This window comes from Gossypium hirsutum, chromosome D09 (assembly GCF_007990345.1).
Source record: "Gossypium hirsutum isolate 1008001.06 chromosome D09, Gossypium_hirsutum_v2.1, whole genome shotgun sequence".
Taxonomy (NCBI): Eukaryota; Viridiplantae; Streptophyta; class Magnoliopsida; order Malvales; family Malvaceae; genus Gossypium; species Gossypium hirsutum.
In genome coordinates this window covers 23,534,330-23,678,508 of record NC_053445.1, presented here as the reverse complement: position 1 = coordinate 23,678,508, position 144,179 = coordinate 23,534,330, and the positions used below count along the sequence as shown (strand labels likewise).

General features: G+C 34.6%; 3 protein-coding genes and 2 non-coding genes across 11 annotated transcripts; 2 read left to right on the top strand and 3 right to left on the bottom strand.

The window, feature by feature from the left end:
- Nucleotides 1-20,889: 20,889 nt before the first annotated feature.
- LOC107892712 (uncharacterized) lies at nucleotides 20,890-21,267 on the bottom strand. The gene has a single exon (XM_016817768.1). It carries the CDS (start codon nucleotides 21,265-21,267, stop codon nucleotides 20,890-20,892), a length of 378 nt encoding a protein of 125 aa, XP_016673257.1.
- A 1,104-nt stretch (nucleotides 21,268-22,371) lies between these two features.
- LOC121221421 (small nucleolar RNA R71) lies at nucleotides 22,372-22,477 on the top strand. Its single transcript, XR_005918812.1, has one exon. It is a non-coding gene; the product is annotated as a small nucleolar RNA R71 (small nucleolar RNA).
- An 11,113-nt stretch (nucleotides 22,478-33,590) lies between these two features.
- Nucleotides 33,591-68,469, top strand: LOC107892093 (exocyst complex component SEC10b). Of its 7 annotated transcripts, XR_005918573.1 has the most exons (30): nucleotides 33,592-33,777; nucleotides 34,014-34,047; nucleotides 34,651-34,723; nucleotides 35,154-35,218; nucleotides 35,836-35,904; nucleotides 36,022-36,276; nucleotides 36,355-36,429; nucleotides 36,871-36,972; nucleotides 37,084-37,134; nucleotides 37,208-37,313; nucleotides 37,582-37,692; nucleotides 38,001-38,092; nucleotides 42,171-42,339; nucleotides 42,424-42,500; nucleotides 42,623-42,721; nucleotides 42,819-42,909; nucleotides 43,247-43,332; nucleotides 43,419-43,592; nucleotides 44,003-44,056; nucleotides 44,127-44,243; nucleotides 44,337-44,429; nucleotides 44,530-44,676; nucleotides 45,039-45,136; nucleotides 45,531-45,615; nucleotides 49,097-49,155; nucleotides 49,341-49,439; nucleotides 49,522-49,605; nucleotides 49,827-49,955; nucleotides 64,002-64,061; nucleotides 68,219-68,469. XR_005918573.1 is itself a non-coding variant. In XM_016817081.2 (28 exons), the coding sequence occupies exons 5-28, from the start codon at nucleotides 35,836-35,838 to the stop codon at nucleotides 49,897-49,899; spliced, it is 2,466 nt and encodes an 821-aa protein (XP_016672570.1). In that variant the 5' UTR covers nucleotides 33,592-33,777; nucleotides 34,014-34,047; nucleotides 34,651-34,723; nucleotides 35,154-35,218; the 3' UTR covers nucleotides 49,900-50,198. The 7 variants fall into 7 exon arrangements, 2 of the variants coding, with proteins under 2 accessions (XP_016672570.1, XP_016672571.1); XR_001682457.2 differs by lacking the exon at nucleotides 64,002-64,061; XR_001682456.2 differs by lacking the exons at nucleotides 64,002-64,061; nucleotides 68,219-68,469 and adding an exon at nucleotides 53,242-53,603.
- A 4,072-nt stretch (nucleotides 68,470-72,541) lies between these two features.
- Nucleotides 72,542-72,648, bottom strand: LOC121221464 (small nucleolar RNA R71). Its single transcript, XR_005918856.1, has one exon. It is a non-coding gene; the product is annotated as a small nucleolar RNA R71 (small nucleolar RNA).
- A 41,758-nt stretch (nucleotides 72,649-114,406) lies between these two features.
- Nucleotides 114,407-125,485, bottom strand: LOC107892092 (probable serine/threonine protein kinase IRE). The gene is made up of 17 exons (XM_016817080.2): nucleotides 124,769-125,485; nucleotides 124,462-124,523; nucleotides 124,163-124,306; nucleotides 122,593-123,942; nucleotides 121,968-122,140; nucleotides 121,478-121,727; nucleotides 121,291-121,383; nucleotides 121,067-121,207; nucleotides 120,876-120,968; nucleotides 117,598-117,799; nucleotides 117,414-117,499; nucleotides 116,434-116,522; nucleotides 115,913-115,964; nucleotides 115,778-115,834; nucleotides 115,509-115,667; nucleotides 115,095-115,175; nucleotides 114,407-114,963 (listed from the first exon to the last, which is right to left on the bottom strand). The coding sequence occupies exons 1-17, from the start codon at nucleotides 125,250-125,252 to the stop codon at nucleotides 114,874-114,876; spliced, it is 3,606 nt and encodes a 1,201-aa protein (XP_016672569.1). The 5' UTR covers nucleotides 125,253-125,485; the 3' UTR covers nucleotides 114,407-114,873.
- Nucleotides 125,486-144,179: the final 18,694 nt, after the last annotated feature.

Sequence of the window (144,179 nt, the reverse complement as noted above, 5' to 3'; positions counted from 1 at the left end):
TATGGCCTTATGTTATATATGACTGATTTGCTCTATGATATGTATGACTATGGTTGAGCATGACATTTTGCATACACGTATGATATTATGTCACGATATTTTGCATGGGGATGGGTTGTTATATTTAGAGGAGGTGTATCATACTTGTAAGGTTGCACGGGCCGCCGAAGACGACTGTGGACCTACTGATGGCTATATGTCGTTTATTTTACTGGCAGCTTTGTTGCAATACTGTTTAGTGCCGCAACCAGTGCTAATCTTATTGTGTCTAGCTGGGTGGGTCGATTTTATCCCCACATGATGTGTTTGGCAGGACGGAGTGGTGTGTAAAGGCTGGATTGGGTAGGATTTCTAACTGCATATCTACACTGATTAATGATTTTGTACTGTTACTGCATCAATTAATGATATTACATATTGTTCACTGCATGACTGATATCTGTTACTATTATGGGCCAAGGCCCCACTGATACTATTACTGAAATTGGGCAAAGACCCTACTGATTACTTGCATTGTGATAGGCTCAAGCCCAAGCGTTTACTGTTACAGGAAAGAGCTTAGGCCCACACTAAACTGGACTGTTCTATAACAGACTCAGGCCCAAACTGCATTTATCTACTATTTAATTGATTGTTTGCTTGTTAGATGATTACACACTGAGTTTTCGTAAACTCACCCCTCTGTTTAACTGTACAGGTAATCCCCAATTGTTGGTGGGTCGGTGCTGCGAGGGACTCGATGATGGCCACACAACTGCATCAGTTTTTGTTTTTAGGTTCTGATTTATAAGTAACTAAATTTGGGTATTTTTATGTAAAAAGGCCTCTTTAAAGTTATAAACTTTAAATTGGGGTTTTTATTTATTTAGTTTGATATAAATTACTAGTTGTAGAAAAAGACGGGTTTTGAAAATGTAACTGTTTTCGTAAACAACACGTTTTCGTAAAATACTATAAAAGTTTCCATATCAAACAACATTTTAAATATAGTAACAAACTAATATAATCAACACACTGCTAAAGACAACTTGAGTATTCAATAAACGTGAATTAGTGTGGAACAATTTTTCAATGAAACTGTGTTTTTGAAAAACACTTCAATGTGATATCACCAGATTCGGCCATAACGTCTAAGCTGGGTTTGGGGTGTTACACCAATGCACAATGCTTTTTGAGGAGTTTGTAGTGACATCTACTAATGACTTCTTAGATAATTGTGACAGCATGGTTGAAGCTAATAATATTGAACTCAAGCATGGATGGAAAATTGAATCCTTAAACTTAGCAAACAAAAGAGCTCCAATTTTTAAGCCATCTATCAACGAAGCTCCTACTCTGAAATTGAAACCATCATCTACTCATCTCAAATACGCCTTTCTTGGTGATAACAATACTCTCCCAGTTATTGTCTCTGTAACACTAGATATAACTCAAGAAGAGAAATTGGTTCATATTCTTAAGCAACATAAACAAGCTATTGCTTGGAGTATTGTCGATATTCGAGGTATTAGTCCATCCTTTTGCATACATAAGACTAAGTTGGAAGATGAAGGATTGAGCAACAAAGAAGATTAAATGAGAAGATGAAGGAAGTTGTCAATAAAGAAATTATAAAATGGCTTGATGCTAGAATTATTTACCCTATTGCTAATAGCAATTGGGTAAGCCCGGTGCAATGCGTTCCAAAAAAAATGGCATCACTGTGGTTAGCAACGAAAAAGACGAATTAATTCTCACACGCATTCCTACAGCATGACGAGTTTGTATGGATTATCACAAACTTAATGTTGCCACAAGGAATGACCACTTCCCACTTCCTTTCATTGGCCAAATGTTAGATAGGCTTGCTGGAAAAGTCTATTATTGCTTCTTAGATGGTTATTCTGGGTACAATCAAATTGCTATTGCACTGGAGGATCAAGAGAAAACAACTTTCACCTGTCCTTTTGGTACTTTTGCTTTTCGTTGTATGCCTTTCGGTCTTTGCAATGCACAAGCCACATTCCAAAGGTGCATGATGACAATATTCTCAGATATAATTGAAGATTCTTTAGAGGTTTTTATAGATGATTTCTCAGTCTATGGGAATGATTTTGATCATTACGCTAACAGTTTGGATAAAGTATTATGGCGATTAGAAGACAGACATCTTGATCTAAATTGAGAAAAATGTCATTTCATGGCAACTGAAGGCATTGTGTTAGACCATCGCATCTCTAGTCAAGGTAGTGATGCAGATATAGCTAAAGTGGAAACCATTAAGAAATTACCTCTACCGACAAATATGAAAGGTATTCGCAGTTTTCTTGGGCATGCAGGATTTTTTCGAAGATTTATTAGAGATTTTTCAAAAATTGCAAAGCCCTTATGCTCATTACTGGAACAAAATAAAAAATTCTTCATTGACGATGTATGTCTGGATGCATTCACTCAATTAAAGACGCAACTAGTAAATGCACCCATTGTCATTACACCAGATTGGTCTCAACCTTTTGAAGTTATGTGCGATGCAAGCGACTTTGCTATGGGTGCTGTTCTAGGACAACGCAAGGGAAAAATATTTCACGCCATCTATTATGCTAGCAATACTCTTACAGAAGCTCAAATCAATTATACCACTATAGAGAAAGAATTTTTGGCTATAGTCTTTGCTTTTGACAACTTTTATTCTTATCTTGTCGGTGCAAAGGTTATCATATTTACTGATCACTCGGTGTTATGATATCTTTTTGCGAAGAAGGATGTAAAACCAAGACTGATATGCTGGATCTTACTGTTGCAAGAATTTTTCATCGAGATAAAAGACCGCAATTGTAACACCCCGAACCCGAGACCGACACCGGAGTCGAACACGAGGTGTTAACAGACTTTAAACCCCTTAAAAAAATTTCCCAGACACTGCCAATCTGCGTACTAGTCGCTTTAAAAATCATATCTTGAGTTTCACAACTCGAAAATCAGTTTCGTGATTTTTCCCTGAAACTAGACTCATATGCCATCTACATATTTTTTTCTAGAATTTTTGGTCGGGCCAATTAGTACAGTTTATTAGTCAAAGTCTCCCATGTTACAGGGATCGACTACACTGACCTTTGCGCATTACGACCTGGATATCTCCCTGCACAGAGCTTCAATACTGATTCCGTTTGTTTCTATAGAAACTAGACTCAGAGAGGAATCTATACATATATGGTATGACTCCTAATTATCTCTGGTTAATTTATAATGAATTTCCAAAGTCGGAACAGGGAATCCAGAAACCGTTCTGGCCCTGTCTCACGAGGACCTGAATATCACTTAACATACTGTCCGTATGATTGTTTCGTTACTTCTATATGAAAATAGACTCATCGAGCTTCGATTACAATTTTTATTCACTATTTAATTCCACTCCTACTATTTTTAGTGATTTTTCAATCTCACATCACTGCTGCTGCCAGCATCTGTTACGAAAGCAACTATGCCCATTTCGTGATTTCTCCTTGATCTAACGAGTAATTCATCATACATATCACAAATTATGATCATGACTAGCCATGCCAAAGGCTAATCATTGTCAAACATCCCCCTACTACACTATTGCCATATCATGAATTTTAACACCAAAATAATCAACCATGACATATGGCATAAAAAGGTCGAATTATCAAGATTTACGACCTAACGTTATGAAACCAAACCCAACCGAACATTTATGCCATTTTCGCATGGCTAAAAGTTTACATACCAAAGTTCAAACACAACGTAATAGCCTATACATGCCGAAATGTTCTCCTAAGCCGACTAAGAAGAAAGTACCAAAACTTGCTAGCCGGTGTGATGACTTCGACGACGGCACGATCACGCAAAAAAGAGACGAGTCCAAGAAACCTAGAATAGGTGACAAGCAAACACCGAATGAGTATATAACTCAGTAAGCCATAAGCATTCCACAACCATCCATTAATAAAATTATCACAACAGGAAACAATGAAATGAGGTTAAGTACTCCATCCATACCAAACTATACCATAGTTCCTTAAACCCTATGGTTCAATCTCATACCAAGTCCTACATTGACCTTTCATACATCATTTTATTTTCGTTATAATCATACAATTAAACGAACTTTCACCTATTCCACAATGAACCTTATGTACGTGACTTCAACTATAATCGTCACATAGGTTCAAAACTTACCAAGCTCAACTCCAAATATAAACATAGCGCCTATTAGCCATGAACTCAAGGTACTTACCTTTTCCGCTGTCCAAAATTGACTCGGTAAAGTCGCACCCTTCATGTAAATAATTTATAGAAAATATATATTGGGTTCGCACACATAGTGCTTAATAATCAACCGCGCACACTTAGTGCCATGCACTTTAAACTCACACACTTAGTGCCATGCATTTCAAGTTCGCACACTTACCTTTTTCCGCTGTCCAAAATCGACTCGGTAAAGTCGCACCCTTAATGTAAATAATTTATAGAAAATATATATTGGGTTCGCACACATAGTGCTTAATAATCAACCGCGCACACTTAGTGCCATGTACTTTAAACTCACACACTTAGTGCTGTACAATTTAAACCCGCACACTTAGTGCCAATCTCATGACCGTGAACACTTATTGCCCGCACACTTAGTGCCGAAAACCAGCCACTCAATAGGCTTCACTTCCTTTTTACATTCGACAAATTTCATCTCTACTTACATATACATTTGTATACATTTCATCTCATTAAACACAATGGTATAGGTATTACGATCCTTTAAATCAATACCAAAGATATGCTTAATAACTTACTTGTGTTGGGTAAGATGGTTCCAACTCGGCTACTCGATGATCTTTTCTTTGCCTTTGCTCGATTCTCCTCCTTTAACTCCTTGAGCTTAATCAATAAATCAACTAGTTTAACTGCCTTGCTAAATATTTACAATCCAATTACACATGCATATGTATGTTAGTATATTCGGCAATCACCCTTACTAATCACCCACTTGATCAATTATAGAGAATCAAAGTTAATATCACAATGTGTACCCTATATGGCCCATTATACATAATCAAATTTAACATCGTCTATATATTTACTCATATGGCCGAATATACCTAATCATACATACACCTAACCAAAAATAATTTCTAAAATCTTCATATCATTTATACACTAGTAAAGCATCCTCTCCCTTTCCATCAATTTAGCACATGCATTACTCATTAACCTACAAAAATTGTATTCGGCCTTAGCACACAACTTGCTAGCCGATTCTTCCCCATCTAGCAACCAATGCACATATGTGCTCATTCAAAAATGCTAAAAAAAAAAGGGATTCAAGAATCATCAATCCACCATCACATGCATCATTAACAAACTTCATATTTAGCATGCAATGGCATTAACACAAACTCCACCTAGGCCGAATCTTAACTCATCTTCATGCCTCATCACCATAACATCAAACATCAACCAAGAATGATGCATCCATGGCCGAGTGTCATTTCCATCACATAGCAAGATTTAGACCATGGGCTAGGTAGAACTCAAGCTAACAACTAAAATATGCATGAATCTCAAAGAATAATATCAAACATACCTCAATCTAGTTACATGCATGGCCAAACTTCCTCCTAATTCTCTTCCAAACCAAACATGAAGCAAGAACTCCTTCCTCCTCCTTTAGAATTTTCGGTCAAAAGAGGATGAAAAAGGATGAACAAGTTTTTCTTTTCCTTTCTTTAGCTCACGGCAATGGGGGGGGAAACAACCACTCATTTTTTTGTTTTTCCTTTCTTTATTACCCATACTCCATATTTTATTTTTTTCCTACATACCTCACTAGGCCAACATGTTCCCAACATGTTTCCACCCATAGCATGGCCAACCACTAGCTCAAATTTTGGGTAATTTGACATGCAAACCCATCATTTTCACAACATGCATTAATAGACCATTTTAAATTAGCCTATCATATTTTCACCATGTCTCATATCGATCCCTATTTAATAATTTCTCATGCAATTGGCAAAATTGGAGAATGAAACTTCCACATACTCATGTACACAACATAATAAGCATAGAATATGGAAATTAATTATTTTTATGACTCGATTTTGTGGTCCCGAAACCACTTCCCGACTAGGGTCAATTTTGGGCTGTTACAACTCTCCCCCACTTAAGAAATTTTCGTCCTCGAAAATCTTACCGTTAAATAGGTTTAGGTATCGTTCCTTCATCGAGCTCTCGGTTTCCCAAGTAGCTTCCTCGATCCCGTGGTTGAGCCATAACACCTTCACTAACGGAACCCTTTTGTTTCGCAACTCCTTCACTTCACGAGCTAGGATACGCATCGGTTCTTCTTCATAACTCATATCGGCTTGAATTTCAACCTCTGATGGGCTAATTATGTGCGATGGATCAGATCGATAGCGTCGAAGCATCGAAACATGAAAGACGTCGTGAATCTTTTCGAGCTCAGGGGGCAAAATCAATCTATACGCAACCGGACCAACTCGTTCGGAGATTTCATACGGCCCAATGAATCTCGGGCTCAACTTGCCCTTACGGCCAAATCTGAGTACCTTCTTCCAAGGCAAAACTTTAAGAAACACTTTATCTCCCACTTGATATTCAATGTCCTTTCGTTTCAAATCCGCATACGATTTTTGACGATCTGTGGCTGCTTTCAGACTTTCACGGATTACCTTTACTTTCTGTTCGGCATCCTTAATCAAATCAACTCCGAAAATTTTACTTTCACCGAGCTCAGTCCAAAAAAATGGTGTACGGCATTTACGACCGTACAAAGCCTCGTAAGGTGCCATCTTAATACTTGATTGAAAACTATTGTTGTAAGCGAATTCAATCAAAGGTACATACCGTTCCCATGAACCACTAAACTCAAGGATGCAGCATCTCAGCATATCCTCGAGTATCTGAATTATCCGCTCGGATTGACCATCGGTTTGGGGATGAAAAGCGGTGCTAAAATGAAGCTTGGTACCCAAAGCTTCTTGCAATTTCTTCCAAAATCGTGAGGTGAATCTCGGATCTCTATCCGACACGATAGAAATAGGTACCCCGTGTAATCTCACAATCTGAGAAACATACAATTCGGCTAATTTATCCAATGAAAAATCCGTACGCACAGGGATAAAGTGAGCCGACTTAGTCAGTCTATCAACAACAACCCAAATCGTATCCTTCTTACTTGCTGACAATGGCAGTCCGGACACAAAGTCTATTGTGACTCGATCCCATTTCCACTCGGGTATCATGATCGGCTGAAGTAATCCTGAAGGCACTTGATGTTCCGCTTTCACTTGTTGACATATTAAACATCTCGAAACAAAGTCGGAGATGTCCCGTTTCATACCATGCCACCAAAACCGTCGTTTCAAATCGTTGTACATTTTCGTACTCCCCGGGTGAATTGACATTTGGCTACAATGAGCTTCGTTCAGAATCATCGAAATGAGTTCTGAATTTCTTGGAACACACAAACGACTTCTGAACCTCAAACAATCATCATCATCAATTTGAAACTCCGATTCCTTGTTCGGAACACACTCAGCCCGTTTTGCAACCAATTCATCATCGACTTTCTGAGCTTCACGAATTTGATGAGTCAATAATGGTTTGGCTTTTAATTCAGCTACTAACACATTGTCGGGTAGAACAGACAAATGCACATTCATCGCTCGTAAAGCAAACAATGACTTCCGGCTTAAGGCGTCCGCAACCACATTAGCCTTTCCCGGGTGGTAATCAATGACAAGCTCGTAATCTTTCAACAACTCAAGCCAACGTCTTTGTTGCAGATTCAAGTCTCGCTGAGTCATCAAATATTGAGACTTTTGTGATCCGAAAATACATGGCACTTCTCACCAAACAAATAATGTCGCCATATTTTTAAAGCAAATACGATGGCAGCTAGTTCAAGATCATGGGTCGAATAATTTTTCTCATGTGGCTTCAATTGTCTCGACGCATAGGCCACAACTCGACCTTCTTGCATCAATACGCAACCCAACCCGAGTAGGGATGCGTCACTATAAATGACAAACTCTTTGCCTGATTCGGGTTGCACTAAAATTGGAGCTTCAGTCAAACGAGTTTTCAGTTGATCAAAGCTTTTCTGACATTTCTCCGTCCATTCGAACTTAACATCCTTTTGAAGTAGCTTCGTCATTGGTGTGGCTATCATCGAGAAACCTTTTACAAATCGTCGGTAGTAACCGGCGAGTCCCAAAAAGCTCCGAACCTCAGTAATATTTCTCGGAGGTTTCCAGTTAAGTATGGCTGAGATTTTGTTCGGGTCAACTCGAATACCCGATGCGGATACCACATGACCCAAGAAGCTAACCTCTCTTAACCAGAACTTACACTTACTGAACTTAGCATATAACTTCTTATCCCGCAAAACTTGCAACACTAATCTCAAGTGTTCAGCATGTTCGATCTCATCTCTTGAGTAGACCAAGATGTCATCAATGAACACAACTACGAACCGATCCAAATATGGTCTGAAGATCCGATTCATCAAATCCATAAATACCGCAGGGGCATTAGTGAGCCCAAACGGCATCACTAAGAACTCGTAGTGACCGTACCTCGTTCTGAAAGCAGTTTTGGGTATGTCCGAATCTCGAATTCGCAACTGATAATAGCCCGATCTCAAATCTATTTTGAGAACACTGAGGCTCCCTTCAGTTGGTCGAACAAATCATCGATGCGCGGCAACGGATATTTGTTCTTTATCGTCACTTTATTCAGTTGACGATAGTCAATGCACAACCTCATGGTTCCGTCCTTCTTTTTCACGAACAATACTGGTGCACCCCAAGGTGAGAAACTTGGTCGAGCAAAACCTCTATCCGTCAATTCTTGCAACTGAGCTTTTAACTCTTTTAACTCGGTTGGTGCCATACGATACGGAGCTATCGAAATCGCCGTAGTTCCAGGTACAAGCTCAATACCAAACTCTACCTCCCGAACAGGTGGTAAACCCGGTAATTCTTCAGGAAAAACATCCGGGTATTCACAAACCACCCGCACAGATTCGGGTTTCTTTTCTAATTCTTTATCATCAAGTACATACGCAAGGTATGCTTCGCACCCTTTCTTACATATTTCTGGCCAACATTGCTGATATACAGCTGGCAACCCCTCCAAATCCGTAGACTCAACTCGGATTACCTCGTATTTGCGCACCTCAAATCAATAGTCTTGCTTTTGCAATTCACAACCGCATCATGCCGGTCAGCCAATCCAAACCAAGAATAACATCAAATTCATCAAACGGCAAAAGCATCAAGTCCGCCGAAAACAAGAACCTCGAATTACTAGGGGACATCTCTTACACACTTTGTCGACAAGCACGTAACGACCCAAGGGATTTGACACCCGAATTATGAACTCAGTAGACTCAACAGGTAGAGTCTTACTGGATGCTAAGGTTTCACATACATATGAATGAGTAGAGCCAGGGTCAATCAATGCAATCACATTAGTATCAAAGAGAGTGAAGGTACCAGTGATGACGTCAGGGGAGGATGCCTCCTCTCGTGCGCGAATGGCATATGCTCTAGCAGGAGTACAGTTCTCGGCTCGAACAGCCGTATCAGAGGCCCCTCTCTGACTACCACCCCTACCTCCCAAAATTCTCGGTGGTCTACCTCTAGTTGTCACTCCACTAGATCTTGCACCTTGAATCTTATTCTTCTCATCAAGCTCCGTACAATCTCTAATGAAGTGGTCCTTCGAACCGCATCCGTAACAGGCCCTGTTAATAGACTTACCCCAACATTCACCTATGTGTCGTCTTCCACATTGGGGACATTCAGGTTTCTCTAGACGATTATTGCCCACACTAGCTACCGAAGTAGCTCGGGGGTCCGTCGATGGTCGTGCTCTGATGGAAATTCCCGCAGTCATCCTCGACTTATTAGTGTCCTCCCTGAACTTCTTTACAGCTGAGAACGGAGCTTTACCCGTCAATCTTTTACGATAGTCTCTAGCTTCAAATTCAACCTTCTTCTTCCCATTTCCAAGTTCTTCCGCCTTGCAGGCTCGTTCGACTAGTGTCACGAATTCTTTTATCTCCAAAATACCCACTAGTAGCTTTAAATCTTCATTCAATCCTTCTTCGAATCTTTTGCACATAGCAACCTCATCAGCTACACACTCCCGGGCATACCTACTGAGTCTTACGAATTCATGTTCGTATTCAGATACTGTCATACGGCCGTGCTTAAGTTCCAAGAATTCCTTACGCTTTTGATCGATGAACCGTTGACTAGTATATTTCTTTCGAAATTCCGCTTGGAAGAAGTCCCAAGTAACTCGTTCGTTTGGGACTATGGAAATCAAGGTCCTCCACCAATAGTAGGCTGAGTCTCGCAACAAAGATATAGCACACTTTAGACATTCATCGAGTGTGCATGACAGTTCATCGAACACCCGAATGGTGTTATCAAGCCAGAACTCGGCCCTTTCAGCATCATCAGTAACTATGGCCCTGAACTCCTCAGCCCCGCGCTTCCTAATCAAGTCTACAGGTGGCTTACTCAGCCTCACAGGATCAGTAACTGATGGCATTACGAGCTCCTGGGGTGGATTATTCAAATTCGGGAATTGTTGGACAGCCGGATTGGTTCGGGCATGCTGCGCGACCCACTCATTCATCATGGTAAAGAAGGCTTGTTTAGCCCCCTCACCTTGATTATTCGCAGATGACTGAGGTTCAACAGGCGGTGTCCCTTGTACAGGAGCAGCCGCTACACTTTCAATGTCATCCGCCAAGGTTCTCTCTACACCGGGATCCATTTACTAATCAAAACATAAATTTTAAACGTCAGAAGTCATCACACATTTAAACATTAACATTCGGCATGTATAGCTAGACTCATATGTGCTATGGTAGTCCTAGAACCGACTAAACCATAGCTCTGATACCAATCAAATGTAACACCCCGAACCCGAGACCGACACCGGAGTCGAACACGAGGTGTTAACAGACTTTAAACCCCTTAAAAAAAATTTTCCCAGACACTGCCAATCTGCGTACTAGTCGCTTTAAAAATCATATCTTGAGTTTCACAACTCAAAAATCAGTTTCGTGATTTTTCCCTGAAACTAGACTCATATACCCATCTACATATTTTTTCTAGAATTTTTGGTCGGGCCAATTAGTACAGTTTATTAGTAAAAGTCTCCCATGTTACAGGGATCGACTACACTGACCTTTGCGCATTACGACCTGGATATCTCCCTGAACAGAGCTTCAATACTGATGCCGTTTGTTTATATAGAAACTAGACTCAGAGAGGAATCTATACATATATGGTATGACTCCTAATTATCTCTGGTTAATTTATAATGAATTTCCAAATTCGGAACAGGGAATCCAGAAACCGTTCTGGCCCTGTCTCACGAGGACCTGAATATCACTTAACATACTGTCCGTATGATTGTTTAGTTACTTCTATATGAAAATAGACTCATCGAGCTTCGATTAAAATTTTTATTCACTATTTAATTCCACTCCTACTATTTTTAGTGATTTTTCAATCTCACATCACTGCTGCTGCCAGCATCTGTTACGAAAGCAACTATGCCCATTTCGTGATTTCTCCTTGATCTAACTAGTAATTCATCATACATATCACAAATTATGATCATAACTAGCCATGCCAAAGGCTAATCATTGTCAAACATCCCCCTACTACACTATTGCCATATCATGAATTTTAACACCAAAATAATCAACCATGACATATGGCATAAAAAGGTCGAATTATCAAGATTTACGACCTAACGTTATGAAACCAAACCCAACCAAACATTTATGCCATTTTCGCATGGCTAAAAGTTTACATACCAAAGTTCAAACACAACGTAATAGCCTATACATGCCGAAATGTTCTCCTAAGCCGACTAAGAAGAAAGTACCAAAACTTGCTAGCCGGTGTGATGACTTCGACGACGGCACGATCACGCAAAAAGAGACGAGTCCAAGAAACCTAGAATAGGTGACAAGCAAACACCGAATGAGTATATAACTCAGTAAGCCATAAGCATTCCACAACCATCCATTAATAAAATTATCACAACAGGAAACAATGAAATGAGGTTAAGTACTCCATCCATACCAAACTATACCATAGTTCCTTAAACCCTATGGTTCAATCTCATACCAAGTCCTACATTGACCTTTCATACATCATTTTATTTTCGTTATAATCATACAATTAAACGAACTTTCACCTATTCCACAATGAACCTTATGTACGTGACTTCAACTATAATCGTCACATAGGTTCAAAACTTACCAAGCTCAACTCCAAATATAAACATAGCGCCTATTAGCCATGAACTCAAGGTACTTACCTTTTCCGCTGTCCAAAATTGACTCGGTAAAGTCGCACCCTTCATGTAAATAATTTATAGAAAATATATATTGGGTTCGCACACATAGTGCTTAATAATCAACCGCGCACACTTAGTGCCATGCACTTTAAACTCACACACTTAGTGCCATGCATTTCAAGTTCGCACACTTACCTTTTTCCGCTGTCCAAAATCGACTCGGTAAAGTCGCACCCTTAATGTAAATAATTTATAGAAAATATATATTGGGTTCGCACACATAGTGCTTAATAATCAACCGCGCACACTTAGTGCCATGTACTTTAAACTCACACACTTAGTGCTGTACAATTTAAACCCGCACACTTAGTGCCAATCTCATGACCGTGAACACTTATTGCCCGCACACTTAGTGCCGAAAACCAGCCACTCAATAGGCTTCACTTCCTTTTTACATTTGACAAATTTCATCTCTACTTACATATACATTTGTATACATTTCATCTCATTAAACACAATGGTATAGGTATTACGATCCTTTAAATCAATACCAAAGATATGCTTAATGACTTACTTGTGTTGGGTAAGATGGTTCCAACTCGGCTACTCGATGATCTTTTCTTTGCCTTTGCTCGATTCTCCTCCTTTAACTCCTTGAGCTTAATCAATAAATCAACTAGTTTAACCGCCTTGCTAAATATTTACAATCCAATTACACATGCATATGTATGTTAGTATATTCGGCAATCACCCTTACTAATCACCCACTTGATCAATTATAGAGAATCAAAGTTAATATCACAATGTGTACCCTATATGGCCCATTATACATAATCAAATTTAACATCGTCTATATATTTACTCATATGGCCGAATATACCTAATCATACATACACCTAACCAAAAATAATTTCTAAAATCTTCATATCATTTATACACTAGTAAAGCATCCTCTCCCTTTCCATCAATTTAGCACATGCATTACTCATTAACCTACAAAAATTGTATTCGGCCTTAGCACACAACTTGCTAGCCGATTCTTCCCCATCTAGCAACCAATGCACATATGTGCTCACTCAAAAATGCTAAAAAAAAGAGATTCAAGAATCATCAATCCACCATCACATGCATCATTAACAAACTTCATATTTAGCATGCAATGGCATTAACACAAACTCCACCTAGGCCGAATCTTAACTCATCTTCATGCCTCATCACCACAACATCAAACATCAACCAAGAATGATGCATCCATGGCCGAGTGTCATTTCCATCACATAGCAAGATTTAGACTATGGGCTAGGTAGAACTCAAGCTAACAACTAAAATATGCATGAATCTCAAAGAATAATATCAAACATATCTCAATCTAGTTACATGCATGGCCAAACTTCCTCCTAATTCTCTTCCAAACCAAACATGAAGCAAGAACTCCTTCCTCCTCCTTTAGAATTTTCGGTCAAAAGAGGATGAAAAAGGATGAACAAGTTTTTCTTTTCCTTTCTTTAGCTCACGGCAATGGGGGGGAAACAACCACTCATTTTTTTGTTTTTCCTTTCTTTATTACCCATACTCCTTATTTTATTTTTTTCCTACATACCTCACTAGGCCAACATGTTCCCAACATGTTTCCACCCATAGCATGGCCAACCACTAGCTCAAATTTTGGGTAATTTGACATGCAAACCCATCATTTTCACAACATGCATTAATAGACCATTTTAAATTAGCCTATCATATTTTCACCATGTCTCATACCGATCCCTATTTAATAATTTCTCATGCAATTGGCAAAATTGGAGAATGAAACTTCCACATACTCATGTACACACATAATAAGCATAGAATATGGAAATTAATTATTTTATGACTCGGTTTTGTGGTCCCGAAACCACTTCCCTACTAGGGTCAATTTTGGGCTGTTACAACAATGATTCAGAGAATAAAGTTACAGACCATCTGTCTCGATTGGATGTTGGTAGCGAAGATGGAAACATACTTCAAATTGTCGACGCATTCCCAGATGAGAAATTATTTGTTGTAGATACAACCCCTTGGTATGCGAATTTGGTTAATTATCTAGTGTGTGGAAAACTCCCATTTGGTGCCACAGGCCATAAAAAGAAAATTTTCTTCATAAAGTAGTGAAGTATTATTGGAATGAACCATATTTATTCAAGGTCTGTAATAACAACATTATTCAGTGTTATGTTTCGGAAGAGGAGATGCTTTCCATCTTGAAACACTGTCATGATGCTCCTTATGGAGGTCATTTCAGTGGCATGTGATCTACCGCTAAGGTTCTCCAATCAGGATACTACTGGCCTTCATTATTCAAAGATGCCCACAATTGTGTAAATCAATGTGATAGGTTTCAACGCACTGGTTCTATATCCCAACACAATGAAATGTTGCAGTAACCAATTATGGAGGTTGAATTGTTCGATATTTGGGGTATGGATTTTATGGGACCATTTCCAAGTTCATTTGGAAATCTTTATATATTAGTAGGTGTTGACTACGTCTTGAAGTGGGTTGAAGCTATTGTAGTCCCAAAGGATGATGCAAAGACAGTGATTAAATTTTTTCACAAGCATATACTCACCCGCTTTGGCACACTGAAAGCATAGATTAGTGATCAAGGTACACACTTTCATTGCAACCAAGTGGCAGCCACACTGAAGAGATATGGAGTTAACCATAGAATGGCTACTACTTATCATCCGCAAACTAATGGACAAGCTGAAGTATCGAATCAACAAATTAAAAACATTCTTGAGAAGGTTGTGAACCTTCAAGGAAATATTGGTCTTCCAGATTGGATGACGCTCTATGGGCATTGTAGATAGCATACAAAACTTCATTAAGGATGTCACCGTATCAATTGGTTTTCAGGAAAGCATGCCACTTACCAGTTGAACTAGAGCACAAAGAAATGTAGGCAATTAAGCAAGTGAACATGGACTATGAAGCTGCTGGACAGAAACGGTTGTTGGATAACACTAAACTAAAGGAGATTAGGCGAAATGCCTATGAAAATGCTGGAATTTACAAGGAGAAGACCAAATGGTGGTATGACAGAATTATTTTGCAGTGACAATTTATCGTGGGTCAACAAGTTTTATTATTCAATTCTAGATAGAAACTGCACCCGGGTAAATTGCGCTCTCGTTGGTCTGGACTCTTCGAAGTTGTCAAAGTATTTCCTCATGGTGTAGTTACAATAAGAGATTTACATGATGGACACCAGTTCAAAGTGAATGGCCAGCGATTGAAACATTATCTTAGGAATATTGATCCACAGCAGGCAGAGACCATTAAATTGGTCGAAACATTTTAATTCTTATGAAATTTATTATATCTTTTATTTTTTTTGTTCACGTTTGTTTTACTTTTTATTTTTATTTTTGCAGAATAATTAGGTATCATTGTCGAAGCACTTGGGTTTTATTGTCAACACAGTTCGTACTATTGTATTGTCACTTCTGTCTCAGCAAAAATGAAGGCAGATAGAAATTTTAGATCCCACCGTTTGATCAAAGGTCACCTAGTCGTTAGATCTATTTGACCGGGCACAATTCTCATTGGATTTAATTATTCCCTCCAGCTTTATTTCCCTTCAGAAAAATCACAACTTTCCATCTTCTTCTTTCACTTGCTATAAATTCCCTATTAACTGTGCCGACTGTAACACATACAAAGCAACCATTTCTATTCACTTTCTTATCCTAAAGTTTGTGCCTTTACAACTTTAAACCATCTTCACTCCACAAAACAAACAAAATATGGTAAGAACAAGAGGATCAGTCAAGAAAGCCACCAAACTTGTTGAAGAACACTTATCCTCTACAACTGCAGTTCGTGAATCGGAATCCTCCATGCCAGCGAAGAAAAAGGAGCCGGTGATCTTTAACGAAAATGGCCAAGGATGGTTTCAAGACAACATTCTGAAGCAAAACTTCCACCCAGAATAGGGCATTCTCCTTTCGCACCAACAAGACATGGGTAAGCAAGTTAATAAAACCATCTTTAAGCTGAAGTGGGAGACTTTCTGCACGCATCCTGGAAGCTATTCTCCTTCATTGGTACGTGAGTTTTACGCTAACCTTTATGACCATGAGTTAAAGTTTATCTTTATTTGAGAATGCTTAATCCCATGGGATGCTAAAAAATCAATGAGTTACACAACACTAAAATAGATGTAGATGAACACTCCGAGTTTATTGAGAATATCACAGACGACAAAAGAGACCTATTGGTGAAGGATTTATGTGTCGAAGGAGCATTGTGGACGGGTTCACATCAAAAGAATTATACAATGGATCACCGCTTCCTGAAGTTGCAAAGCAAAATTTGGTTTCATTTTGTCAACTGCAGGCTACTACCCTCTACTCATAACACCACAGTCAACCCCGATAGAATGTCTGATACATTCAATTTTCAAGGGTAGAAAAATTGATATCAGCGTAATACTCAACTAGGAAATTACTAACTGAACCGCAAGGCAAACTGGAATTTTGGTTTTCCCATCATTGGTGATGCGACTGTGTCAGCCAAAAAGGGATCGTGCACCGTGATAATGAAGATGTGTTAGAGAATAAGGGTTCGATAAATAAAGCCTCAATCGAAAGAATGACTCGTATACACTAGTAATAAAGGCAGTAGAGACCAACAAGACAAGGAAGGGCAAAACCAAGGCGGAAAGCAAGGGAACAAACCTGACTGTAGAAACATCATTGTTGCGTAAATGTAGGATATCGAGAAATTGGCTAATTCCATCAGCAATAAGCAAATTAGGCTTGTCGCTACAATAGAGGATATGGACAAATCACAAAATTTGTTCTACGCTTATACCAAGGCCTATAACAACTCTATTGTAGTCGTATTAAGTCAGTTAAGCGCAACCCCACTCCCAAAATTTCTAGTGTTCCCACAAATCATCTGAGATTATGAACCCTTATCAAAGGAGGATGACTTAGGGGATCAAGACAGATCGGTGGAATCCCCTCCCATTATGAACGTCTCTGATGTTGAGAAAGAAAAGGACTCACGGGACATTGAGGAGTGCATACACAGGATTGATAACCTGGTCGAGGTTGACTTCATTTCTGGTTAAGAGGCATCTGCTATTGAGGAGGAAATTGATGTGGGAGAGGAAAAAGTTTGTGTTGTAGTTGTGAACGAGAAGGCCGAGGAAGAAAATACTGAAAAAGAAGCTGCTGAGAAAGAATCTGCTCAGAACATTTTTAACGCACCCGAGTTTATGGGTACAACTACTAATAATCTGGAGTGAGATGTAGCTAGACCGGTGGAAGCTGCAGAGGTAACCAGTGAGGAGCACCATAACTCATTAGCAATAGTGGTCTATACTGGACAACTCAAGGTGAACCCTCCACACAAGAAGCAAGCGATGATGTCGGGGCAGAGCCAGAACTTGAGGAGCAATCCGAGGATGTGCGAAGCCCAAAGAAAAGAAGAGAAAGTGCTCCAACGATAAAAAGTGCAAGAAGGAGGAGAAAAAGAGGAGGAAGAAAAAACATCATGAAGCCACATTGATGGCCGAGGAAAACTAAGTCATTTCATTTTAAGTTTTATCTATATTATTCATGCATTTCCTATAGCTGTAATTTTCATTTTATTACTGCACATTGTCGTTGCATTTTTATTAACATTTCATTTCAATGTTAGTGCATTGGGGACAATGCAAACTTTAAGTTTAGGGGAATGCATATGAATTTTGGAAATACACCCACATTTCAAAAAAAAATTAGTTTTTAATGAAACATGCAAGGTTTATTTGTGGTTAATGCAATTGTTTTTGAAAATTTCTGTTACATTTGATGTTTAATTCTTGAATCATATGAACTATCAATAAATGAGTTGGATAAACTTAATTGAATGTTGTATCTTCACCTCTTTGATGAATGATTTAGGTTGCATTAGTAATGGATGACTAGTAGCATTCCGTGAATCTTGAATGAATCTGCTTTTTACAGCTACTCATATATATATAGTTATGAATAAGAGACACTCCAAAGTGGGTGTATTGTGAAATGTTAAAGAGGGAACACTCCAATGCAAGCGTTAGAAAAATTAATCTACCTAAAAGTTATCATTGTATGAGTGTATGTCGGTGCAATTACATACTCCCTAGGAGTTTGTTGCACTTCATCGTTACTTCTCAGGATCAAGGGCACAGTAAGGCAACGATTTCCCTTATTCACAATCTATAAAAAAATAGAGAGACATATATTTTACAATAAATGTTGTATTGGTAGATATAATTTAGGATTTAAAGTATGATACTAGTTTTAATGAAGTTGCAATCTTATTCATTCATACTTATGTATTATCGATGCAATATTCTATCATCTAAATATTATTCATTCATTAGGATTTTAGGTGATTCAAGTTGCTAGAATGATCATTTGCCTTAATGAATTCTTGTGTAGCCTCGCTAGTTTTTGTTTTACTTGAGGACAAGTAAAAACTCAAGTTTGGGGGTGTGATAGTACTAGAAAGAACATATGTTTTCTTCCTTCTTATTGGTTAATTTGCACCCATTTAGTTATCTTTAGCAGAGATTTTAGCATTTTTTGTTCAGTAAATTACATTTTATAACTTAGTGGAACTTAGCCTATTTATCCTTAATTTTGTCATGTTTTGATACTGATGTCACTGCATGAGTATTTTTAGATTGCACCTAGAATTGTCGCCGCACTTGACAGTTGTCCGGATGAAAACAAAAATGTATGAGTTGTCCAGTCTGGTATAACCAACTTGTATGTAAAGAGGCAGTAAGATTTTAATGAAAGGACACCTGTACTATTTGGAAGAAGATAAATATTCACGTAAAAGAAAAAAAGAAAAGAGAGGGGAGAGGAGATCAGAGTTTTTTAGATTATCATCTTCTTCAACCTATCCTTTGAAGCTTTCAGCTATGGCAACTTAAGTCTTCTACGGGTGAACCGACGTGAAAGGGATGCAGACCAGCTCTTGACGAGGAGCCCTGAGTGCGACATAAGAGGGAATAATATTCTCCACTTGTTTCTTTTATTTTTCTTTTCTAAATGATGGTGATTACTTTATATTTCATGTCTGTATGGAAGTATACATGATTTCTAGGTTAAATGTTATTTTATTCAATATTGCTTCTACTATTTAATCATTGGGTTTGAATGTTTTTTAGCACGGAAGTGTTATTGCAGTCACTAGCACTGGAAAGTACAGTGACAATTCAAGCTAACAAGCATGACAACGGAAGTTGCTTGAGGATTAGAGGAATTTAATCCACTTGTTCTTAATAGTGTTCCATTGCCATCATCGGAAGGTGTGGTTAATATGCATGTTTAAGTATTTGATTAAATATAGAAGTTAAGCTTAGTAAGATAATCATTGCAATTTAATGCATCAATAATCACCTACCCTTTTATACCTTGTGAGCAATTAGCATTCTATTGAATATTCACGTTGGGGATCCCAGTTTATCAGTATTATATTTTATCTTATTGTTTTCAAGTTATTACTTCGACAACTACACTCACAACTTATCTCATTCCCATCTATTTATTGCACTGACATTGATAGACAAACGACAACCATCCTCGTGGGATCAATATCCGACAGACTCATATCTGTCTACTATACTTGCATCGATAGTGTACGCTGGCACCTTATTGTTATGATGTTAACAGCTGATCACAAAGCTAACTTTTTGGTAGCCTTAAGCTTGTCCAAAATTGGGCTTGACTCATCCTTGTTGGAGAATTTCTTAGTCCAATAATTAATCAGACATGTCCATCATGTAATAATACTTTTACTAGGTCAAATTAACATCCTTATGACCCAGTTTTTTATGGTCTTATCATCCAAACAGATTGGATATGTGCATGTCCATGCAGCATTTATATTAATCTCATCTTTCATGGTCCCACTACTTGTAAAAATTAATATATTAATAAATAACATGAAAATAATATAAATTATGCATGAAAATCATGTAATAAAGCATAATTTCACATACTTCATAAATTCATGTCCAATATTAACATTTAAGCAAAATCCACATAATTATTAAGTCAAAAGGTGGTAAAATTGCTAGAAAAATCCTATATAATTATGAATTTACACACCCTCAAACTTAAACTTTTGCTTGTCCCGAGTAATGCAAAGCAAAAATTTAAATAGAGCATTCTTGCAATCAATTTAATTAAAATCATTAAGTAACACCAACTTTTGCACATAAGCATACATCAACAAAATCATGCTCACAAACTATTTTTATTGAAAAGTTTCTTATATGCAAACATTATTTCAAAAACTTTATTCTAAGTGCGGAAAATGCTAGCATAAGTCATACAGTGCATGCTTTTTAAGATCATACATATCATTCACCATTTAATCAAAGTCTCATTATCAATTAAACAAAACAAGAGGTCACTTGTTCATTTTGAACTTGCATGGTGCGTTCACCTTTTTGTACATCGATTCTCGTCCTACCGTTTCCAAGAAAGGCCTTCCTAGGATGATTGGTACTTAATCTAAGATATCAGTAGGAAATATGAATTTATCAACACGTACCAAGACATCATCGATCTTTCCTTCTGGGTATGCCAAATATCGATCCACACACTGGAGTGTAATTGTAGTCTGTCTAGCCTTACCAATACCTAATTGTCTAAACACAGATGTAGGCATAATGTTGATACTCAATCCCAAATCGTACAAAGCCTTACCATAATAGGGTTCCCCAATATTGTAAGGTATGATGAAACTTTTTGGATCCTTCAACTTAGGAGGCAACTTGTTCTGAGAAAAAAGGCTACACTCTGTACTCAGGGCTGCAGTTTCAAATTCCCCAAACCTTCTCTTCTTAGATAGAAATTCCTTCATAGCTTTCGCATAGTTTGACATTTGCTCTAAAGTTTCTAGCAACAGGATGTTGATATGTAGCTATTTCAACAAATCCAACATTCTCTTAATTTGAGTATCCTATTTATGTTGTTGGAGTCTTTGAGGATATGGAGGTTGTGGAAATTTGGCTAAGATTGAACAGCTCTTTTGAGGTAATATTTCTACATCTAATGAAGAGATTAGCTTATTAGAATTCACTAGTTTAGATTTTACCTTTTCAAAATTTGCAAAATTTGCAGAATTTGGATTCTTTGGTGCAGGAATTTCAATTGTTGGTTAATTTTCCTCTTTCTAGGGAGGTTCATCTTCAACCTCAACCTTATTGGGTTCAAAAGTCCTTCCACTTCATAAATTGACCACTTTTTAATTCTCCTTGCTCGATTTTCTTAGGTTCTCCATGTCACTGGGCAAAGCTCCTTGCAGTCTATTCCAAAGTTCGTTGGCTAGTAGCCTCATCTGGTTCTCCAAATTTCTCAAATTTGCATAATTCTTCGCCATGTATACTTTGAATAAGTTCTCAAGATTAGAAAACTGGATGACAGAGGATTTTCTATGTTGCTTGGTATATCACCTTGGTGTCCATTTTTAACTCATTAACTAATTGTCCCACTTGATTTTCTAGATTCTTCAATATTGTTGCTTGGCCTTAATCAATGCAACATTTTTAACAACGTACAAATTATCCAAATTATTTGAAGGTTCAACTTGAGGTGGGTTTTGAACTTGTTGATTGAAACCAAGAGGTTAATTTGATCTATGTTGCATGTAAGTGTTGTTTGGTCCACCTCCTTAATAATAGATTGGTGGCTGAGGTGCAACATGATTTAAATTTTTAGTAGTAAATTGTTTCAACATTGAAGAGATAGACGATACCTGAGTAAAAAGTGAAGTACGGGCATCTACTTCATCATTCCGGCTACTCATCTTCCTGGAGCTGCTTGATTTGTCGGCCACTGGTAATTATTACTGGCTATTCTCTAGATGATTTCATGAGCCTCATTATAAGACTTCGACAAGAGAGCACCATTCGTAGAAGCATCTACCACCAACCTTGTGTGTGCATTGAGACCATTATAGAATGTTTCCAACTGGATACAATGTGGAATCTCGTGATGAGGGCATCTACATAATAACTCCTTAAATCTTTCCCACACCTCGTATAAGGACTCGTCATCTAATTGTTAAAAAGTGGTGATCTCATTCCGCAACTTAGCATTTTTGCTAGGTGGGAAATACTTTATCCAAAAGCATTTAGCCAATTATTGCCAAGTAGAAATTGAGTTGGATGGCAACGAATTAAGCCATACTTGTGCTCAATCTCGCAACGAGTATGGAAACAACTTCAACCTCAGTGTGTCTTCAATTAGACCGACTATCTTGAAGGAATCGCTCATCTCCATAAATAATCGAAGTTGAAGATGTGGATCTTTTGTGGGCATTCCATTAAATTGGCCTATTGTTTGAAGCATATGAAACATCACAGGCTTCAATTCAAACTGTAGTGCCCCAATCTCTGGTCTCCTAATTCTCGAATTTAGTTTGTTAAGAAGTGGCACGACATACTGTCTTATGGGTCGGTCCCTATCATCAGCAATAAGGATTAGATTTCGAGTATTAGTAGCTTCATTCCCTTAAATGTCATTTTGATTCTCAAGGTCTATTTGTGCGGCTTGTCTTTGGGCTAATCTTTCTCATCTTCTTTGTCTAAATGCCCACTGAATTTCAAGATGTACAGGGAGTAAATTGATGATTCAATATATGCTCATGAAGACTTAAAAAGAAAATCACAAAAAAACTAAACAATAAAGAAAAAAATAAGAATAATAATAAAGAAAAAATAATTAATTAATTAGTAAAGTTAGAAATTAAATAAAAACAAAACAAAAACCAAATTGCTAAGAATAATTTCACAAAAATGAGTAAGGTAACAGTCCCCGACAATGGCGCCAAAAACTCGTAACGAGATTTTTGTGCAAGTGTACACAATCATTCAAGTAATAAGTAAGTAAAATGAGTTATCGTCTCCACAGGGACTGTGTATGTTAATCGATTATTTGTAAAACTATAAGTTAAAATTTTGGTGGAAAAAAGACAATATTTTCAATGGTGGATGATTAAATTAAATTATCTAAATGCAAGATGATCCCTATGCAATTAAATCTAAATGCAATTTATCTAAATGTATGAATGGATTTTAGTAACAAAAACATAATTTCAACAATCAATAACATGAATAGACTAGGATAATTACATTAATCAACTTAATTCATTTTCATCATGCTTAACAGTGTTCAGAAAACATTCCATGGCAACTCAATCTTTCATGAGTTTGAAAACCAAATTAAGTCCTTTTAGATCTTTCACTTAGTTAAACATGCATTTTACTGATCATATTAAACTAAGGGTTTCTTAGTATTTATGCGAGGTAATAGGGACAATTAAGTTTGAAGCAGTTTAATCACATAAACTTAAAAACTATGCAAGACAATAGAGATAAGTAAAGATATTATGAACCTCTAATTTAGTCGAGTTTAATGATCTAAATTGAGCATTGCACTTTTCGATTATGTGTCTATTAGTCATCATCTGGTAAAGATTGCTCACCTAATCTGAAGGCATCCAATCATGTATGAATGAAATACATCTTGATTTTAATTGAAAACATGATCGACTGAGGTACAAACACGCTGAACATGAATAAACAAATATTACTAAATTAACATAATCATCCTAGCTAAACAGAATTAAGCTATCATTGTTGATTGCAAGATCAATAAACACTTAGCAAACATGTTTAAATTAAACAACAAAGAGGAAAGAGTAAACTCTAATTTAATTCAACAGCCTTTTGTATCTTTGTGACTGAGGTGTTTCTCCAATCCGTCTATTGCTCATTTGCTAAAGGTTTCTCAAGGTGGTCAGCCAAAAGATGATCATGAAAAGGCTTTTGTTGGCTAAAATGAAAGGGAAAATGGAATGGAAATGAAATGAACAAGAGAGAATGAAATGATATTATGAAGAGAGAATGATGGATGGGTGATGAGGGATTAAGGGATGCTTTGAAAGGTGAAAGGTGTGTGGTATTTATAGGTGAAGGTAAGGGTAAATTTTACTAAAAATAGAGTTTGAAAATCCTTCCTTTTCTTCCGTGGTTGGTTGGCCACAATTTGTGGAGAAAGAGGTAGTTTGGATGCTCATTTTGATTTCAAATCATTGCTATTATTAGCCATGAATTGGATGGTTTCAAAGATAAATTTGGTGTGTCGATTTCTGATATTTTTCCAATTATAGGGACCTCCAATAAAATACCCCAAAGCTGACTTTTGGGCAGCTATATGCTTGTGCCGAAATTGGGCTTCACTCCTCCTTGTTGGACGATTTCTTAGTCCAATAATTAATCAGACATGTCCATCATGTAGCAATACTTTTACTAGGTCAAATTAACATCTTTATAACCCAATTTTGTATGGTATTGCAGTCCAAACAGATTGGATGTGTGCATGTCCATGCAACTTTTATATTAATCTCATCTTCCATGGTCCCACTCAATAGTTAAAATTAACATATTAATAATTAACCTGAAAATAATATAAAATGCATAAAAATCATGTAATAAAGAATAATTTTGCATTCTTCATAAATTCATGTCCAATATTAACATTTAAGCAAAATCCACTTAATTTATTAACAATTACTCAAAATTAATATAATTATTAAGTCAAAATGTGGTAAAATTGCTAAAAAGTTCCTATATAATTTTGAGTTTACAATAGTCCAAGTTTACACGATGCTCAATACACTAATCCATCCCCAGAATCAAGTCAAACTCTCCAAAATGTAATTCCTTCAAATCAGCTAAAAACACCTCACCCTGAATCTCCAATGAACACCTCTTATAGATCTTATTCACTACCATAGATTGACCCAATAGACTCACAATAGTAGCATCACTAAGAATTTCTTCTACCCCAATTCCCAATTTATCAGACATCATACTAGAAACATAGGAATGGGTAGAACCAATATCAATTCATGTAAAATACGACATAGAATAGATCGTAAAGGTACCTACAATGACATTGAATGCGTCAAGATTCTCTCAACATCTAGCTGCGTAAACCACTGTTAGCTGTCTAGCGTTAATCCTGGTCGAATTCTAACCCGGTACTCTCTGACCTCAATCTATTGTTTCTATCTCACCAGTTGCAACTCTAGAACCACTATTCCTATCCTAACCATAACCTCTCGGAGATAACTGCTTAGAACCCTAAGTCTGAATTATAACTTGTATCTGACCAATAGGACGTGGACAATCTTTCACTCGGTGCTTAGTTAACCCACATCTCAAACAAGCTCCAAACTTCTTGCAACACTCATTCGAATGTTGTCTATCATAGTACCTACAAATTGGAATCACCCATGATCTAGATAAACCACTCGTACTACCCCCTACAACACTCTACTGTGATTTGCCCTCCTTGGCTCACTTCAAAAGTCGTGACAACAAGCTAGTAGGACTTGAATCCCTCCTACTTTAGGCTCTATCCTTATACCGTTTCTCATTCTCTACACATTTAACCTCCTCCACAATCTTAGTCTTCTCAACCAAGGTCTCAAACATTCTCTCTTAATGGCGTGCAACCTAAACCTTAAGATCATACCTTAATCCATCATCAATCCACAGACTCTTATCCTACTCAGTAGCTACCATACCCGGAGCATAATTACTCAACTTCAGAAATTTGGCCTCATACTCGATCTTAGTCTTATCATCCTATTCCAGCTTAATAAACTTCAGCCTACGAGCTTCAACATACCTCGTACCCACATAATTCTTTGAGAAGGCCTCTTGAAAGTATTCCTAAGTCAAGTAGTCTACCTAAGTACCCCTCACTATAGACTACCACCAACGATATGCCTCATCTCTCAATAGTGACATTATACCCTTCAACTTTTATTTTGTGGTACAATCCATATGTAAGATCATAGATGAAAGATGCTATGATGGCCAAATATAATGAGTAAGACTATAGATGAAAGGCTCTACGACATCATATGCTAGTACATAAGGATGGTGGATCGGTGTAAGACCATGGATGAAAGACTCCATGGAATCCATAGAGATAGTCTGTTGCGATAGTAAACACAGAACAAAGATAGTTTATTGGGACAGTAAACACATAATAGAGATAGTCTGCTGGGACAGTAAACACATAATAGAGATAGTTCATTGTGATAGTAAACACAGAATAGAGATAGCCCGTTGGGACAATAAACACAACACAAGGATAGTCCGCTAGGATAATAAACACATGACAGAGATAGTCCGCTAGGATAGTAAACACATAATAGAGATAGTCTGTTGGGACAGTAAATACATAACAAAAATAGTCTGTTGGGACAATAAACATATATAGAGTTTGTTGGGACAGTAAAAACGGGGTAAGTCTGATAGAACAAAGGAAATGGGGTAAGAAGGGTATAAGAATTCCACCAAGATCCCAAGTACGAGGTATACTGACAGTGTGCCAAGCATGAGAAACCACGCAGGTAGAGGAAGAGTTAAAAGAAAGCATAAGTATGGCAAGTGAATTATGATGAATCTACAAAAATTTCTGCAAGTGGTAAAGATGATGTGGAAACTGACAAGGCATGGGCGAAAACCCAAAAAAAATTAGAGGAAGATAGGTCGAGTGATAACTGGCTTAAGTATGAAGACATAAAAGGGGGAAATTACTTGAGGATCGCAAACAATGGTCCATCATGAAGAGCCACGAAAGAGAGCTTAAAGGAGTTGTATGCAAGAAGCAAACCTCATGGAAGAAATAAAGATTCCACTCCTAGGATAAGGATTCTATTCAGGGGACTGAATGTCTGTCAAGACTATTCCTCTTTGAGGAAAGTCTATTTCGGGTACATCGCCAATTTGATAGTTCTGTAGGGAGAAAATGAGCAAGTAAGATGGTATTCTTGTTTAGTTGCATGGACAATAACCAATTAGTTAGGTGAGTTAGATTGACTGTCATTTATGGGATGGATGAGTCCCTAGGAAAGGTCTAGGTTATGGGTGGGTTGTTGAAATTAATCCCACCACTACGAATAATAAGGTGGAACGAGAATGGGTTCGCCAAAGTGGTGAGGCCTGCTAAAGGTCAGAACAATATGGAAATGTCAACAAGTCCTTCGGTACTAGTGTATGTAAAGAGAGAGCCCACCAAGGGCTGGTTCGACAACAGAAGTCTGCCAAGGAAGGTATTACCTAAGGATCCTTAGGTGGGGAATCAAGAAAGTTACCATAAAGGTCATCAAACACCTCGTGGGTGGGGTGTTTGAAAGGAAGGAAAGATAAAAAGTAAGGATTAGGACTCGCTGATATGGTGAGGTGTTTGGATTACAGTCAAGTAGAGATTTTGACCAATGGAAGGTCTTCCAGTCTTTGGCACGTCCTAGGTCTTCAAATAAGTTTGATTGCGTAGATGAAAATATCCTCGATGAACTTGCATAGCACGTTGGCCTTGTGTCGTGCTACACCCCTTGCATAATGCGACACACCACCTTCATATAGCTTTATGTCGTTCTTTTGTTGCTTTGACGTCTTGGGAAGCTAGTTGTAACAGCCCATTTTTAGTAAAATCAGAACAGTGGTTTTAGGACCACAAATTTGATGAGTAAATATTTATTTTATTATTATTTTAATGTCTACGGTATGTTAGTAGTGTCGTATAAAAATCTCGTTAAGAAATTTTAATGTTTGCATTCTTAATTTTATGAAAAGGATTAAATAGGATGCCATAGGATCAAATTGAAACATGTAAAGTAACTCAGGGTCTCTAATCCAATATGGCCAAGTTTTGATCAAAGATTCGGGTGTGACCATCCGAGTATCTGTCCGAGGCTGAGTCAGGTTAATAGGGGTTGTAAAATGTAAACTTGGTAAATGATATGAATGTGTTATAATTCAATACCATTGTAATGAATTGTGTTTAAATGTGAATGAAATGCTGGAATTACACAACTGAGTATGCAATTAGATGAAATTGAGCCCTATGGGTCGAAACGAATACGAATAAGTCAGTAGACTTCAAAAGTGAGTGAAAAATGTGATGTTATAAGTGATATGGGAAAAAGATTATAATTGAATGTTTTGACATTGGTATGTTTGAAATGTTGTTATTATAAGTAAAATGGATTGACCATATATGGTGTATCTGTATTAGGATAATTTGGTGTTTGTTTTATACATATAATATGTTTAGATTGATGATGCCAAGCTTGGTAACTCCAAATTGTAAGTAGATGGTTGATATGTGCATATAGATATACATGTTTACTTTTGGATTGATTTGCTAATGCTTATTTTATATATTTTGGATTATAAATGTACTATTGAGCATTATTGCTCAGCACGCAGTTTATTTGTTCTGTGTGCAGGTTCAAGTATTCTCAAAGCCTCGGGGAAGTAGAGTTGACATCTAGACTGTGACAAATGACTTAATCGAAGTTTGTATAGTCCTTTTTATTTTGCAAATGGTGTGTACCTAGGAAAAATGGTCTAAAATGGCTTGTATATATAAGTATGATAAGAGAGTTTGTTTATGTTATGTTTTGTATGTGAAAGCATTGGTTAGGGAGTATGTTTGTAAATATTCAAGTGTTGGGAATGATTGGCATATGGATTTGGGGCCAAATTTGGTTACTTTACTTGTTGGAAATCATTGAAAACATAGGATTTGGGTTCGACCTTTAGTGTTCGACATTGAAACCTAAATGTCACGACATTGCATTGTTCGTCGCGACGTCGGCTTTGTTTTGTTTTGAAATCTTTTCAAAATGGTCCTTAGGTTGGGAGGTTGTCTACAGCCTTCAATGTCGTGACATCAAACCCTGAAAGCCGCGACATTCACTTGAAAAGTTTTGAAAACCTTACGTTTTGATCCCTATTCAATCCTAGGATGGTACTAAACTTTCGTAAGCCCGTATAAAACCCAAAAATGATTATGCATCATTTTATTCACTTGCTTTTATTACATTGGAATGTTTAACAGTTTGTAATTGAATGTAATTTGACCATAGTTGCTTTGGCAACAAATGTATCACCTTATAACTTAGATCTGACAATCGAGTCGGGTATGAGGTGTTACAATATATGCATGCATTATTACTTTTATGCATTTTTTTTTACATTCTTTCATATGGTTAATTATAAAGTTCATAAATCTAACAAGTCCAATTAATCAATATGAGTTATCAAATTAAATTAATTAATTTATCACGAGTTACTAAATTCAAGTAATCAGTTTATAAGTTTATGATGTTCCAATTCTTAGTAACATATCTAATTAGGGAACTTAATAGTTTATTAAATTGATACTTTTTTTTGTGACTTTTAAATTGATATATTTAATTTCATTCATTTGAATATTATTTTCATTCAATCATTTGATTGAAATAATATATTAATTAAGATAATTTTTATTTAATAATGATAATTAATAGGTTTGCTTATGTGAAATAACTATAATTTTACGTAAAAATTTAGATTATATGTTGTTATAGAGAACTAATTTAATAAAGAATGTATTTCATAACTATGAATGTTACTATTATAAGTGAAAAATTGTTATAGAAATTTTAAAAAATATAAAAAAAAAATAGTTATTCTAAAAACTTGATTGTTATAACAAAATATTGTTATAGTGGATGACTGTTATAAAGATGACTGATTATATATATAATTATAAAATTCTATTTAAAATAGGAAATAAATAAATAACAGTTCCTTATTTCCCATATATCATTGTCCTATCACTGCAAAACCATCTGCCTTTGTCAAGAATCGTTCATCAGTCGATATGAACAACCGGAGGCTAGTTTTACAATGTTACTTTAAATATCTAATATTAAATTCAAACTATGATTAGGTTTGTAGTCTGTTGTTTTAATAGATTAGATTAAGGTATAACATCATAACAAAATTCATGCAAAAAAAACAATTTTAAAAAAATCAGGTAATTATTATTAGATATTATTACACCTATGATGGAGATAATGAAAATATTTTATATTAAAAAACAGATTTATAAAAATAAATTAATAAATGATTAATAGTTGAGTGGTAAATGTTTTTTATATGAAATTGTTGATATTATGTTTGATTCTTGAATAATGTTTTTTAGTTGTTTTATTCGAAGATAAATAAAAGTATGAAAGGATAAAAATACTCTTATAATAATATTAATTACCTTTTAAAGTAAGAAATTTTAGTAATTTTACAATTAAATTAGTGCCGAATTAACTCATGACACTAACTTGATTAAACACTTTATATATAGGGTTTTTTACTAAATTATTATAAAAAAATAAAAACTAACCAAAATATTATAACTTTTTTTTATTTACTAAAATATTATAAAATTTTTTTATTTACCAAAATATACAAAAAAAAAACAAAAACCTTCAAAAAAAAAACCTGTGGTGGCACCAAAGGTGCCAAAGAGATTGGCGGCACCAATGGTGCCAAAGGACTAAAATGTAACTATCTGCAGTTTCAAGGACCTGACATGTAAATTTACCATTTTGAATTTTGAAAGTGAATTGCTCTCGCTGTGCGTGTGGGGCGCACTAAAATTGAAATGTGGCTAATTGCCTTATAAGCCCTCCTTATTTTAATTAAGTAATAAACTCTAATTAGTTAAGTGATAATTAAGATACTTAGAATTCTAATTAAGTAATAACTCTATTTTAATTTAATAAACTATTCTCATTTAATAAACTCTATTTTGGTAATTTGATGAGAATAGTTTATTAAATTAAAATAGAGTTATTACTTAATTAGAATTCTAAGTATCTTAATTATCACTTAACTAATATTAGATTTAATTAAAAAAATTAATAGAAATACCAGGCTTTATTGAAAAACCAGAAGTAATAATAAAACTGATCACCCATAAATGTAACCCAAATAGAAAAAATTAATTATAATTATAAACTATTCCCATCAAATTTAGTAAATTTTTTAAATAAACTATTCTCATCAAATTACCAAAATAATACATAAAATGCGAATTAGTTTATACTTTTTTAAATAGCTTTACTTTAGGTAAAATATATTTATTTTAATAATAAAATAAAGGGCTTTTATGAGTAAAAATCATAGATTAAGAGCTTATTTAAATACAAAAATAGTTTGAGGGCTTGTTTATTAAATAAAAAAGTGAATTAAAGGGGAATAAAAAGAAAATAATAAATAAGGAGGGATTAGAAGGCAATTAGCCACATTTTAATTTTAGTGCACCCCGCAGTAGCAGCAATTCACTTTCAAAATTCAAAATAGTAAATTTGCTTATTAGGTCCTTGAAACTGCAGATAGTTACATTTTAGTCCTTTGGCACCATTGGTGCCGCCAATATTCTCTTTGGCACCTTCGGTGCCGCCATAGGTTTTTTTTGCAGGTTTTTGTTTTTTTGGTATATTTTGGTAAATAAAAAAAATTTATAATATTTCGATAAATAAAAAAAAGTTATAATATTTTGATTATTTTTTATTTTTTTATAATAATTTAGTAAAAAACCCTTATATATAATATAGATATTGTACGCAAAAATTGTAAATATAAACTTTAACTATTTTTAAACCCATTTGATGATTCATAATAAAAACCACTTGATGTATTTTCTATAAAAAGAAATATATAAAATGACATTTCTCGTCTACAAAATTTTTTTTATTTCTTTTAATATTATATTAATTTTTAAACATTTCAAGTTAAAATTTGATTGCATTTAAAATGATGGGAATTATTTTAAAATATAATGATGGGAATTATTGTAAAATATAAAGTAAAATAATTTACTTTCAAAAAAATTGTATCATAATTTAAATTTTATATTTATCAAATCATATTTTCCATTTAACATTAATTTCAAATTTAATCTTTAAATAACTCTCACTCTTACTTTTTTTTAAATAAAAAATCTAAAAATAACGACTTTTAGATATGTGTGATTTTTCTAGATTTTTACTAAAAAAAAGTTTTTAGATTAGTTATCATTGTATTATATTTATTTATAGGGTTGAGAATTTTAGGATAAGATTGGGTTCACGTGGCATGAGTTTTAATTTACTAAAATGCAATAAGAAATTTTGAAGAAATTAAATCTATGAACCTGTACAAAGAAGTTGATGCATTAATTTGACAAAGAAAAGAACACAACAAAGTTCACTATAGCTAAATTTGACCCATATTTCATAGTCTTTCTCATCAATTTTCCTTTAATTCTTTTTAATGAGTCAGAATTAACTAACGACTTGCTTTTAATTTGCATATCATAAATTCAACCAATAGAAGAGTTGATTATTTACTCTCTTTTAATACAGTAGCATTTACACTTACACTTTTACTGATTTATTTTATGTTTTTTAATCATTATTTGCTTTTAATGGTTTTGTTTACAATTTTATTATATTTGTTTTTATATACAAAATATGTATCATTTAATAAAAATATCATGAAGACAGTTGTATTAAAAGTTAGATCGTATTTTATCTTATTTATTCAAAAAATAAGTAAATTAGTCATTGTACATTAGTTAGAGAGTAAATTAGTTCTTTTTGTTAAAAAAATTATCCATTTATGTTATTAAAAATTGGTGTGATTGAGGGAATAATTAGACAGTAATATGTGATGTTTACGTGTCCTCATGATGACGTATAATGACAAATTTTTAACCGTAGAAATGGATGAAATTTTTAACCGAATGACCAATTTACTATTTGATTTAATATATAAATACTAATTTATTCTTTTTAATAAAAAAGATAAAATATAATTTAACTTTTAGTACTGAAACCTCTATAATAATTTTACCTATATAATTTCAATCTTCTAATGACATTCGCTTTTCAATATTTTAAAAATTAAATCGTAATACTAGAATCTAACTTATATATATATAATATATCGCAACATAAATCACCATATTAATATGAAATAAACTGATTTATGTATCACACAAGTACTTCAGTTTAACCTTATATATTTTAAAAAAATTAAAAGATTTATTAAAAATCTTATCCACCAATAATTAACAACTTAATATTTTGAAAATAAAAGGCTACTCATTAGTTGTTATACATCTATAACATGTTAAAGGGGGATAATTATCATAAGAGAGGGTTGTTAGTGAGTGTGCTTACTGTAATATTATTTAATTAACTTCTCATCAATAAAAAAATCTAATTTTTTCTTTAATTTATTTAAAAACAATTAATTTAAATAGTATCACTTTTTTAAATAAATATATTTTATATGCGAAATATTCATTGAAGCTTTAAACGGCACAGTTATCGGCTTCCCTTATTTTCGCTCCATTTTGATTTTCTTTCTTCTCCGTCATTGTATCACATATCAGATCTCTTTTCTCTGAAACTACCTTCCTCTCAGGACTCTTTGCTGCGCTCCCACTATATCCGGACTAACCATCGGAAACGTTAGTATTTGCGCGGACAGAGGTCTAAGTTCTTCATTCTTCTCTCTTCCTCACTTGCTTTTGCTTGAAATGATAGTTTCTTGTAATTGGATTTGCAACAATCAAGAATTACCTTCGTTTTTTTGAAGGAATGATATATAAAAAATAGCCAGTCTTATATTTCTCCATATTTTCTTTAATGTTATTTTCTTTTTTTCTTTATATTTCCGTTGTAATTCGATCTTTCCCTCCTCACTTTCTTTTCTTTTTCTTTTTCAGTTGATCGGATTGCTAAAAGTTCACTCTAGCCTTGGTAATCTTCCTTCTAATGCCTTTCAACTTTCCTTTGAATCCATTTCGGGATTTAGTGATTCCTTGGCTTAGTTCTTTTCAGTTTTAGTTATCTATTGGCTACAACTTTTTTCATGCTGGGAATTTGTAGCATTTATGTGTTCTTTGGTGTTTGAGAAAATGTATTTCATGGAAAGAAATCGTACGATTGGGATATGAAGCGGTTTGGCTAAGAATTCTTGAATTTTGTTTTGAAGTTGAAATCGTATATGCTTCAGCATAACTACTACAAAGTACAAACCCTCCTTTAAGCCACTGCCAATGTCTTCCGACCATCGACCTGCGAAAGTTAATAGGAAAAGAGTCATACACTTACAATGCGTTTTTCTCTTTGTATTTTGACTTAGAAACGTGCAGTAGATTATAGACATGAATGCTTCTTCAAGTCAAAGGAATTATAGTTGGAAGAGGTCTGCCACCCAAAAATAAAGAAAATGAAATGTATCAAATAAAATAAAAAGAACAATCCTTGTACCATGCCTGTCCTTGATAATATCTATTTTGGGTTGTCAAGAATGGGGCGAGGTTATTCCTATCTTATGCAAAGAAAGATGCTGTGCTGCAGGGCAGGAAACAGGTTCAAAAAGAAAAAAAAAATTGATGATGATCTGTTTGCAGATAGGCGATCTGGATTGAAGGTAAATTCTAGATATTACTTTTTTTCTGGAACTCTCCAAGTCTCATGTTCAACATGTTCCATGCTTTTCTATTGTCAATTCATCATATCTATTCCCTTAAAACTATGCAGATGAATTATAAACAGTGACACTGAAATCTCACATTTACTCGCCCAAAAAATTAAAAATAGATCATGTATGAAACATAACAGGCATTATGAAGGCAGCAGCAGTATCCTATTTCAACATTTTGGTTTGATTCTTCTGCTGTTGTGTTCATCAACAAAGAAAGAAGAATTGCAATTCACATCCTGAGTCCAGATTTAATAGCTTTGTTATTTACATTACGAGTCTAGGTTTAATAGCTTTACTTTGCTTTTGATGCTCCCTCCCCTGATTTCTTAGAGCAATTGTTCTGACACGCTAATTTACTGATTCTGTTTGATATCAGTCGAAACTCTTCTGACATCTCCAGTCTTGTCAAATCCAGATTTTGCTTCTTCAACTGATATTGAGGTTATCATTCTCCATTTTCTTGTTCCATGAGATGGAAAAAAAATTCTTTCTTCTCATTTATGTTCCTAGATTTGTTGTTGCTTATTGAAAAAATAAGGTAGACCTCAATTAGCTCTATTGCATGGGTAATTCTTGTAATTTTGTAATGTTTCAATGAGCTGTTTCAGAAAGAGTATCAGGCTTAACCCTGCAAGTTTTTTTGGGAAATGCTTAACCTTGCATTTGAATGCTAATTAGTTTCAAATTAACTTAATTGTAACAAAGTGTTGAATTGAAGGTTAGTTTCATATTTCCATTTGTTTCTATTTGGCATCCGGGAAAGTGGAGGACAACCAAATACAGTATTTTATTTTTGGTTTCTAAAGAAATTAAAATACTTGCTCAAATTAGAGATAGTGAAGTAGTTAGGTACTGCTTTCTCCTCACTTAAACTTTATTTATATCTTTTCATAATGGGCTAGGATAGGTTAAATTGATCACATTTTCCTTGCATGCTTTTATTATTGTTTCTTTTGTTATCTCAAAAATTACGCTTTTGCTTCTGTTTTGCTTATTGATGAGAACATTAATTGCAATGTTAGCTTAATTTTTTTTTATTTAATCTGTGTCAATTATAGATGAAAGAGAGGTCAAAATCTTCTTCTGTAAGCAATCTTCCACTCATCCTGAACATTGATGACTTTAAGGTAATGAATCAAACCACAAAATGATTCAATATATTATGAATTAAAAATTGTCAGAGCCTCTTTTGTTTTGCTCATTAAATTCTTTGGATAAGCTTATGATTGGAAGTCAATTGGCAGGGCGATTTTTCATTTGATGCATTATTTGGCAACTTGGTTAATGAGCTCCTACCGTCTTTCCAAGAAGATTCAGCAGATTCAGCAGATGGACATGGTATTGGTGGAACTGATGTGCTGCCAAATGGACATACCCGTACCTCTTCTGATGCAACAAAATTTGCACAAGGATTGTCTGCACCTCTATTTCCAGAAGTAGATGCTCTATTATTGCTGTTCAAGAACTCTTGTAAAGAGTTGGTCGATCTTCGCAAGCAGGTCTGTTCTGTAATATGGGTTTTGATGAAACCTGTAGGATTCATATTAATGTTTTAATGTTCGTGATATGGGTTGAAGATTGATGGAAAACTCTCCAATCTCAAGAAAGAGGTTTCTACTCAAGATGATAAGCATCGGAAGACACTAACTGAGGTTAGTCTGCAGAATTCCTTCGTACTCTTTCTTTTAAATAAATCAACAAGTAAAAATGTCAAAGAAAGAACTATTTCTTTCATGCCTAAAATTGTTTTAAAAAGTATTTATCTTTTGGATATTTAAAGCTCCTTTCTTTTCTGAAGAAAATTAAGAAAAAAAGATGAATTTCAACAACTCTATTTTTTTGTTAATTTTTCCCTCTGTGTGTATGAAGACCATAAGAGAAGAGAAGAAATAGTGAATATTAAGGTAAATGCTTGTTGTTTTTGTTTCAAAACACCCTGCTTCACATTTTTACCTTGACTTGAACTATAACAGCATGGCATTGAGTGAACAATCAGAAAAAAATGTTCAGATCTTTCAATTGCAAGTTCTTAGGTGAATGTGAACCTAATATGAGTTTGGATCTTATGGTTAGTTTTACTTATTTTTCTCCAGCTGGAAAAAGGTGTAGATGGCTTGTTCAACAGCTTTGCGCGATTGGATTCGCGTATTTCAAGTGTTGGGCAGACTGCTGCTAAAGTAGGAGACCATTTGCAGGTAAGTTTATTCACTATTCCAACTACTACTAGTTGGTTTCGTCATTTTGCTAGATTATATAACATTTCCTAAATGCATTTATTTATTTATTTGTTTTTTTTTGGTTGTCAGAGTGCAGATGCTCAGCGTGAAACTGCTAGTCAAGCCATAGAGCTCATAAAGGTACTGTTGGTGTATTTTGTGTCCTAAATATTGCTTAAACTGTTTTAATACCTTATCATTTTCTCACTTGCAGTACCTCATGGAGTTTAATAGAAACCCAGGCAGTCTGATGGAACTTTCACCTCTATTTTCTGATGACAGCCGTGTCGCTGAGGCTGCATCAATTGCACAGAAATTGCGTAAGTGACATTACTTTTGTAATGCTTTAGTTATTGTACAAAACACACAAGTTTTTTGACTACCAGATGTGTAATTAAAAGGAGTGATTTAAAGTGATATAATGAATTTGTTATTCTAAAGAACTGTTTCAATTTTTTAACTGGCAAATTGTAACATATTTTAGCATAGGGAACTTATTTCCGTATACTACTTTTGGAATATGCTTTTTTATGCCTTTTACTACTTCATGAACAACTTTTTATCTTCTATATTCTTTTGTTGATTTAGGATCATTCGCTGAGGAGGATATTTCAAAGGCTATGCCATCAGTTGTGGGAGGTGCAACTGCTAGCAGAGGATTGGAAGTTGCAGTTGCTAATCTTCAGGAGTACTGCAATGGTATGGTAACTGTTTTATCACACTCTTCTGGTATGAACCCTTTTGATCAATGAGAATGATAAAGGAGTGAATGAGTGACTTTTACTAGATTGTGTGTGGTATTTTGATGAAAAATTTTGTTATCTAAAAGAAAAAAGGTCGCTATACCTAGGTTGATCTTGTCATCTTGGTCCTTTATGGAAGTTTTAATATTAAATTTTGAAGGAAAAGACTCCAGTAAATTGTCTTATTAATGGCTTCACCTACCTTGTCACGACAAGTTTATCAAGTCTCCCATTTTCTTTTATCTTTTTGCATAATCTCTGTAGAACTGGAGAACAGATTGTTAGCTCGGTTTGATGCTGCATCACAGAGAAGGGAATTGTCTACCATGTCTGAATGTGCTAAAATTTTATCTCAGGTATTATTTAATTGTATATTACTCTATAAAATTTTAACTAAGGTATTAATTTATGTAGAAAGGAGCTGAATTAGTTTGTATTTATTAGGAAATCACTCACAAGCTGTAATCTGGTAGATTAGGATTTATTATTTAGTTTCCTAAGAAATATAGTAGCAGTCATTGATTCCTAGTTAGTTGCTTTCCTAGTTTATTAAGATTCCTAACTTTGTGGGATTGTCTATTATCTTTCCTACAATAATGGACTGGAATGCCAGCCAACCTAATATAAGTATTAGGCCGTATTTTCTTGATGAAATAAGAGATTCCTTCACCAAAATTAACAAGGTATCAGAGTTAGGCTCTAAACCCACTATCGAACAGCATACCAGCATGCTAGTACATCAAGGTACATTTACCTCTGCTCATATTGCAGCAACCAGAAAATTAAGACCATGGATAGTTGATTCTGGAGCTTTGGATCATATGACTGGAGACATCAATGTCTTCCACAAGTTCAATCCATATTCAAGCCCCTCTACAGTATGAATAGCAGATGGATCACTCTCAAAAGTGGCAGGAATTGGATCAATCAAATTGACAAAGGACCTTCTTCTCTCATCTGTCCTTTATGTTCCAGAATTAGGTTGCAATTTGATTTCTATTAGTAAACTCAGTTGTGACTTGAACTGTGTGGCTAAATGTGTTTCCGTTTCTAACTCCTTCTCTAATTTTTCTTTTGTTTCAAATGAGAATAAGTCATGTTATGGCACTTCCGCCTTGGTCACCCAAATTTTGCGGACCTTGAAAAATTGCTTCCTCATTTGTTCATCAATAAAAATTCAAAATTTTTCCATTGTGAAATATGTCAACTTGCAAAACACACACGTCATGTTTATCCTAGCATTCAATATAAGCCTTCACATCCATTCTCTATAATTTATAGTGACATTTGGGGACCCTCACAAGTGAAAAATATTAATGGGGCTTGTTGGTTCATATCTTTCATAGACGATCATATACTAGAACCACTTGGGTATTCCTTATGAAAGAAAATTTTGAAACTGGGGAAATCTTCAAGTCTTTTTGTTCCATGATTCACATCCAGTTTAAAAGCATAATTCAGATTCTTAAGACTGATAATGGCAGGGAGTATTTTACATCAGTCTTGGGTTTCTATTTCATAAGACAAGGAATTATTCATGTGAGTTCTTGTGTTGACACCCCTCAGCAAAATAGGATAGCCAAGAGAAAAAATAGACACTTACTTGAGGTAGCTAGATCACTCATGTTTACTAATCATGTACCTAAACACTTCTTGGTTGAAGCCATCCTTACTGCCACCTATCTCATCAATAGAATGCCTAGTCAAGTGTTAAAATTTCAAAGACCTCATGAAGTACTCCTACAAGCCTTCCCTCATGCTAAATCTTTTTCTTCTGATCTTCCACTTAGAGTCTTTGGTTGTTCAACATTTGTTCACATACACCAACAACATTGAATCAAACTTGATCCCAGATCAGTAAAATGCATTTTCCTAGGGTATTCTTCTAATAAAAAAGGGTACAAGTGTTACTCACATGTTACTTGAAAGATGTACAATTCCATGGATGTCACCTTTTGTGAACACCGATCCTATTTTTCCAAATCCGAAATTCAGGGGGAGAACTCGAGGAAATTTCAGCTTTGGGACATTCTTCAAGACACTCAATCCGTTTATATTTCACCCCAAAGTGTCAATCCGACACCATTACCCTCTTCTGAGTCCTCAATATCTGAATCTCAATTCCATATCAGGTCCAAACGACCCACCATTTGAGTCTCAATTCCATGAGTCTACTCAACCTCAACTTGATGCAAATCATCAGGAACTTCGTCTCTATTCTAGGAGGAGACGACCTACTGAAAACCTAGAGAAAGACACTCAAATCAGAGATTGCCAAGAACTTGAACTGTAGCCTCTTGCTTCAGAATTTCACACTGGTATGGATTCTTCAACTCATGAGTCTCTTGTTCCTTTTTTTGATGATTTTGATTTGCCTATTACTCAAAGAAAAGGTGTGGCATATGGGAAATTGCTGCCATCATATAAAACATATATTTCAGCTCTTTATAGTATACAGATACCAAATTCCATTCAAGAAGCTTTGAAAAATCCAACATGGAAGAAGGCTATCGAGGAAGAAATTAGGGCTCTAGATAGCAATGGAACCGGGATTCTTATAGAGTTACCTCAAGGGAAAAAGCCAATTGGCTGCAAGTGGATACTTACAATTAAGTATAAAGCAGATGGAAATATCGAGAGGTTTAAAGCCAGGCTGGTGGTAAAGGGATTTACTCAGTCATATGGAATCGATTATTAGGAAACCTTTGCACCTGTTGCCAAGTTAAACACGATTTGAGTACTGCTGTCACTAGCAGTAAATAAAGATTGGCCCTTGTATCAGCTAGACATCAAAAATGCCTTTTTGAACGGAGATCTTGAAGGAGACGTTTACATGGAAATGCCTTCAGGTTTAGAAAACTCCTCAAATAGCCATCAAGTGTGCAAACTGAAGAAGTCATTGTATGGGCTAAAACAATCATCTCGTGCTTGGTTTGACAAATTTTCCAAAACAGTAGTCTCAAACGGATACAACCAATGCCAGACAGATCATTCCTTATTTGTGAAATCCTCATCAAAAGGTAGAATTACTATTCTCATTGTCTACGTTGACGACATCATTCTAACTGGAGATGACTCAGAGGAAATTATCAAACTCAAAAGATTACTTGCTACTGAGTTTGAAATTAATGATCTTGGCGCTCTCAAATATTTCCTAGTCGTGGAGGTTGCTTGATCTAAGGCAGGGATTGTTATATCCCAAAGAAAGTACATCTTAGATTAGCTAACTGAGACTGGCATGCTTGGGTGTAAACCTACAGAAACGCCTTTGGATCCAAAGCTAAAGTTAAGGGAAAATGAGGTGAGTGTACCAGTGGATAAAGGGCAGTATCAAAGACTAGGGGGCAAGTTGATCTATCTCTCACACACGAGGCCAGGCATTGCATTCTCAGTAAGTGTTGTTAGCCAACACATGAATGATCCGCATGAGGAACTTTTAGAGGCTGTAAATTGGATCTTAGATACCTGAAGATGACACCAGGCCATGGTTTACTCTTCAAAAAGAGTGAAATCCGTGAGATAGAGGTGTACACTGACGAAAGTTGGGCTGGAGAATTGACTGAAAGAAGATCCACAAGTGGTTACTACTCCTTTGTTTGGGGCAATCTTGTTACATGGAGAAGCAAAAAGCAGTCAGTGGTGTCAAGAAATAGTGCAGAGTCAGAATATTGTGCTCTTGCTTTGGGCATTTGCGAAGAATGTGGATTTAGAGATTACTAAGAGAATTGAAAGTTGATTTTAAGGACCAGATAAAAATATACAGTGACAGTCAATCCACCATAAGCATTGTTAAAAATCCAGTACACCACGACAGGACCAAGTATGTGGAAATTGACAGACATTTCATTTCAGAGAAGTTCAACAATGGAATAGTCCAACTGAGCTACATCCCTACTCAACTGCAGCTTGCTGACATTCTCACCAAAGCTCTTTCAAGAATCAGCTTCAATGAATTCAACTCCAAGTTGGGATTGTATAACATATACAACCCAGCTTGAGGGGGAGCGTAGAAAGGAGCTGAATTAGTTTGTATATATTAGGAAATTACTCATAAGCTGAAATCTGGTAGATTAGGATTTATTATTTAGTTTCCTAAGAAATATAGGATCAGTCATTGATTCCTAATTAGTTGCTTTCCTAGTTTATTAAGATTCATAACTTTGTGGGATTGTCTATTATCTTTCCTAGAATAATGGACTGGAATGCCAGCCATCCCTGTATTTCCTTGATGAAATAAGAGATTCCTTCACCAAAATTAACAATTTATTCTATTTCAATTTAAAGCAGGCTATTTAAATTTATGAGAGAGTTGTGTTAATTCTATAAAATTGTAACTAAGGTATTAATTTAATCTATTTCAGTTTAAAGCAGGCTATTTAAATTTATGAGAGAGTTGTGTTAATCTATTTGGTATGTCTGATTCCGCAATTGCAGTTCAACAGGGGCACTAGTGCCATGCAACATTATGTAGCAACCCGTCCAATGTTCATTGATGTGGAAGTGATGAATTCGGACAATAAATTGGTTCTAGGCGACCAAAGTTCTCAAGCCAGTCCTAACTATGTTGCTCGTGGACTTTCTAAGTTATACAAAGAAATTACAGGTCAAGAGCATAGTTATATTGATGTAAATTGAAGGGCTTGAGTTCACCAACAGACTTGTTGTATCTATGTTGTTTGTCCTGCAGATACTGTACGAAAAGAAGCTGCCACAATTATGGCAGTATTCCCTTCTCCTAATGATGTTATGTCAATTTTAGTTCAGGTGCCTTGAAGAATATGCCCTTTATGTTCCTATATATTGCATTTCCTCAATGCATATGCAGCATCATCATGTGTACCTTTTTCCCCCTCTAATTATGGGTTGCTTTTGTATGTCATATGCAGCGAGTTTTGGAGCAGAGAGTAACTTCTCTTTTGGACAAATTGTTAGAGAAGCCATCTATTGCTCATCCCCGTCCCGTGGGGGAAGGTGGAATTTTATTGGTCAGTAAACTTATAGAAGATGCATCCATTTTTCCTTATCTTAATTGTAAGTAGAAGTGACAATTGACTTTATATCATGTTTCACTTGAGGCTTCAGTATCTGAGAATGCTAGCTGTGGCAAATGAGAAGACTCAAGAACTTGCTAGAGATCTTCGAGCCGTTGGATGTGGTGACTTGGATGTTGAAGGTAAGAATTTTGCAATAGCTCCTTTGCAAATCACCTCGTATTGGATAATCCTTTGATAATTTTAAATACATATTCGAATCAGATATATTATTAATTGATTAAATAAGACAGTTTAGGTTGGTTATTTGGAACCACTGATGGAATTTAATAAAAAATAACCCAAAATAGATGATGGTTGTGTTGGATGAGTTTGGAAATATTAAATGGAAATGTATAATGTGGCATTACAATCAATAGAGCTGATGCGGCTCGGACAAATGTGAAGGTAACCATTCTCAATAGCAATTGCATGTATGCTCCTTTTATGACTTAATCACAAATTTGCTTGTTATTACAGGTCTCACAGAGTCTCTTTTTTCCGCTCACAAGGATGAATATCCTGAATATGAGCAAGCCTCTCTTAGGCAGCTGTATCAAGCAAAGGTTTGCAATTTTTTTACTTGTTCTCTTAAGTTTGAAGGCTTGATTGCTTCATTAACGCAGCTTGTAACGTCTTTGGTGCTCTGCAGTTGGAAGAACTGCGTGCTGAAAGCCAGAAAGTCTCTGAGCCAAGTGGAACAATAGGGCGTTCTAAAGGGGCTTCAGTGGCTTCTTCCCCTCTGGAGATATCTGTTGCAGCTGTGACAGAATTTGTACGGTGGAATGAAGAAGCAATAACCAGATGCACCTTGTTTTCTTCTCTGGTAATAATTTATCCACCAATTGGTGTTATGCTCACTTAAATCTGTGTGATTATTTTGCATCTTAAGAGATCTTTGCAGAAATACTGAGCTGAGTTCCTAAAAGGGGTTGTAAGGAAAAAAAAAAAAAAGAGGCTTTCCAATGATTTTATTAACTATATTGCTCTTGAAGTTGCGTAAGTCTATTCACTCCATGGGTTTTTTTTAAACTCCATAAATGGGCTAATATAAGAGTAATTCAATGACTGGTACATGATAGGTAAAGTATTGCCTACAGTGACATGATTAAATATATGAAATATGAACCAGAATGCTAGTGTGGTAAAAGGAAAAAAAAGCTGGGCAGATTGAAGAAACCATATATTATGACATAAATGTCATCAATGACTAATTTATTGCAATATGTCTGACAGCCTGCTACACTTGCAGCCAATGTAAGATCAGTGTTCACTTGCCTATTGCACCAAGTAAGTTGGTAATTAAGCATGTCAATCCTCTGGAAGTTTTTCATGGTACTTAATAGTCTCATTTTTTTAGGTCAGCCAATATATAACAGATGGACTTGAACGGGCTAGAGATAGCTTGACTGAAGCTGCAAGTTTGAGGGAAAGGTTTGTGATAGGTTCAAGTGTTAGTAGAAGGGTTACTTCTCAGGTACACATCTGATTATGTTTTATCTTATCCATTTTAAGTTTCAGTTTGATGAAAAATAATGGAAATAAGGGTGGTTAATTAACCGATGTGCAGGCAGAAGCTGCCGCAGCTGCTGGTGAAAGCAGTTTCAAATCTTTCATGGTTGCAGTACAACGTGCTGGCAGTAGTGTGGCCATAGTTCAGCAAGTATGTTCAGTTTTTTGGTTGTTTCTTGTAGTAAAGTTCACATATCAAAGAATATTTTAATATGTTGAAGTTTTGAATCAATTTTACTTTTCATCTGCAGTACTTTGCAAATTCTATATCTCGGCTCTTATTGCCTGTTGATGGTTCTCACGCTGCCACTTGTGAAGAAATGGCAACAGCAATGTCTAGCGCAGAGGGTGCTGCTTTTAAAGGGCTTCATCAATGCATTGAAACTGTGATGGCTGAGGTAAGTTACTTTCAGTCTCCTAATTTGATGGTACTGGACAATAGCATGGGGAGTAATTGTTGGATACGGACATGTTTGACATAGATATGCTAAAATTCTTAAAGTATTTCTTGTATTTGGAGGATCAGACTTCCATACCTATGTCTATTGGACCCACGGATTTGAGTACTTGAAGGAAAACGAATAGTTGCAGCACCAGCTTTAGATGTTGGCTAAAGATTTTAATCTTATTATATTTCTTTATAGACTTTATTATATTTGATTATTCTTTTCATTACCCAGTAGATGGTGCATACTTGTTTAACTCTGTTTCTTTTTTCTCCAAGCTATTAGATTGTGCCTCTTTATTTACTCCAATGTAGGTTGACCGATTGTTATCAACTGAACAAAAGGCAGCAGATTACCACTCACCTGATGATGGAATGGTTCATGATCATCGTCCAACAAATGCCTGCACAAGGTTTGTCCTTCTAACATGTGTCTGACTCATGTATGGGGTTATTGCCTCCAAGGATCTTAGACATGGAAAAACCAGGAAATATCTGACCATACCTGTGTTTGACATATGTCTATAATCAACACTAACTCCCGAGTCCGAGTAATATGCTTCTAGTCAACTCTTGTGGCGCAAACTCAATGGATGCAAAGCTGATTGGTGTGAAACATGATTCATGTCCTTTGCCAATAACATTCTGCATTTAGCCTAGCTTCATTTATGTTACTTTTTGTTGTCTACTTGTTAATTGAACTAAATAAATTCAGTTTCCATGTTGTATAAGATCACTTCTTTAGCCACGCAGATGTAAAATGTAAGCTTTTTGATTCCTTTTTCTTGTTTTCTTTTCCATGTCTAGAGTTGTTGCTTATCTTTCTCGGGTCCTCGAGACTGCATTCACTACATTAGAGGGTCTTAACAAACAAGCATTCCTGACTGAACTGGTACGATGTTTATAGTTTGTTATTTCCTTGATTATTACTTACATAATTCAATGACTTTGAGTCTACTAAATTATTCTCTGTGTTCAAACGATATTTAACAAATACATATACTTTGCAAGATTGGTGTTTTCGTTTATGAATACAATGACGATTTCACACAAAATTTTCTTCAACCAATTCACACAAACTTGGTATTTCGCCCTTCATTTATTCACTTGAAATAGATTTTTAAGTGATGCATATCTTGATAATTTTCAGCAATCTTGGCTTTTGGCATGTAGTTTACTCTATTTTGTTGTGGACTAAAAACAGCCAGTTGTATTAGATGACTGGTGAAGGAGGTACTTGTTGAATCAAAGACTATGGTGCCACTATGTAAGACACATCATTGTGGAACATGGAATTCAAGACAACTATCAAGATAAAACAAATCTGCTCTAGAAACTTGAGAAATAGTAAGGCAAACAAAGAGTTTTGAGAAATAAAAATCTAAAAAAGGATACTGAGAAAGCTGTAAAAGAGGCTAGAGCGAGAGTGGATACATCTATATTTTGATAGTTTGGATTCAAAAGATGGAGAAAATGACTTCCATAGGCTTGCTTGAATAGGGGAGAAGACTAGGGAATTAAGAACTATAAGGTGTACAAGGATAACAACCATATGGTCTTGGTGAAAGATGATGAGATTAAAGGGATGAATGGGATATTCTAATAAGCTCTTTAATGTTAATTCAAGGTGTGAGTGACTTGACTACACCATTAAAGGACCTATATTGTGATTTTTCATTGAAGATCAATGCCTTTTGAGGTCAAACAAGCCTTGCATCGAGTTGAGACTAGATTCACTAGAAAAGCGGCTAGGCTAAATGCAACTTTTATCAAGGTTAGAAATGTCTTAGGGAATTTGGGCTGGTGGTTAATGAAACTGTTTGACAAGATTTGGAAAAATTATCAGATGCTTGATGAGTGGAGGTAGCATACATTGTTGTCTTTATTTCAAAAGAAAGCGACAATGTGGATTGCTCAAACCATAGAGGACTAAAACTTGAATTATAGTATGAAACTTTGAGAAAAGTTCATTGAACAATGTTTCAGTAAGATGCTAAGTGTTGTGGATCTCTCATTCTTAGTTGGAAGAGCATGGTGCATCACACTCAAGAGTCCTTCATGGCTTGGCCCCACAAGGCCATAAGAAACGTCTTGCAACACATCAAGGGTGGATGCCCACCCCCATTATCCAATTGGAAGACATACCCACAAGAGGTTTTAGGCATTTGATTGTCTCAAGATTTTGAGCACCAATCCTAAAGAGTCACTTCTCATGAGGATGTTCCATCTTAACATCATGAGAACCTAAAACATGCTCACAAGCACACTTCAAAACTCACATTCTTGGAACCCAAGGCACTATTCAATAGTTGGACAACCTTGAGATGAAGTCAGGCAAGGCTAAACTTGCCCCGCATAGAGGCCACTCTTAGGCCACGCTCATAGCCTTGCACGAGGTTAGTTCCACAAATGATGGACACCCAACATCATGCTCATGTCTCATTGAAAATCAAGGGTATTGTCTTATCTTCAGTACATTCTACTGTTGCTATTGATAAGCCACATGAACTTTTTTCTATACCTTGACTGGTGGAACTTGTTGGGGTAAATGCTTAGCCTGTTACCTAACACTGGGCTTGCTTTCCTCAAACTGGGATTTTGTCCCATGGAGATATCGTGCCATCCAATTGGCCCTAATGCTTGCTCACCTAAACACCACATGTGCCTCAAAGTAGCTCAGTTGCACCGTGCAAGTCCTCCCGCTTGTGGTTGTGAGGCAGTGGTGGAAAGCTGACACCAAACCTCCTTTGCAAAGAGAAACTTTTAGAGTCTTAGCTTTAGAAATGTTGGAATGTTTGATATAGGGACACTTTGCTCCATAAGCCCATTTAAAGCTACCAACTAGTTTACCTATTCCAAAAACCTGTGCCAGTCTTAGCACCATTAGGGGGATCACCCATCCTATGTATTAGGTTTCATTTGCTGCTATAATTGGTGTAGTCATGGTGGCACCATGGCACATTGATGCCAGACCAAGATACTACTAAGATTGTGAAGAATCAGTTTGGTTTCTATGTTAGAGCGATCCAGCATGAAGTTATTCATGTCTCGCCAGAAGTTTAGAGTGTTGGGGTGAGATATATGCATGATTTTTTTATTGATTTAGAAAAAGCATATGATTGATGCGTAGAGATGTTCTTTTTTTAGTGTTGAACAAGATGTCTGTTCCTCTCAAAGATTTTACTATAATATGAGATATATTTATGAGAGAGTAGTTTACGTATGTAAGAAGTCATGGTGGAATGGCAAATGAGTTTCCAAATTCAGAGTAGGTGCATTCGATTGATGCAGTTTTTTTTCTTTGCCATAGTAACAGGTGAGTTAACAAATGGCATTCAAGATGAAAAGTCTTGGTGTATGCCAATCGCAAATGTACTGTATTTGTTGATGAGGCTCTAAAGAAAGGGGGGGGGATTAATACCAAATTAGAGTTGCTGAGACAAACACTAGAAACTCAGGGATATAGGTTAAGCAGATCAAAGGCATCACATGGAGTGCAAATTTAGTGAAAGATGATCAAGATATGATCAATCTTGGTTATCAATTGATACTAGTAGTAGAATGCTTTATGTAATTTGAAACAATAATTCAAAAGGATGAGAGATTCATGGAGACATCAATCATAGGATCAAGGGCTGGTAGTTTAAGGGGAGAAATGTGATAGGAGTTTTATGTGATCACAATATACTTTTGTAGGAAATTCTTTAGCAAAACTATTCAACCCACATTGCCATATGGTATGGAGTGCTGGGCTAAAAAAAGCAGGGTACACAAAAGAGAAGCGCAGCCCATATGTGAATGTTAAGATGGATGTGTGGTGGCATTTTATACGTTCATGTTATTGTCCTAGTCATAATCATATTTAAGGTGTTATATGCTTATATAAATTTTGACATGTTTATATATTTGTTCCATGTTTGTGTTCTATCGTGCTTTTGTTCTGTTCAAAATTTCTAGGCCTAGGTAAGACTTGGGTGTATCTTCAAGTTGGAATAATTTTTGTAAAAGGTAAGAGAACATTTTTGGTGATTTTGGCCATTTAAGATGCAAGTTAAAAGATGCACCTGTTAGAAGGATGGAGCAAATTGATGTTATATAGGGTGAAAGGTAGATTAAGAGACCGTAATATAGTTGAAGGTAATAAATAATGAGATGAAACTATTAGAACTTGGAGAGAGGATGTTGGTGAATATGAATGATTGGAGGATTGGCGTGTCTGATGTAATTATCTTTTTTATGTTCTTTCCAACTCTAATTATATTGGGATTATGTAGTATTACTTTTTTTCTATTATAATTTTTTCCTATTTATACTGTTTTAGTAAGTTCTTGTACCACATTTTGAAAGTAAATTGCTGATCATATTCATTTTAGGGAAATTACTTGTACAAAGGACTAGTTAACCATTGGCAGAAGTTCACTTTTAATCCGAGGTATTTTGCCTGATCCAATTTTCAATTGCCTATTATTTTCAAACGGTGAAATAGCAGCAGTGATGCCTATTGTTGTGACTACTCTAATATAGGTTTTTGAATCTGTAGCATAGAAAATTTTGTAGATGTAGTGGTACGTCTTTGTTTGCATGTGTCATTTTGATCTTTTTTGTACTGTTTTGCAGTGGAGGACTACGACTGAAACGTGACATAACAGAGTACGGAGAATTTGTGCGCAGTTTTAATGCCCCTACTGTTGATGAGAAATTTGAACTCCTTGGCATGTAAGTTTTTGAATTCATGATTCACTGGAACTATTTGTTGTCGTTTAAGCATCTAATGTGCTGATGAACTGTTGGTCTTCAGCTTGGCCAATGTATTCATTGTTGCTCCTGAAAGTCTCTCCTCTTTGTTTGAGGGTACCCCGAGCATCCGGAAAGACGCACAAAGGTAGTGTTCTATCATCTCAATCTCGTTCTTAGCACTTTATACTATCTGGTAGGTAATTTTTGTGCAGTGCAAAGCCTATGATATATCTTATCGAACCTGACCTGAACCTAGAGGAACTCATCTAACCTCCTTACTCATCCAAACCTGAGTTAGTTCAATTTGATAAAAAAAGTTCACACTCCAAACCCAAGTATAATTGTAATTTTGTTTGTATTATTCAGGTTTATTCAGCTTAGAGATGACTACAAGAGTGCGAAACTGGCATCCAGGCTTAGCTCCTTATGGTCCAGTTGAGGTCCCTTCCCTGGTTTTCCTTCTCCTTGCTTGATCCCATCAACAGCAGCTCTCAGGTTTTGTTTATTCGACAAAAAATCCATTACATTAGATTCCATTTCTTCTTCATATTCTTCAGTGTTTCTTTTTTCCATATATGTAGAGTCGACACTTTGTTAATAACCAGACAGTGATTGAACCAATTGTATGTTCAGTTCTCGGTTCAATCAGATTTTAGCTATTACGAATTTGCATATAACATCTATGCTAATTATAGATTGCTCGATTGGGTTCTATAAATGAGTTAAAAGTTTAATTCATGTGAGTCAAACTTCTGCTGTTTTACCATCTAAAAAATTCATGGATCTATCAAAATTTATATAATATATAGCATGAGGACAACATCAAAATACAATTAAAATATGAAATGAAATAGATAGATAGATAGATAAATGCGTTAAATTCCAAATATGAAAAAATAGGTAAAGCAAGATATGAAAAATAAACTAACACAAAATTGAAAATTAATCTAATAGTGTTAATTAGATCCGACAATTTCAAACATTTAAAAATTATTAAAACATAATACAATAAAAAGAAAAACATAATGATTTATTTGGCCTTTCAACTTTATAAAAGAAGTCTTTTTAGCTTTTTATTTATTATTATTATTATTATTTTGCATATTTTAGCCATTCATTTAATTTTTGCGCCTTACCCTTGAACATGTATTGTTTGCAAATCATCCCAAAATAGATGAAAAAGATTAAAAGTTTGTTAACTTTGCTAATACGGGAATCCACTTTTGTATGCTACATTAGTAATTACTTAAATTTTTAAAAAAATAATATATATTTTTATAATCTTTATACTTTTTAAATGATTTAAATAAGTTTTATAATCTTTATAATGTTTTTGAATTTTTAAATTTAAAAAATTAATTAATTTGTAATATGACATTCATGTAACAATCTAGGTGTATGTCATATGAGCAAAGTTAACAGAGGTTAATTTCTCCATCTATTTTAGGGTGATTTGACAAACAACACAAGTGTAAAGAGTAAAAAATATGAAAAATTAAATGAAGGGTTAAAATGGCTTTTTATAAAGTTGAAAGGCCAAATAAATTACAATAAAAAAATTGAACTAAGGAATAACATGACATATAATTGAGATTTTTTTTTTGGTAATATAAAAGGAATTAGTGTGACAGCCCAAAATTGACTCTAGTCGGGAAGTGGTTTCGGGACCGCTAAACCGAGTCATCGAAATGTTTGAATGTGATATTTATTGTCTAGAATATGTAATTATGAATGTGTGAAAATTTCAAGCTTCGATTTAGTCGATTGCATGTGAATTTAGTCAATAGGACTTATGTGCGACATTTTTGAAATGTGATAGGTCGAAGCATAAGAACCTATTAGAGCATGAAATAAAAAGGGGGACTTGCATGTCAAATTCCCCCTAACTAGTAGTGGCCGACCATGACAAGCATGGTAGACCAAGTGTGATGGGCAAGACATGTCATAGACATGTTGTGTTGGTGCATCATGGGTGGAAAAAAATAAAATAAGGAGCATGGGCATAAAATAATGAAAGGGAATATGATGAAAACAAAAAAAAAGTGTGTAGTTGTTTCCCCCCCCTATTGCCGTGAGTTAAAGAAAAGAAAAGAGAAAATTTTGTTCATCCTTTTTCATCTTCATTTGGCCGAAAATTCAAAGGAAGGAGGAAGGAGTTCTTGCTTCATGTTTGGTTTGGAAGAGGATTAGGAGGAGGTTTGGCCATACTTGTATCTAGATCAAGGTATGTTTGAGGTTGTGCCATGAGATTCATGCATGTGTTTAGTTGCTAGCTTGAGTTCTAATTAGCCAATGGTTCAAATCTTTGCTATGTCATGGGGATGATATTCGGCCTAGGTAGATTTTGTGTTAATGCCATTGCATGCTAAATATGAAGCTTGTTAATGATGCATGTGATGGTGGATTGATGATTCTTGAATCTTCTTTTTAGCATTTTTGAGTGAGCACATATGTGCATTGGTTGCTAGATGGAGAAGAATCGGCTAGCAAGTTGTGTGCTAAGGCCGAATATAATTTTTGTATATTAATGAGTAATGCATGTGTTAAATTGATGGAAAGGGAGAGGATGCTTTACTAGTGTATATATGTGTGTATTAGCCAAGTTTTGAACTTGAAACAAAAAGGTGTTTAGTCAATACAAGTGACCATACTTGTAGAATGTATTAAGTGTTGAAATCGGCCCCAACATAGACATGCATATTCAGCCATAGGAAGGAGATTGGTGTTGCATGTATTCGGTTAGAGGCAAGCATATTGATGCTTTTGTCTTGGCTTAGAAAATTCGGCCAAGGGGGAAAACTTAGCTAAAATGTTGAGTTTGATTCATGATTCCGTACATATGTGACTTTAATGTCTAATGTATAAATATGGGCTAAGTGCCTTGTGTTCCTCTTTTCGATGCTCAAATGATTAAATCAATTTATTTGTTTAATTAAGCTCAAGAGCAAAGGGGAACTAAATCCGATAAAGGGAAGGAAAAAGTGGTCGAATAGCTATCGGAATCGTTCGACAACACCCGAGGTAAGTTCTTGAGTAAAAGAGCTTAAATTATGATTTGATTAGATCATGTTTTAAGCAAACCAAAATTATGCTCTTTGTGTGGCTATTGAGCCGAAATTGCAAGAATGATAAATGTCTTGTGTTTGAGTTTTACTAACGAAAACGAAATACGAATGTGCCATGATTTATTGTTAAATGTGCATGGTTATTTGAATGATGTCCGGGCTAAGTCCCGAAGGCTTTGTGCTAAGTGACCATATCCGGACTAAGATCCGAAGGCATTTGTGCGAGATACTAATTCCGGGCTAAGCCCGAAGGCATTTGTCCGAGTTACTAAATCCGGGTTAAGTCCCGAAGGCAATTGTGCGAGTTACTATAATCGGGCTATGTCCCGAAGGCATTTGAACGAGTAGCTATATCCGGTTAAATTCCGAAGGTACGTGATTTGGGAATGAATGATCTTGCTGTAAAAATTTCAGTAAATACTCTAGAAACATCCCAACATTGAGGTATGTTTCGTATGTGCTTGAATTTAGTTGAGCCCTTACAAATAAGTATTCGCTCAGTTGATAAACGAGCTACCGGCCTTTGGCTAAGTTGATCTTTTGTGTATGTACATAAGGGTTGGTAATGTGAAGCAAGTATGATATCGAAAATTTGTGCATATGAAATTATTCGTTTAGCTATATGAATGCTATACTTTTGCTGTGCTGGAATTCCTTGCTCAAAACTTACTAAGCATAAATTGCTTACTCCGTTTCTTTGATCCTCTATTTTATAGATTTTGGTTCTCCAGCTATCGGACTCGGGATTTTGAAGTCAAAGTCGCCCACACTATCAAAGCCCCCCCTTTTGGTACAATTTTGGTTGAACTTCGAAATGGCATGTATAGGACTACCCGTTTGTTGTGGGTCATGAACCCTTTGGACTTGTATAATTTTGGATAGCCATGCGAAAATGGCTTATATATGTTTGAGTGTAATGTTATAATCATTTGGTATGGATATGGTTATTGAGAGGTGTAGATAGGCTTGACAAGGATTGGCCATGGGAATGGTTAATCACTATCATAAATTGTGCTACTTATGCAAAAAGAGCTAGTTGAATCATGGAAACTATGAAATAGGTAAAGTCTACCTTAAAGGCAGATGCTGACAGCAGCAGTGATGTAGATTTGGAAATTCACTAAAAATAGTAGGAATGGAATTAAATAGTGAATAAATTATGTAAACGAACCTTGATGAATCTATTTTCATAGGAAAGTAACGAAACAATCATACGGACAGTATGTTAAGAGATATTCAGGTTCTTGTGAGACAGGGCCAGAACGGTTTCTGGATTTCCTGTTCCGACTTTGGAAATTCATTATAAATTAACCAGAGACAATTAGGAGTCAAGCCATATATTTATAGATTCCTCTCTGAGTCTAGTTTCTATAGAAACAAACGGCATCAGTATTGAAGCCCTGTACAAGGAGATATCCAAGTCGTAATGCGCAAAGGTCAGTGTAGTCGATCCCTGTAACATGGGAGACTTTGACTAATAAACTGTACTAATTGGCCCAACCAAAAATTCTAGAAAAAAATACGTAGATGGGCATATGAACTCAAGATATGATTTTTAAAGCGACTAGTACGTAGATTGGCAGTGTCTGGGAAATTTTTTTTTAAAAGTCTGTTAACACCTCGTGTTCGACTCCGGTGACGGTCTCGGGTTTGGGGTGTTACAATTAGTACTAACCAGGTTGTTTTGTAATGTGCTCCATTGCTTTAATTGTGTCTTTACGGATAGCTAATGCCACTACACCAGGCGGGTCATCAAAAACTTGCAGACCAATAGCAAAATCCTTGGATACATTGGCCATGATATCAACAACCGCATTACATGTACGAGGGATGAATTGTAACTTGACCTTCTAGTGTTGAGCTAACATATTTTGAGTGTCCCTAATCAAACTCAACTCATCCTCTCTTTTTTGTCCTCTAATCATCTCCAATCAGACAGGTAATTTTGCTCTTTTATGTCCATCAAAAATTTTCTAGAGTTTAGATACTATCATTGAACAACAATCAATGTGCCTATTGAAACTTGCTGCCCAGTCACCTTTCCACTCTCATATCAATCCTCCCACTGAAGTGTTACTTGTCAATTGCTTCACTGCTCCATCCGCATTGAGCTTGTACCAGACTTGTGGCGGTAACGTCCAACACCTTCTGTAACATCCATCATTTTTCACACTTTTACTCCTCCGAGAAGTAACCTTAACCGGTTTCAAGTAAGCCAAGCACATTCACCACCTCAACAACATTACATCTCTCACCTAGAGAGTTGAGGTTGTTTCGACACTTTCTAATATGCCATAGTAAAACTCCAAACAAAATATCCCATCTAGTACCTTTAACAACAATCACATCAGCCATAATCAAAATCACAATCAATTGAGACTCATTACCCAGCAAGAAATGCCACTTACCTTTGTTGTGGCACTACTTGTTGTGAAACTAATCTAGCCACATAGCAGTCCCTAACCACATGTAAGGGTGTCTCAGTTAGAGTTTGCCCAAAAATCAATCATGAGATGATTGTAGTCACATTTTCATTATACCTTGTTTATTAATAAAAGACATTGCCATTGTTATTTCAATTTCACTTTCTGTGTGTGTAAAATAAATTGAATTTATAATAATGTCACGTGAATAATATGATTATTCTTAAAAAATCTTTAGTCAAGTATTATTATGGGCTTAGACAACAATAATGCATTAAGACTTATATGTAGTTGATTGGTGACAAAGTGTTGTCATTGACATAGGGATGGCAAAATCAATACATGAGTATATGTTAGAGAACGTCATATTGGATTGACCTACTATAAGTATGTTTCTTGGAGTTTTATATAATAGTCACAACATTACTCATACTGATAACTATGTATACGATCCTTAGACTTGAGATCATCATTGTCCCAACATAGTGAGTCGTATATTTTGATACAGTCAAAACATATACTGTAATAGGTTGTACTATAAAGACTGATGTTGGGTATGCCACAATTTTATATTTTGATACAGTCAAAACATATACTGTAATAGGTTGTACTATAAAGACTGATGTTGGGTATGCCACAATCTATGTAGTGGGATATGATTGATCAAGATAGGATTTGTCCCTTGTACATAATGGGAGTAATATCTTAGATCACTTGATGAAGTGAGACTAGAAATGCATGACCATGCTCAAATAAGCTAATATGAGATATTACACTTATTTGTTTATTGTAGTCTACTTCGGGTATCAATAAACATGAGATTGGACTTTGCATGTGTGACTATTCCATGACTTGTGTCCAATCGAGATATAAAGGACAAAAGAATATAATACATGAAAATTTATCATAGAAAGGTTATGTTGAATAACGACTTCTTGTAACTTAGGTAGCAATGATGCATTGCTAGATGCCTCTCATTACTTGTAACGTTAGAAGTGTTCTAGTATTACTACCAATGTTACAAGAGCCTATAGGGTCACACCCTGTGGTTGAAACGAACAGAATCTAAACACAGTTGGTATTAAATTTAACTATCACAAGAATTATATTAATTATTGAAGTAATTTAATTTGACAGTTAAATAACAAACACATTATATGTACAAATTCGTTGTACAAGAATAAAGAACATAATTCAAATAAATATATGAATTTGATTCATATAAAATATTAATTATGTATTGTTTACTGAAATTATTAAAATAAAGTGTTATTATAATTTAGGTCAAACATAAAATATATAGAAATTAATATCTTTTTGGGAAGGATTTACATTATGACATTTTCCATATATTTTCTAGCACAAAAAAGGGGTGACTCCGGTTTTAATATGGACATTAAAATAAAAGGGAATCATAAAAACCCTAAAGTGGGTAAGTGTTACCAATATTAACCACGAAAAAGAAAAGAAACCTAGGTCTAGTAGGCGCATTTTTTTTGGAAAAAAACTCTCTAAAGCATTCAGAAAGAGTCTTTGTTCGTTCGTTCACAACTGGGTAGACTATGTAGAGCCCGAGACAATTCTGTTGCAGCTTTGGATCGGCAGCGTGTGAAGGGGATTATTCCTTCATGTTTTTCAGATTTCGAAAGGTATATTTTCAAACCTTTCCTTTTCGATTCGTTTCTCACACATGAATTCCTGGTTTGGATCGCCAAAATAATTTTTCCGTTCTGCCACGGGGCATCCCGGTGACCCAACAATCTCCATTGTGCACCCACAAACGCTACAAGAACTATCTGTTAACATACCTCTTTGACACCTTTCAGAGTTAGTGAGCAACCGGTCGTGTAATAGTAGGTAAAGGAATTGTTGATGATAGAGGGTTGCGCGCGGACCAAGATCGAGTTGTCAAGTCACGAGAAACTCCTACGAAAACTCTAAACGCTTGGATCTGAAACGAAAATAGAAAATTTGGCTTAGAATCAATTAGATCTGAAACGAAAATACCCAAATCAATAAAAGATCAGCTAAGAATTAAAAACACTTAGGAATAGCTAATCTTGGAAGCCAAGAACATGGAATTGAATTCAAGATAGGTTCCAAACAGCCGAATCTGAAAAGAAGAACTCAAAACAGCAAGTTAATTTAAAAAAAACTCAGCAGATCACGAAATCAATTAGATCTAGGGTTTGGACGGCAATAAAGAGGGGTTTTGTGAAAATCAAAACATTTCTTGTTGTCCAAGGTTGGTGCCGAACAGATTCTTGAAGGTTGAACGGGGCTGGAGACGCAACAAGAGAGTTTAAACAAGTTAGATAATGAAATCGACACAAGCAGAAAATTAAAAAGATTGAACAACAAGAAAAATAAAGAAAAAGTCCTAAGAAGCCTTGAAATCGAGAAAGATTTCACAACTCCCTTCAAACGGCTCTAATCTCCCATCAAATGAAGAACAATGGCAAGAAGAAGGCTGAAGATGGCTCCCACAATAAAAAAAGATTGTTAAAAATTATTCTAAAGAAAACTCAAGAGAAAATTCTTGGAGAACTCAAAGAGAATTTTCACTCAACAAAACAAATTTGATTTCAATGTATTCTTCAAGTATTATATGGATAAGGGTGGCTGGCCAAGCCATACATATAGGCCTTCTAACTATTTTCCTAGTCCTAATAGGAAAACTAAAAAAAAACCTAATTTTTTTTACTTTCAAGGGGAAATTCGGCCAAGGACTTTAAATGGGCCTCTTGGACTGAATTTTTACATAGAAATTTATTCATAAAGTCTAAAAATTAAACCTAAGTATTTAAAGAATTAAAACTTAACAAATTGGGCCACTTTGACAATTTGGCCTGATTTTCATCTAATTCTAATTTAAATTTCTTGATTGAGCTTGAAACATCTTATTGAGCCGTTTCTTCAAGCATTTGGGCTTGTAATTCATTCTATCCCGAAATTGGTTCATTGATGCTCGTAACTGAGATCCAATGCGCCTTAGCTACAAGATTCGGTTTCTTTGACCAAGATCTCCAAGATTTGAAATCTTGATTTTCTTGATTCTTGAAATCGCTCAAAACAGCAAAATTGGACCAAGATTCGGTTTCTTGATTTTCTTGAAAACAAGAAAGTGAATCTTGATTTTCCTTTTCCTTCGTGTACGCATCTAAGGCTTTGCTAATAAATTCTTGAATGGTTCCATTTAGTTTTGAACGCATTTTTCTGGCCTTTGACCTCATTATTGGGCCTTGTGGTAATTTGAGCCCATCACGTCCTTGAGCTTGAATTGGGCCTTTGTGACTCGTATCAGTTGAGTTCCCTACGGTCCCTTACACTTCCAAGCTAAATCCCATTTAGAATCGTGTGGGTGTCAGTCACACCTTTGTTGAGACACTACCTGTTGCCAAATTAATCTGGCGATATAGCAGTCCTTAATCACATGTAATGGTGTCTCCATTGTACACTCACAAATGCTACAAGAACTATTTGCTAACATACCTCTCTGATACCTTTTAGAGTTAGAGAGCAACCGTTTGTGTAACAACATCCAAAAAGAATTGTTGAATCTGCTCGGTCCACTTCCAAGCTAAATCCCATTTAGAATTGCGCAGGTGCCACTCTTCTTGCACCAATATCATGTAGCCACTTGCTACTGTACATCGTCCATTGTCATTCCGTTGCCAATCACATTTGTTTGCATTCGTTTCTTCTTTAAGCGGTTGTATGCCTGCAATGTGAAACAGAATATACTGTGGTAAATCACCCTAAAAGTAACTCCAATTCCACTCCCTGTCCAGCGTGGTCATGGCATACATAATAGCTTCCTTAAAAGTAGTTTCAAGGGCAGTACAATAGTTCCATAACATACCAACTCGCTAACCCAAGTATCCAACCAAAACTTTGTTTCACATCTATCCTAAGGTGTATGTTTCTAAAGAAAAACCATTATGAATATGTAGGGTATTCCGCTTATAGGTGTTATACACCTGTCGTAGACATCTATTTACATATATTTTGTAGTGGAAATTCTCAAATTAGAAAATTTTGAGGACAAAATTTTTCTAAGGGGGAGAGAGTTGTCATACCCCAGATTTGGCAGACTTAATTTAAAGGCGTGTAAGTGTGAAATTATCTGTTTGGCATAGTGTAGTCCGCCCATTTATAGTCTTTTGGCGAATATGATTTGGCGTAGAGTACCTGCTGTATAAGTAATCGAATTCTATGACAGGTTATTCTGCTATTTAAGAGAGTATATTATAAGCGAAGAGTAAGTCTATTAAGGGATATTGCCAAATGCATGGTACACCTAGTTTGTCTAAGCACTATGCTAGTTTGGTTTTGTAATGTGTTGGTTCCAACTAAATTGATTGGTCAAATACTATTTGTACAGAATATTCATTTATATTTCTCTCAGACTATATAAGCTATTTATTAGGACAAACTCAGGAAACAATTGACACTTGTCAAGTTCCACTAAGGGAACTGGACATATATATATGTATGGTGAGAAAGGCTAATGGGGAATGATTCTTCTTCTTACAGTTTTATTCCCTGGTTTCTCTTTTTTTCTTTTAAGCTGGAAACTAAGGTGTTTGAATTGATTTGTGGAAAATCTACCTCTTGGTAAGCCTGATAGCTCTACATTTTAAGTTTTTTTGAGAATAAGGATATTAGAAAACAGTTGATGCTACTGATTCGAGAAGGATGTTCGAGTTGTGGAACTCCAAGCTACAGTCTTGGTGAGTATAAGCTGAGTCTTTATTCTAACTCCATGTGAATTATAATAGTAAAGAAATATACATAATGTTAACACCTCAGATATTTTGTAAGTGTGTAAAGCATAATAGTTGCTACATGTGTGATGATGGTATATTGAAAGTACTGTCTAAATAGGAAGTTGAGTGGTAAGTATGTAGGTAAAGTTTGATATGAGAAGTGTATGAATTGATCAGGTTTCAGATCACGATATGAAATAAGTGCATGACCATATAGTTGAAACCCATGACCTTATGTCATATGAAAACACTCATGGTGATGCCTCCAGTAAGATAAATGCTTGACTAGCAGATCACAACATGAGGATCTGCAAGTCTATGTGGCTGAGACACATTGCATGATATGATAGTATGAATATTCATGGCGATGCCTTCGGTAATATGTAAACCGGATTGGCAAATCATGACATGAAAATATGTATAAGTCCATGGGGAAGAAATCCATAACACCTTTTGTGAAAGTCTGGCGAGACAGTAAACATGTGATTTTGTATGTTGCTTGTGTGGCGTGATTTGCTAAGCCTTAGTCGTGTATTTTGTATAGTCTATGTGGCATATTCTGTATGGCCTTTGAGGAAAATTCTGTATTGTATCACTGGCATGTTCATTGATGTCTATGTGGCAAAATATGGTTATTCTCCTTTGTGATAAGTTCTAGGTAAGCCTGAGAGTTATTTTATAGATAATTCTATGAAAAGGATATGATATATTTGAAGTTAATTTGATTTGATTAGTTCTGTGATGTAGTCGAATGTATTTTAAGGAAAGTTCCTGGAAAAATATGTATTTGTATTGTTAAGAGGGTATTCGCCATAGTAATCTACTAGTTTAGAATATAGTTTATTTGTATATATGAAAGATATAAGTATTCGTCGGTTTGAGTTCGCCTATGTTAAATAGAGTTGAAAAATGTGTCATCTAGTATTCGCCATATATGAATAGCAACATGCCTCATTCTAGAACCTTATGGAATTTGAGTTGTCATCTTGGGTTTTCTTATGTTTTGTAACAAAGGTGTTTGGTGTAACACCCTATACCCAGCCCAGACGTTGAGCCCGAATATTAGGATGCCACACCATCGTCTCATCAACAATCATAGTCAAACATCTTATCAAATATGCGATTAATGTCACAATATTAATCTTAAACATATATATAGAGTTCCTAAGTCACTAATACCCAAAACAACATTAAATTAAGCCATACAAACATTAGTCGAGCTTATTACACAATTGCAACATGCATATGAACCACTAAGCACAATTTCAATATAATTCTCGTAGGTATCGATACTAGAACTGTGGTATCGAGAATTTCCTTATATGGTATCAATACTGCTTGAAATATTGGTACCAAGATAGCATTTTGTATCTCGCTTTAAATTAAAACACAAGAAAATATCGATACATTACAAAAAGTATCAGTTTTATTACCGCGAGTATCGATGCTTGTGATATGGTATCGACACCAAATTATAATTCTGGCTTCCTACACTTTCGAAAATCATGGAGGTATCATTTTTTAAACCTGAATATCAATACCTTTGTTCTAGATAGCAAAAATACAATATTTTAAAGCAATTTGTCCAATCTAACTTAACTCCATTTAACATGCATCTTTTATCACATCAAACAATCGTCGAAAAAAAACAATTTTAAACATAAAAAATATGTCCGAGTAAGAATCAACATATCAAAGTCCAAATCCTTAAATCCTAAGAAAAAATAAACTATGAAAACATCCAAAATATCATGACAATATTTATGCAACAATTCTACCACATTGCCTTATTCCCACAATCTCAAAATAATAACTAATAACACATACTCAAATGTTAACTACTTGGATCAATCTCTTGGAAAATATTCCGCACTACTCACACCGTAACACTAACAGTTTGCAAAGGTTTAAAAAGGAGTGAGTGCTTAACAAGCTTAGTGAATGATCAAAATAACGACCACACAAACATGTCATCATGCATTAACGAAGTAACCACATAGTACAATTACAACATTTCAAACTTTGATATCATATTACTTATTCATGCATTATTCATTGATTCATTTGCATAGTAATCACATACTCATTTAAGCATATATCACCTTACACATATTCAAATTTTGTGAGAATTTGCACTTGAGCTATGAAATATAAAAATGAGCTCTATCACCACTCATCGGATACACAGATCTCCAACACACCAAATGACTCGTAGAGTCAAGCATATCCTAAAAGTGTAGCATATAGCTAACACTTTCTAACACACCAAACATGTCCCAGGGAATGGAGCTTAACTCACATTCCCTTATCTCTCAAAATCTGTCTTGGGCCTTAACGCCCCAAAAACACAACACAAAGGTGAGTACTCACAATCCTATGGCATGCCAACTATATCCAACGGTCTCAAAGATCACAAGGCCAAAATATCTATTATTAAACACACACATTACATACCATTTTCTATGCTTTTTCACTACAAAATTCATATTATAACATAACCACTGTCATTCGGCATATATAACATGCCCATAATCAACTCTTTCACAACAACCATCATAAACTTATTTCACATGTCACAGTATCACATTTTAATCCAAAATTTCACAACACACAATCACATATTATATCAAGAATATAAGAAAGCTTACACTTAGAATTTAGGTTACTTCTAAATTCTCAATTAACGCAATGAATCGTGTCTACAAGAAGCGATTCCAAATACTCACCGTTCACGCTTTCACCTAGTCGTCGAAAGCTAAAACTAGCTTTTCCGTAACTCATAGAAAGTCCTAACAATTCTGAAGCTTCAACAAGCAAAAATACAAGCATAAGCTAGATTCTCTTAAAATCAAAACCTTTGACATAGTAAACTTGAAACTTAATTATATTGGTCTATACTTAATATTTCTACCTAAAACTAATTTCATTCATCTAATTATTCACCTACGACTAATTCTCAACCTTTAAACTAAGCAAAACAACCAAATTCATGGTATCAAAATTTTTTTGACATGTTATGGCAATTTTCACAAAAATTTATTAAAACTCAAGAAATCTTTAACGAAACTGTAAACTCAGTTTAGAAATATTTTATTCTCATCTAAACCAATTGAAAAACACTTTAAAACCACGTTTTTATCCAAAATCCTGAAATCCACCATTAACAATTCATTTTTTAGCTTTTCTTCAAAATATGCAATTTAATGACTAAAAAGACCAGATAACATCTAAAACTAATAAGAAAATGATTCATTACCTTAGTCGATGAAGAATCGAACATTTGATAAAAAATCTAAAAAACCTAAAAGTTAAACAATGGATAAATCTATGGTGTTTTTAGGTGTTTTTCTTGAAATTCTATTGAGCTTTATGGCTTAGGTAATGATAGAAACCAAAGGAATTAAGTTTGGAAATTGAAATTGAGTGGGAAGAGCTTTTGAAAACAAGGGGCGACAACACAAAACAAAGGGGAAGAAACTAACGTGAGTTTAGTGTAGGTGGCAGAAATATTAGGTTGAATTTTAAAATTTGGTAAAATTGCTTTATAACTACTTCTAAACTGAACCCTTTTACAAATCAGTCCTCATTTCAAAATTGAGAGTCTTTTCAGTAATATTTTCAAAAATTGATTTGATTTTCAAAAAGCCATAGACAAAAACATTTTCGATTTACCATGCTACGAAATTTCGAAGGACACTATAGCTAAAATCCTTAAAATAACCCTAAAAGTCCTAGGCCCAATTTTGGGGTGTGACATTTGGAGTCCTTTTGAATGATTTGGGTAGTTCAGAATCAATTTGAGCATATGTTGGGCTTTAAACTAGGATATGACCTGTTTGGTAGACTGATAGTATCAAATTCAGTGGGAATCCACCAAAATGTGAGTTCAGATAGTAAGTATCCACTAGTGAGTAGTATCTATGAACGCTCATTTTGGAAAATGTCTGTATGAAGAGTAAATTCGTATGAAGAAGGCTCAATAGAAATATTCATTTGAGAAGTATCTTTGTTGTTCTATAAGAAAAAAAGATAATAATATATTTTCTGATAAGATCTGAAGGCAGTCAAGTAGTAAAAAGGAAAGTTGATATGTTAAGTATGGTAGTTTGAGTATACGTGCAAGATCGATATTATGAAAGTGTTCGCCCCAAAACATATATGACAGGTTAAGTATGGAAACTGCGTACAAGCATACATCCAAAATTATAAAAGTACTCGCCAAAGTATTCTATATTAAAGCTCACTAAGTTCTCTTGAACTTACATGTGTTTATTCTTATTTTAGATATTGATGAGTGCGCTAGGAGGGACAAGCCAAGAGTACACCAAGAAAGCGGTGGCACAGGTTATTATGCATACATTGAACTATTTGGAAAAGTGGCTTATAGATAACATGATTACGCATTAAAGAGTGTTTCTTTAGTAAAATTTTGTGTTATAACAAGTCATGTGACAAGTCTGATGTATTATTTTATTTTTAAATACTTTTATTTGTTCCTTTAATAATGAGACCTTAGATAAAATAATAAGAAAAATATTTCAAGTCAAATGTACATGATGACTATTTTGAAATTTTTTCTAAGTGTATTTTGTTGGTAATTGTAACACCCCTAACCCGTATCCGTCGCCGAAATATGGTTACGGAGCATTACCGTAAAAATATATCTCAAATCATTCATTCTCAACATTTCATAATCATTGCAAAATCCAATAAAACACATGCATAGTGTCCCTAGTTTGAGCCCTGAGGCCTTAGAAACGTTTTAGGAACGATTTAGGACTAAATTGGGAACATTTAAAACTTCATGGAAAAAGATGGAAAAATTCACACTGTAGGGGTCATACGGCCGTGTGGCTAACACGGCTGAGACACGAGCGTGTATCTAAGCCATCTTAGCCATATCCGTGCCCGTGTAATTCTCTGACTTGGGCCACACGGGCAAGCCACACACCCGTGTGCTAGGCCGTGTAACTCTCGAAATGCAACCTTTAAAACCCTACAGGGGACATACGACCGTGTGTCTTAGGCTGTGTGGACAAGAAATAGGCCAATTTCAAGTCATTCCTTTCACCCATTTCAAGCTCACACATACAAGACGTTTGTACATATAATCAAGCTTTCAAACATATCAAAGCACTCATATTAAAACCAATTCATTAGGTCATTTATCCTTACAACCAATATGCCATATAGGCACCTCAAATGCAACATACAATTATCTAAACATATATATGATCTTAACATATTCCATTCATCAACAATTAATTCATTTTCCATTTCAAAACTCATCATAAATTGACCACATTTATACTATTACAATTAGTTCATACTTACCTAAAAGCATAACTTCACTTAGACTTATATAAACATACCAAACATGGTCATTCCAAACATACCTAAACATGTGCATGTTTAAGGATACCTTACCATGTCATTGTAACCTATCATTTGAATCATTACTTTCATGCATCTTAAATACACATATATCTAACTTAAATATATATATTTGACCATAACTCATCCATATATATATTTAGCTTAATTTCATATTAAGTTATACCATAATTGACCACAAGCCAAATTCACATTCCAAACATACCAAATGGGTCATAATTCAACCAATTATACTTCACTAAATTCCATATCAAATCATGCTCTAAATGATCATTTTGCAAACATGCCAACTCTTACCACTCTAGCCATAAAACCATGCATCAATTTGATCATATAAACACCAACCATTAAGCATCAAACACATAGCCATGACTCAAAAACATCATAATCTACCGATAAAATCGATGGATAGCATGATGGATCTCTGACTAGCTTCCAATCTGATCGAGCTTCCTATAATCTATAAGGTAAATGAAAAATAACTATGTAAGCAATGTATGCTTAGTAAGCTCGTATAAACTTTAAGCATATTATTCCAATTCAATAATAAACTTTATAGAATAAATATAAACCTATGCCGATGCCATAAGATTCATAAATCTATATGATCATCAACTCACAAATGAATAAGTTCATTAATGTCATATATATTTATAATTCATAACATGATATGATTTTTTGGGACGTAATATATAGTCATCAACCTTTCTATTTACTTAGTTTCCATTTCATCCCCAATACTTATCATAAGCCTAAACAACATTATTAACTCCCAACTCAGTGTATTTATCCACGATATAGCATAAGCAGTTTGCTCACATATAAACACATCATTTATCACATTAAACCTTTTATAACATCATAATACATCTCAATTACGTACTTACTGTTTCATTCTCTTTTCTTACCTGTTTCATGTGCATACTACAAACATAATCATAAACATCAATCATATCCACAAGCTTGGCATAAGCCTAATCACATCAACAACACATGTTAGTTCCTTTAAACATGATTCATATGAATTTGACATGGATAACCATTATACTTGAGCATGATTCAATTGGATTTATCATCCATCTCAACATAACATATTTTTCATGTAGCTTACCATTTCAAAGTCTTTCATAATATATGTCTTGGTTCATATAGAACATTTACCATATCCTTGTAAATTCATGCCCGTTGAATCGAATAGAATACCTTTTGATACGTAGGATAGCTCACATGAAGTGTGCTAAACATAACCGTAGTCTGTCAAATCCTTTACATATATGCTGACACGAGATGTGAATAAGTATGCTCACACGAGCTATGACTAAGTATGCTCACATGAGCTGTGAAAATGGGCATGCTCAAATGAGCTGTGGGTTAGAACGTAGCTACACGATGCTGCTCACACGAGTTGTAGAGTATCCAAAACACATGCAAAAACTCAGCCACTAGTATTCAAGTCCAGCACCCGAAACATGTAAACCCTAATGACATGTCATTTGTATCCTACGAATTCCTAAGGTTCAAACAGGGCTTGATAGTCGTCACATGTCATTGAATTTCCATCGTCTCATGACATGATAGATTGCATAATAACATATATATTGATTCAATCATAATAAAAGCACACAATATCATTCAATTTTATCAACATTATACAAAATTCAGTTCATACAAATGGGCCGTGTGTGGTAAGGTTGTCGATTTAAGTTCATATTTTTTTATTAGGGATTTTCATGTTTTGGGGTTATAATATCCTACTGTGTGACAATAGTTAAACGTCTGAAATTCTTGATTTAATTGAGAATTTGGTAATAAGTAATCCTTTGACAATCTAGGTGTTGTTAAAGTTGTTGACAAGGGAAAGTATCATGCTAAATTGGGGGAGGTTTTGGTTATTAGGGCCGGATGCCCTACTATTTTGGCTAAGATTTTAGGAAAAAAAGGTCATTTTCTCTTAATCGATTCTCATTTAGTTTGCTAATTCATTGAGTGGAATGTCATTTTTAGGTTCTAAAATTATTATTGTTGCATTGGCATCGAAAAATGACCAGGTGTCTGACTCGATCTCGTAAAAACAAGCAATAACACGAAGCTAAAAAATTCACTATTGACGCCACATGGTCGTGTGTCAGACCGTGTAGGCCACACAGGCTAGGTTAAGTGGACTGTGTGGGCCACACGGGTATATGGGTCCATTTTCAGTAAAATTTAGTTAGGGTTGTGTTTTGAAGTGCGGTTTGAGATCAGTGATTTTATAGATTTTGCTAAGTGATATGTATGATATCTGTTAAATGAAAACTGTTTATCTGATATAGTTGCATAAATTTTGGAGGTATGTTGCCTTATAAAATTCAGTTCTGATATGTGAAATTGTGAGCATCGCTAACGTGTTTCTGATTAGCTAAGTATATGTGTTTGTTGATGAGTTATGTTTTGTTCCAATTCTTATAGCATGTGACATTCTGGCTATTTAGATTAAAGTGATTTGTAATTATTGAAATTTGAATTATCTGTTCTGCAAAGCATGAAATCTCATGCCTACCAAATTTTGTTAAATATATGATATTCAACATGCTTACTGTTCTAAATCTGTATTTGCATGCCATGTCACATTGCATGGGGTTGAGATAATATGGTAAGGAGGAAGTTCTGACAGTTTAATGATTTGCACTATATGATGGTTTAACCACATATCTGTTCTAGCAGCTAGATTACAATTATAGTGGCTCAACTACACATATCTGTTCTGGCAGTTTGACTGCAATATATTGGCTTGACCACAAAAATAAGATATGTCAATTTAACTGCAACTTTGGTCGCATTGTCCAAAATTATTTTTTGGTGTGTTTTTGAATGGATGAGTTCTGGGGAACTCTAACTTGGTGTGTAGTGGAGTTGGGTAGGGAGTTTTCTGAAAAATCTAAATTACATTTTTACATTTTTCAAAAATACTGCATTGACATAACCATGCATGCACAATTTTGCCCATTTGAATTTGATGAAATTCTCTGTGATGTTTTCATTTTTTTATTATGTTATTTATGTTTCTATTGGAGTTAAGTTACACATTGAGCTTTTATAGCTCACCTCTTTTCATTTCACCATTTCAGGAAATCGACAGAATTAGGAATGGGCAGCATTTGGGAACTCGGATTGGTTTCCTCGCATAAAATGGTTTGAATTGTTTAATAATTGAAATTTTCTAGACTTTTGATTTCTGGACTAATTTTTAGATTTGATTTTGGTTTCGGTTTTTGGGGTGGTTTTTGTTATTTAGTTAAAGATTTATGCATGATTTCTGTCAATTAAAATAAACGCTTTATTTTCATAATTCAACGATCTAAGGATTTTCTGCTGCAAATTTGAAATGATTTTTATGAAGGTTAATAGCAAGAGTTTTAGAACATGCTCAATCGGTAAAATTATACGTTTTCACTTATCAAAATCACGGTTTTCAATTTATCAACTCAGAAATTTTAGCTAAAAAACTAAGTATCAAATTAAGCATTTTTTCAGAAAATAAATAAGTTCTAAGTGTGATTTTTCTAAATAACATGTAAGAGTATTGCCAAAAATACTATTTTCAAATCCCACGATTTCTAAAGCTAGATTTAATATGGGTTTTCAAACGGGAAGTGTAACACCTCTAGATCTGGCCATAACGTTTAGGCCAAGTGTGGGGTGTTACATTAGGTGGAATGAATAGCTCACGAAATAAATTTATAATCCAATAGAGTTTACCACTTGAATAGCCCACGAAATAAATTTATAACACAATTGAATAAAGTAAAAGTTTTTTTCTTACTACACACAGTTTACCACTTTAGTCTAACTATCAATTTGTGAGTGACATGTAGAGGTGGCTAAGGAATTTAATGTTTCTGTCCAAAATAATGGTCTTTGGAATTTCATGTAATCTAACAACTTCTCAAAAGAAAATTGGCAATATGGATTGCAACATCAGCTTTATGACATGGAATGAAGTGTGCCATTTTTTAAAATCTATCTACAATCACAAAAATTGAATATCTTCCTCGCTTCGTCCTTGGCAGACTTAACATGAAATCTATAAACTAGCTTGCTTTCTTGAATGAGGATTACGCTAATACCTACATTAGAAGCATAACACTCAATTTCAAAAATTTTGCCAGATTTTGGTAAAACAATAATAGGAGCATGACAAAGTTTCTCCTTAACTTCATTAAATGCTAATTCTTGTTTATCAATCTAGTTCAAAGACTCATTATTTTTAATAAGTTTGATTAATGGTGAAGCAATAGTGAAGAAGTTATGAACAACCATGCAACAAAAATTGTTTAAGCCAAGGAAAGGTCATACCTCAAAAACTATTTTAGGTCTAGGTTATTATTTAATAGCTTTAACTTTCTCCTCATTTACTTAAATACTTGTAGAAATTATCATAAATCCACAAAACAAAAGTCTATCCATCTAGAATATACAATTATCCAAAATAGAACACAATAGTTCATGCTTAAAACATTCAAAATTGATTTAACATGCATTGTCATTTAAAAGTCTTACTATAATCAAGATATCATCGAAGCTTTTAATGAAAAAATTGCCAAGAAAAGGCCTAAGTGTGTGGTTCAAGAGTCTCATAAAAGTGCATTATTAAGCCAAATGGCCAAACTAACCTTTCAAACAAACCATACTTAGTTTTAAATGTAGTTTTTCCATGTATCACCTTGTTTCATTTGAATATGATGGTAGCCACTTTTTAAATCAACTTTGGAAAAATGTATCCTTCGTCCAATTAATCTAACATGTCAGGTAGTCTAGGGATAGGATGTTTATACTTTATTATGATTTTGTTGAGTGGACAACAGTTAACTGGAAACACAAAAATTTACACATTTTTACATACCCTTTTTAACTTAAAATCATACAGTTTCGATAAAATTCTTATCGAAAAAATAATTAATTTTTACAAAATAATTAAAGTGCACTTACAATATGAACATGTTGAATTTTAGTAAATTGTATAATTACTTTTGATGAATTTTGGTTATTTTCGACAGATTTGCACAAAGGGCGAAAAATGGCTCGGCAGACACTGCTAGAAACGCAAAACTGAGAAACAATTTTAAGTATCGAGGTGAACTAAATCTTAGCCTAAGACGGTCCAAAATTATATGCATTAATTCATAATATAATTAATTTTAATTTATATCCAATTTAATTTGGGTTAATAAATTATTATTAATTAATTATGAAAAAGTGGTCTAATTGAACTGAATCGAGTGAACCGAACCGAACAAGAAATGGGCAGCCCAAAAACCGTCCCAAGAGTTGACCCAAATTAGCTTATTAGCTTACTCTATAAGCTTGCAAAGAGGCCCTTGAAGACTTGTTCAAGTTGCATTCAAACCCCTCCACAATTGGTGGCTTTATAGATTTACCCCAAGCCTAAATTAGCAAAGTTGAAACTATCAACCTTTCCACATGTGTGGCCGGCCAAGGGAGGGCTTTTTGGCTGATAATTTTAGATATTTTAGCAACCCTCCTCAGCTATAAAAACCCCCTTAGGTTGGTCATTTTAGAAACACACCTCAAGCAATTACATCTTTCCTCTTTTCTCTCCACTTTCTCTCTTCTTTTTCATTCCAAAACTACCTTGCTCTATTGCCAATTTCTCCTTTTGGGAAAGGGGCATTCATCAGATATTTGGAGCAAAAATTAAGTGTTCATAGTAGCCTTGGTCGACAAGGACAATGGAGAAGGAAGAATAAAGCAACTAGTCAAGCCTCGGAGAAACACTGGATTTGATTCTTGTTCCCTATCTTTTTAATTTTTGTTGTTGCTATGCTGAACGTATCTATGAATATTTATGTTGTTGGAATGGTTAATTTAATCAATTTAGCTTGAATTTAATTCGTGTTAGGTTGATTGCATTTCGTTTGTTAAAGTTATTAAAATTGTGTTATGTTGTTATAGGCCTCGGTGAGATGCTTGATTAAGTAAAATCATGACTAAGTTATTCTTGCATTACAATTGTTAGGTAACTAATGAATTAATTATTTAAACGGATTGAAATTGCAATTAATGGACACAGTGCTTAATCAGTGCATGTTTAATCATCTAAGGTAGCTGAGGGTTAGATTAGCAACGGTATTTGACAATACATTTGCTTTGCATAACTTGGAAGATTATTGTGATTAAACTGCTTCAAGGTATGGATACTTTGTTACCTCACATAGTCTTTTATGTGCTTATTAAATCGAGTTAATTGTTTGAATTGACATAGGGATATGTACAAGAGGTTATTTCAATCTAATAGGTATGTATGTGCAATAACATATTTGCCTATTAAGATTTGTTTAATCGGTTGAATTGACGTAGGGATATAGTCTAGAGATAAATGGATTTTGGTAGGTGAGTTGTTCATAAGTTAGCAAATTATTTAGTTTCCGTGAACTTATTCGTAACAATATAAGCATGAGTTTAATAATTCTAAGTTAAGAAATGTAATTAATCTAACACAATTATGTCATCTTGATTAAAATTGTATTTTGAAATCGTGCATTTGAGATTTATTTATTTAGTTCACTTAGTTTAAAATCTTAGTTTTTTAATCACCCGCTTTAAACAAAATATTTTTCTTCACCAACGTGTTTTAAATAGCATTCAGAAATAATTCTTTTCATAGTCCCAGTGGGTACGATAACTCGACATTTACTTGTCACTTTATTACTTGTTGCGATTGTGTACACTTGCATATTTTCGTTGTTCCAAGTTTTTGGCACCATTGCTGGGGACTATGTTTTAGAAAAGTCATTATTTGTGAAGTTGTTAGTTTTGCATTTTGGTTTATTTTTCTGTTCAAATTTTAACTTAGTTAATTTTTTTTGTGATTATTTCAGGTGTTTATGAGTATTGACCAAATCATCGATTTACTCTCTGTAAAATCTGAGATTGAATGAACTTTTCGACAGCGAAGAAGACATGCAAGACAGATAAGGATTGAAGCGATGAACTTCAAAAATCTGAATCAAGGAAACAGAGCAAACCTTGCTCAAAATTCTATCCTTATTGCTGATGATAGGGATAGAGCTTTGAGATAGTATGTCGTGCCAGTATTTCATGATCTTAATCCGGGTATTAGGAGACCCAAAATTGAGGCACAACAGTTTGAGTTGAAGCCAGTTATGTTCCAGATGTTTTAGAGAGTAGGCCAATTCAGTGGAATGCCTACCAAAGATCCTCACCTACACCTAAGACTATTTATGGAGGTGAGCGGTTCTTTCAAGTTAGTCAGAGTACCCAAAGATGCATTATGATTTAAGTTGTTCCCATATTCACTAAGGGACAGAGCTCGAGCTTGGTTGAACTTATTACTACTAAACTCAATTTCAACATGACAAGAGTTAGCAGAAAAATTCCTTATGAAGTATTTCCCGCTTAGCAAGAATGCTAAGTTGAGGAACGAGATCACTGCTTTCCAACAAATGGATGATGATTCATTGTATGAGGCATGGGAAAGGTACAAAGAATTATTACGAAAGTGCCCTCATCACGGAATCTCACATTGCATACAACTTGAGACATTTTATAATGGTCTCAATGCTCACACAAGGATGGTAGTGGATGCTTCTACTAATGGTGCTCTCCTTTCTAAGTCTTATAATGAGGCTTATGAAATCATTGAGAGGATTGCCATCAACAATTATCAATGGCCAAATCGAGCAGCGTCAGGAAGACGAGTCGCTAGAATAGATGAAGTAGCGCTCTTACTTCACTCGTATCCAAGTATCATCAAATCCTCAATGTTAAAAAATCTTACTACTAATGGGTGTAATAATTTTGCAGGATAGCCATTGAATCAATTTGAAAATGTAGCCTGTGTTTATTGTGGGGAAGGACATTTGTGTATTACATGGGTAACCAGAACCAAAATCGAGGAAGGCAAGGGCTACAATCCAATTTCTATAACCCATCATGGCAAAACCACCCATATTTTTCCTGGAGTAACCAAGGAGCAGGAACCAGTAACAATTATGTCCAACCTAGATCGACCCAGCCACCAATTTTTTTCCAAGAAGCTCAGAAACCAGCCCAAGCTAAACCATCCAATAGCCTAGAGAATCTAATGAAGGCATACATGGCGAAAAATGATGCCTCTCTAAGGAATTTGGAGAATCAAGTGGGCTAGCATGCAACTGAACTCAGAAACCAACCACAAGGTGCTTTACCTAGTGATACGGAGAATCTGAGGAATCCAGGGAAGGAGCATTGTAAAGCGTTAACATTGAGGAGCAGAAAGACTTTAGAGCCCAATTTCGTTGAAGTTAAGAAGGAGCTAGCTGACGCTCAAGACTCAAATGAAGTTCAACCGAGTGTTGAAATTCCAGTTTCACCGAAAATTGAATCCGCAAAATCTGACAAGGTAACTTCTGAACCAGCTAATTTTGATCAACTAATAACTCCATTAGATGCAAAATTGCCACAGAAAACGAATCAACCAGTTGCAGTAAAGAAACCTCCACCACCCTACCTTCAAAGAATTCAGAAGCAAAATCAGGTAATTCAATTCAAGAAGTTCCTAGACATACTCAAGCAACTTCATATCAACATCCCGTTTGTTGAAGCACTTGAAAAAATTTCGAACTACGTCAAATTCATGAAGGATATCCTGTCTAAAAATGAAGGCTTGGAGAATTTGAAACGGTAGCCCTAACGAAGGAATGCAGTGCATATCTTCAAGACAAACTACCCCCAAAATTGAAGGATCCTGAATGTTTTACCATACCTTGTAATATTGGAGCAACATATTATAGTAAGGCACTATGTGACTTGGGTGTGTGTATCAACTTGATGGGCATGTTAATATTTAGGAAGTTGGGGATAGGTGAAGTTCAATTAGCAGATCGATCCTTAGCACATCTAAAAGGAAAAAATTAAGGACATATTGGTACGTGTAGACAAATTTACCTTTCCTGCTGACTTTGTGATTCTAGACTTTGAAGCAGACAAAAAGATGCCAATCATCCTAGGAAGACCATTCTTAGCAACCGGAAGGACCCTTATTGATGTGTAGAAGGGAGAGCTTACTATGCGTGTTCAAGATGATCTGGTAACATTTAATGTTTTTAAGTCCATACGATTTCCTGACACAATTGATGATTATTCTGCAGTGTCCGATTTAGAGGATTTAGTCGTGGAGAAGGAACTCAATTATGTTGAGGACCCATTGGAACAAATTTTGACATCAGATCCTCCAAATGGTGAAAAGGAGGATGAATACTTAGCTTTGTTAAAAGCTAATCAAAGGGGATTTAAACCGCAATCCCTCTTTGAATCTTTGGAGTTAGAGAAAAGGGATTATGCCTAACCAAAAGCGTCAATGGAGGAGCCACCTAAATTAGAACTGAAGGTACTTCCCTCACATTTGAAATATGTTTATTTAGGTAACTCTTCTACTCTTCCTGTGATTTTTTCAACAGAATTAACTACTGAGCAAGAAGAGAAACTCATCCTGGTGTTGAAACAATTCAAGAAGGCCATCGGATAGAGCTGATATTTGTGAAATTAGTCCATTTGTATGCATGCACAATATTATCTTAGAAGATGGAAAAAAAAGGGACGATTGATGGACAACAAAGACTGAACCCCATCATGAAGGACGTAGTCAAGAAAGAAATCATCAAGTGGTTAGATGCAGGTATAATTTACACCATCTTAGATAGTTCATGGGTAAGTCTAGTCTAGTGCGTGCCAAAGAAAGGAGGTATTACGGTCAGTGAAAATGAGAATAATGATTTGATACTGACTAGAACGGTTACGAGATGGAAAATTTGCATCGATTACCGGAAGCTGAACAAGGCAACTAGGAAAGATTTCTTTCCTTTTCCATTTTTGGACCAGATGCTAGATAGACTCACAGGGCGAGACTATTATTGTTTTCTCAATGGATACTCGAGGTATAATCAGATTACAATAGCACCGAAAGATCAGCACAAGATAACATTCCCCTACCCGTATAGTACATTTGCATTTAGGTGCATGACATTTGGTTTATGTAATGCACCTGCTACATTTCAAAGATGTATGATGTCTATTTTTACTGACATGGTTGAGAAATATTTGGAAGTTTTTATGGATGATATTTTAGTATTCGGGGATACATATGATGATTGCCTAGCCAATCAAGCCAAGGTACTAAGGTGATGCGAAGAAACAAAACTTGTACTTAACTGGGAAAAGTGCCATTTCATGGTACGAGAATGTATTGTTCTAGGGCATCGGATAACAAGACATAGAATCGAGGTAGATAAAGCAAAGGTAGATGTTATTGAGAAACTCCCACCTCCAATATCTGTAAAGGGTGTTAGGAGCTTTTTGGGCCACACCGGTTTCTATCGAAGAGTCATCAAGGACTTCTCCAAAGTTGCAAAAACCCTTATGCAAATCATTGGAGAAGGACACGGCGTTTAAATTTGATTAGGAGTGCTTAAGAGCTTTCAACGATTTGAAGAGTCGGTTAGTCTCGACACCTATAATTGTCACACCAGACTGGGATTTGCCATTTGAATTGATGTGTGCACAAGTGACTTCACGATCAGAGCTGTCATGGGTCAGCAAAAGAACAAAGTTTTTCATCCCATCTACTATGAGAGTCGGACTCTGGCAGGAGCTCAGCTAAATTACAGGGTAACAGAAAAAGAGTTATTTGCTATTGTGTTTGCTTTTGACAAGTTTCAATCTTATCTTGTAGGTACCAAAGTGACTGTTTATATGAACCACTCAGCAATTAAGTATTTACTTGCCAAGAAAGACGCTAAGCCAAGACTGATTTGATGGGTACTTCTTCTTTAAGAGTTTGATCTAGAAATTCAAGATCAAAAGGGAGTGGAAAACCAAGTAGCAGACCACTTGTCCAAATTGGAGCTGCAAGAAGGGAACTCTCCTCTTATACCAATTCGAGAGACGTTTCTAGATGAACACATACTGAAGGTAAATCATGTCCATAATGCCCCTTGGTTTCCTGATATTGCTAACTTTTTTGCTTGTGGTTTGATGCCGATTGATAAGATGTATCATCAAAAGAAAAAGTTTCTTCATGATATGAAGTACTATTTCTAGGAAGAACTGTATTTGTTTAAAAAATCTGCAGATCAAATGATTAGGAGAAGCACATAAGATTTTATACCATTGTCACTCAACTCCAAGTTGGGGACACTTTGGAGGTACACATACTGCAACCAAGGTATTGCAAGCAGGATTCTTTTAGCCAACATTATTCAAAGATACATATGTTTACGTAAAGTGTTGTGATCGATGTCAAAGGGTCGAAAATGTCACCATCAGAAATGAGATCCCTCGAACAAACATCATTGAGGTAAAATTATTCGATGTTTGGGGTATTGACTTTCTCAGTCCTTTCCCTCCGTCTTTAGTCACAAGTACATATTAGTAGCAATAGACTATGTGTCTAAGTGGGTTGAGGCAAAGGCATATCCGACAAACGATGCAAAGGTTGTAATAAAGTTTTTACAGAAACATGTGTTCACAAGATTTGGATCCCCAAAGAGCCATCATCAATGATGAAGGGTCCCATTTTTTGAACAAGTGGTTGAAATGGTTATTAGATAAACATGGAGTGAAACACAAGGTCGCTACAGCTTACCATCTACAGACGAATGGGCAAGCTGAACTGGCAAACAAGGAGATCAAAGGCATACTTGAGAAGGTAGTTTGCTCGAACTGACGAGATTGGTCCAAATGACTAGTTGATGCTTTATGGGCTTACAGGGCAGCATACAAGACACCTTTAGGGATGTCACACTATAGGTTGGTCTTTGGGAAAGCTTGCCATCTACCGTTTGAGTTAGAACACTAAGCTTACTGGGCTCTCCAATGACTCAACTTGGATCTTAAAAGTGCCAAAGAGAAACGGATGCTTCAACTTAACGAGTTAGAAGAATTCCGAAAGTCTTCATACGAGAATGCCAAATTACTTAAGGAGAGACTCAAGAAATGATATGACAAGCACATTCGAGTTCGAGAATTTGAAGCAGGTCAGCAAGTCTTGTTATTCAATTCCAGATTAAGGTTCTTTCTAGGTAAGTTAAAATCACGTTGGTCCAGTCCATTTATGATTCATCGAGTCTATCCATATTTAGTTGTTAAACTTCAAGGTAAGGGAGGTAATTTTCGAGTTAATGCTCAACGCTTAAAACATTACTAGGGAGATAAAATTGAACAAAATCAAATCTCGTTCATTTTATCAGATATTTAATTTTTCTTGTTCTTCTGTTTGAATAAATGATTTAGGGTATATTTTCGGGATTAGTATGTCTAGGAGATTGGAACTTAAGCGGGACCGCTTGTGACCTCTCCAATATTTCTTGGGAATTGATTTTAATATAATTTTCCAAGAAATTATTCCCTAAATGACAACATAAATTTTTAGTTTTTCAAATAAAAGGGTCAATTTTGATCCAAGTTTTATGTTGCAACTCAATTTTGAATTTCATTAAGTCTAGGAACTTAATTGAATTATTTTTAAAAATCTGGTTGCTCTTTTTATAAATATTTTCAAAAAGCATCTAGAATAAATGTTTTTAGTTCAATAAAAAAAAGAAAAAAGAAAAGATTATAATTATTAATATATAATTATATCCATTATAATATATATTAATTATTATCAGCTTTATTTAGAGTTAGGATTAGTTTTAATTTAATCATATTTTATTCGATAAGTTTTTATCTTAATAAATTAATAAAAAATAATAATTTAGTATGCATTATATTAATTATTAATTGTTATTTACTTTGAGTAGAATTAGAACTTAGAATTTTTAAGAATTCTACTCTAGCTCTTACTCCTTTCACTATAAATTCCACCCATCTATTCTTATTTTTTTCATTCATACACCATTCCCTCCAAAAACACCGAAACCCTTAAGTGTCGAAACCTCCTAACAATTCCCTAGCCACAGCATCTCCTTGCTGATCGACCAGCAGCACCTCGCGCGCGCCCACACCGAGCCTGCTCAACGATCTGCACGCTGCTCACATCCATCCCATGCTGTGCGCTGCTGCCTTGCATACCCGAGCGTCACACCACCCTTTCACCTATCCTTAGCCAAAAACCCCTCAACCTATTTTAATTTTCCATCTTTTGATTCAAAATTATTTTTCTTAAGAGCTCTTAATTTAAAAAAAAATGGTAATAAGACCAATTTTTCTTCTAAATTTTAATTTAATTATCTAAATTTTCAATTTACTAAATTATTAATATTTTATATTAATTTAATGTTTTAGAAAATAATTGTTACCATCTTATGATCAGGTTAATCATGCTTCGCAAGAGAACTCGTGCATCTGCCCAAATTGACGAATCACAAAACAAGTTCCACTGTGAAGAAGCCAAAGCAAGATACAAGAGTATCTTCAAGAATCAATAGATGCATCTAGGGAAAGGTTTCACGTTGAAAGAAAGCAGTTTATGGTGTGTATTCGTCAGGTTGCTGAAACTCTCAATTGGGAGTTAGTACGTGAATTCTATGTGAATTTAACCTCAAGCGAGTTGACAGAAATTCCAGTTCGCAGAATCAAGGTACCAATAACTTGAAACGCTATTAATGAGTTCTTTGAATTGCCTGATTTCGAAAACGATGAATATTCCTCCTTGATGAGCAATACAGAGTCTGAAAATTTGCAAGAAATTCTCAAGGAACTTAAAATTCCAGGTTCTAAGTGGACTATTTCAAAGCAAGGAATCCACACTTGTCGAAGAGAATATTTGACACCACTCGCCTGTATGGTTTTACTTCATTTGATTCAGCCTTATGCCTAGCTCACATGGGACTACAATCTTATTAGAGCGAATGGTATTATTATACTCGATTTTAACTGGGAAGACCATTGATGTGGGAAAAATCATCCTGAGGGAAATGCAAAATTGTGCCGTTAGCCGTTCACGTTTTGGCCCAGCTTACTTTCCTTTTACGATAACAATTCTGTGCTTGAAAGCTAAAATTCTTACAAACGTAAAGAAGACAAGCTACAGCCAGGGCACAATCATAGATTGGGAAGTCTATCGAATAGCTGGAGACTCTGTTCTACAGTAATGATTTGAAGAATGTGAGGATCCCGAAAAACAAGAAGAAGAAGATCCCACAGAGATCGAGCCAGTGCAATCAGCTGAAGTCCCTGATAAGGTGGAACCAATGGAACCAAAAGCTGAACATGATATCGAGACTTCAATGTTCAGAGCTCAACCGCCTCACCTAGATCTTCGAGATGAGCTATCAAAGTTAATGGACATAATGCAACATATGCAGTGGCAGCAACAAAGCTTACTAGAAATACTCAAAAATAAGAGATGACTCGATGAGAAGTGCTCTTACGAAAATTTACAATGACCCTTTTTTTTGTGCCTGAGTTTTCAGATTACATATTTGAACCATGGAGCCCATTATCGAAAAAGAAGCGAAGTGATTCATGCAAAGACAATAATGATGGAGTAAAAGTTGATTTGAATTTAGAAGGATCTACAAATAAATAAAGTGGGGATCTCGACTTTATTTTATTTATGTTCTTAGTTTATTTTAGGATAAAGTTAATTAGGAATGTTTGCATAATAAAATAAGAGATGGAAATCATTAATAAAATTGAACAAGTCGCAAAGTATAAAGTGTGGCAATAGATATATACATGTCTAGGATTGTATTTAGAAAGAGCTTGGTACTTAAGCAGTCAAATTGACTCACCTCCTCTTTTCTAAAATCCTACCTGGTGTATAGTATCTATTCACTTTAAACAATGAGGACATTTTTCATTTTAAGTAGGGGGACCAAAAAATTGAAATTATTTCCACTCAGAATAAATAGTTTTTTAATTATGATTAGGATATATTTTGTTCAATAATTTGAAATTTTTTTAAGTATGCTAAACTTCAGTATAAATAAAATTATATTATTTCAATCAATTGTTATGTTAGTTGAATAATGATATAAATGTATTTTTAATAAAGCATGCAAATTCTACCGTAAAATTTTTAGTTCCTTAAGAAAGGTAGGCATGCATGAAAGTTTAAGTCTCTAGAATTGACTTAGTAGTTTCTTGAGGCGAAATCCTAGGAAGCATGGAATGTTGAAAATGATTTAGGCAACTCTTGTTTGGGCCGTTTGAGTCTTTCAAGCTAACCTTGATGAAATTTTATGCTTTGAAACCCAACTTTGAGACTATATGGCCTAATTTTATTTGAACCCTTGCAATATTTAGCCATCACTTCTCTCTTAATTATCTTTAAATTGTCACAAGAACTAGCTCAGTACTATTCAAAATATTCTTTGAAAATAAGTTTGGGGAAGTTGAAAGAAATACCAAATGTTCTAAAAATTGTAGTACATACAGTAAAATGGTCAAAAAAAAAAGAACACATGTACTTGAAAGAAAATAGATGTACAAAGGAGCATGTGAAAGCAAAGTAAGTTGGTGTATTGAGGGAAATTATTCCAAAGGCCCGATTGAAGCTGAGTCTAGGGTTTAAAAGCCTAAATTTATCTATCTTTTACCTACCTCTAGCCTAGCTACGTTACAACCTTTTTAAAGACCTATTGATTCAAGTTTTCTATGCTACCTACATTAGTGGAGAGAAATTTCTATGTTCAACATATGAAGGCATAAGTTAAACTTAATGATTGCAGCTTAATCTTGAATGAGGAAATAAAATCAAACTGGTAAGGGTTAACATGTCTTGTTAAGGAAGCATTTAGTCTAATTGTGTTATCATAATAGTTGTTGAGATTAATTTGAACGATATTAAATTTCTTGTTTTTGAGCATAAGTATATTAAATTCATAATTCTGGGAAGAATGTTACTGTGAAGGAATTTTTCAAAGGTATTTTCTGAGTAATTCTTTTTCATTTGTGCATTACTCGGGATGAACAATGAATTAAGTTTGGGGGTGTGGAAACATGAAAATTTACACATTTTTAATACCCTTTTTAACTTAAAATCAAACAGTTTCGATAAAATTCTTGTAAAAAAAATTAATTTTTAAAAATAATTAAAGTACAATTAAAATATGAATATTTTGAATTTTAATTAATTTTATAATTAATTTTGATTAATTTTGGTTATTTTTGACAGATTTGCATAAAGGGTGAAAAATGGCTCAGCAGAAACTACTAGAAGCGCAAAACCGAGAAGCAATTTGAAGTATTGAGGCAAACTATATTTCAGCCTAAGAGAATCCAAAATTATATCTATTAATTCATAAAAAAATTAATTTTAATTTATATCCAATTTAATTTGGGTTAATAAATTATTATTAATTAATTATGAAAAAGTGGTCTAGTTGAACTGAACCGAATGAACCGAACCGACCAAGAAATGGATAGCTTAAAAACTATCCCAAAAGCTTACTCAAATCAGCTTATTAGCTGATTATTTAAGCTTGCAAAGAGGCCCTTAAAGACTTGTTGAAGTTGCATTCAAACCCCTCCACAATTGGTAGCTTTAAAGATTTGCCCCAAGCCTAAATTAGCAAAGTTGAAACTATCAACCTTGCCACATGTGTAGCCGGCCAAGGGAGGGCTATTTGGCTGATAATTTTTAGCTATTTTTTGCAGCCCTTCTTAGCTATAAAAACCCCCTTAGGCTTGTCATTTAGAAACACACCTCAAGCATTCACATCTTTCCTCTCTTCTCTCCACTTTCTCTCTTCTTTTCCATTCCAAAATTCCCTTGCTCTCTTGCCGATTTCTCCTCTTGGGAAAGGGGCATTCATCAGCTATTTGGAGCAGAAATTAAGTGTTCATAGTAGCCTTGGTCGACGAGGACAACAGAGAAGGAAGAACGAAGCATTTAGTCAGGCCACGGAAAAACACCGGATTTGATTCTTGTTCCCTATCTTTTTAATTTTTGTTGTTGCTATGCTGAACATATCTATGAATATTTATGTTGTTGGAATGGTTAATTTAATCAATTTAGCTTGAATTTAGTTCGTGTTAAGTTTATTGCATTTCGTTTGTTAAAATTGTTAAAATTGTGTTATGTTGTTATAGGCCTCAGTAAGATGCTTGATTAAGTAAAATCATGACTAAGTTATTCTTGCATTACAATTGTTAGGTAATTAATGAATTAATTATTTAAATGGATTGAAATTGTAATTAATAGACACAGTACTTAATCAGTGCATGTTTAATCATCTAAGGTAGTTGAAGGTTAGATTAGCAACGATATCTGACGATACATTTGCCTTGCATAACTTGCAAGATTATTGTGAATAAACTGTTTCAAGGTAAGGATACTTTGTTACCTCACATAGTCTTTTATGTGCTTATTAAATCGAGTTAATTGTTTGAATTGAAATAGGGATATGTACAAGAGATTATTTCGATCTAATAAGTATGTATGTGCAATAACATATTTTCCTATTAAGATTTGTTTAATCGGTTGAATTGACGTAGGGATATAGTCAAGAAATAAATGGATTTTGGTAGGTGAGTGTGTTCATAAGTTAGCAAATTTCCGAGTTTCCATGAGCTTATTCGTCACAATATAAACATGAGTAATAATTCTAAGTTAAGAAATGTAATTAATCTAACACAGTTATGTCAAACACAGTTATGTCATCTTGATTAAAATTGTATTTTGAAATCATGCATTTGAGATTTATTTATTTAGTTCATTTAGTTTAAAATCTCATTTTTAATCACCCTCTTCAAACAAAATATTTTTTTTCACCAATGTGTTTTAAATAGCATTCATAAATAATTCTTTTCACAGTTCCTGTGGGTACGATAACTCGACATTTACTTGTCACTTTATTACTTGTTGGGATTGTGTACATTTGCACATTTTCGTCATTCCATTAACACCTAAGTGCCAAGAACCATCTTTCTTTGGAAATAAAAGCATTGAAACAACACAAGGAGACAAAATTTTATGATTAAATCCCTATTCCAATAATTCTTCAACTTGCATTTGCAATTCCTTAGTTTCCTTGGCAATGATTTAGTAAGCTAGCCTACTTGGGATGCTAAAACCTAGGATAACACCTCTAAATTTACAAAACAAACTTACTTTATCATCAAGAGGAGTGCGCGAATTTAGTTACCAAGAATGGGCCTTTAATAAGGGTTTTGGAACTTTAGGTCTATTTACTTTTGGACTTCTGAATGGACTTTACCTCATTTCCTTACCCATTTCTTTAGCAATCTTGATTTGATCATTGTAAACTTTTCAAGGATGGAATGGCTCTAAAGTGAACTTTTTACCTTAAAAACAAACGAATATTGGCTGAGGTAGCCATCATGATGCACATGATGATAAAATTTCCATGGGTTGGCCAAGTAACATGTGTCTAGCTCGCATTAGAATAACATTACATAAAAACTTATTAGAGTATCTACCAATTGAAAAATGAATTAAACCATTGCAACTGGTACGGCTGTCCGCTTCCACCACCAGCGTGCGAACACCAGGGCAGAGAATCAACAGTAAACAATCGAATATAATGTGGTATCTGCAAATGCGATAGGTCAGTTGTAATATTTGTAATGTTTAATGGAACACCAGAGTATTCTAAGGACCGAACCCAAAAGAGTCAACGATTAAGTGATCCCTAAATAATTAACATGCAATTATAGGAGTCTAGCTAACTACTCACTAAGAATTATATTACGATAGGCCATAATTAAGGTTAATTGTTCTAATTAATTACTTAAAACAAAAAAAATGACTATATTGGAAAACACATAAAACTATGAAATTAAAAAATTCAATAACAAGAAACAATTGGTTGATTTTCATGTTGTCAATTAACCTTCAAATTATGGATCTAAATCGCTAATACTCCTAAATTGGCTCAATTTCATCTCTCGGACCCAATTTTACCAAATTAGACAAATTAGTCCGGTTTATCTCTTAACCTCACCGAACTAATCCGGGACGATAGAATTGGTACCTGATAAGATCTCCTCTCGATCTCACTTATCAATATTTTCTTTTAGGGCTGTCAATCCTAAGTTTTCAGTTCTATTCAATTTAGTCTAGATTTTGTGATTTAGTCCTTGAACCTAAAAATCAACTAACCAATATTTCCATCAACCAACCACCTAGGAGTTCGCTACTTATGCCCATTTTTTGAACACACAATCATCAAACATTCAAGGAAAAAGGGCATTAACATGAACTAAAAGAAAGTTGATAAAAACTCAAGCTTTCTAGCAAAACCTTGAAAAACCCAACAATCGTAAAAACCAAATTAGATAAAAACACCAAAGATAAGATTTTTAACATGTAAAATAAAAATAAGGTAAATGAGATTAAGCTAAAGAATTGCAGTGTAAATACAAGGAAAGTGAAAGTATTAGAAAGAAAATTAGTACCAACTACAGTAAACTTAACTAAATACTAAACCCTAAGCTAAAAAATGATAAAAGTTGAATATGTGAAAAGTGTCTATTTTCCCAGCCAAAAGGTGGCTTTTGATTTGATTACAACCCAAATTTCGTGCCCAAAATTCCCCTTAGCATTTATTTCTTATTGGTGTTGAAGTTGGACAATGACTACCCTTGCAACCATTTTTTATTCCCACTCATCAGAGGTATCACGATACCCATGGTCTGGTATCGGGATACCTTCGTCAGTCTTGAAATGGGGGGTCCTTGGGTGTCCGGGTATCGTGAAACCACTGTAGATGACCTCAATCCTCTTCGTTTCAACACTATTAGGGATATCACGACTTTCATGCTTCGATACCGCGATACCCCTTTCTAGATACGTTCAAGCCACAGTTGACTCCCTACAATACTCAATCAACCGTTAAGTCCGCTATGGCGCATTTGGCCAACTTGGGTCTAAAAAATAGCGTAAAACACACTAAATCATTAATTGAATCAAAAGCTAAAACTAGGTTAAAACATGTAAAAGACATTCAAATTGCTCAAGAATAAGCTAATTAAATATAATGGAGAGCCTAATTGATTTAATTAATAAGGACCTCTTTTTGTGAATGAACATATCAATCTCGTCTTGACTTAGAACATTTCGACATGTACATTGTGAGCTACTTCTCACTGAAATTGAATCCACTCCATTGCTCCTTTTAAGGAATCATCAATACTGAATCTCAAACTCAATTTCTTTAGAACTCTCCACCTCCGTTTGAATATACCTATGTTGGAGCACCTCCATGATCGGTTCCTGTCATGGGGTTTCTTCTAAAATTTTTGACAAGTATGGTGACTCCTCCACACTCACGTCACTAGAGTCAGAGATTTCATCAATCATACCAAATACTTCACTCAATTTTTCTCTCTCCATTTCTTGTTGAGAATCAAACTTCAAGTCTTCTTACTCAACAATTATATAGGGACCTCCTCCTCAACTTCGACATTATCCAGCTCTACGCACTCGTCCACTAGAACATTCTTCCTAGCACGACGTCGGATGACTTTTAACACTAAGTCCAACTGATTTTATACGATTTTCATGGTTTAATGGTGTAACACCTCTAACCCGTATCCGTCACTAGATTAGGGTTACAAGGCATTACCAAACAAAACATAGTTCGACACAGCCATTTATTTCATTTCATGCACAAAGTTATATCCATTTCTTTACAAAATTTTTCCAAACTCAATTAGCCACAATTCTCCTATTCACATAAACCTAATTCGCATATTAGATTCTCATAGCCAACCAAAAATCAATCATGCTTTACTAATTAAATCATATTTTCAAATCATGCTTCAAAATTCAACCCTTTCATTACCATTTACCTAATCAAATTTCTAAACCATGCTATCATACTTCAATAATACATTACTTGTGCTTCATAAATCCATTGTTCGAACCTTATTACCATCAAATTCATGTCATTCAAATACTTAAAATATATTCAAACATATATCATTACATTTCATATACTGAACATATGCCAAAACATCCATTTGCATACATTTATTTCATTAACAAATTACTAATAATACCATTTTATAAACCTATGCACATTTGCATACCATGCCATACTAACCCATCTCACACGGTTTAATATCCATTCTCATATAAGACAATAGTTAACATTACAACATGGAAAAATATACTTTCGATACTACCAATTTATGCACAATTCACCATAATAACAATAGCCATTTCTAAGCACAATTGCCAAATCAAAACATATCAAATTCATATGCTAAGCATCATACCAAAATTACATATACACAATGAATTCATTTCTCACCCATTCGGTTCTCAAATTAACCACAGAAGTCATACCAATATAACAATTAAATCTCACAATTTTTATAACATCTCATGACCAAATAATACTAGTAATAAGACACTTTATAATCATCCTTATGACCACAGATATTTCACAAAACATGATCGTCATTCACCATTAATTACGTACCAAAATGACCAATTCACAAGCAATGACATAATCATCTCATAACTTATAGGAACATGTACCACAAATCAAAAACACATCCATCAACTACCTTATCATCACACAAACCAAATTGCCACCATCCATCACACAAAATATACCATAACATACTTCCCAAATTGAGCTAATTACATAGTCGATTATACATCATCATTAACTTCACTTTCAAGCCATTTCGCATGGCTACATATATACAAATCAAAAGAACCATATCGAAACTAGCCTATACATGTCATGTGTTGAAAGTACAAACTTTTAAAGTACCGATATAGCGATCGATAGTGTGACGATGTTCTTGGATGATACCCGAACTCGAGCTAGCCTTTTATATCTATAAAACAAAAAAAATGCACAAAGTAAGCTTTGAAAGCTTAGTAAGTCATAAGCAAATAATTTATCACGAGAAAGTATATAATTTAATTCAAAATAGGCCAAAATTTAGCTAATCTCATACACATATACAATCATTTTTCTCATATAATCCAAATTACCACATTAAGTAACTTTACTTACCTTATTTTTCAATGAACATATAAACCTTAAACGTACTTGAGTCATTTAGCTCAAATTCACATTCAGACTCGTTTTGACATTGCCCGTTGAACCATTCGAAATCGTTAAGGATACTCGGAAACACATATATCACATACAATGCCATATCCCAGATATGGTCTTACATGTTATCACACATCAATGCCTCTGTCCCAGGCAGGGTCTTACACGAATCATATACGCTGCCAATGTCTCAGACATGGTCTTACACAAAATCATACCTCGAAAATCCTAATGTCATGACGTACGCGTCCTATACTATTCCTATGGTTCGTATGGGTCTTTCGGATGTATTAATTCAATCAATTCAAGCTTGAATTAGGTCATCCTATGCTCAGATCAATTCGGCAATATATATATCAATACATACAATTCAATTTGGCCACATATAATATATATACATTTGAATTTAAAAGCATTTAATTACTTATGAACTTACCTCGTACAGAAACGAACGGATCGGAACGACTATTCAACAACTTTCGACTTTCCCCAATGTAACTCCAATTTCTTTCTTTCTTAATCTAAATCAATTCAAATTTAACTTATTTAATCACATATCCATTTAATTTCATCCAAAAACACATAAATGGGCATTTTGCACTTTAGCCCTTAAAAGTTCACATTTTTTCAATTTAGTCCCTGTTTCAAAAATAACACAAGATACACAAAATTTCATCATGCTCATGTTAGGCCGAATTTTTCCTAGGTCCCTAGCAGCTCATTAATTCCATTTATTTCACATTTTGACCCCTCAATTTACAAATTTCACAATTTAATCCTTAATAAGCATTTTTATCAAAAACCGCTTAATAAAATATGATAATCCATGAACAGATTTTTATTTGTCATCATCAAACAACAAAAATATTGAATATTCATCAATGGAATTTCACAAAATCATCATGAAATTCAAAAATTAAAGCATGGGCTAGCTAGAATACGAAGCAACGATCTCAAAAATGTAAAAATTATCAAAAATCGAGCAAACATACCCAAAGCAAGCTTTAAGAGTGCCGAATATTTAAAGCTCAAGAACCCTTTTCTCTTTTCTAATTTTCGGTGAGAAGATGATGAATAATGACTTTCACTTCTTTTGTTTTAATTTTATTAACTTATATTTCTAATTTACAAAATTAACGTTGGTTAAAACATTATAAAATCACATATATTAAGTCCATTATAGTCCACGAACCTTAATAGTGGCCTAATCTCATTTTAAGGACTTTACAATTAATAAACCATAGCAAATAAGTACTTTAACAAATAGAAAGCCACTTTTACATTTTACGCGATTAAGTCATTTTTATCAAATTAAGCACACAAACGGTAAAATTAATTCACGAAATTTTCACACATATCAAATAACATATTATAAATACCAAAAAATAATATTAAAATAATTTTACGGCCTTAGATTTGTGGTTCCAAAACCACTATTTTGATTTAGCTAAAATCGGGATGTTATAACTCTCCCCCCTTAGGGATTTTCGTCCCCGAAAATCTTACCAGTGAATAGGTTTGGATATTGCTCTCTCATAGCATCCTCGGGCTCCCACGTATCTCCTTCAACCCCATGTCGATGCCATAAGGCTTTCACTAATGAAATTTTCTTATTTCTCAGTTCTTTAACCTCGCGATTTAAAACTCGGATTAGTTCTTCTTCATATGTCAATTAGACTGAATCTCAATCTCAGACAGGGAAATCATATGTGAGGGATAGGATCGATATTGTCGAAGGATCGATACATGAAATACATTATGAATCTTTTCTAATCTAGGTGGCAACAACAATCTATAAGCAACCAGCCTGATTTTCTCGATAATTTCATACGGCCCGATGAATCTCGGACTTAACTTGCCTTTTCTGCCAAATCTAAGTATTTTTTTCCACGAAGATACTTTCAAAAATACTCGATCCCCAATCTAAAAATCAATATCTTTTTGTTTCAAGTCTACATATGATTTCTGACGATCTGACGCTGCTTTCAGACTATCACGAATCACTTTCACTTTTTGTTCAGTTTCTTTAACCAAATCGACCCCGTGAATCTTATTCTCACTTAGCTCAGTCCAATACACAGGTGTTCGGCATTTGCGACCATACAAAGATTCGTTAGGTTCCATTTTTATACTCGATTGGTAGCTGTTATGATACGCAAATTCAATCAATGGCAAATAGTTTTCCCCTGTACCTTCAAACTCAAGAATGCTACATCGTAACATATCCTAAAGTTGCTGAATAACTCGCTCGGATTGTCCATCCGTCTGTGGGTGAAAAGCGATACTGAAGTGTAGCTTTGTACCTATTGGATCTTGCAGTTTCTTCTAAAATTGCGATGTGAACCTCGGATCTCTATCTGAAACAATAGAAATAGGTACTTCGTGCAATCTCACAACCTCAGAAATGTACAACTCAGCTAATTTATCTAGTGAATAGTCTGTTCATACTGGAATGAAATAAACTGATTTCGTCAATATGTCAACTATAACCCATATCACATCTTTCTTTCTCGGAGATAGAGGCAATCCTGACACAAAATCCATAGTCATTCTATCCCATTTTCACTTGGGAATCATAATCGGCTGCAATAAACTAGACGGTACTTGATGCTCAGCTTTAACTTGCTGACAGATCAAACATTTAGAAACGAACTCTGAGATGTCACATTTCATACCAGACCACCAGCAAAGTTGTTTCAGATCGTTATACATTTTCGTGTTTCCCGGATGAACAAGCAAACGACTACTATGAGCTTCATTTAAAATCATCTGAATCAACTCTGAATTGCTTAGTACACATATTCGGCCTCTGAATCTTAAACAATCATTAGCATCAACTCAAAACTCTGAATCAAAATTCAAATCACATCTTAAATAATCATTAGCATCAACTTAAAACTCTAAATCAGAATTCAAATCACATTGAGTCTGTTTTGCTAACAATTCATTATCAACTTTCTGAGCTTCACAAATCTGTTGCATAAATAACAGTCTTGCTTTCAACTCAGTTACAATCACACTATCATCAGATAAGGTTAAATGAGTGTTCAACATGTTGGATTACATTATGCTTATAATAAATTTTATTTAAATGAAATGGTAAGTTATGTTTCATGTTTTGCAAACTTACTAAGCATTATGTGCTTAAGTAATTTTCTTTTCTATGTTTTATATATAATCGGAAGCTCGACCGATTTGGAAGCTCGTCGAAGATCCCTTATACTACCTAGTATAAATATCAGTATTTTTTTAAGTTTTGGCCAAGGTTATAATGACATGTATAGGTTGACTTGTGTCGGTATTTGGTTGAATGTTAGTTGATGATTTTCACATGTATAAGTTGTTTGGATTTGGTACCTTTTGATGTTTGCCAAATTATGTCATTTTTGGGTACTTATGATGCATCAATGGTATGGCTCAAATGGTATGTTTGTGATGAAGTGTTTATTGTCATATTTATGGCATGATTTGTTAGAACTTGAATTATGTTTGATGATGGAAATGTGATCAAATGAATGCATGTTTAGATAAGTTTAAATGTTTGTATTTGAGATGCCTTGATTGGCATATTGGTTGATTGATTTGGGACCATTGAAATTGTCATTATATGTATGTTTTGGTAAGGTTTTGATGCTTTTATAGTGTGTACTAAAGGTTTTTATGTGGATGCATGAGTTGATGTTGGAAATGACTTGATTTTTGGAAAATTCATGTCCATACGGCCTAAGACACGGGCGTGTGACTCAGCTGTGTATGCCACACAGCCTGGTGACATGGCCGTGTGTCCCCTGTAGGTTTTATTGTATACAAGTTAGGATGTTACACAGCCTAGCACATGGCCGTGTAGGGCTATTTCGAGAGTTACACGGCCTGGCACACGGGCGGGTGACCCTAATCAGAAAGTTACATAGGTAAGGACACGGGCAAGGACACGGGCTGGGACACGCTTGTGTGTCCCTATTTCGATTCTTACACGGCCTGAGACACGGGTGTGTGCCTCAGCCGTGTGAGGCACACGGTCGTGTGACCCCTACAGTCAAATTTTTATAACTTTTTCTTGAACTTTCCAAATGTTTCCAATTTGGTCCCAAATTGTTTCTAAGGTATTTCTAGGACTTCGAGGGCTAGATTAAGGGACGATAAGTATTTGAATGAATGTATTTTAATCTTTTTACAGTGATGTATGAAATGTCTCATTTAATGTTTTGTTCTTTCGGTAATGCTCTGTAACCCTAATCTGACGACGGATACGGGTTAGGGGCGTTACAGTTAGTGGTAGTAGAGTTACATTTTAGTCAATGCTCAGACTGAACATAGCATGTATGAGTCTAGAAATCCATGTCATTATATAACCTACTATAGCATGATAACTCCTAACTCAGATTGATCTATGTTCTCATATAGATAAAATGTCATCCAATCGAGTTGATTCCGATGAAGTTGAAAGTAACACACAAACCTCCGTTCATGGGGCACTGTCTAGTGGAAATAGGCTCAAATTTGAGGGTTGGAGAGGAGAGGCTAAGGAATCCTTCTTCCAGATGACGTCTGAATGGTTATTAGACTCCACCCCCACTTGTACCCCAATCGGTCCCTGAATTTCCTTAAAGTTTGGAACCAGTACGAGCGAGCAAGCCTTTAGTTGATAAAATCTATAAGTATGGGGTTGAAGAGTTTCGAGGTATAGTCGAAGATGATCCTGAAAAAGCTGAATTCTGGTTCGAAAACACCATTAGGGTTTTTGATGAATTGTTATGTACACTAACGGAATGCTTGAAATGTGTTGTATCATTGTTGAAAGATTTGGCTTATCAGTTGTGGAACACCTTATTTATGATTTATGCCGAGAGATTGGGTATCTGAATATGAGAGAGAATTTGTTTGACTCAGTAAGTATGCCTGAGAATGTATACTAATAGAGGTTACTATGTGTCTCAATTTGAAGACAGGTTAAACGAAGATATCAAGCTGTTAGTCGAGATTCTTAAGTTAAAGAATTTTTAGTTCTAGTTGACAGAGAGCATAAGGCAGAGGGACTTAGCAAAGCAAAGAGAAAATTTGATTCTGAGGCTTGTGACTCGAGAATAAAGCCTATCGAAAAGTCATACTCATCACTATTGAATAAGTCGAAAGAATATCATGGTCGTTTGTCAGCTTCAGTCGGATATTCTGGGAAAGATAACGGAAAAAAATTCGAGCTTGAAACCTTAGGCTACGCCTGTAGTGAGTGTGGGCATTGTTAGAAACAACAAACCCAAATGCCAGCAATGTATTAGACGACACTTCAGTGATTATAGATTGAAAGATGGGTCATGTTTTAAATGTGGTTTGTATGAAAATTACCATAGAGGTTGCCCTAAAAGGTCCGAAAAAGAAAAGGCTAAAATTACCCGACCGAGTAATGCAGCTGGGAGAGGGAGACCACCATGAAACACTGGTAATGCAGGTAATAGCTGTAGTGGAAAAAGATTCTACTGTGAGATCTGAGGCATGAGTACCAAAAGAGCTTATGCGATCTATGCTCGAGAGGAAGCTTCAGCACTTGATGTGGTTACCGATACATTTTCTATATTTAATATAATGTTAATGCTTTAATTGACTCGAGGTCAACGCACTCTTATATATGCGCGACTTTAGTATCAGATAAGAAATTGCCTTTAAGTTTACTGAGTTTGTGGTCAGTATGTGTTAGTTGATAAAGTCTATGAAAATTGTCCTTTGATGATTTGGGGTTACAACTTTACAGTTGATTTCATGTTACTACCCTTTGATGAATTTGATGTGATTCTAGGTATGGACTGGTTAACTCTGCATGATGCTGTTGTGAACTATAGACGAGAGCATATTGTGTTAAAAAGTCAGAACGGTGAAAAGTTTTGAATTGAATCATATCTCGCTTATATAATGTGAAAAGCATATTGTGAAAAGCTTCGAATTGGATAGTACATCTAATGTTATTTTGGCTAGTTCGGCATAGAAATATGTTAGAAAAGGATGTGAAGCATATCTCGCTTATATATTTGATTCCAAAGTTTTAGAATTGAAGTTAGAATCGGTTCCAATTGTGTATGAGTATACAGATGTGTTTCCATAAAAATTACCAGGGTTATTGTTGATCAAAGAGGTTGAGTTTGCTATTGAATTCATGCTGAAAACATCTTTGATATTGATAGCTTCGTATAGAATGGCACCTGCAGAAATGAAAGAGTTGAAAGATCAGTTGCAAGAGTTGACAGATAGGGTTTTGCTCGGCCCAGCTTTTCTCCTTGGGGTGCTCCTGTGTTATTTGTTAAAAAAAAGGTGGATCTATGCGGCTATGTATCGACTATTGATAGCTCAACAAAGTCATGATCAAGAACAAATATCCATTGCCACGTATCGATGATTTGTTTGACCAGTTGAAAGGTACGATGGTATTTTCAAAGATCGATCTTCATTCTAGTTATTATCATTTATGAGTTAAAGATTTGGATGTACCAAATATCGGGTTCAGAACCAGGTACGGACATTATGAGTTTCTTTTGATGCCATTTGGTTTGACTAATGCACTTGTTGTATTTATTGACTAGATGAATAGAATATTCAGACCGTAGTTATACAGATTTGATGTTGTGTTTACTGATGACATTCTGATCTATTCACGAGATGAGATAGAGCATGCCCAACATTTGAGAATTGTTTTGCAAACCTTATATGAAGAACAACTGTTCGCTAAGTTTAAAAAATGTTAGTTCTGGCTCTGAGAAGTCAGATTTTTTTGACATGTGGTATCGGCACACGGAATTAGAGTTGATCCAAGTAAAATCTCAGTTGTGGTAGACTGGAAACCTCCGAGAAATGTATCTAAAGTCAGAAGTTTTCTGGGTTTAGCCGGATATTATAGAAGATTCGCTAAGGGAATATCGATGATTGTTATGTCGTTGACGAAACTGTGCCAAAAAAATGTTAAATTCAAATGGCCTGAGAAATGTCAGCAAAGTTTAATCAATTGAAATCTTTGTTAACTGAGGCACCAATATTGGTTCAACCAAAGTCTGGTAAAGAATTTGTGATTTATAGTGATGCTTCATTAAACGGCTTGGGCTGTGTTTTGATGCAACAAGACAAAGTGATAACGTATGCTTCTAGATAGTTGAAACCGTATTAAAAGGATTATCCGACTCATGATTTAGAGCTTACAACTATTGTATTTGCTTTGAAGATTTGGTGACACCATTTGTACGGAGAAAAATGTCATATCTTTACAGTTCATAAAAGCCTAAAGTATTTGATGTCACACAAAAAAAATTGAATTTGAGATAGCGCAAATGGCTCGAGTTATTGAAAGATTATGACTTGTTCATTGATTATCATCTACGAAAGACTAATATTGTTGCCGATGCTTTGAGTAGAAAATCTCTATTTGTTTTACGAGCGTTGAAAACGCGACTGGCATTAATTGGTGACGGTTCGATTTTAGCTGAATTAAAAGCTAAACTGATGTTTCTCCAACAGGTTTGTGAAGCTCAAAACTGTAATAATGTTTTGATCGCTAAATGAAAATAGACTAAAACGACACCTGATTCAGATTTCATGTTAGTTTTGATGATGTTTTGAACTTCAAAGACAGTATTTGTGTTTTGAAAAATTTTGATCTTATTCAAGAGCTCTTACAGTAAGCTCACAGTAGTAACTTGTCGATTCATCCTGGTAACAATAAAATGTACGACGATTTGAAACAGATGTATTGGTGGCCAGGTATAAAAAGAGAGATTTCTGAGTTTGTATCAAAATGTTTGGTTTGCCAGCAAGCTAAAGTCAAGCATCAGGTAACTTCTGGTTCATTACAACCTATAATGATTTCAGAGTAGAAGTGGAAACATGTCACGATGGATTTCGTATCCGGATTGCCTTTATCTCCGAGAGAAAAAGATGTTGTGTGGGTCATTGTAGATCATTTGACGAAATCTGCACATTTCGTTCCTGTATGTGTGGATTATTCTCTACTGAGACTGGCAGAGTTGTATGCTGTTGAGATTGTTAGACTGCACGATGTGTCAGTTTCTATTATTTCTAATAAAGATCTGCAGTTTACGTCTCGATCCTGGAGTAAGTTACATGAAGCTCTAGGTACTCGACTACACACCGTTTCATCCTCAGATCGATGGTCAGTCTGAGCAAGTAATTCAAATACTCGAAGATATGCTTTGATGTTGTGTTTTGGAATTTGAAGGCAACTGGGAAAGATTTTTTATGTTGGTTGAATTTGCATACAACAATAGTTATCAAGCGAGCATTACAATGGCACCGTACGAAGCTTTGTATGGTTGAAATCATCGAACTCCATTATGCTGGACTGAGCTCAGTGAGAAAAAGATATTCGGTGTTGATTTGATACGAGAAACTTAAAAAATCTTAAAGTGATACATGACAGTTTGAAAGAAGCTTCGGATCGACAGAAATCTTACGTAGATTTGAAAACAAAAGACATTGAGTTTCAAGTCGGTTACAAAGTGTTTTTCAAAGTGTCACATTGGACAAAAAGTTATTTTTTTGGTCAAAAAGGAAAGCTTAGTCTGCGGTTTATCGGCCCATACGAGATTAGTGAGAGAATTGGACTAGTAACTTGCAGATTGGCTTTACTGTCAAAGTTAGAAAAGATTTATAATGTATTCAATGTATCGATGTTACAACGGTATCGATCAGACCCTTCACACATGATATCACCTGTTGATGTTGGGATTCAGCCAGATATGACGTATAGTGAAAATCGATTAAATTCTAGCTCGGGAAGTTAAAGAATTGAGAAATAAAAGCATAGTTTTAGTTAAAGTTTTCTGGAAATGTCATGGAATAAAAGAGGCTACCTGGGAACCAGAAGAAGTTATGAAAGGGTCATACCTGAACTTATTTTTTGGTAAGATTTTCGGAGATAAAATTTTCTTTTGGGGGGAGAGTTGTAACAGCCCTTTTTTAGTGAAATTGGAACAGTGCTTTTGGGACCACAAATCCAATGAGTAAATTATTATTATTTTGTTGTTATTTTAATGTCTATGGGATGTCAGTATGATCGTAAAAAAATTTCGTTAAGAAATTTTGATGTTTTCATGTTTAATTAAGTGAAAAGGACTGAATCATAAAAAGTGTAAAAGTAGAGCTCTATTAGTTAAAGGGGCCAAATTTCTATGAAACTTAAATGTGAGTAGATTTAAATGGTAATTAGACCATTCAAATAGTTAGTGGAATTTTATGGACACAAATTAAGTGATTCTTAAGTTAAAAGTTAAGGTTAAAATAGTAAATTAATAAATAAACTTAAAATTAGAGTAAAAGAAAGAAGTATCATCTTCTTCATGTTATTTTTCCACCAAAATTTTGAAGGGGAAGAAGCCATTTTAAGGTTTGAGCATTCGGTTGGTTATCACCCTTGCATGTAAGTGTTTTCGAGCATCATTTTTAATGATTTTTATGTTTTCGGGATCGTTGTAGCTTAACCTAGCTAGCTCGGGGATCAATTTGTAAAAATATTAAAGATTCAGGGTTGTACCATGAATGCTCTTGTGTGATTCTTAATGTTTAATGGTATATTATGAGTCATTGATGATAAATAAACAAGTTCTGTAAAGTGATTTTTGATGAAAATTGTATTTAAAGACTTATTTGTAAAAATGGTAAAATTTCATGGTAAATTTTTTGAAATGATGATTTGTATGGATTGATTTAGGTCTCTAGAGAATTCGGCTAGCATGAGAAGAGGATTAAAATGCTTAAATTTCAATTTATGATCTTAAGGACTAAATTGTGAAAAGTTAAAATATTAAGGGTAAAATTGTATTTTTTTCAAAAATATGAATGTGGACTAAATTGAATGCTAGAGTTGTTAAATAAATTAAAATTTTCTATTTAGGTCAAGATAGACCACGTACGGATCTAGATCAAGGAAAAGCTAAAGCTTCAAATTAGTTGATCTCGTTTCTACGCTCTAGTCGTCGAGGTAAGTTCGTATGTACGGATTTTTATATTTATGTTGTTTAATTATATGTTAATATGAAATTACAATGCTATTGATCAATGTATATCCAAAATCATGCTATGATGCTTAATGAGTCCCGATTGAACCTTAGGAATTCGTAGGATACAAATGACATGTCATTAGAGATTTCATGTTTCGGGTGTTGGTCTTCAATGTCCTACCGATGGTTGAGGTCCTGCATTTGTTGCGGATACTCCACAGCTCGTGTGAGCAACATCATGTATCTTACATTCTGACCCACAACTAATGTAAGCAAAGTTGTAAAGGAAAGGTTACAGTTATATGTTTAAGCACATTTCATATGTGCTTTCTCGAGTATTCAAAGATATTCTAATTGGTTCAATGGGCAATGAAAAGGGTTGAAATGGTAAGCTTTAAAATGGAAGTATGCTTATGTTCATGAAAATGAAGAATGGATCCAATGATGTATGTTCATGTGGAAATGACTACCTTATTTTTAATTCAAGTGAATTATGTTTAAATGCACTAACTTGTGTATTGATGATGATGCTTAGGCTTGTGCCAAGCTTATTGTTGGATTACATTATGCTTATACTAAATGTTATATAAATGAAATGGTAAGCTATGTTTCATGTTTTACGAACTTACTAAGCATTATCTGCTTACGTTATTTTCTTTCTTATGTTTTATAGATAATCGGAAGCTCGATGTGGAAGCTTGTCGGAGATCTATCACACTATCCAGCATAAATATCAGTAGTTTTTTTATGTTTTGGCCAATGTTATAATGGCATGTATAGGTGGACTTGTGTCTGTAAATGTTAGTTGATGATTTTGGCATGTATAAGTTGTTTGGATTTGGTACCTTTTGATGTTTGCCAAATTATGTCATTTTTGGGTACTTATGATGCATGAATGGTATGGCTAAAACAGATGTTTGTGATGAAGTGTTTATGGTCATATTTGTGGCATGATTTGTTTGAATTTGAATTATGTTTAATGATGGAAATGTGATCAGATGTATGAATGTTTAGATAAGTTTAAATGTTTGCATTTGAGGTGCCTTGATTGGCATATTGGTTGATTGATTTGGGACCATTGAAATGATCATTATATGTATGTTTTGGCAAGGTTTTTGATGCCTTGATAATGTGTACTAAAGATCTTTAGGTGGATGTATAAGTTGATGTTGGAAATGGCTTGATTTTGGGTAAATTCATGTCCACATGGCCTGTGACACAAGCGTGTGACTCAGCCGTGTGCGACACACTTATGACAAGGTCATTGATGAGAATTGAGTAGTTCCTTTTGTAATGATATTTCATTGAGGAGAACTCAGTCACGATACTATTGTGAAATGAATTCATGACTAAACGAGTTTATAATTAATAGGCGACAAGGTAGAACTTAATTATAAATCATTTAAGCCTTAACCACATATGTCCAATCAGTCCCTCCACTGGCTCGTTGAAACTAGAAATGAATTGTGTGTTTGAATAGAAATGGATGGAATAAATAGAAAAAGAGAAATGGGAAACATTTAGAAATGATTATGGTTTTCTCCGAAATGGAGAAATGAAATCATTTGGAAATGAATGTAGGTTTCCAAAAGTGGAAATTAAAATGGAAATGGAAACTCGCGATCCTATATAGGATTACTTAAAAATGATGGAAAAATGAGTTTATGTTTTTGGACTATTTTGAAGCCCGAAAATAAAAATAAATCATTTAGTCATAGTGAACGTGTTGAGTTGTGACATATTAAACAAATTTTCTTGAAAGTTCAGTAGGGGTAAAATCGTCAAAATTTTATTGGGGTAAAATTTTCAAAACTTTACTAGGGTAAAATTGGAGTGAGAATTATTTCATATATAGATATTAAAGTTTATTTTGGGAAATAGAAAAACTAATTGGGTTGGATCATATTACATAGTACTCGGTCAAAAAAGTCTAGGAAGTACTCCTAATTGGACCCGATGTGAGAGAGGCCCAAAACCTCTCATGTATGGAGGTGGGACAGCAAAACCCTAGCATCATTAACTAGGGTTGTTGCCATCTATATCCTAGTTATAGATAAACTAGGGTATTGTTTTTCTAGTGCAATAAACTTCTACAACTCTAAAAGTGTTCTACCTTCTCTTCCTATAAATAGATAGCACCGGTAGAGCTATTTAGACAACTTTTGAGTAGATTTTTATTCTTCTGAAAAATTAAGAGAATTTATTCTCAACTTATAAGTATATTTTTCAGAATAACAATTTTACCGTTTTCTATTATAGCAGAGAGAATTTTCGTTTTCACCGTAAAGGGAAAACTTTTTCTAGTTCTGTGTTTCAATTCAATTGGTTTGAGCCTACACTCGAAGCAGTTCGTGGTATAAGAATAGTAGAGAAGATCATTTTGTTAAAAGCCGAAAAACATCAAGGATTCGCTTATCCAAAAACACAAGTACGATTTCGGTCTAAAGTTTATTGCTATAAATATCATAAATTGGGTTGGTTTTCAAAATTTTTATTTTTCGTCGTGCAAGAAAACCGTTTTCAAACTGGATTTTTTTCAACAACACCAACCTTTGTGGTCCCAACAAGGGGTTAGCAATGTTACAACATCGGCCACAATCGCCAAGTTGAAGAAGTCAAGTGGTTTAAGGAAGAATCATGACACTAAAGTGTTAATGTCACGACATTGAAGTTGCCTAGCACCTAGAGGAGTCGTTTGTCGAGGAAGTCATGACACCAAGGTTTGGGTGTCTCGACACTAGCATTTGACAAAGAAAAATTCTGAAGGGCAGTCTTCAGTCCAACCATGCTTAAGTGAAATGTTAAGTGAAGGTATAATTTTCATTAGTAAGTCAATTTGTATCAGACTATATAAGTCACTTTATCACACATTTTGAAAGGAATTTTGAAAGGAATTTTTTTCATATATTCTTAGTACTATCTTATTTAGGTTAGATTTTTCGATATTTCTCTTTAATTTTTCTACACTTATTTTTCATAGCAAAAGGTACAAGGACCTTCTTTGTACCTTTTTAGCATTCATTTATTATTTCAAAACATCTATAGTATTTCCTTTCATCTAATTTTACATTAATCAATTGGGTTGTGGATAAATGTGGATTTGAAGCATTACACATCAACTAATTCAAGGATTTCATCGAATTTATTAAGCATCTCTAAACATTTTCTCTTTTATGTTATTATTCTTATGTAATCTAGCCTGAAAATGATTGGGTTTCTTGAATTGATCATGGGTAGTAACTAATTTTGTTTATGGTTGATTGATTGAAATAGATTGTAAAAATTTGGACTAACTCGAATAAAATTGAAAAGCTATTTAGTTTCTTACTTCTCAAGTATTGCTCAAAACTAGGACCGGACTTGGCATACGGGTGACTCTCAAACACCAGACTATTTTATAATAAATATTTCTTTAATTTCTTTATAATTTTTCTATTGCTTTTTGAACTATAAATTATTGAATTGGATTGTGGCTTGCTAACTTTTATTTTGGGGAAATATCTTATGCATGCATCATATGCTATAATAGCATAGACTTAATAATCGATAAATGCATGCTATTTGGCCTAAGTAAAATTTGACATGATTTATTTCCGCTGTAAAGAATGTGATCATGGTTTTACGAGAAAAGTCATCGAAAAAATGGTTTTACAAAGTTAGGTTATTATTAATACAACGAAATCTTAGGATGGAATAACTTACAATTTGAACGTTTTAACTTAATCAGTGAGGCAACTACGATTTTTCAAAAATTTGACGAGTTTGGAGTTTTCATCGCAAAGTATTTGGAGTCTGTTAGCCATTCCGGTGGCTAATATAGCCTCTACAATTCGACCATAATGTCTATGCCAGGCTGGGGAGGTTACTATTATTATGACGTTTATCAAGTCCAAATGAGAGATATCTTATCTTGGGTGTCAGAGTAGATAACTCTCAAAAGAAAGAGGCATAGATGTAATTGTTTGTACTAATAATACATTGACAAGACCCAAGTATAATAAATCCTAAACTCGTTTATGGATTTATTCACTTGTGGAATTCATAGCATGGCTTAACTCAATCCTCAATAAGTAACAAACTATGTGTGTGTGACTCGTATAATTGGATGGATTGAAAGCTTGAGTTTGATCTATAATAGAGCTGAAAGACAGTACGTTGGGTATATGAATTTTGTCACATTGAAAAAATCGATTTAGTAGAAATTAGGTTAATGAACCAAGACAGTGGTCGCCCAAATTTTATTTATTTATTATTTATTTTAGATAATCTTTTGATATTAATAAATATTAAGTATAGTGGTTGAGTAGTGGTGGAGCTGTCCATGATAACTTGTGTTTGAATCCCTTACCTCACACCATTTTCTATGTGGTGCAATTTTGCCTCAAAACTTAGCAAAGGTCACACCATGTTTTTAAATAAATGTGATAGGAATTAAAACAAAGAAGCGAAGTGGTCAAGTGGTTAAGTGGTTAAGTGGTTCAGTGCTCCTTACCTATCCTAGAGGTCCTAAGTTTAAGTCCCTTTGTTCTCATCTTTTTATTTAATTTTTTAACACAATTTCCATGTGCATAATGTGCTTGCCATCCACCCCATTGTTACCATATCTAGGAGGATTTCTTTCCCTCTTTATAGTCAAACTTACAATATGTTGGGGTAACATGACACCCTTTTCACTCCATGTCTCCCTCCTTTGCCAAAATTTCATATCTTAACATTTGTTATGGTTTAATGAACCTGGTCACAGTTGACCAAGCTTACCCCACCTCATTGTTGTCCATACCACTCATTTGCTCCCATATTCTCTTTTTTTTTTCATTTCTTCCCTTTTCATTTTCTCTTTTTTTTGACAAACAACCACCACCTTCAACTACCATCTAAAATTCCTCCACCGCGAGCTATAGCTTCACCACCTCCACACTACAATCCAAGGTTCTTGTCTCCTCCACTTTTCTTTCAATCACCACCCTTCATCGCCACCGTCGCCATTGTGAATCATTGCAAACCATTGCGGGAAAACCTTCATCCACCACTCCCTTTCTTTTCTCTTTTCTTTCAATATTGTGGCCGAACCCTCCCACTCTTTTTATATTTTTTCTCACCTCATTAGACCACCACCGGAGCACCGTCACTAAGACCATTTTTTCGTCAGGTTTCGATTTTTCCCATTTTTTCTCTTTTGATCTCTCCCATCTCTTCTAAGGATTCAATCATCCTATTTTATTTATTTTGTAACCAAGACTCATTGATCATATATTTTTGTATATCGTTAAACCTCTCTGCTCCTTCGTTAAGACTTATCAACAATATCGTAGTATTGTTGAGTAGTGTAAGTGCATGAGGGATGCTAGGAACATTCTTTGCTCTCTATTGCTTTTCCTCATAGCCGAATAGTGTTAGGCACATTTGCTTTTCATGTGTTAACATTTTGTTCCTATATTTTTTAAAGGACCAAACAACGCCAATCCAAGAGATCCTTAGTGTGATACCAAAGGCATCAAATCTAAGTCTTGATTTAAGTACTCATCTACCGAGTTTAGGTCCAAGCGAAACCTCTTCTAATAGGATTTTACAAATTGAATCTTTGATATAAGGTGAGGGATCTAAATATTTGATTTGAGTATAATATGCTACTTTTTTTTTAATAAAATGCTATTAAATAATTATTTGAGAGCACACTAAGTACCCAAAGCGGAGTTGAAAATCTCATCATAGGGAAATTCCAAGTAAGCATTCCTAAAATTATAAGTTCATGAAAACTATGATTTTTTATGTGTTGATCAATGTGATGATGATATGTGTGCAAATCTCATTTTTTTTGTTATGCAATACATGGCTTCATTGATATGTGATGACCTAAATATGTGTTATATATATGTGTGCGAATAAGATCCATGATTTAATATGAAAATATATTAAAGTTTGCTAAAGTGAATAATATGTGATATATGAAAATGTGAACATGTTTACATGTTTACATGCAAATGTGTAAAATGGAGAAATATGTGACTATGAGCATGACTACATGAGAAATGCAAAAAGTGATTATATGTGTTAAATTTGAAAATGGTCATATCACATGCATGAGGTGGGTTTTGTGAAAGGTGGAAGTTATGTGGTAGTTTATCTGCGATTATGTGGCTGTTGTTGGCAATTATGTGGTGGCCTGTAAAACCCCTAACCCGTATCCGTCACTGAAATAGGGTTACAAAGCATTACCGTAAAAACATAACTCAAATCATTCATTCTCAACATTTCATAATCATTGCAAAATCCAATCAAACACATGTATAACATCCCTAATTCAAGCCCTCTAGGCCTTAAACACACTTTAGAAATGATTTGGGACTAAATCAGGAACATTTAACACTTCATGGAAAAATTCACACTGCAGGGGTCACACGGCCGTGTGGCTCACACAGCTGAGACACGTGCCCGTGTCTCAAGCCGTGTGGACATTCAAAGTAGGGACACACAGCCGTATCCGTGCCCAAGTAACTCTCTGACTTGGGTCGCACAGCCAAGCCACATGCCCGTGTGCTAGGCCGTGTAACTCTCAAAATGAAACCTTTAAAAACCTATAGGGGACACACGATCGTGTCGCATGGCCATGCGTGAGACACACGCCCGTGTCTTAGGCCATATGGACAGAAATAGGCCAATTTCAAGCCATTCCTTTCACCCATTTCAAGCTCACACCTACAAGACATTTGCAAATATAATCAAGCTTTCAAACATACCAAAGCATGCATATTAAGACCAATTCATTAGGTCATTTATCCTTACAACCAATATGCCATATAGGAACCTCAAATGCAAACATACAATTTATCTAAACATGACTTAACACATTCCATTCATCAACACTTAATTCATTTTCCATTTCAAAACTCATCATAGATTGACCACATTTATACTATTACAATTAGTTCATATTTACCTAAAAGCATAACTCCACTTAGACTTATATAAACATACCAAACATGGTCATTCCAAACATACCTAAACATGTGCATTTTTAAGCATACCATACTTGGCTTATACCATGTCAATATAACTTATCATTTGTATCATTATTTTCATGCATCTTAAATACACATATGCCTAACTTAAATATATATATGACCATAACTCATCCATATATATATTTAGCTTAATTTCATATCAAGTTATACCATAATTGACCATAAGCCAAATTCACATTCAAACATACCAAATGGGTCATAATTGAATCAATTATACTTGACTAAATTTCATATCAAATCATGCCCTAAATGATCATTTCGCAAACATGCCAACACTTGCCACTTTGGCCACAAAAAATATGCATCAATTTGATCATATAAACACTAACTATTATGCATCAAAGTGCTAAAAGCACACCAACCAGAAAGGCATCAAAATAACATAACTTTCACAAATTCATAGCAATATTACATGTCAATATCATCAACTAAACATTAGACATAGTCCACCTATACATGCCATTGTAACCACAACCAAAGCATCAAAATCTACCGTTAAAATCAATGGATAGTGTGATATATCTCTAACTAGCTTTCAACCTAATCGAGCTTCCGATAATCTGTAAAGTAAAGGAAAATAACTACGTAAGCAATGAATTCTTAGTAAGCTCGTATAAAATTTAAGCATAATATTCCATTTCAATAATACACTTTATAGAATAAACATAAATCTATGCCAATGCCATAAGATTCATAAATCGATATGATCATCAACTCACAAATGAGTAAGTTCACTAAAGTTGCAGATATTTATCATTCATAACATGATAGGATTTTATGAGACGTAATGTATAATCATCAACCTTTCTATAAGATTATACACCTTTCACTGTACTTACTTTTCATTCCATTTCCAATTCTTATCATAAGCCTAAACGACATTATCAATTCCCAACTTAGTGTATTTATCCATGATATAGGTATATTCATCCATAGCATATATAAATTTCTCACAAATAAGTACATCTTTCAACTTATTATTCCCTTTTCATCATATTTCTTTTCAACTATGAATCTAACATTTCATTACCTTTCCTCACTTATTTCATATGCATAACACACAAGATATAAGCATAACATCAACCATGATTACAAGTTAGTCCATTTAAACATAGCACTTTTGGAATCAACTTCATGATACACCATTTCATAAGAAATTACATACTTTGCTTTATACCACCGTTTCATATACATAAGTATATAACCCATTGAACACTTACCATTTTAATGTATTTCATTAAGGCTAAGCATGATATAATCCATTCCTAAGCTTGGCACAAGCCTAAGTACATCAACAACACATGTTAGTTCATTTAAACATAATTCGTATGAATTTAACATGAATAGCCTTTATACCTGAGCATGATTCAATTGAATTTATCATCCATCATAACATAACATGTTTTTTTCATGTAGCTCACCATTTTAATGTATTTCATACACACCTGTTTTGGTTCATATAGAACACTTACCATTTCCTTGAAAAATTCATGCCCGTTGAACCGAATAGAATACCGTTGGATACGCGGGATAGCTCACACAAAGTGTGCTAAACATATAACTGTAGTCTATCCCTTCCTTTACATATATGATCACACGAGCTGTGAAAAGAGTATGCTTACACAAGCTGGGAAATGGGCCAGCTCACACGAGCTGTGGGTTGGAATGTAGCTACACAGTGCTGTTCCACAAGCTATCGAGTATCTACAACAAATGTCGAAACTTAATGTAACACCCCAAATTTTGGGCCTAGAAGAAATAGGTTTTGAAAAAGGGAACAGTTAGAAGACTGCACATAAATATTTAGTTGTGCAAGGAAGTGACATAAATGAATGTTTGCTTCAATGGTTAAGTGATTTAGGAGTGTTTGGAAGTGTTTGAGAAGTCAGGGGTTCAAGTCTTGGCTTTTGCAAAATTTTTAGTGTTTCCTTTTAAATGAATTTGGACACTGGCATATAGACCTTATAAATAATAGTGCTTGTTTTCTGACACAAAAAGAGCTTGTGGTCAAGTGGCAAGGTGGTGTGTTAAGTAACTGTGAGGTCTAAGGTTCAAGTCTTGGGTTGCGCAATGGAGTATTTATTTTGCTAATTGAGCTGGGTAGGTGGTAGAGTTGGATTGAAATACTGCTAAATGGAGTTTGAACTGGTCATAGAGAGATTTGAGGAGGGATATTTGGAGATATTTGAGGAGAGAATATTGAGATTTGGGGAGGTTGTTGTTGCGGAGAGCTATATATCCATCTCATTTGTTCCTTGTTTTGGATGGGAGATCGACGAGGTTTTCAAGGTTTTCGTCACTTTCTCCAACCTGCACTGCTTCCACTCCTAACTGGTGGTGGTCGAGGTTGATTGGCACATTACCTGGGAACCAAGGGTGTGATGATCATGGATTTTCGAAATAAGAGTGTTCGGAACGAAGGGAATCTGCAAATCGCATCAGGTGTGTAACCACCCCACTGTAACTGTAGAACGGAAAAAGCTGAAAAGCCGAAATATGGCGTTGAGAGCACACGAGTGTGTGATTGCTCGTGTGGAAAGCCAAACCTGCGAATCATGGGCTTGGGCCGTAATGGGCTATGTTGGGTCAAGATGGGCTGTGTGGGCTCGTGGGCCCTATACGGATGAAATCCACGATTTGTGGCAAATACTGGACTGGGCTATGTAGATCTCATAGCCATGGCAGAATCTGGGCTAAACAGGCCGCACGAGAGTGTGGGCCCACTTGGGTCGAGTAATGGGCCATGGGCCCATTTACACTATTATGACCAATTAGGTTACCTGAGTTTCTCGAGGCGACTATGGACCTTTTAACAGGTCGATATCTACAGCGAGACCCCCATAGGGTAAAATGACCGAAATACCCCCATAGGGTAAAATGATCGAAATACCCTCATAGGGTAAAATGACCAAAATACCCTTATAGGGTAAATGACTGAAATACCCCCATAGGGTAAAATGACCAAAATACCCCTATAGGGTAAAATGACCGTAATGCCCCTATAGGGTAAAATTATCGTAATACCCCCATAGGGTTATATGATCGAAATACCCCTGTAAGGTAAAATAACCGTAATGCCCCTATAGGGTAATATGACCGTAATACCTTCATAGGGTTAAATGACCGAAATACCCCTGTAAGGTAAAATGACTGTAATGCCCCTATAGGGTAAAATGACCGTAATACCCCCATAGGGTTAAATGATCGAAATACCCCTGTAAGGTAAAATGATTATAATACCCCTGGAGGGTAAATGACTATTTTTCCCCTCGAGTGTAAATGATTGATTTGTCCGTGATGTAAATGATTGATTTGTCTGTGATTTAAATGACTAATTTGTTTGTGATTGGTATGACTGATTTGTCTGTGATTTGTATGACTAATTTTGAGCAAGGCATTCTGCATACACGACATACTGCATGGGGTTGAGATACTGTTATGGAGGAAGTACTGTACTGGTGGTTCTGCCATAATCACTGTTACTGGTGGCTTGGCCACATATACTATTACGGGCAGCTTTGCTGCGATACTGTTGTTGGCAGCTTTGTTGCGATGCTACTGATGGCTTTGTGCCAATCATATTACCATTACTGATGGCTTTATGCCGATCACAATACCGTTACTGATGGCTTTGTACCAATCATAATACTTTTACTGATGGCTGTGTGCTGATAATATCACTGCTACTGATGGCTTTGTGCCAATCATATTACTGTACTTATCACTTGTAGCCATTCTGTTTATAGCTTATAACTATCTTGTTTACGGCTTTTAGCCATTCTGGTTACTGGCCTTTGCTGCGATACTGATTAGTGCCGCAACCGGTACTGATTTTGGTGTGTTGGCTAGGTGGGTTGATTTTATCCCCACATGGTGTGTTGGTGGTACGGGTGGTGTGTTGGCTGGATTGGGATGGGTTGCATGATTGCATTGTTTCATTTCTGTTACTGATTCTGTCATTGTATTGGGCTTAGGTCCACATGTATTTTGTTTCTGATTTTGATGTTGTAATGGGGTAAGGCCCACACTACACTTTTAATGGTTTGGGCTAAAGCCAAATTATTCTGTTACTAAAATGGGCTCAAGCCTAGACTGTTACTGCTTATATTACTGACTGAATGATAGGGGATTACACACTGAGTTTTCATAAACTCACCCTTTCTTTTATTTACTTACAGGAAATCCTCGGTCATAGGCGATTTGGTGGTGTGAGGGACTCGGAGGTAGCCACACTACTGCAGCTGTTTATTACTAGTTTTTATTTAAATTTAAAGTTTGTGTTGGGTTTGTTTATGTAATAAGGGCCTTTTAAGTTTGTTTAAGTTTTTAATTGGGCTTTTGCCTATTTACTTTAAATTTCTAGTTTAGGGAAGACAAATTTTCAAAATAATAACTATTTTCAAAGTCACAAACTTTAAACGACTGGAGTTTTCAAATGCTTCCGCGTTTTAAAAACAACTATTATAATAGTAGCAGATAATAAGGCAAACGTTTTAACTAGATGATTGTTAAATAATAATAATGGGGTTTTTAAACCTAGAAACAATTTTTTACCAACGAGTTCAATTGTCGCTAAACACCTCAATGTGACACTGCCAGATTCAGCCTTAACGTCTAGGCCGGGTTTGGGGTGTTACACTCAGCCACCAGTAGGTATTACATTCAAGATCAACACCTAGAACATGTAAACCTTAATGACATGTCATTTGTATCCTATGGATTCTTAAGGTTCAAAAGGGGCTCGATAGTCGTTGTACGTCGTTGGATTTTCATCGTCTCATAACATGATATATTTCATAATAACATATATATATTGTTTCTTTTACATTAGAATAACACATCAAACATTCAATTTAACCAAAACTTATGTAATTATAGTTCACACAAACTTACCTGGCTAAATTGCATAAACATCGAAGTATAGGGGCTTTTTGGTAATTTTTAATTCTCCTCGATTTTCTACTCGATCTAGATCTAAATTAATAATTTCATTCAAATTATTAATTTATACAGTAAAAAAATTTATTTTTATGCAATTTAGTCATTTTTGACATTTTTACAAAATTGCCTCTAAAATTTTACTTTTATTCAATTTAGTCCCTGAGCCTAAAACATGCAAATTAACATTTTTTCCCAAATTCAAGCTTATATGAATGTTCATGGAATCAAATACAGCCCACCTTTGTAATACTTTCACAACAAATCCTTGTATTTTTACTATTTTAACAATTTAGTCCTTAATCGGTAAATTCATCAAAATTACTTAACAAAATACTTTAAAATATCAACGAACACTTCAAATTCATCATTTAACATATAAAATCATATAAATTCATTAATGGAAACATTAAAAAATCTTTAACAGTTCCAAAATCAAAGGTATGGGCTAGCTAGACCTAGTTGCAACGATCTCAAAAACATAAAAATTATTGGAAACGAATGGCTTAGGGACTTACATGCAAATAAACATGGTTAGCCGAGCTTAAAAATCTCCCATGGTGGTTCGGTGAAGAATAAAACCAAATGGGGAAGAAAACTATTATGCTTTCTTTATTTTATTAACCTTTTATTTTGTTTTATTAATAAAATAACATATAAAACATTATAATTATAAGAAATTAAAGCATCCAACCATCCCATTATCTTTAGGATGGCTAACTTACTCAATAAGGTCATCCAATTATAATTCTTTAATCAATTAACACCTTTAAACTAATAACGATTAACTTTTTTAACTTTTACGATTTAGACCTTTTCGCTTAATTAACTATCGAAACGTTAAAATTTTTCAATGAAACTTTGATACCACCTTAATGACATTTTGTAAATATTTATAAAAATATTTACAACTTAGTTTATAGAAATAATGTTCTGATACCTCATTTTCTAAAACTATTTGACCTTAGGATCTTACTACTTGAGCTTAATTAAGCATTCGAATAGCATAAATTATAGAATCAAAAACATTTTTAAAACTATATTTGACTCGTAAATATTAAATAATAATATTTACGAACTTACTCGTCGAATTTGGTGGCCCCATATCCATTATTTCTGACACCATTGAAAAATAGGTTGTTACATAGCTTGTCCACAATATATTATGTGGTGTTTATCTACAATTATGTGGTTGCTTGTCCACAAATGGTGTGTTATTGGATGGACGGGTTCTGGGGAACTTGATATTGGTGTGTAGCGGAGATGGGTAGGAAATTTTTTAAAATGTGCATCGTTCTAAAATTTGCGTCGACATGTTCATGCATAAGTATTAGTGTTAGAACTTGTGATTATTTTGATGATTGATATGTTGAGATTGATATTTTGATATGTATGCGATTATATTTGTGATGATTTCACACTGGGCTTATAAGCTCACCCATCTTATGTGTATGTTTCAGGTAATCCTTATAAATAGGACTCGGATGCGGATTTTCAGTGATGCTCTCGGAAGTGAACTTTTTAATAAATTATGGTCTTTATATCATTTTATGGATTTTTATGGACTTTTATTTGAGTTTGTTTTAATAACTTTATGGGTTTTTGGGATTTTTCATTTTGATTTGCATAAATTTGCTTGCATAACATTAAGTTTTAAAAGCTGCATAAATTAGTATTTGATGAGATTTCGCTTGAAACTCGGTTTCTAAAATAAAATCTGTCAATAACACATTTTTTAGTTGCATTTCTGAAAAATGAGTTTTTAATAAAATTAGACTTAGTTTTAAAAATTATTAATGTTTACAAATGAGTTTTCTAAAGACATTTGATTTATGAAGTTAAAATGTTTTTATTTCCAAAATATTGACGAATAACCAAGTTCTCCAATTTTGAATAGAAAGACAATTAATTTAGAAGTATGATTGAAAATCCGAAATAGTTTTAAATCAATGATTGAATGTTTACAATTGAGGTATTATTTATTTCAACTCCTGAAATTTGCACAATTATTATGAAATTAAAATAAACGCTTTATTTTATTGTTTGAATTGATAAGCTAATAGTTTTAAATCTTTTTTTCATAATTTCGAAAGTTTATTTCGACCATTTTCGTGAACAAATGGTTTTTGAAATGAGATTGAAAAAAAGTTGAACATTTGATTTTACTAGTTTTGAACGAACTGCACAAATGGTTTAAAAAAAAGTTCGTTTCAGATCAAGAAAGTATTTCTGGTTCATTCTAGTGGCCAATGTAGCTTTTCGAATTTGGCCATAACGACTGGGCCGAATTTGGGATGTTACAAATTTTGCATGACATGACTTCACTTACAATAGTGGAATTCATAACTTGGCAAAGGATAAATGATATCCTCTCAATGGAAATACATGATGGATGGAAAAGTAATGTGGTCACGAGTCATTTGTTTAGAACAAATGCTTTACTTACTATGTGTTAGTAATTGACTTTTTCATTAAGAAAGATGTAATGGTTATAATGAGGTAAAATAGAATCATATTGTTTGAACAGATTTAACCCAAAGAGCTAAAGAATATCCTATTAAATAACACATATGACAAGATGATTGGATGGACACTTGATATGTAGCTTTCATAATAGTATATGACAGGGTGAGCTCAGCCATGGTACTTTAGCATAATGACTCTGTAACTAAATAATTTTGTAATTAATAAATGAAGAGTTGGAACTTAATTACATATTATTTGAACCTTAATCATATACGTTCAATCGGTCCCTTCTTTGTCTTGGTACAACCTTGACGGTTTGCATTTTAATCGATCAAATTAAAATATGAAAACGACAAATTAGATATAGGTCACATATATCACTATTCGCAATTAATGTGTTTTCTTGCTATAAGCAAGAGATGATTTAGATATTAAATTTATATCTTTCAATTATTATTTAATTGATAGTAATTAAATAATTAAAATTGAATTGAAAATTAAATTGATTAGTCATCGCAATCTTGTTGAACAAGGTAATTAAATTTATTAATTCATGGGTTTTAGTATGGTAAAGTCGTTGTGACTTTAACAGAATTAGAATTGAGTTGAAAAATAACTTAATTAGGAAATTAATTAAATTTATTTTAATTAATTAAATATATAATATTTGGGGAATGTAAAATCATTTGTGGGGTCGGTTAAATTATATGAGTTAGTTAAATGTACATATAACACATGTAATTGTATCCAATACATGAGATAGGCCTATTGACCCATCTTATATAGCATAGGTAGCAACCCTAGCTCTTAGAGTAAGGGATGTCGGTGCCCATAGCCTATCCTAGTAAGGGATAGGTGTATATTTTATCAAAATAATATTATTTTTATTCTTCTTGTTCAACTAACACTCTTGTACTTTTTTTAAAAATAGAGATTATGGATTAGATCAAAACACACACCATACAAAGTGTCAACACTTTATCAAAATTAAATGAGTTTGCTATTGGTTTGTATCTCATTGAAAGTTATTGATATTCTTTATTGGAACATCAATAGAAACTTTTCATCGTGTTCATTGATTCGTGAGTTAGAGCTCATATTCTAAGCAAGTCGAGGTTCGAAAATAGAGAAGCTCATGTTGGCCGAAAGCTACGGAATGACACAATCCGCCTATTCCAAAACATAGGTAGGAATTTGGTAAAAAAATTATTGCTATAAATAAAACAATCGCTCGGTTTTAGAAAAAAAAATTAATTTCTCGTTGTGCAATAAAATTGTTTTCTAAATAAAATTTTTTCAGCAATTCAAAGGAGAGTGTTTTAAATATTTCATAAGTGAATGTTCTTACAACTCCAATAGCCCCAAATAATTATGTGGATGAACTTTTAACTCCTAAAATTCTCATGAAATTTATAGGATATCTTAAATTTCTTATTTATGTATTTGTAATCTATGATGATTGAAGCTCTATAAATAAAATTATTATTTTATTTTATATTTTCTCATCTTTGTTCTTTATCATTTTTTATATTTGTTATTACTACAATCTCTATCTTTAGTTTTATAACAACTTAGAGTTTATAAATTATATATATTATGGGTGCATGAGAATTTCTTATAGTGCTGTTCATTGCTTACACGACCTGGCCGACCAATACTAAATAAGTCTTAGAATAGCATCTAAATAAAGAAGATTTATTAGATTTTCCCTCTAACCTAACTTCTCCAAATATTAGCTTCAGTTATTACTGTCTGTTTTGTCTTTTCCAATTTAATTCATTGAATATAATAAAAATTTAAAGAATAAGGCTAAATCCATCATCAATAATTCACACTAACAAAGCCGGCAAAGTTGTCCCGAGTTACCACAAAAAACTAGGCTTTTAACTCCTGTGCAATTTATTTTCTCCTCAATTTTGTAACGACAAAATGGGTAAACTATATATTATTAGCAATTATAGTTATATTTTATTCATTCTTTCTTAGATCATTAATGAAAATAATAATATTATATATTTTAATTGGTATAATAATATATTTAATTTTTAACACTTACATATCCTATCAATTTAGTCTTAATATTTAAATAATTCACTAAAATCTATTAATTTAATCTTCAAACACATCTTCATAATAAATCAAATTTAATGCACATATTTTTAATATGCTCATAGATCTGAGCTAGAACAAGCTAGAATATAATGCTCAAGTTAACCACTAGGCTAACTAAAATAATTGATTGATATGATACTAATAATTTGATACTCATTTAAAACATTTTAAAGTTTAAGATCATGACCTAAATAGTTTTACATTTGGTTTAGGTAACTTTTTTTTAAGGCAAGTGGGATTTAAATCACATTAATGTTGCTCTATTTTAGGTGTTTATTTGGATATTGTCACAGGTTTGTCTTAAGAAATGGAAAGATGGAAGACGGGAATGAAAAAAATGAAAGGAAAATAAATTTTGATAGATTTTGGAAGGAAAGAAAAGGAGAGAAAAAAATTATTTTTTATTCTAATACATAAAAATAAATTATTCTAAATTAAAATAATAAGAGAAAATGAGAAAGATGTAAATTAGTTCAAAATTATACCTTCTCAAAAGTTTAATTTTTCTCTTATTTTCCAATTCTATCAATCAATGACAATTTTACCACTCTTCAAGAACACAAATAGAAAGAAAATTTATGTTTTTTTATCTTTATAATTTTCATACTCTCGATTTTTCTATCTTTCCAAATTTTTTTCTAAACTACCAACCAAATCCTAAATAATGAAATGATGTTTGCTTGCTTAGTTCTTCACTTCCAAAAGCATGCAAATTTAGAGATGAATTGTTACTCTGAACACGTCTTCCCTGCTTGGCCTCTAATGTAGATAACAATTGAATATAGCAGCACAAGCTTATGAAGATTTCATTGATTAACTAATAAAAAAGCATAAAATTATATACATGAAAAGATGACAACATTAAGGAAAGTAAAAGTAAGATGACAGGGTTATCGGCCTGGGGTGGGGGAACCGGAGAATCCTGGAGGGGGAGGGCAGGATTAGATGTTAAGGCCGAACTTATGACAGTCTTCTGCAGTTCATTTGTACTGTCAGCTGATTACAATGCACCCTTTGTAACAAATGTCAGCAGCATATAATTGTCATCAGGAAAAATCAAGTGCTCCGCTTTCGGTTGGAGCCCATGTTGAGCCACATGAGCGTCGTCCTGAACTTCTCAGGGAAAATAGTTTTTTTTTCATCAAGGAATCGTAGATGAAAGACGATTTGTGTCGGAGATGAAACTTATACATGAGAGAACAGATGAGCAAACATGGGATTGACTGCATATACATATTTGCTAAACCAGTCATGGCCCAGAGGGTTTGGGGGCTTCTGCTGATTCCTTGGCGTTCTTTACAACCAGATCATAATTGATGGAAGCCAACTGAGATAAATTCTGCAAAAATAATAAAACTCCAGTGAATTCTACAATTTGACTACAAAATTGTAATAAAGGCGCAAATGGCGTTTAAACAAGAAATTAGTAATGTAGGAAACTGCATAGTGAGCAATGGTAGTCATTCTCACCTTATATGAGAAATTACTAAATGAGTACTTCACTGCAAGGGCAGGAGCACTGAAATCCGTCAAACTGCCACATTCGTCCCCCTGTTTCATAGGCATTACAACTCTCTGAATGACACTGATCGATATTTGACTGCAATTCTTATGCTAGATATGGTAATCGTGACTCTTGAAGAATCATTCAGTCTCCTCTCTAGACACACCAATAGTTTTATTTAGTCCATGTTGACTATTTATAGATGGAACCTTTTTCTTCCATATAAGAATGATCAATGTAATTTCATCATTCAAATGGAGTCCTATAAACTTTTGAAACTATATGGAACATGGAAGTTGCATCCTTAAATTGCTGTGTAGCAGGGGCATCATCCATTATAAACAGATAAAAGATAAAAGAAAATTAAAATTTGCACGTACATCTTCATCTTGCACGTTGCTGAGTGACCCACTGCTGCAGGTGTCAGTCAAGTCATCGAAGTCGCTACTTCCACGAACTTGTTCATCTTCTGCATTCCATATATATCGGCTCATAAAGTAACTAGTGTCATGTGCTTCAGTTGATGGTATGAACATAGCCTGCATCCCAGTATGGAATCTCACTAAATGCTACAAATATGTTAATCCCTAATCCTTTTTACTTATTCTCCAGTTCAATTTGTTTTAAAGATAATGAAATTAAAGAAGACCTTTTGTCTTGCAAGTGTGCTCCAATTAATATCCTTGAAGAAAACATGTTGCTTCACCTATCAGAAATATTTAAATAGTTGTTAACATTATTTTGAATCGTAGAGAGGTTCCTGTGAAGGGCCCTAAGCTCTTACCTCGCTGGCTCCTGTGGCTCCTAGCCTTTGAACTGGATTTTCTGTTAACAGCCTGAAAGAGAGTAAAACAGAAGGTTTAAGAATAAGGAAATCTTTTCCACAATTCCTCAATCTACAGAAGGACTGAATGCCCCAGTCAGTACTATAACTAACATTGGGGTCAATATGGTTCTGACGTATTCCATTGACTATTTATCATGATCAATGAATTCTTCTATTTACGGATGAAGCTCTCTTTGTTTCCTTCATTTTTTTTTCTTTTTGAAGAAATGACAACCGTTCTTTCTTTTGGCAGGGTTATCTGGATTCCATTCACTTTATCGTCATGATGTTTGAAAGATGCTTCTGTATTGAAGGTTTTTTACTAGTCCACTACTTTTCTCATTATCATGCAATGAAATTGAAAAATTATATCAAACCAAATATACTTCAGGAATGAATGGTCAACACAGAATTTGACCAAATAGAAAGTCAAAAGCTCAACATCCATAAATTGAAATTTCTTTGTTTGTAAATCTTACTTGTCAATCAGATCATATGCTTCATACGACATCTCCTCTGGTACCTTGGGCCAGGGTATATTTCTATTCATTATGTTGTCAAAAATTAGCTGCAATCGGCAAGATCCAATAGTAATATTGTCAAGCTACAACCACTGTTATCAATTATATTAACATTAACAATGAAAAAGAAAAAAAATTCCAATGTTCAGAGGATTCTATTTGAATTGAAGTATACAAAAATCTTGAGCTTATGAGTAAATCCTTACTATCTTATCCAATGGTTAGACTGCAGATAAGAAAACATAGAAATCCAGCTTTGGACGAAACTATATTATGTGGATGTGATGTCTAAATGTAGTTATTAAAATATTTAAAGAAACAAACTACGCAAAATGAGCCGCAGCATATCCTAAGGTTCTTACTTATCCATGAATGAAGCAGCAAGTACTTCTTGACAGATATCAAATTAACTTAGAGCCTATCACAATTTGAAGAAAAAAGGCAGTGATAGCATAGCTTCAGATTTCCTTTTCACCATTTTCCTTTTGAAATTTTGGCTTACTACTGGGAAAGAATGTCTTAAGCGTTTGTTTAATCATTAGCTAAAAGCCAGGGCATGGTTTCCACACCAATTATTTTTATCTCAGTAGGCTAGTGTGCTTAATTCTCTGTAAATGTATCCTTGCATCAAATGTTACTGTATCATCTTAGCGAACAATGCAATTCATGTGCTCCTGTTAAATTAAATTGTACCAAAAAACTAAACAGAAGTAAATGAAAACTGAATTAAGATGGAATGACCCATCTTAATGTTGATACATTGTGAACTAGACAAACACTAGTTTGAATTACATGAAATCTCAATACTCCCTAAAAGCAATGTTCTTATGAAAAGAGGAAAACAAGTTCATGCACACATGCACACATACGCACACACACGCACGCACACATACACACATAAATACCTTCCAAATTCATTCAAGTTTTAGGTGACATACTGGTGGGGTTTCAGCATTGAATGGAGGAAGCCCTACTAGTAGCTCAAAAAGAATGATACCTACAGACCACCAGTCAGCAGTTGCACCTAAAAAGAAAATGGAGTAAGAAGAAAAGATAATCAATAGCAAGAGGAAGGAAACTTTAAACTTCATAATACATGTGTTATCTGAAATAGTGGCTGACCATGTCCCATTCCAAGAAGTATCTCTGGGGCTAAATAGTCAGGAGTGCCAACAACCGAATGCTTTTGACGTCGTTCTCTCTTTGGTGAAATTTGTTCTTTGGGTTCATCATCTTCCGTTAATCCCCTACTGCCAAATGAAGGACCTGATAAGTCATCTGTACTGTTGATAAGACCGACCTTTGAGAGCCCAAAATCTGTCAACTGTAATAGAAGGGATTACAGCTTCATGAGAAGTGACGTAGTTTTCTCATGGCAGCATAAACATTATGAGAGTTCAACACTGAAAGCAAACTAAAATATTGCATAGACTGTAACATCCCGATTTCGGGCCTAGTCGGAACAGTGGTTTTGGGACCACAAATCCGATAAAGAAAAAAATTATTTTATTATATTTTTATGGTCCACAGTTTCACGAAATGATTTTGTGAAAATTTCGTTTGAAAATTTCGACGTTTAGGCACTCAATTTAGTCAAAAGGACTAAATTGCAAAAAATACAAAAGTTGAGTTCTACATGTTAGAGGTGTCCACTTGTTATGAAATTTTAAATTGGAGGTCCTTAAATAGAATTAGACCATTAGTTATTGTGGACAAAATGGACATGAGATAAGTGAGATAGAATATTTTTAAGTGAAAGGTATTTTAGTCATTTAGTAATAAAAAAGAATTAGAAAGGGAAAAAGATGGTAAAATATGCTCATCTTCTTCATTTGACCGAATTTAGCAAGGGAGAAGCCATAGTTAGGGTTTTCAAGCTTCCAAGCTCCATAGTAAGTGATCTCAAGCCTCTTTTTAATGTTCTTTTAAGTTTTTAGAGTCTCGATAACTTGATTTAGCTTATTCTAGTAATAATTTAACCTAGGGTTCATATTTGGAAAAATACTCATAGGTGAAATGTGTTTATTTTGATGTTTTATGATAGAATATGAAGCTTAGAATTATGTTAAACAACTTTTGCTAAGCGATTTTAAGTGAAAACGATTAAAACAACATAATCGGTTCTAATGTTCATAAGTAAGTGTTAGAGTGGAATTTGATGTCGCCATAGAAGGGAAAACTGTTTAGCATGTCATAAAACATAAGAATAAAGGATGGAATTTAATTTCCGAGCTTTGGGGAAAAAGTATAATTATGCAAAAGTTTAGGAGCAAAATCGTAATTTTTTCAAAGTTCGAGTCAAAGATTGTTCTGATGAATGTGAGTATTAAATAAGATAAATTTTATATTATAGATCAAGAAGAACGAAATCCAGAGATAGACCAGGGAAGGAAAAAGGTTGAAGACTAAAGTGCTAGATTTGATAATATTTTGTATCGAGGTAAGTTTACTGTAAATAAAAATAATATTTTGATAATTATTATTAATACTGTTATTTTTCAACAATTATGTATTTATTTCCTGAAAATATCTAATGTTGACTTAAGTATAAGATGACAGAGAATCAGTGATAAAAACCCCGTTGAAACATTGGGAATGTATCGGATACAAATGTCATGACATTAAGGGAATGAGATCTCATGTAAGACCATGTCTGAGACATGGAATTGGCATCATTGAGATTATGAGAGGTCCCATGTAAGACCATGTTTGGGACATGGCTTTGGCACCAAGATGAGAGGTCCCATGTAAGACCATGTTTGGGACATGGGGATGACACCGAGATGAGAGGTCCCCCGTAAGACCATGTCTGGAACATGGCATGGGCACCGATATGAGAACTCCCATGTAAGACCATATCTGAGATATGGCATTGGCAGTACAGAAAACATCCCATGTAAGACTGTGTCTGGGACATAGCTTTGGCATGTATTACCAGACAGGAGACCCAAGTATCCTTAGTATTCCAAGTGATTCAACAGGATAGTAAATAGACCATGTTACATGAAAGTTCAGATAAAAGCAAAATAATAAATTCAGGTGAGTTATAAGGATTGAGAATATCTCAATTATCAGTTGAGAAAGAAATTTCAGCAAGGGAGGAGCAAGTTATAATCATGAGTTATTTAAGTAAGCAAGTAAGTAAACAAGTAAGTGAGTAAGTAAAGAAGCGAGTAAAGATTTTAATGTTTGATGAAATTTATGAGTATGATTATTTATGATAAATGTTGTTATTTATTTACTTGTAAACTTATTAAGCTTTATGCTTTCTTTATTTTCCTTATTTTTATAGTATCACCAAGTCAGTTCGAGGATCACAAAGACGTCGGAGTTCGTCTCACATTATCTATAGACATCTCGGTATTATGTGATTTCAAAACGTGTAAAGCTATGGCATGTATAGGGACTTAGTCATTTTGAGTGTGTTTATGTGATCTGGCTAATGGTTAGCTATTGAAATGGCTAATTAAGAACATGTATGGTGTTATGAATGCCTAAATGATAGTAAATACAAAGAAATTATAAAAGAGTAAAAATTTACAATGGAACAGTTTTTGGACAGCAGCAGTGACGTAATTTTGAAAAATCACCAAAGATAGTAGAAATGGGATTAGAGAGTGAATGAGATATATAATTAAATCTTAGCAAGTCTATTTTCACACGAAAGAAACGATGTAGGCAAAGAAATTTTATATTAGGAGATATTTGAATTTTAGCGAGATAGTGTCAGGTTGTTTTTGAAGTCCCCTGTTCTAATTTTAGAAAATCATTAAAAATTGTACAAAAATAACTATGATTCATAATTTATATTTCTAGAATCCTTAGTGAGTCTATTTTCAAAAGAAACAAACGAGAACATTATATGAATTCTGTACAACGAGATAACTGATTTTTAGTACAGAGAGGTCAGAACTGTCAAGTAGAGAAACAGGGGAGAATTTAACTAATAAACTGTACTAATTAGCTAACCCAAAAATTCTGGAAATTTTATAGTAAGAATAAATTTGAGTCTAATTTCAGGGAAAATTTATGATCTAAATTTTGAGTTTTGTAACTCGAGTTACAATTAAATTAGTGATTGTCGCGTGAGTGGACTGCTTTACTGTGAATAGTGATATAAGTTATTTTTTATTTGTTTAAGTATTTGGAAAATTTTTAATATTTTCGATTTGGACCCAAATCATTTTTGTTACATGTTTTAGGATCCCGAGGGTCATTTTTAGGGACATATTGATTGAACGTGAGCGAATTAATTTTAAAAGCAAATTTTTATGCTCCGAACTGGTAAGTTAAATCTGACAATGCCTCGTGCTCGACTCCGACAACGGTCTCGGATAAGAGTTATTACATAGACTTTGTATAGCAACAATTATATAATAAATAAAATCAAAGATACTGACCTTGATGTGCCCATCTTGACCAATCAACAAGTTGTTTGGCTTCAGATCCCTATGTATGACATTTAAAGAATGCAAATACTCCAATGCAAGAACCTGTGAAATATAATACAATGTGTGCCAATGAGAGAACTATATTGTGTCCAACAAAGGTAAGCAGTCTTATAAAATGCTATATATTTAGGGGCCCTTACAACTTCTGCAATGTATACACGCCCCATATCTTCGTCTAAGCATCCTAGATTTCGCAATAAAGAGTAAAGATCTCCACCATTTAGATACTCCATAACCAAGTAAAGATTTTCTCTACATGTAAAGGAGTAAAAAAAACGGACCTGTCCAATCATTAAATGTATCCATATCAGGCAAGATATATACAGAATGCATCTCCTAAAACAGTTGTAAACTTGAGGCTCACCACAAAGGGATTGCGGACAGATATTAGAATGTTACGCTCAGCCAAAATGCTTTCAACTGCATTTTTCCGAATCATGTCTGCCTTCTTCAAAACCTGCAGAAGTAGAAATGAATTTTGTTACTACAAACAATTAACAGATAAAAGTATTTGTAAGTGTCAGCCATTTTCTGGTTATATATACTCCTACCTTTATCGCAAATAAGTCTCCAGTTGTTCTTTTCCTAGCAAGGAAAACTCGCCCAAATGCTCCTCTGCTGATTGGCTTTATTATTTCAAAATCTTCAATAGATGTTCGATCCTTAGCACATGGATTGATTGGACTTGCACGTAGACTACGCAATGTATCATCATCTACTGAGCTATCTTCATCAGCCACATGATTCGATGAGTCAACTTTTTCATCCTCTATCTGTCCACAAAGTTGCACATATTTTTCCCTATAATTAAAACAAAAATCATATATATGAGAAGGCATGGCCGAATATAGCATAAAAACCAGTGAATATAATGTTTTCAAGTGAATGAGTTGTTGATGAAAGCATAGGCTAAAATCCGTATTTAGATTTGCCAATGAATTTAACTGAATAGAACCAATTAACAAACTGGGGGGAGGGGGAGGGGGGGGGGCAAATAAAAAAAGAACGTGACTACAAATTTTGGAATAAAGGTTAACTTACTGTAATAGTTTTTCTATTCGTCTTCCAAAAGTTTCTACAACAAGGGCATCTGCCTTCCTATCTTGGATGGCATATTTTAGTTCATCCAGGCCTTCAAGCATAAACTCCAATGTATTGTAATCACAATCATTTGCATTTTCAACAGAACGAGCAATATCTAGCAACTTTTTTATCTGCAAATTTAAGACCAAAACTCAAAAATCAACACCAGAATATGAACATTGAGTGCTCAATCAATTGAAAATGATGGTCATAAGATTTCCGTACACAAACTCACATGATAGCAACTGTGAATGTCTTAGTTTGAGATGCTTACTAATGCAAAACAGAATACAACAGAAACTAGATAAATTCAAAAGGAAAATAAAACTCCATGGTAGTCATTGCAGAGTGAACATGAAAATCTGATATTTCTTGACAGCAGACAAAATAATTATACAGCAAATCAGACGACTGCAATTATGATGTATAATCACACTGGATATAAACTAAATCCACGTTCAGAAAGTAAGCAGCAATAAGGGTCATCTTGGAAACAAAGTTAGGGCATCTGAATAAGTATTTACAGAGAATTGATTCAACACAAGGTTAAGCACACAGAAATATAACTTATGACAATGATAACCTGTTGGTGATTCTCAAGCTCTGCTATTCTTCTCCGTCCACTCAATAACAATTCAATCTGGCTAGTTCGTGGAGTTAACAATGGTGATCGCGGTGTCAAGCTTCCTCCTGATGAAGCTTTTGTGCATAGATCAAGTGTCCTTAAATTTAAATGTGTTTCACATGACACATCATGCAGAGCATTCATATGCTCCATAAGAAATGCATTATCAACATCAGGAACACAATCAAGCATATCATCAGAGCATTGACGTGAATGATTGCTATGCTTTGGTGAAAAGTCATCAGTATCTTCATGTATACTAGATGTATAAACTCTTGTAGCTTCAAAACTTTCACGTGGAGTGTCTATACTTTTGGGTGTGCTTTTTGGTGTCCATGAATCGAGAATTTTGTCAAGGGTTTCTACAACTCTTTCAATACGCTCATTCACGGTTAAACCTTTCAGGTCACATCTATCAGCTATGGTACAAATTCGAGAGTGCTCTTCCACATGTACAACAGGTATTTCAACCTCACAAATCCGGCAAATCATTGAATTTTCGTAAGTTACACTTTGATGATCACCCCAGAATGGCCAAGAAGTTTTTGGCGTTCGAGAAGATTGAGGATAGCCTGATGGAGTTTCTAGAGGTTCCATTCTAGGAGTCTCATCTTTTGCTTGAGATTGTTCTGCTCTATTTTTGGAATTTGAATCAGGTGTATCTTGTCCTTTACGATTTTTATCAGCTGCAGATGGAAGTTTCTTCCAAGATGACATCCTATAGCTGCTTGAAGTTGAATCAACACTTTTGGCAGTTTCAACCTCTGCAATTACATTTGCAGTACTTAAGATTTGACCAACTTGATCTTGCTTGCTTTTCTCTTGCCCTTGTGCTTTCTTCCTCTGTTTCTCACTCACTTCCTTTCCATCTAATTGACCACTAGTATCCTTCCGAGCAAATTCAAACATCTGTTCTGGATAAACTCCTAGATCACTGAGCTGATGAAGCCCCAGAATGTGGTCATCCTCGTAACCACTCTCTTTATGGAACTGCACAAGCCGGGTGCACCTGGTGAGAATAAAAAGCAGGCGGGTATGTAATTGTTTGGGAACTCCCATTGATAGCTCCTGCCGTCTATCATCTAAATTCTGAACAATGCCTTCACATTTGACCCAGAATTCACAAGCCGGCATCTTTGCACAACGCTGTGCTACAACCAGCAAATCCTCCAAACTCTCTTTCCATTCAGGATGAGAATCTGATGTTTTTTCAAGCTTGTCCACCAAATCCCCAGCAAAAACACCCAAATCAGAGTTTACTTCCTCCTTTAATCTGTCAAACTTCATCCTGGTTGCAAGCAGAACCTCCTAAAATTCGGATTATTAAATACATTTATGAACATAAGATACCTAAACAAGGAGATAAACCAAAATAAAGAAACAGCCAAGAGATTTTTAAGTAGATTTTAACAGATCTTAGTAAAAATTAGTTGAGGACTTAATGAAGAATTGCTCATTAAATAACTGACAGTTTGTCCCTTTCTTTCAAGTTTGCTTGCTCTACTTCAATTAGAAAGGAGAAAGTTACCTCCATGTGGCCTAAAGCACGAGATTTCTTAAGAGGAAAAGGCCGTACTCCTTTAGAATTAAGCTCATGAGAGAAGCTTTTCACGTCAGGAGCTTTCTTCCTCCGCCCACTGGTAACGCGCAGTACAGCCTGGAAACGTGGTGACTGCATTTCCTTGGCAAAACCAACATGAATACTCCACCAAAAACAAAGAAGATTGCAAAACAATTTTTCGATATTATACGTACTATATACTACTATCTAACATGTCTAATTCATTCCCAGAAACAAAACAAAAAGAACACTTCTTATCAATTTACCTCCGTACTGAGTGGTGATGGAGCCCTTAGTGATTTTGATTGATTCCATGGCGACTTTTTCCCTATAAACAATCAAGAAATCACAAGAAAACGAAATTATTTATTCGTTCATTTCCACTAATTGTCAAGTTACTCTTCTTTACTTGGATTTCTTCCATCATAAGTATACATTCTAACAAGAATCCAAGCTTACATTGAAATTAAGAGTTATTATAAAAAAAAAAAGAAAGAAAGAAAAGGAGTAAACTAAAAATCAAAGAGGTAAAAAGCGTTATTCTACAAAGAGAGAGAAAAAAGTGATGGGTACCTTGATGAATGGGGTTAAGGTTAGGAAGTTGAGAAGTGCAGGCCTCAACCCCTGCCCGTAGCTTTTCCTTATTGGCGACATTTCCTTTCTTACTACCTACATCTCCAATATTGGAAGGGTTCCTGGAAGAGGAAGAGCACCTGAGAGGAGACGGAAGTGGAGAGGATCTTGTTCTAATGCGGTTTAATCCAAGAGTAGACGCTAGAATTATTGAATCATCGTCTCGGCTCACGTTTAGCTCTAATGATTCGCTCTTACCGTAAGCAAAACGACCCAAACCATAATCATCAACGTCTTCTTCGACTTCATAGTCATCGCCATCGCCGCTGCTTCTGCTATCGTCTGATTTCTCCGCAGGTTCGCGCCACGACCGCTGGATAGGGATCCCAGGGATCTTACGAAGCTTCGTCGTTGATGATGATGACGTCAATATCTTTTTCGTCGGTGCCGGCGTTGGATCCTGATTATTTTCCGTCGACGACATGTCTAATTTCTCATTCACGGCATTACGGTGAAGACTATTTTATTGAATTATGATGATCAAATTGATCATCAAAGTTACGAAAGAGGAGAGAATATAATTTTTATTTTGAAAAAAAAATCAAGAGATAATAATTTTGAGGAAGGAGAAGAAAATCCGGGAAATCATTTTGGGAGAGAAAATGAAGAGTAAGGTCTCGCGGGAATGGTGCGTTTAAGGTCGACAGCCAGGAACGATAACAGTTTTTTTTTCCCTTTTTATTTAAATTTAAATTTTGCTTTCAGTTTTGAAATAACGTGCATGCCGCGAACTCGTGAGCCTTATCAACTCAACAGTTGTTAAAACCGGCCTAGTCTACCTGTGTATTGTTAGATATCTATTTTACTCTTCCATTTGTTTTTTTTTACTCATTATTAGCGATTGTGATATGTGGCCTTTTTCTTTCTAGTGATACGAGGCTTTCTTCTTTTTTTTTCTAGTGATATGTGGCCTTTAATTCAATTAAAGGATTATGTGTAACATCTTTCACCCGGTTCGGTCGTTAGATTCGAGTTACGGGATATTATTATCATAAAAAAATACATTTAATTTTTAATAAAAATTCATTCATTTATTGATTACGATAAAAATTGCATGCACATTACAGTAAATAAGTAAAATCAAACTAAATCAAGCTTATGAAAGCTTTTGAATTGACTCAAGCATAAATGTGGAACAAACTACAAACTTTTCAAAGTATGAGCATAAGTATCGATACTGAATTTAGTATTGATATTGTTTTGGCATTCTGTCAATTTAGATATTTTTAAACAATTAATAATTGTATCGATAATCGATATTCAAAAAATAAGTATTGATACTTTATATTGGTATCGATATCAAATTGGTATTCTGTCGTTTTAAAATTCTGTTCATTTGGTAAAATATTGATACATTTACTTAGGGTATCGATACCTTATTGCCAAAATGCCAAAACTCACCCTTTTTGGTCCCTATCCATGCGTAAGTCACGTCATACTTTAAATGGTACTAAAAGCACACACAATACCTGCATAAATTCATTTCAAGATGTATACCAATTCATTGTTTCATCAACCAAAATCAATCCAATCATATTGCCTTAATTTGGCACAAAACACCTAACAATATGCCAATTCATCTATCAAGCTTTCAAACATCTAAATAGCATTTAAACTTACCATTTAAGATGAAATCATATCATTAAGCATTCAAAAATATATCATTCAACAAAACGTCCATATAAAGTCTTCCATATTACCAATTACACCTTTTCAGCATATATAAGCATTAACCAACCAAATGTAAACATTGAACAAAGTTTCAACTAACCAATATCACACACAACATATATATATACATAGGCTCCTAGAAACATGCTATAATACCGAATTTAAACAAACAAAATTCTACTAAATCAGGAGATAGATAATGTGAGCTCCTCAAGGATTCAACCAATACATTCCGCAAGTCAAAATCTACATGAAAAGAAAAGCAATGAGGTAAGCATTATAGAATGCTTAGTAAGTTCATACGAAACTTCACTTACCTTCCTAAATTTTATATCAATTTAATCAATAGAATTACAAAGATAAATAACATGACATTTCTTTGACATCTTTAAACATCATTGTATCAGTTCACAAAGCAAACAAAAGTTAGTACATTGGCATAATAAGATCAAGCATTCAAATCACAAATACGTACCACCATACTAATTATTTTTATGTATTTCCCTCGTATACATTTTTACAAACAAATCAACTAAGTCCATAATCACTCTTTCCAATCATTTGCACCATTAGTGAATTAGTACACTTCCAAACCTACATAAAACATGTTCAAACACATTCCAAACAATGCATTTTAAACAATTCAATCCATTATTAACTTTTTGATATTATATGTATAACAATTTAACATTTAACATTTAACCGCTTTAAAATATCAAATTCATATCATGTACAATTACCATGTTACCTAGTTGTCCGAGCTGAATGAATATACGAACATACATCAAGTTACCCGTCTAGGCTAAACCTTTTAAACGACATCAGATTACTCGTCCGAGCTAAATCTATGTCCTAAGTATCTTCAATATATTAATTGCTTCTCTGAGTTGAACATATAATCGTGTCAAGTTACCCATCTGGACTAAACCTTTAACATATCAAATAGCTTGGCCAAAGTTGTAATGTGCAGGTCAAGTTACCCGTCCGGGCTGAACTTTTAAACGATCTCAAGTTGCTCGTCCGAGTTGAATATATATTAGTGTTAGGTTACCCGCCTGGGCTTAACCTTTATAACACATCAAATAGCTTGGGCGAAGTTGTATATACATGTAAGGTTACTCGTCTGGGCTAAACCTATAAAACGACATCAAGTTACTTGTATAAGCTAAACCTGTGTAACATGTATCTTCGATTCCGCAACAAATGCTAAATCTTGGAATCATCGAAAATCAACTTGTAACCATGTGTACAATACATTTACAAAGTTTCATTGAGGTAATTCCATCATGTAAGTTCATATTTAACTCTTTTTTATTTTATTCCAAACCTCACCATTTAATGTTAAATCGCAATTAATTCAAGGTTTAACAAAACATACATAGATTCACAATATACCATTTATAATAATTAAAACATAATTACCATATGAACTTACCTGGAAAAAATAACAACCGATAAGGAGTTAGAGACTAATCCATAATTTTCCCTTTTCTGCAATTATCCTCCGATTAGTTTAAATTTCGATCTATATGATAATTCAATTTAATTTATGAATTTCAGACACTTTATATCATCTTGTTATAAGCACAAATCAGTTTAATTTCACTTTCCAAAAGTTCCTTAAAATTTTGCATTTTATTCAATTTAAGGATAAGAGCAAGAAATATAAGAAGGAAAGAATGAAGAGAGGAACATCAAGTCTTCTACCTCCCTCGAACTTTAAGAAGCCAAAGGATCACCCTTTTCCAACTTCAAGAAGGGAATCACAAGCCTCTAGCTTCAGGCATGAGGGATCCTTTGGGCCAATTTCATCCATGGCCAGTTCTAGCAATTCCCGAATGGAGAAAGGGGACTGTAACTTTTATGGTAGGAATCATAGAGGTGAGTCCAGAAAGGAGTTAGGGGCTTGTTTCAGTTGTGGGTCTAGAGACCACGTGATTAAAGATTATCCGACCAAGTCTGAGTACACTACAGAACAACTAGTACGAAGCCTACCGAAATACCAACAAAAGAATATATCAGAAATGGCAGCTAAGCCCAGCTCGATCCAAGGGTCACAGAGTAAAAATTTAGGTAGAACGAGTTCTGGCGCATCAGCATGGGCATACGTGATGAAAGCCAAGGAAGACACGAACCTAGCTGAAGTCATCACTGGTAATTTTTCTTTTCATGGTAATGAAATTTATGCATTAATTGACCCTGTATCTACTTATTCTTATATAAGTACAAAAGTTATAGCAGGTCTAAGTCTCAAGGTAGAATGTTCTGAGGCCAATATATTGGTAACAAGAACGTATTTTTAGCAGATTTACTACTATTGAGCTTTCATGAGTTTAATGCTATATTGGGATTGGACTAGTTGACTAGGCATGATGCTATGGTTGACTGTCAATCTAGAAGTGTGCATCTAGTAAGTTTGAAGGGAAAAGAAATATTATTACCTAGGTGTCACATCCCAAAAATTGGGTTAGTAAGAATTGAGTTAATGAAACTAGAACGGTCATGTCTGAATTTTTTTAGATGAACTTAGCACATTTGATAATAAATAAATCTCAATTATAGTGATTAATTAGTGGTGGATCTGTCCTTGATGATCTGAGTTCAAATCCCTTCCCTCTCGTTAATTTCTATTTGGTGTAATTTTGTTTCACACCCTTAACAAAGGTCATCCCATGTTTTTCAATTATTTCTGTTAAAGTAATCACAATGAAGTGAGTCGGCTTAGTGGTTAGGAGCTTAAATGATTCCTTAAGGGTCCTAGGTTCAAGTCTCTACACTCTCAATCTTTTTATTTAAAATTTTGCCAACTTTAGTGGTCAACACCCTTCAAACCTATCCATGTTGGTTGGCATGCATGGGAAATAATTCTTTCTTTGTGTGTGAGTCAAACTTCCCTCATTAAGCCCCATTTTCACTCCCATGATCCCTTTTTTCTTCTTTGTCCCCTCTACATGCCTATTTTCTTCAGCCTTACCTTGTGTGTCATACATTGAACCTGGACAAGTTGAATGACACCTTTTGTTGTTCATCTTTTATTTTTCTATTCATTTTTGCCATCCCCCTCCTTTGCTCCTCATTTTTCTCTTATCTTCCAGTTTTGCACCACCTTGAACCACCATTATTTTGATTTTGGCCTCCTTTCCTCCACCATTAGCCACCATCATTTAACCTACACACCACCACTTCATCACCCAGTCTCGTCTTCTATTCTTCTTTTTGCTCCACTCCCGCTTTCAGTACCACCCTCTACCAATGTGGCAATGTAACACCCCTTACCCGAGACCGTTGCCGGAGTCGAGCTCGAGGCATTACCTTACTTAACTTATTAATTCGGGGCATAAAAATTTGCTTTTAAAATTTATCTCACTATTTATGATAAAGCTGTCCACTCTCACAGTAGTCACTAAATCATTTACAACTCGAGCTACAGAACTCAAAATTCAAATCCGTAAATTTTCCTTTAAACTAGACTCATATATATTCTTACCATAAATTGTTCAGAATTTTTGGTTCATCCAATTAGTACAGTTTATTAGTTAAACTCTCCCCTGTTTCACCACTCGACTGTCCTGATCTCTTTCCACTAAAAATAAGTTTTCTCATTGTAGGATTTTTATATGGTGTTATCATTTCTTTATAAAGAAAATATACTCAATAAGGAATCTAGAAATATAAATTACAACTCATAAATATTTTTGTACAATTTTTAGTGATATTCTAAACTCAGAACAGGGGACTCCAAAAACAGTTCTGCCCTATCTCACCAAAATTAATATATCTCAAAATATAAAATTCTTTTTTCTAAACCGTTATTTTTACATGAAAAGAGACTCAACAAGCTTACATTATATATATCATACACTCTCTAATTCATTTTATACTATCCTAAGTGATTTTTCAAAATCACACCACTGCTGCTGTTTGAAATCTGTTTCTTTGAAAATTATTACTCTTTCATGATTTCTATGCATAATTTATCACATAGACATGTATAACAACAAACACCTTCATACTTGGCCATTTTGACAACCATTCATCATTAGATATTTACACATAATTCTTTAGCAAAATCATAATACAACATTCAAAATAAGTAAGTCCCTATACATGCCATAGTTCAAACATAGTTCATAATAAAATACCGAGTCGTTGTGGTTGATAGTGTGGACGATCTCCGACGTCTTTAGGATCCTCAACTTTCATTATTAATGCTATATAAAAAGAAAATAAACAAAGTAAGCATAATGCTTAGTAAGTTTACAAGTAAATAAATTGCAACATTAAACACAAATAATAATAATAACCAAGTAACATAATCTTTAATTTCCTTTTTACTTGATTTCTTACTCATTCACTTACTTGTTTACTTAGATAACTTATAATTATGACTTAATTTTCTCTTGCTGAAATGTTGATTCTCAATGGGTAACGTAATATACTCTTAACTCTTATAACCCACTTGAACTTGTCATTTATGCTTTTAACTGAACTTTCATGGACATAAGTTATTTACTAGCCCGTTGAACCGCATGGGAATAATAAGGATACTTGGGTCTCTTTCTGATAATAACATGCCAAAGCCATGTCCCAGACATGGTCTTACATGGGATGTTTCATGTACTGCCAATGCCATATCCCAGATATGGCCTTACATGGGAGTTCTCATATCGGTGCCCATGCCATGTCCCAGACATGGTCTTACGGGGGACCTCTCATCTCGGTGCCAACGCCATGTCCCAGACATGGTCTTACATGGGACCTCTCGTTTTGGTGCCAACCTCATGTCCTAGACATGGTCTTACATGGGACCTCTCATGATCTCAAGGTTGCCAATGTCATGTCCCAGACATGGTCTTACATGGGATCTCTTTACCCAAATGTCATGACATTTGTATCCAAGACCTTCCTTATGCTTCAACGGGACTTTTTAATATCAATTCTCTATCGTCTCATACTTGAGTCAATATCAAATAAATTCATGAAATAAATACATAATTTCTGGAAAATAGCAGCATTAATAATAATTATTAAAATATTGCATTTATTTACCATAAACTTACCTCGGTAGCAAATATAGTCAAACTTATCAATTTAGTCTTCAACCTTATTCTTTCCTCGATCTAACCTCGAATTCCATTCTTCTTGATCTATAATAGTAAATTTAACTTATTTAATACTCACATTCATTAAAACAGCCCTTGACTCTAACTTTGGCAAAATTACAATTTTTCCCCTAAACTTTTACATAATTATGCTTTTGCCCCAAAGTTTGAAAATTAAACTTCATCTCATATTCTTATGTTATATAACATGCTGAACATTTTTCTCTTCTATGACAACATCAAATTCTCACTCTAAGACTTACTTATGTACATTAGGGATTTTTACCGATTATGTCAACTTACTCGTTTTCGCTTAAAATTGGCTAGGAAAAGTTGTTTAACATAATTTCTAGCTTCATATTCTATCATAAAACATCAAAATAAACACTTTTCACCTATGGGTATTTTTCCAAATATAAACCTTAGGTTAAATTATTGCTAGAATAAGCTAAATTAAGCGACCGGGATCTCAAAAACGTGAAAAGCATTAAAAACGGGGCTTAAAATCACTTGCTATGAGCTTGAAAAAGTGTGAAAACCCTAGATATGGTGTCTTTTCAAATTCGGCTGCAAGCTATGGAGAAGATGATATTTTTTCCATCTTTTTCCCTTTTTATTCTTTTTATTATTCATTTACTAAAATACCCTTCATTAAAACTTTAGTTATTTTTATTTAGGCATGCCTATTTTTGTCCATGGAAATTTTATGGTCTAATTACTATTTAAGGACCTCTACTTTGATTATGCACTTCAAATAAATCCTTTATCATCTAAAATTCATATTTACCTATTTTTGCAATTAAGTCCTAATAGGCAATTTATGCATGCAATCATTAAAATTTCTTATCAATACTCTAATACTTATATCTAATCACTCAATAAATCTTAAAATTTAATAATAATTTTCTCTTTAAATCAGATTTGTGGTAACGAAACCACTATTCCAATAACCTTAAATTTTGGCCATTACAGGCAACCACCATTCTTTTTCTTTTTTTCTTTCTCCTCTCTAGTGCTGCAACACTTTTCTTCTTCCTCCTCCGTTGTAGCACTATCGCTTCCATTGTTGGACCTTCACAGCTACCACCGTCACCGTCGTTGCACCTTCACCTGCTTTGGTGATTCTTTCTCTTTTCTTCACCATTTTCCAACCTCTATCATCCTTATAGTAAAAGAAAATTTTATAACCTATTTCAATAAGTTAAATATTATGTTTTAAAATATTGAATTGAGTGGCTCACTTTTTAAAATGATCATTTTCTTTAGATTCTTATCCTCCTTTGACTCAAGAGCATAATGATCCTTCGACCCTCTTATTTTAATCGAGATAGAGTAAGTATGGTAGTAGAATGGAATCTACTATTTCTTCCCTACTTTTTCCTATAGGCCGAATGTGTTTAAGGGGTTTTAATGTATTTTAATTTTAGTATTAATACATTGTATTCTTCTTTTTATGAAGGGTCGATTGATACCATTATGGAAAACCCTTAACATTGGAAATGAGATCAATCTTCGATTGATTATTATAGAGTAAGCGCGGATGAGAGTTTTGTTCAATTCATGTATCTTATAAAGTTTAAAAATGACCTCCATAATGAAAGATCACCTTTGTTGATAAGTAGGTAACCTATCGATTAGATCTGAGTGTGGGTGTTTCTTTAGAGTGATGATTTGCGTTGGATCTACTATCAGGTGTGGGTTTTAACACTAAACAAAATTAAGTATTTGCTTTATATTGGTAAAAATGTTATTATTTAAGTTATGTTGTTTGATGGGGATACATTATGTATCCATAAAGAAAGATAAACCCATCGTTATGTACTATGTCAAGTAAGTCTTTTCCAAACCATAAATGTTGTGAAAAGCATGTTGTGTGATATTGATGCTGATTATTGATTTGAAAAATATGTAAATCCCATTCTCATGTTATGTGATCATATGAAATATGTGATATTCACATTATTATAAATGTGAGATTTTGGTTCCATATGTACATATGTGATTTGCATGTTATACATGCCTAAATGACTTTGAGTGATTTTTGTCATATCACATGCATGGGGTGAGACATGTGAAAGGTGGAAGTTATTGGCAGTTTACCTGCGATTTTGGTGACACTGTTCACGATATTGATTATTGGCAGTTTATTTGCGTTATCGTGACAATGTTCACAATTTGGTGTGTTGGATGGACGAGTTCTGTGAAACTCAATTATGGTGTGTAGTTTAGATAGGTAGGATTTTTTTCCTACAATTTGCACTGTTTTACGAAATGTGCATCGATATGATCATTCATAATATAAGTATGAAATATTGAGTTATATGATTTTTATGGCTGTATATCGTATATGTTTATAAGTATGTGATTGAATTTATGTTAATCTCATACTAAGCTTTATAGCTCACTGTTGGAACACTAGCACCCCTACGACACAGCAAAAAAATAAAACACCCGATGATTCTAACCATAGATCCATGTGTGAGGAATGAATCGGGGTGAAAAGGGTTTCGAAATTACCGAATAGTGATTCTGAGTAGACAGTGACGCCTCGGCAATGAGTAATCTGATCTACTACTGAACCAAGCCGCAATCTTTGATGACTCCGACCTCTACGTAATCCACTCAGTTGACTATGAACGGAAGGAATCCCCAAACAATTTTGGAGAAGACTTTGCTTTGACGGCTGCTAGACTCACCAAGCAAAGAAAAATGAGATTTTATATCTTATTATTTTTTAGGGTTTCTCAAAATTAAATAAATATAATAATGTTTAAAAAACAAAAAATTATAATTACATTAATTATAATAAAGATTTCGGTAAACTATATTTATTTATATACAAACCTAAATCATATTCTCATTATGTGTACAACAACCTTGTACATAATGTGTTTGATATTTGATTACCCAATCAAATTAATTCTATAATTAATTTAATTCATGCGACAACCAAACACAATACCAATTATGTTTTATTCCGTTCATTTCAACTATAGGGTGTGACCCTATAGGTTCTTATAACGTTAGCAGTAATGTTAGAACGATTCTAATGTTACAAATAATGAGTGGCACCTAGCAATGCATCATTGCTACCTAAGTCACAAGAAATCATGATTCGACATAACCTTTTTATGATTAATCTTTTCATGCACTAATTCTTAAGTCCTTTATCTCTGGATTGAACACAAGTCATGGAATAGTCACACTTGTATAATCCATTCTATGTTCCTTGAGATCTTAAGTAGACTATGATATACAAATAAGTATGACATCTCATATCAGCTTATTTGAGCATGACCATGCATTTCTAGTCCCACTCAATCAAATGGCCTAAGATATTACTCCCATTATGTAGGAGGGACTTATCCTATATCGATCAACCATATCCCTCTACATAGATTGTGGTATATCCAACATCAGCCTTTATAGAACAACCAGTTACGATATACATTTGACTATATCCAAATATATAACTCACGATGTTGGGATTATGATGATCTCAAGTCTGAGGATCATATACATATTAATAACTATAAGTAATGTCGTGACAATTACATAATAATCCAAGAAACATACTCATAACGGGTTAGTCCAATATGTTGTTCTCTAACACACATATTCATGCATCGATTCTGACACTCCATATCAATGACAACTCTTTATCATCAATCAACTACATGTTAATCTTAATGCATTATCGTTGTCCTATCCAACAATAATACTTGACTAAAGACCTTTTAAGAATAATCATATTATTCTCAGGACATTATTATAAAACAGTTTATTTATACACATAGAAAAGAAACTGAAATAATAATGGTAATGACTTATATTAATAAACATGATAAATCAAGTATATTATTACAACCATCTCATGATTGATCTTTGGGCATACTCTAACACTCACCCCCTTTAGTTTTCTGGTTTTACAGATAACCCCGAGGTTAGAATTCAACGACGACATTTGGAAGAGTTTCTTGGAATTATTTTTAAATTAAAGTAATTAAATTTTGTTTTGATGTTTTGGGTTTGTAGTAAGTTTGAGTATGGACTGTGGCATAGGACTTTATTTTGTGGATTTTTCATTCTGACTTGCATAAATTGCTTGCATGACATTAAGTTTTAAAAACTGTATAAATTAATATTTGATAAGATTATGCATGAAACTTGGTTTTTATTAAAACTTAACAAAATTACTCTTTTCCACTTCGACAACAAGAAATGAGTTTTAAACAAAACTATGACTTGGTTTTTGAGTTTTTAAATTGTCTATTGATGCTTTACCAAGGTTGCATAAAATATCAATTTTTAACAAAATATGATTTCAGTAAAATTTTCGTTGACATTCTTATAAAAATATGTCAACATTATAGTTTTCCGCTGCAATGCTGAGAGACGAGTTTTTAATAAAATTAGACTTTGGTTTCAAATTTACTAATGATTACAAATGCGATTTCTAAAGATATTTAATTTTTGAAAATAACTTATTTTTTTCCCGAATAATGATGAATAACCAAGTCCTTTTTGCTTTTGAATAAATAAATGATTGATTTTGAAACATGATTGAAATTACGAAAGTTTTGAACAACGATAAAAATTTTTCAAATAAAATATCAAAGTCATGAATTTCTAAAATTCTCAATTTCACTATTTTGAAACGATTTATCAAATGGTTTAAAAGTACGTTTGAAAACTATGAAAGATTTTCTAGGCCATTTCAGTGGCCAATGTAGCTTTTTAAATTTGGCCTTAAAGACTGGGCCGGGTTTGGGGTGTTATACTAGGAAAAAGTTATAAGTGGTGGATAGGATTATTTCCACAGTGACTGCCAGAAAATTGATTGTTCAAGGCACAAATGTCTATTTAGCGTATATCATGGACACGCCCAAGTTCAAGAGCGAAGTTAGCCAAGTGTCAATAGTAAAGGAATTTACGAATGTGTTCCCTAAAGAACTCTCTAGTATGCTTATGGATAGAGAAATATAATTTTCAATAGAATTGGAACCTGGAATAGCTCCTATATCATGCCCGCCCTATAGGATGACACTGGTAGAAATTAAGGAGTTAAAAGAATAGTTGCAAGATTCGTTAAGTAAATGTTTCATCAAGCCTAGTGTATCTCCCTGGGGTGCACCAATTTTGTTTGTGAAGAAAAAGGATGGATCTATGTGCATGTGCATAGACTATCGCTAGTTGAATAAGGTCAACATTAAAAATAAGTACCCCATTCCCAGAATCGAAGACTTCTTTGATCAATTATGTGGAGCTTCAGTTTTCTCTAAGATTGACTTAAGGTCCGGATACTATCAGATAAAGATCAAGAATGACAATGTACCTTAAACAATTTTTCGATCAAGGTATGGACACTATAAGTTTTTGGTGATGCCATTCAATTGACCAACGTGCCCATAGTGTTCATGGATTTAACGAATATAGTGTTTCAACCTTACTTGGATCAATTTGTGGTAGGCTTCATTGATGACATATTGGTTTATTCTAAGAGCGAGCTTGACCATGAGAAACATTTGAGAGTTGTATTAAAGACCTTGTGTGAACATCAGTTGTACAAAAAGTTTAGCAAGTGTGAGTTCTATCTAAGAGAGGTACATTTCCTTGGACACGTAATTTTGGCGAAGGGTATCATGGTAGACCCTACCAAGGTAAAGGCAGTTCTTGAATGGAACTCGCTTAAGAATGTCACTGTAGTACGCTACTTCTTGGGGTTGGCTGGGTATTATAGGAGATTTGTGAAAGGTTTCTCTATTATAGCATAATCATTTACCAAACTATTGAAGAAGAAGGAGAAGTTTGTGCAGAGCAATGAATGTTAGCAAAGCTTTAAAAAGCTAAAGGAGTTCTGACTGAAACTCCAGTGTTGATGCAGCTTGAGCCTAGAGTTGAGTATACAGTATATTCAAATGCATCATTGAGTGGATTAAGTTGTGTCCTTATGCAAAAAAGAAAGGTCATCATGCATGCTTCGTGCCAATTGAAATCGCATGAAAAGAACTACCCCACACACGATATGGAATTGGTAGTTGTGGTCTTAGAACTAAAGCTCTGGTGACATTGCTTATAAGGGGAAAAGTGATTTATCTTTTCTGATCATAAAATTCTAAAGTACTTATGACCTAGAAAGAATTGAACGTACACCAAAAGAGATGGCTGGAACTATTGAAAGACTATGATATAATCATCGAGTACTATCTAGAAAAAGTAAAAGTGGTGTCATATGCCTTGAGCAGGAAAACTATGGCGGCCTTGTTGTCTTTGTGAGCTAAAGTGACTTTAACCGATAATGGAGCCCTGTTAGTGGATTTGGTTGTGAAACCAACTCATCTCCCTTGAATTTTGGAATAACAGAATAAAGATATCCAATGCGAACAATTCAAACAAAGGATACTCTTCGGTAAAGTAGTGTAGGTAAGGAGGGCAAACTTGGATTCAAAAATTGAATATTCGTACCAATAGGGAATAAATTGAGAAAGGAATTTTTAAGAGAATCTCACCAATGCCCTTTTTCAGTTCACCCTGGTGGCATCAAGATGTATAGAGACTAGAAGGAATCTTATTGGTGGCTTGGAATGAAGAAGAAGATCTCAGAATACGTTTCCACATGTCTAACATGCCAAAGAGTGAAGGTAGAGCATCAAGTTCTATCAGGAAAATTGTATCCACTAGAAATTCCCAAATGGAAATGGGAAAGAATCATCACGGACTTTGTATCTGAATTGCCCCGCTGTCCCTCCAAAAAGAACTCTATTTGGGTAGTGTTAGATAGGCTCACAAAATCAATACACTTTTTACCTATGAAGACCACATATTTTTTTAAAAAGTGGTGCGTCTCTATGGAGTGCCATCGTCCATTGTGTCTGATAGAGATTCATGATTTACCTTTAGATTCTGGCAGTAATTACAATAATCATTGGAACCAAGTAGAAATTTGGCATTGTGTTTCACCCTCAGATAAATTGGGAATGGGATGTTACTCTGATTAAATTCGCCTACAACAATAGCCACCATGCTAGTTTAAAGATGTCTCCTTTTGAGGCCTTATATGTTAGAAGGTGTAGAACACCTACTTATCGGATGAAGTTAATTGAAACAAAAATCATGGGTCTAGACTTAGTGCGTGAAAATGAAAAAAAGGTTGTTGTCATTCGCGACCGCTTGAAGGATGCTCAGGATCGGCAAAATTCTTATACAAATTTAAAGAGAAAGGAAATCTCTTTTAAGGTGGGAGACAAAGTGTTCTTGAAGGTATCTCCTTGGAAAAGGATTATACGATTTGGCCAGAAAAGAAAGCCAAGCCCAAGATTTGTGGGGCCTTATGAAATCGTAGAAAGATTTGGTCGGATAGCATATAAATTGGCCTTGCCTCTTGAACAATCAAAGATTCATAACATCTTCCATGTATCAATGTTGCGAATATATAGATCCAACCCTGAGCACATAGTACAAGCTGAAAAGCTTAAGATTGAACCAAACCTATCTTACGAGGAAGAACCAATTTGTATTTTAGTGAAAGAAGTTAAAGAGCTAAGGAATAAGAGAATTACCTTAGTAAAGGTACTATGGAAAAATCACAACACTGAGGAAGCCACTTGGGAAAGGGATGAGATTTCAGAGTATCCACAACTATTTTCAGGAATGAATTTTGGGGACGGAATTTCCTAAGTGGAGGAGAGTTGTAACATACCGCCCGATGAAGTGTAGTATTCAAGTATTGTTAATTAACTAAGGCTTATAGTGTAACCCCCGAGTAAGGAAAGAGTTAGAAATTTATCAAGTATTTAAGGATTGTGAATGTGCCCTTGGGTGATGTCCTAATAGAGGTGAGCTCTGAAGATTGGCAAACACTTCGATAGAGTATATGCTGCCCCAACGAATAGATGAAAATAATGAGTCCTATTGTTAAACCCCTAGTTTGATAGGAATAATGAATATATTGTTATCTTATTCTCTAAGAAAACTATTCAGCTAGCCTAATGAGGATTAGTTAGGATTGGAGAAAAGTTTCTAAAAATGAACGGACATGCATTTAAGATGAGAGAGAAGAATATTAGTCACAGGTATCGAAGAAAGGTTAGTGGGGGAAATAAGCTTCTCCACTAAGTTTTCCTTTTGTGCGCACCCATATAAAGCCAAACTTAGCTTCCTGAACAAGTTTTATATTTTCTCTAGCAATTCATACTTTCTTTCAGCAAATCCTCTCTATATTTTTTGGGAAAATGACAAAGCCAAGGCCTGCTTAAAGGGTTAAAGTTTGCTGTAATTAGCCAATTTCAACATTGTGAAACATGGTAAATAACGATGAAACTCTAGTTGTTTTCGTGGTTGTTTATGGGACCCTAAGGTCTTATGCTTTGGGAGAAACTAATGATTTAGGAAAGGAAACTTCCAGATTCTTGATTTCCTGATTAAGTGTTCTTGAAAGCTTGTTTAGTTCTTCTGAAAAAACATGATCTAATAAGTTAATTATAGCTTTAGAAACTCCCAAAAGCTCTCGAGACAAGGGCAATGGACCTACTATTTAGTCTGTGCTAGATCTTCAAGTGAGTTCTTTCATACCTTGTGTGTTCATTGTACATAACTAGTTCAAGGTAAGTTTACCTAACTGGTGAAAGGTTTGCCTTTACATGTCTGTGTAAGAAATAAAAGGTCTTACTTCGTACTGAGTCATTCCCCACTTTATTATGGAAAAAAGAACCATATTGTTAGAACAAAAGAAGTGAATTCATGGCGTTGCCTTCATTGTAAGGTACATTGAATTGGCAGATTGCGATACATGAACGATGTTATGTAGCCTCTGGTAAGGCAAGTGTAATGCAAACCAGATTGGAAAAATGTAACAAAGGAAAAAGGAATGAATGTTACAATCTCTAAAACACGGATGAGGGTGACTAGCACGAATGAGGTTGTCTACATGAAAGCATGGGCGTAGTGTACACGCCAAAGTGACTCTTACTCTGTTAAAGTCTGTGCAAGTTTGGTATTTGCCAAATAGACGAGCTACCTGAAGTCAGTTTGTGTAGGTTCTTCACCAATGGGCGAATCGTAAGTCCCACTGGGTTGGGAAGAGTCTTTTTGTTTGTCTAGAGTATAGAAATTCTGATGTTGCTTTGGAACTCACTAAGTTCTATTAACTTACCCCGTTTATCTTCCCTGCCCTTAAATCTTTATAATGAACTTTTATGTTTTAAAATTGTTTGGGCCCTTAAGCTTAATTTTTTTTATTTGTTACTGTTATAGAAAAACCTATTTGTTTTTATTTTGTAAACTTAAGGTTCCTCCAATTACGTTGTTGTAAGGGAAAGTCCTCAAGGTTGTAATTCACCATTCCAAAATCCTCCTTAAGGGTCAAGAATGGGGCGTTATAGTGCCATATTACACGCTGATATTATAACAACCCATTTTTAGTTAAACCGGAATAATGGTTTTGAGACCACAAATTTGACGTGTAAATTATTATTTTATTATTATTTAATGTATATGGGATGTTAGCAAGATCGTACTAAAATTTCGTTAAGAAATTTTGACGTTTGCATGCTTAATTAAGTGAAAAGGACTAAATCGTAAAAAGTGCAAAAGTGGAGTTCTATTAGTAAAAATGGTCAAATGGCTATGAAACTTTAAAGTGAGAGGACTTAGATGGTAATTAGACCAATTGAGTTAATAGTGGATTTTTATGGACTTGGTTTTGTTGGAATTATGAATGTTGTAAAAGGATAAAATGGTAAATAAGTAATTAAAGGTTAAATTAAATAAAAAAAGCATTCATCTTCTTCAAACGTGCTTCCACCTAATTTGAAAAAGAAATAATTTTTAGGGTTTAAAACATTCAGCCAATTCTTCTTGCTTGCATGGTATGTTTTTCAATCCCGTTTTTAATGATTTTTATGTTTTCAAATCGTTATAGCTTAATCTAGCTAGCCTGAGGATCAATTTGTACAACTGTTAATGAATTAGGGATTTTCCATGAATATTCTTGCATGATTCTTGATGTTTAATGGAAGATTATGGGTTCTTGTTGTTAAATAAATAAGTTTTGTAAAGTGATTTTTAATGAAAATGTCATTTAGGGACTTATGTGTAAAAATGACTAAAATTCATGGTAAATTTATGAAATGATAGTTTTTATGGATTGATTTAGGTCTCTAGATAATTCAGCTAGTATGAGAAGAAGATTAAAATGTTTAAATTTCAATTTATGAGCTTAAGGAATAAATTGTGAAAAGTTAAAATATTAGGGGCAAAAGAGTAATTTTGCAAAATTTGGCATATGGACTGAATTAAATAATAGAAGTATTAAAGAGACTGAATTTGTCTATTTAGACCAAGATAAACCACGTACAGATTTAGATCAGGGAAAAGCTAAAGCCTTGGATGAATCGACTTCGTTTTTACGCTCTAATCGTCGAGGTAAGTTCGTATGTATAGATTATTATGTTTATGTTGTTTAATTATATGTTGATATGTATTTAAAATGCTATTGAATAATGAATACCCAAAATCATGCTATGACGGTTAATGAGTCTCGGTTGAACCTTAGGAATTCGTAGGACACAAATGACATGCCATTAGGGATTTCATGTTTCGGGTGTTGGTCTTGAATGTCCAATCAATGGCTGAGGTCCTACATTTGTTGTTGATACTCCACAGCTGGTGTGAGTAGCATAATGTAGCTTACATTCCAACCTACAGCTTGTGTGAGCAATGATGTAAAGGAAAGGTTACGGTTATATGTTTAAGCATATTTCGTGTGAGCTTTTTCGAGTATCCGAAGATATTCTAAATGGTTCAACAGGTATGAAAAGAAAGGAATGCTAAGTGTTCAAATGAACTATGTCATGTATTCATGGAAAGGAAATGATGAATTCAAATCATGTTCATATACAAATGACTTACCTTATGTTTAATTCAAGTGAATTAAGTTTGAATGCACTAACTTGTGTTGGTGATGGTGGTTAGGCTTGTGCCAAGCTTGTGGTTGGAATAAATTATGCTTATACTTATGTTATTTAGATGAAATGGTAAGTTAAGTTTCATGTTTTACAAACTTACTAAGCATTATGTGCTTACGTAGTTTTCTTTCCTATGTTTTGTAGATAATTGAAAGCTCGATCGATTTGGAAGCTTGTCGGAGATCTATCACACTATCTAGCATAAATATCGATAGTTTTTGATGTTTTGGTCAAGGTTAAAATGACATGTATAGGTGAACTTGTATCAGTATCTAGTTGATGATTTTGGCATGTATAAGTTGTTTTGGACAATTTGATGTTGGTTGAATTGTGTCATTTTAGTACTTGTGATGCATGAATGGTATGGCTAAAATGGTATATGTTATGTTGCTTTGATTGTGGTAAAAATATGGTATGTTTTGGAAATGTATTGAACTAAATGTGAATGATGGAAATGTGACCAAATATGTATTTTTAGGTAAGTTTTGATGTTTGCTATTGAGGTGCCTTATATGGCATATTGGTTGAATGATATTGGACTATTGAACTGGTCATTTCATGTAGGTTTTGGTCAAGTTTTGATGCTTCGTTCATGTGCACAAAATGCTTCTAGGTGGTTGCATGAGTTGTTGATGGAAATGACTTAATTTTGGCCAATTTCATGTCCACGCGGCCTGAGACACATGTGTGTGACTCAACCGTGTGTAACACACGACCAGGCGACATGGTCGTGTGGCTTGGCTATGTGACCCAACTCAAAGAGTTACATGGGTGAGGACATGGGCTACGACACGACCGTGTGTCCTTATTTCAATTTTGACACGGCCTGAGACACGGGTGTGTGTCTCAACCGTGTGCGGCACACGGCCATGTGAGCCACACGGCCGCATGACCCATGCAGTCTAATTTTTCTAACTTTTTCTTACACTTTCTAATTATTTCTAATTTAGATTATGTTTGCAATGATGTATGAAATGAATGTTTTAATGTTCTGTTTGTATGGTACTGTTCTATAACCCTATTCCGGCTACAGATACAGGTTATGGGTGTTACATTTAGTGGTATTAGAGCTACGATTTTGTCAATTCTCTGAATGAACGTAGCATGTATGAGTGTAGCAATACATGTCATTATATAACCTGTGATAGCGTGATGACTCCTGACTCAATTTGAAATATGTTTTCACATAAAAATGTCATCCAACTGAGCTGACTTCGATGAAGTAGAAAGTAACGTACAACCGTCCGTTCACAGTGCAACATCCAGTGGAAGTAGGCCTGTATCTGAAGGCCGGGGAGGAGGGGTCAAGGAGGAGGGGCCAAGGAAGCCTTCTTCCAGATGAGGAATGAATGGTTCACCGAGTTCGTGCGAACAAACCCAATGGCTCAACAACCTCTACCCCCACCTGTAACCCAACCAGTCCCTGTAGTTTCTCAAGGTTTGGTACCAGTACGAGTGAGCAAGCCTCCAGTCGATAAAATCTGTAAGTATGGGGATGAAGAGTTTCAAGGTACAATCGAAGATGATCCTAAAATAGCTGAATTATGGTCAGAAAAAATGATCAGAGTTTTTGACGAATTATCATGTACTCCAATGGAATGTTTGAAATGTGTT

Excerpts from the sequence above, each read along its gene's own strand:
- LOC107892712 (XM_016817768.1), bottom strand. The coding sequence starts at position 21,267 with ATGTCAAACTATGCGAAAGCTATGAAGGAATTTCTATCTAAGAAGAGA.
- LOC107892092 (XM_016817080.2), bottom strand. The coding sequence starts at position 125,252 with ATGTCGTCGACGGAAAATAATCAGGATCCAACGCCGGCACCGACGAAA. Across the intron at positions 124,524-124,768 it reads CCTTAACCCCATTCATCAAG|GGAAAAAGTCGCCATGGAAT; the intron begins GTACCCATCACT and ends GATTGTTTATAG. Across the intron at positions 115,965-116,433 it reads GCATATGATCTGATTGACAA|GCTGTTAACAGAAAATCCAG; the intron begins GTAAGATTTACA and ends ACTCTCTTTCAG.
- LOC107892093 (XM_016817082.2), top strand. The coding sequence starts at position 35,836 with ATGAAAGAGAGGTCAAAATCTTCTTCTGTAAGCAATCTTCCACTCATC. Across the intron at positions 35,905-36,021 it reads TGAACATTGATGACTTTAAG|GGCGATTTTTCATTTGATGC; the intron begins GTAATGAATCAA and ends GTCAATTGGCAG. Across the intron at positions 36,973-37,083 it reads AAGTAGGAGACCATTTGCAG|AGTGCAGATGCTCAGCGTGA; the intron begins GTAAGTTTATTC and ends TTTGGTTGTCAG.